The 135805-nt window shown below is 39.1% G+C and overlaps 1 protein-coding gene across 2 annotated transcripts; it reads right to left on the bottom strand.

Annotated features, from left to right (window-relative positions):
* Window positions 1-14686: 14686 nt before the first annotated feature.
* LOC136875558 (uncharacterized) lies at window positions 14687-97842 on the bottom strand. 2 transcript variants are annotated; one of them, XM_068228068.1, is made up of 5 exons: window positions 97778-97842; window positions 68141-68327; window positions 58796-58921; window positions 41465-41531; window positions 14687-16436 (listed from the first exon to the last, which is right to left on the bottom strand). In XM_068228068.1, exons 2-5 carry the CDS (start codon window positions 68321-68323, stop codon window positions 15745-15747), a joined length of 1068 nt encoding a protein of 355 aa, XP_068084169.1. In that variant the 5' UTR covers window positions 68324-68327; window positions 97778-97842; the 3' UTR covers window positions 14687-15744. The 2 variants fall into 2 exon arrangements, with proteins under 2 accessions (XP_068084169.1, XP_067005209.2); XM_067149108.2 differs by having other exon boundaries at window positions 97674-97839.
* Window positions 97843-135805: the final 37963 nt, after the last annotated feature.

Raw genomic sequence — 135805 nt, 5'->3', positions numbered from 1 at the left:
TAAAACATCCTTTCATCAAATCTAACAATAGTTCAACTACCTGTAACACTATATACACTTTATAAATAGTGCATAGAGAATTAACATTCAATTGTAATATATATATATATTTTTTTTGCTAGTTGCTTTACGTCACACCGACACGGATAGGTCTTATAGTGACGATGGGACAGGAAATAGCTAGGAGTGGGACGGAAGCAGCCGTGGCCTTAATTAAGGTACAGCCCCAGCATTTGCCTGGTGTGAAAATGGGAAACCACGGAAAACCATTTTCAGGGCTGCCGATACTGGGATTTGAACCTACTATCTCCCGAATACTGGATACTGGCCGCACTTAAGCGACTGCAGCTATAGAGCTCGGTAAATTGTAAAATAATTCCACATAATCACATAACAAGACAAATTTACACTACATATGAAAAGAAGAGGACCAGGGAACGAAGCAGGAGCAGGTTAGAGAAATATAAGGCCATCACAGTAGGAATGTACCAAATAATTCAATTTTACATATTCCAACTATCTAGCATTTGCAGTTGTATACATTACAGACACCAAATTTACAATTTACTCTACAGGGAAGCACTCAGGAGAATTCTGGAAATCCTTTCTTCAAGGAAAGCAAGTGTTAGGTTAAATGCTAGAAAGTCTTTGAGCATATCATCAGAGAATCATTTCATGAACAATGCCAGATACACTCTTGAATATTTCTATTAATATTTTTGAAGAATGACAAGTATGTTATTTATTTGAGCAATCATAGTCATGAGTGGGAACAGGGCCTTTGCCAAATTTTAACCATATTACACCTCAGATATTTAATCAAATAAAACAATTCACAAATAAAGACCCACTATTTTGGCTAGGGTAAACAATGTACTCTAATTTGTGCCACAAAATTAAAGTGATCTCTCTTAACATTTTATGTGCACAACTAAATAAAGAAGTCTAAAAGCTCCTCAGTAACTGCGATCTCAACTTAGATACAAAACTGCTAGTGGTTTAATGATGCACTAACATAGCAAGGGTTTTTGGCAATGCAAGGATGGCAAAGGGCTAGGATTGGGAAGGTAGCAGTCATGGCCTTAATTATGGTACAGCCCCAGCATTTGCCTGGTGTGTAAATAGGAAACCACAGAAAACCCTCTTCAGGGCTGCTGATGCTGGGATTTGAACCCACCATCTCCCGAATACAAGCTCACAGCTATGTGACCCTAACCACATGGTCAACTAGCTTGGTCAGGGGGAATGTATTTCCCACACTATGTATGGAATGGAAGGGTGGACTAACCTACGTCCTGTGCAAGAAATTGGAAGCCTTTGAAATGTAGGTCTACTGGCAGATGTTATGGATCGAAAGAGTGAGGAATACAGAGGTGATGGAAAGACTGAACAAGAAAACCGAAGAAGTGAAAACTCAGATATTCTGGACATAAGTTGTGGAATAAAAAGTACAGGACCTGACAGTTGGTGATGCAGGGGAAGATCTTAGAAAAACAAAACTGACACCTGGCCACAGAACCTAATGGACTGGTTTGAGATGAGCACAATGTTGTTTTTCCCCATGGCAGATTAGAATAACTATGGTGATTGCCAAACTTCACTAGAAGATAGCACAGCAAGAAGAAGAAGCCCCAAAACTGACGTTTCAAAAATTTTGAGAAATGAATACACACACTTCATTCACAATATAGGAAGATAGCTTCAATTGTTGTTACTGGCTAATATTTTTTTCTTATTGTTAATTTATTTCTAATTTTACAACCGAAGCTGACGCTCTTGTCAATTCAGTAACGTTATCACCATCTAGTGACTTTATACCCTTTATGAAAAGACAAAAGTCTTTCTATTGTCTACACTGGGAATTGGCAATCCTCTAAACCCCACTGGGTGGAAGCCAGTTTCTTATATTGGCCATATTCCTTATGCTCTATTACTAAGTAATTTTCCTAAAAATGAAATGCTGCTGCTGCTGATGATGATGATGGTGATGGCAATGATTAAAAAGCTTTTCAACACCCATTCTAAGTGTTAACAATCTTAACCATGTCACAGAGTCAGAATTTTGTTTTGCAGAGAGTTGACGTGTTGGAAGTCAACACCAGAGAGTCGATGCATTTTAAACACCCTCAAATACCACCAACCTCTGCTGGTACAGATTGCATTATATTGGGAACACGGGGCAGAAGATAAAACTAACTATGCCATTGAATTCAGCTGAAAATACGTTAGCAATATTGTTATTCTCTGAATTATGGCTCAACTGTCAATCTGAATCAACTGCAAAACTTTGCTACTCACATCAAACTCACATAATACCGTAGTAAAAAATAACATGTTTTGATATGTTAGGAGCGTCCGGCCCCGTGGTGTATGGGGCAACACGCCCGCCTGTCACCTGGCGGCCCTGGGTTCGATTCCCGGCTGGGTCAGGGTTTTTAATTGTAAATGATTAATATCCCTGGCCTGGGGACTGGGTGTTTGTGTCGTCCTTAGCGTTCCTTTCCTCACATTCAACACTTCCTCCATTCCAATCACACACAAGTTCATATCACATGGTGCAAGTAGGGGTAAAAGATCTCTATAGGTCAACGCCAGAATAAATAGCATTTAAAAAATATGTTAGGAGTGAAAACTGTAAATAATACCTTTAATGTAATTTTCGACTAATATGCTTTACATTAAGTCCAATTCCTCTATTTTACATATTTTACGTAAGTACTGTCAAACTAGTTTTTGAATAACTGGAATATGGTTTAATATTTTTCAATTTCCTTTCAATATGTTATAGACACACACATCACACACCATGTGCTCTAATCAATCTTCAAACTGCTATCAATCAGGAAATCTGCCACTGCTCCAATCAAGGAATGCTTCAAAATTTCAAATTTCTTTTTATGCAAACCATTCTCTTTAGTCCAGTGAGTTGAGATCCAGCAGCCTACTCAGCAGTGAGGATGAAGTTTGGAAAACTGGCCTGCACCCACTGTTGAATGATCCTTGCCTTATGAGCTGGCACAGAATCTAACTGGAAGGTCCAAGCCTCATTTCTGAACATGGTATGGCAAGTTCTTCATAAGAATGTCTAGAACAATTTCCATATACACTACAGTACACACGTGTTTATACCCCCCGCCCACAAAAATGAAGATTGGTGGGGCCCTCACAGCCAACCCCCATCAAACCATTACCGAGAAGGGGTGGTGACTCCCCTGGACCTTAGATACTCTCTCACAAGCTTCTCGAAAATTTGCCCCTGGGTTGTTTTTTTTTTTGTGGTTAAAGCTCCCTTCAATGGTGAAGACTTTCTTGTCTGTGATACTGTTCATTCTGCAATAAATGACTGGCCAAAGAAACTCCAAGCCTGTGAGTGCTAATGGTGGACATTTTGAAGACTGACTGATGCAAACATAACATATCAAAAGAAAAATGAAGTCTCAAACTATATTCCAATGTGCTGAATGGTGGAACATCCCTCAAACTCTATCATATATTCCAGTTATTCAAAAAATAGTTTGTGACAATATGTTATGTGTAAAGTTTTTATACTTTGTGGGTTTACAAGCAAAACACAAATTTTCACACTGCCCAACAGTGCTATTCTAGATACTGTAACAAACCCATTTAACAATTTTAAAGATTAATATTCTTATTCAAAGATCAGTTACTGGCAAGGAAAGACTGAAAACTTTCAAACCTCTTTTTCTCAGAAGTAAGATTTTTTTACTTGATGTGTTTTGCTTGTAAACATGATATAATTGTTATTATTGATGAATCGCTTATTATGATCTGCCTCTTAAGATTAACTGTCCAGAAAGCTCTAGTGGGGTTTATGAAACAACTTACTTGTTTAAGAGAGAAAAGAGTAAGGATGAGAGGTGAAGGCAAGGTCTTCCTTGAAGATCAATTTATAATCAAATAACCCAAAAGATGATAAAATAATGTACTAATTTAAAAAGAATGTCAGCTCTAGTAAATGAAGCAAAAGATAAATACTGCAGAATCTACAAACATTTCATTCAATAAGTTATGACAGCATTAGACCTCCCAGCTGGTCTAAGTTTTGTAGCCAACAACATAATTATGCTTATTATTCTAGTTTAAGAAATTTGAAACCTCTATTATATATCACAAAATATCACAGACATTCTGAGAATGATAGGAAGAAACTTGATAATGTAACACACTCCTCCATGAAAGGATGAATAGGGAAGGCCATTAGGATAGACTTAATCTGACCTGTGTGTATTTTCTAACAAGAGGTTGGCAAGCAAATTTTGGATTCTTTTCATATTTCTATATTTTCTAAAAATAATAAAAGAAGTTAATGGGAACTAAACCAACAAAATTTTAACAATATATTTTCTTTGACAATTTGGTCCCATTTACTTTTCATTTTTGCATGGTGAATGAAAGAACTGTCTCAATTAAGGGCATTGTGTCCTGAGGCAGTATAACACATCTTATACTAAAAGGATTAAAGAAGAGGTGACTAACTTGAGGATGAAGCAAAAGAAAATTCTGGCATCCAAAGAGACTACAGACATGGCAAGTAATAACTTTACAAAAATCTATTCATATCCATAGAGTGAACAATATTTTTGAATGGATATTGTTCATAAGTAGGGACCAAAGTTTTCCACACTGAAATCAATTTAACATCATAGTAGGCCAACATGACACCAATCAAAACAATAATTTTACCAAATCTGAAGAACTTCCTAAATTTATAATTTTGGTCTCCATGAATTTGTGAGATGACACTTATTATGATAGATGCTCCTAATTCTACATATGATACAGATGGGTAGCTTGTATGCAATACTCCATGCACTGCTGCGAAGGGAAAAAAAAAAAAGAAAATCATTAATAAAATGATCTTTCGGTAGGGCGTCGAATGCCTTGACAACGCAGTCAATTCTTGTATCGTTCTTGGTGGATTTTTCTGATGTTCCAGAGATTGGACTGCATTAAAAAAATCCAAGGTCCAAACACCGGTATGAGCTGTTGGGTGGCTCTCTCTAGAGGACAATATTCCATCATTTTTTTCGGGCTGCCGAGATAATTGCATAATAATAATAATAATAATAATAATAATAATAATAATTGCTTTACGTCCCACGAACTACTTTTACGGTTTCTGGAGACGCCGAGGTCCCGAAATTTAGTCCTGCAGGAGTTTTTTTACGTACCAGTAAATCTACCGACACAAGGCTGTCTTATTGAGCACCTTCAAATACCACGAGACTGAGCCAGGATCGAAACTGCCAAGTTGGGGTCAGAAGGCCAGCGCCTCAACCGTCTGAGCCACTCAGCCCAGCTAAGGGAGAGATAATTGCAGGATCTTATCACAACAACCTGCTGAATTATGACAGGCTTCTTCTTCCAACTTGCAAGGAGGTGGTGGTGGTGGTGGTGGTGGTGGTGGAGGAGCAGGGTATTGTTTTAACTGAAAATACAACTGGGCAACCATCCTCTATTAACGCTAATCAGAGGGGAAAAATGGAAGGGGCTGAATACTTCAAAGAAAGAAAGGAAAGGGCCACAAAAGATGTGAAAATTAAAGATTCCCTAGACCTCGAAGGCTCTAATGCTGTTGGGGTTGAATCTCTTGCTTTTTCTTTCTTTTCCTTTTCCAATTCACTTTATGTTGCAGTGACACACACAGGTCTTATGGTGCCAAGTGTGGGAAGGAAACGGCTGTGGCCTTAATTAAGGTACAGCCTGAGCATTTGCCTGGTGTGAAAATGGGAAACCACAGAAAGCCATCTTCAGGGCTGCCGACAGTGCAGTTCGAACCCACTATCTCCCGAACGCAAGCTAACAGCTGCGGCCCCAAACCACACGACCAACTCGCTCGGTATCTCTTGATTTTGCATTGACGTTGTGGAGGCTCCTCATCCATCATGAGATAATACTTTGCTGGACCTTACTGAAACAGACCACTTCTCATCAATAAGCATGTAATCATACATGGTCCTGAATTTACCATTAGCTTCCACCATACACAAACAGAATGATACAGGTTTGCGTTTGTTCTCTTCTGTCAGAAGATGCTTCAGGGTGCATTAAACTCTTTTCATTGTTTTTCCCTTTCTGAAAGATTGAATTGTCTCATATTTGTATAAAGTAATGTCCTACATTTTGCTCAGTTCTACAGAACAGTCTGGTTTGCAATGACAATTTCCTCTCTTCCTCTCTTTAGTGCATGGCATACTGTAGTTTAGCTTGGTGCCAAATTTCAGATATAGTCAGTGATGTTACATGAAAATTTTCAGTTGCTTTCTTAAATGTTCACTTTTTTGTATTGCAGCAAAAACTGCAGAATGGCACTACAACATTCACTTGTCAATTGCATGTAGTTTCCTTGAGGTTCTTCTCCAAATTGGCAGGGCTGATGAACAATCTTCAAATCAAACACCATTACCTGCGGCCATTTGACTCGTGCTCAAATATAATTAGGTAAATACAATGCTTGTCTTGTGTTCATCACTCTGCTAGTGGTCATGTCCTTCAATGACAACCTTTTACAATACTGCACATAATGCCATCCTCTTCTTTTCTTCATGAGGCCTCTAAATATTAATTCCGAATTAGCTCGACCTCTAAGATCTTTTGCTACCATGTTTTTCCTTCATTCCCACCTAGATATACCTGCTCCTTCACAAAGCTGCAGGTTGTTCTTATTGGGTCTTCTTGGATTTTTTCTCTCTCTTCACCTGGTAGTCCTAGAGTGGAGAGTGTGATTCTATCCAGCGCCTCACATTCGAAAGGTATGTGTTCAGCCTATTCCTCTGCTTTATTGCATTTCTTACATGTGTTATCTCTTATTACTCCCATTCTATGTAGGCGTTTTTTTCAGATGGCAGTGTCCTGTCAACAGTCCTACTACCCATCTTATATTTTCTCTGCTGAGTTTCAAGAGTTCTTTAGTATGCTTCTTGTTTGGTGCTTTTATCAGTTCCTTTGCAAGCCTGCATCTTGGAGTATTTTTCCAGTTTTCTATTTGTTTCTTTTGTCCCCATTTTCCTATGTAGTATTGGGCTTGTCCATAGGAAATCCTGCATACAGGTTCTGGCCCTACAAAATCACATGCCATACTGTAATAGATTGCGCACGCACAATAATCCCACACTTTTAAACTGGTATCTATACCTTAATTTGGACCAGAGGGAACAGAATAAGTATTATTGTAGAAATTCCTCAATGTGGTGAATGAAATAAAAATATTTAGTAAAATAACAGCAAAAGGCAAAAACAATAAAAAGGCTAACAAATGCAAAGTTTATGAGAAAATGTTTGTATAGAATAAAATTCATGTGGAAAAACTGTGGCCCATTCTTATGAAATGTAAGTCTCTTCCTTGCTATTCTTAAAATAACAGCAACCCTCCCAGTTTATATCCTGCTCATATTCTTTAAGTGCCACTACACAACTGCTGCAGGGTTGACATGGTAAGTTTTTAACATGAGGACTAGAACCATTAGTAATATAATAATTTACTATTCTTCCACTAACTTGGATTATATATCTCTCATATAAAATTAATAATAAACTCTTAAAATCTTACAGAACACACATGCAAGGGAAAATACAGGAGGAGGAGTCTTCTAGATAAAAGAAGAACTGAACTTCTTGGCAGTGTTTAGTTATCCTTGTAAAAACATTGCATATCACAACAGGAACTTATTACTGCAAGCCTTGTGCTACAATGTTACCTGGTGACAGATTTAAAAAAAATTTAGATTATCAGTCTCCCTGGAACAATGCTGCATATCACTAAATAATGGTAGAAGTAAATAATATGAATGTTTCTCTAGCAGCCCTTGAAGTCTTTACTAAGGGAGAAGGCATATGTTGAATACTGTTAATTGGAAATATCATTTAACACTTTGAAGCTCAAGCCCTTGTACAACTCGGGCAATACATGAGTGGCCGAGTACTGGTTCGGGCTTGTGTATTTTAATGCCTACAAAATGTTAAGTAAATTTCTTGGGCTGCAGCTTCATAGACACCTTCCACATAGTCCCTTGTCAACTTGCCTGCTTCAGTACCAGTACCTTGCGCGACGTTATAGTAATGAAACAGTCGAACAAAGGTTGCCACCACATGACCAATGCTGCTGCTGCTGTTATACGTTGTGTGATTTGATGAATTTTAGCTAAAATATGGAAAATATTCTCCGGGATTCTGGTAACTGGAAGCCTTGGAAGAGCCTTTTTTTAATTCTGGTTTACGAGATGCAGAAGATTATGCAGAATCCTGATTCGATGTAGACCTATACATATTGTCAGGTAAACTTATACTTTCATTTACTTATTTTATTTTGTGCAGTGGTGTATCATCACTTATTACAAGTGAAATTTGGTTCAAAATTCCATTAGAACAGTGAAATGTAGTCTGATAAGTCATACTGTGAAGTATAATTTTATATTTTTCTCTGTATATTAAAGATGGTAATTATGGCAACCCTGAGTTGGAATAGCAGCCTATAAGGACATGCATAGTCTATGGCAAGAAAGAAGTCTGTAACAGAAGAAGCAGTATGAAAAAAGAGAAAAGCTGGTGGTGTTCTGCGTGCAGTATGGCATTGTGCATGCCCAAATGTTTCAAAATATACCACACATAGGCCCATTACTGTTAAAAACCTGAATCGAGACTTATTTTTTCACAAGTTGTAACACTGTTGTAATCTAATTTCTTTGTGATCTTCTTGACTGAAGATTATACTACATTTCAGGCACTTCAAAACCTGTTTCATTAAATTTCCGATTCATTTTAATAATAAACCACACATTTTTTTAAACATCCCTTGAGAATGCTTAAGTTACTGTGCACAGACTGCCTACAGAGGTTGAATTTCACAGAGTTAATGAAAGTTCTCAAATAGTGACAAGTAACATACATCACAGAAAATAAAAGTAGTTTAAAGAAAATCATATCCCACCGTGGTTAGTGGAAGACTTATGAAATAATTCTTTTAATGTTTTTTTAATGCATCTAGTTAATGTTTTTTGAACATCACAATCCAAACAAGACCTTTTCAGGGCTGTGTTCTGTCTCTTCAACCTCTATTTGAATGCAATATGCACTGCAGCATCAACAGATATGGAAATGAAAGTCAATGGTGAGCCAATAAAACATGTAGGTGTGACAGTAATTTCTGCTGGCAATATTGAAAGCTTGCAGCTATTTTTTTTTTTTTTTTCGGCATCGAGGAGGCAATAGTATAAGCAACACCAGTAAGAAAAAGTAATGGTATTTGACAAAGGAAGGAATAATATTATTTTGAAATTCAAAGGCCAACAAATCTAACAGATGAGCAGTTTGAAATATTATGGTTGGATGACAGGCAACCTGAAACCAGATATGGAAACAAACATGAATAGAAGAACCAAGATTAGCATTCAAGAGAAGAAAGGCCACTGGGGACACTTTAAAACTACAACAGAATACAGTATAATATTGCATTCAGTCTACTCTGATGGAGCTTGGACATTAAGAGAGCCCACAATAAAATGCCCAGGAGCTCTAGAAATACAGCTTCATAGTTCAGAATCTCCTGGCTACAACAAGTTTTGCAGACAGCATACTGTAAAAGACAGCTTTTGTCATCATATTTCAAATGTCTTTACAGACGCGTCATGGTTATAATGTTTTGATTATGGGTTTCTATGAAGTCAGTCCAACATATTGGCGGCTTGCCATGTCGTTACTTTGCGTTGAACTTTCCCTGGATCCCAACTTTTCCACGTGGGGGCTGCGAGCAATATTCCCAAAGAACATGCCTCGATGTGGTGACAACTAGCGGTGAATACAGTTCTAGTCTCTGTTGGGTAGGATATAACGGGGAACACAAGGGTGCTGACAAGATTAATTTTTGTTGCATGGTCATTAAAGTGTCCCATGGGTCTACATATCTCTCGTTCACAGTTACTGTCCCTCCTCACAATGCTTCCCAAATATACAATCTGGTTCACTATCTCATATCAGCCAATGCTGTAACATTTGGCTCATTCAGGTTTTCGCAGTCTACAATCCTATGCTTGGTTTTAATGGTGTTTATTCATGAAATGTATTCAGCACTGACGGACACTCCCTTCATGCCACTTCATCGAAGATGCCTTGCATGATGTATTCGCAATAAATGTTGCATAACAGTGGTGACAGAATTCATCCTTGGCAGATTCTCTTCCCAATGGGGAATTTGCGGGACAGGGCATTGACAATCTTCATGAGTGAGTGGCTAGTCATATACAGACTTTTCAATAGATAGATAAAGTGGGGCAATGTACCCATCTCCCCCAGATTCTTCCAGAGGTTTCCGTAACGGAGATTATCATAATTTCTTTTTAATTTGCTTTACGTCCCACCAACACATATAGGCCTTATAAGAGTAGGAAGGAAGCGGTCATGGTGTTAAGGTACAGCCCCAGCATCTGTCTGGTGTGAAAATGGGAAACCATGGAAAACCACCTTCAGGGCTGCTGGCAGTGGAGATTTGAACCCACTATCTCTCGGATGCAAGCTCAAAGCAGCGGACCCCTAACCGCATGGCCAACTCGCACGGTACGAAGATTATCAATTGCTTTTTCAAAATCAACAAAGCTTCTTGCCACCAACAAATACAGAAGATAAATATCAAAGACCAGATTAACTTAAAGAATGTGGAACAACTCCAATGTGTTACTGGAGGTAGGGAGGTATTGTCCATAGCGATCACTAGTGTCAGACAGGCAGGGTGGTAGTGGTGGTGGTGATTACTGTTCTAAGAGGAAGTACAACTGGGCAACCATCCTCTACATAACACTAATAGGAGAGAAAAAATGGAAGAGACCCGACACTTCGAAAAATGAAGGTATCGACCAAAGAAAGACAAGGGCCAAGAAGGGCGTGAAAATGAAAGACTCCCCAGGCCTCGAGTGCTCTAATACCGTCGGGGTCAGAAAAGAACAAGAGTTGACCAAGGAAGGTCAGATAGGATAGATGAAAGTGAGGAGCCTGGCACAAGTAAGTGGAAGCAATGTCAGGACTCAGCTAAGGGCCCCATGGTCGCCATACCACGCTCCCAAGTTGAGAGCCCCTGGGCCCCCTTTTAGTCGCCTCTTACGACAGGCAGGGGATACCGTGGGAGTAATTCTACCACCCTATGGATGTGAAATCTGGACACTTTATCGCCATGACATAAAGAAACTGGAATGCTTCCATCAGCAGAAACTTAGATCCATCATGAACATCAAATGGGATGACTACATAAGCAATGCAGCAGTTCTTACCAAGGCGCATATGAACAGCATAGAAGCCTTCATCATCACTCATCGGCTTAGATGAGTTGGTCACATCCAGTGTATTAATGACAGACTGCCTAAACAACTTCTCTATGGTGAAATTGGTCATGGCAAAAGACCTCAAGGTGCTCCTTTGAAAGGTTATGACCAGCTTAAGAAGACTATGAATAGCACCAACATAAATGCTAACAACTGGGCAACAACTGCACACAACCATGTTCTCTGGTGCAAAGCTACTGCAGAAAGCGTCTCACTGTTTGAGCAGGCACGTTGCAGACAAGAAATTGAAACACATGAAAAGCAGAAACTACGTCAGACCAAACCCTGTCCCCCACCCACCTTTAGATGTGACTTGTGTGACTGCATGTTTCATGCAAAGATGAGCTAGATCAGTTATCAGCGACATCTCCACAGAGCCAACAGACTTTAAGAGGAACTGCATGAGAAAAATGTATTCTCGGAAACGAGTAGCGGCCTATGACGATTTTACCACCCCCACCCACAGAGGGAACAGGCAAGGAACTCAGAAGAATTCTTTTCCACGAAAACAAAAAAAACTTAGTGCATAGTTGTGATGTGAAAATGGTTAATGGATCACTTCTAATTTTATTGATCATCTTACTGTATTTATGGATGAGAATGCATCCTAAATTATGCTTCAAAAGGAGTTATACTGCGCTTTCCATTCAACAATGTACGCCATTATTTCACGAGTTCTATGGATCAACTAGATGGACATGACCAGTTTCTGCACAAGTGAACACAAATCATGGAACTTGTTGGAAGACAATAACACAGATGAAACCTCAAGGAGGAAATCTACTTTCTGGTAATTCATTACAGTTGATCACAATGAAAAAGAAGCTTGTATGAAATTATAGTGTGAAACAGGTATATATTAATTTCTTTGAGGTAACCTTGTTGCTTTAATGACAAATTAAGTTATGATTTTCATCATGAAATAGAAAGATGCTGAATATGAATTTCTCTTTTTTCATTGTTTAAACTTTAAACAAAATAAAATATGTTTAAACATAAATTCCAAGAATAATATCAGTTCTTTAATTTTGTCAAATACGAACTACACAGTTCGAAAAAATTCGAGGGAACATGTTTTTGAGCGTATGCCATGCTCCACAAAACAATACCTCACACCCAGGTATATTACCAACTAAACCTTTATTCTTTACCGTTGAAGTATACAAAAGAACATCGATGGATTCGCGTTCATTTTCAGAACACAAACGCAAATGTCAAAATATGGGTTGAAAACAAAGTGATAACAGTCCTCCAGGGTGGATTTTTATCACAGTTGGAGAGCTTCAGTATGGTGTATGTCCCCCATGAGCATTTATCACAGCTTGGCACCTACGTGGCATGCTCCGTATAAGTCGACGGAGGTCACGTTGCGGTAGCGGGTCCCATTCTTCAATGAGAGATTGTTCGAGGTCTTTGAGAGTCTGTAGTGGAACAGGACGCCCACAAACACTTCTGTCAAGCCTATCCCACACAAGCTCGATGGGATTAAGGTCGGGACTCCCTGCTGGCCATTCCATCTCTTGAATGTACAGTTCTCGCAAGACAGCTCTGGTGATGCACGCTACATGAGCCCTGGCATTGCCGTGCATGAGTACGAATTCAGGGCTAACATCGTATGCAGCAACTAACACATGCTGTAGCAGTATCTGCTCGATGTACCCCGCAAGTGGTAAGATTACCACGAATGACGACAAGATCCATACAACCATTAATACTGATGCCACTCCATACCATCACAAAACCTTGTCCAAATTAGTCGTCAAATGTTGTCCAGGAAAGCAAGTACTGCTCGCTACGGCGTCTCCACACATGTTGACGTTCATCACACTATGTCAGGAGAAATCTGGACTCATCTGTGAACAATACAGGTCTGCATTAGCGAAGTTGCCAGTTGACGTGGGTATGGGCAAACGGAAGGCGAGCCGCACGATGTTGCTGTGTTAAACGGGGCACTTGAACAGGATGTCTGGGTCGTAAGGACACTTCTCTTAACCTGTTCCTTACTGTCTGGTCAGACACTGTGACTCCAGTGACCCTTCTGAGGTCTTGTTGCAGTTCTCTGGCAGTTGCTGAACAATGCCGCAATGCACAGATGGTCGGATATCTGTCATCCTGTGGGATTGTCATGCGTCCACGACCTTGTCCAACGCTCCTTGTGAACTGGCCTGTCTCACTGTACTGATTCCACAAGCGATGAATAACTGACGGAGAGACATTAAGATCCACAGCAACATGATGAAAAGTCCATCCTTCCTGGATCAAAGTGACAGCCCTTGAGACTTGAACCTCATTAAGATGTCTCATGGGATGTGCTGGTTGACGTACGTGCTCCAATGACTGCAGTAGCCTGTGTATCTCACAATGACACAAGGACACACCGCTATTCACTTTGTTTTGAGGAGTCACCTGACATTTTAATGCATGGCTACGCCTACAGATGGAGTATAACTTTGATTTGGCATACCCTGAGTAGCTAAGTCTCAAGGTATGCTGTACGACCAAATTAACATTCATATACCAGACGTTGCAAAATATGTTCCCCTAATTTTTTTGAAATGTGTATTTCTTGCCTTACTTGATTTCACTGATTTTAAATTTAAATTCGAATTGTGATTATACATTTTGTATACCTCAGTGATCATAATAATAATAATAATAATAATAATAATAATAATAATAATAATAATAATAATAATAATAATAATAATAATTTTCCAGCTTCAATTTTCTGGGCAATGGTGTACATGCGCTTGCCACTTCCTGCTGTCAAAGTATAGTTTCTGTTCCTCTATGTTCTCCTACTTGACATTCCTCTTGCTGACCTCTGATTTCACTGTGTCTATCCATTGATTCCTTGGCCTCCCTACTGGCTTCTTCCCTTTCACTTCTCTATCAAAGTAATTCCTCCCTTTCTCATTCTGTCCATCCTCATAACATATCACAACCATTATTGCCTGCATCTTAAAAGCTTGGTAACAGGTATTTTGATACCAGCCTCCTTCCTGTTTGCTTCATTTCTAATCTAGTCTTTCCTGGTCTTTTGGTTCATTGTTCTGATGAATTTTATTTCTGTTGACTGCATTTTACTATTAGCCTTGTTACACAGGGTTCAAGTTTCAAGTCCCTAGGAGAGAAATGGAATGAAATATATATGAAACATGGTCAATTTTACTTTCTGGGGTATTTTTATCATCCAGAGTAGACTTCTCACTTGAAAATAAAACTGAGAAGTTTTCTGCACCCTGTTAAGTATTTCTTGGTTTATTGTGTTATCTTTTGAAATAATACTTCAAAGGTATTTGAAGTTAGAAACAGATTGTAGCAGAGTTCCCTCCAGGAAAAATGTCTGAATCTGTGCCTTTCTTGTTGATAGTCATTTCAACAGTTTTTGTTTTACTGGTGTTTAGTCCATATTCTTTAAACTTGTCAATCTGAAGATTTAGTTTCTCCTGTACTTCTGATTCATTTTCTCCCCAGATCAGAATATCATTTGCAAATATTAGTGTTAGGCACTTCACAAAGTTTTCATGATGGATTTTACTATCTGATCCATGACAATGATGAACAAGAGTGGTGGTGACAAGGCACTTCCCTGCTGGACTCCTCTTTTGGTTTCAAACCAATCTGATCTTCCATCCCCTACTTGGACACAGCTAAAACATTTTTGATTGACAATCTTTACTTTATCAATCAGAAAGTTTGGCATATCTATACCTTCTAAGCACTCCCAGATATCTCCCTAGGTACACTGTCATAGGGTTTCTCAACATCCATAAATGTGATATACAACTTTATTCTAAGGAAGATGTGAATTTTAGCTTCTTACATGAGAAAATGTTAATCTTGCAAATACAAAATTAGCTCTAGCCGAATTAAATATTTCAAAGACTGAGCAAGTGGCCATGAGGTTTGGGTCATTCAGGAGATAGTGGGCTCGAACCCTACTGCCGGAAGCCCTGAAGATGGTTTTCCGTGGTTTCCCATTTTCACACCAGGCAAATGCTGGGGCTGTACCTTAATTAAGGCCATGGTCGCTTCCTTCCCACTCCTAGCCCCCTCCTATCCCACCGTCACAATAAGACCTATCTGTGTTGGAGCGATGTAAAGCAAAATTGTAAAAGAAATAAAAATATTTCAAAAGCTAAGGTCTGAGCTGCTGAGAGCAAAATAGAAGTGCTTTAAACATATACTTTTTTTAAAAATTCCTGTAAAGTTGTGAAAAGTGATATACAATGTTGTTCCAAGGGAAGGGACCCTTCAATTCATCCCTTACCGTGTCAATCCATTAGGATGGACAGCAAGATTAGAATCCCTTCATTTAATAAACTGATCAGTATGAGAAAGGTTAATAGGAGAAAATGTCAAAGTACAAATACAAATAACAAGAAAAATCAGATTAAAATGATATCCATTAATATCATGAGAGGGGTGGGAATTCTTCACTTCGAAACTGGAAGTCCTGGATTGGCACTGGATCATACCCGACACCAAAAAAATCATTAGCATGATGAACTGGACGGTTATCATAAAATAGTAAGTCTGTATAACCGTAAGTCCGATTGGTCGGCCGAACTGGATAACTGTATTTCTGATTCCTAGGTGATGTACTGTTACTAGCTTGATGAATAGGTGATGGTTGATTATTAGTCTCGTTTGAAGTCACTGAATCTACAGAAATATGACATTCAAAGGGTTGAGCATCTGGATTCAAGACTTCAGTCTGGACTGAAGATGTATTAACTGATACATGACACTCAAAGGGTTGGGCATCTGGATTCAATTTTGTGGTTGACAAGATAGAAGATTCCTCATCTGCTCCCTTCATACGAATCAAACTGTCCATCAAAACATTAGTGTATTTCCTAGGTTTACGCTTTACTGGTTCTCTAGAAGGTGACTTTTCAAGGGCTGCAGTGTTATTGTTTTCAGCTGAAACAGGAACATCAGCTGCAGCACAGGGGCCAGTTGCAGCAGGAATAGTTTTTTCTGAACTACCTGGATCGTTAGTAGTAGAAAAGTCAGACTTGCTAGTGGATCTGCTGTTGCTTTCCGTTTCACTTTCTGTAGTGACATCCGTTTTATGTGCATCTTCAAATTGGTCACTATCCTCTGAAACACACACACAAAAGCCATTAAAAACTGACAGAATAAATTAGATTTGATTTTATGTGTTAGGGATTTTTTACAAAAAAAATAGATCAAAATAAAATCTAAGAATTGTGTGAGGGTAGGCTACAACTAGAGGATGATTATGCTGGTGTGGAAGAGTGAGGAATGTCATTCATTATATCTTTAAACATCTGACACAAGCAGAGTACAGACAACTTATTCAGGTGGGGAAAATGTGAAAATATGGACAGAAATATGCACAGGAATTGTGAAAAAAAAAAAAAAAAAAAAAAAAAAAGAGAGAGAGAGAGAGATGATAGAACACACTGGCAGACAACATTCAACTTCAACATTCAACACTTCAATGGAATTTCAGAGTTGGTTATAGCTCAATATTGATTAACTGTATGAAGAATGTGGAAGTTATAAAATAAGTTGCATAAGGGAGTCTTTACCATTTTGACTAGTTATAAGGATCAGTGAATATCATATATGGTGCACTGAATATTGGTAAGATCACTATGTTTTGTGGTGTATTGGCATAATGAACAATCCTAGCATGAAAATGATTATACAATGTAAACAGGAACACACAACATTTATAAGTACTTGTACTATGATTGACTGATGAACATGGAGGTAAGTATTTTGCTCTCTTGCGTACTACTGAAATCACTCAATACCATGTTAATAAATATGTCGGGAAGCCTGGTATGTTATATGTGCCATTTTCTGCATCAATTTGTGAAGTATTTGGTTGTAAATAGCATTTTATGCCTCGCCTGGGATACGAATGATGCTGGATGGGTTCGGAGGCTGGAACTCTAATTACCCTTAAGTAGAGAGCTAAGCTCTGGGTAGAGCGTGACCTTGGTATTACCCTCTCTATCATGCAATAGAGTTGACAAGATGACACGAGGCTTAGAATGCTGCTTGTGTCAGAAGACTTGGCTAATTTACAGGGTTTCAAACTAAGAACTGTATATTACTATCACTTCCCTGTCTATTTTGTGGATACCAACCCACAGATTTTGCAGGCTCAATAATAATAATAATAATAATAATAATAATAATAATAATAATATATATATTTTTTTTATGAGGGAAGTATGGGAAATCTTTCAATAGACACTTGTGAGGGTGGAAGTTTCTTAACTCAGAACTGGGGAGTTCCCGTCACCCCCACCGCGCGCACCTAAAATCCAAAAGATGCATTTGTAAGTACTTTGAAACGCACGATCAGATTTTAATGAAAACAATTCAATAGATAAGAGTGTGTATAAAGAGCTACAAATTGAGTATACATTCAACTTTGGAAGATGACTACTAACAGAGTGAATATCTAAATGTGGGAGGGGCGTACCCTTTCCCTAGAAAACTTACTAGCTGGCTATTTAAAGACCTTTACCTTGCACATTTCGGCTTATTCTACGTCATGGTTTGCGCGAGTCAAGTCACAGTGCAGATTAAGTGCATTGCAGATGCGTGTCCTCTTTGTGTGCATATCTATAGTCATTGTGTGATAGGTATGTGGTATCGGCAGTACTGCATGTGATCAGTACCCTTCTTGTGAAGGAATGAGCATGAAAGATCATTACAACTTATATTCTAAACAGGCTATGCAATGAGCTTCAGTCATAGATCGGGTCATGCTATTTGTGCTTGCTAGTGTGCAGCTGATACCATGTTTAGTGAGAACTAAATACCATAGCGCTATTTTGAGCTCTTATGAAGCTACCAGTGGTTACAGAAACAAATAGATAAACTTACTACTAATACTAGGTAGAGACGAAAATGAAGGAGTGAATTTGTGTGTGTGGATAGCTGAATTATCAGGTGGTGGTGGTGGTAGTGGTGATTTTTGTTTTAAGAGGAAGTACATCGAGGTAATCATCCTCTCTGAACAAATAAGTGGAAAAGAAATTTAAAATATAAAACAAAACTATTTATTCAACAAAGGAATTTGGAAAGGCAGTACAAAATAAGACAAAAACAATTATAGAATTAGGCCGAAAGGATCACTAACGTATCAAAAGGGAACATACATTCCCTGAGTAACAATACACTTGAAATTTATACACCCTTGACAAGTCCACTTTCGCACATAAAGCGGATGACGAGATCAGCAGTAGTCGCGTCATCGGCTAGTATGCGTTCGAGTGTTTCCTGCAGCCTGAGGCTCCGTCTTAGGCCAGACAGATCGGCGCACTCAGTGAGGATGTGAAGTCGGCACCACAAGAACACACTGGGGGGGGTCTTCCCTCTTAAGAAGATAAGAGTGCGTGGATCGTAAATGACCTATCCTCAGCCTGCACAGTACTATGGCCTCTCTCCGTGAAGGTCGGAAAGAGGACTGCCACATGGTAGTTGTCTTCTTAATTGTTCTCAGTTTGTTGGGAGTTCGGATATCTAGCCACTCCGATTCCCAGGACGCCAAGATGGTTCGACGTAGCTGAGAACAAATATCCTTAGCAGGTACATTAACAGGTCTTGGTGGTATAAGTGCAGCTTCCTTTGCTGCTTCATCCGCAAATTCATTCCCTGCAATCCCAACGTGGCTTGGAAGCCACGCGAAAGTGATTCTGGTGCTAGCATCCCCTAACCTGGCTAGAAGGTCATGTACCTGCTGCACCAATGGGTGTTGCGAGAAACAGGTTTCAATAGACTGCAGAGAGCTTAACGAATCGGTACACAACAGAAAGTGGCTTCTTTCGTCACGCAGTGCAAACTGCAGAGCCTCTAAGATGGCGTAAAGCTCTGCAGTATACACGCTACATACTTTAGGGAGCGAGACCTTCATACTCATATTTTCAATGACGAAAGAGCAACCAACGCTATCTCCGACTTTAGAACCATCCGTGAAGATAAGTCTCGCAGCCGAATATTGGTGAAATAAGTTCTGGAAATACCTCCGGTGAACAGAGGAGTCCGTGTTCACCTTGGGTCCACGGAGCAGATCTAGGCGTATATCCGGTCGCGGAACCAACCACGGAGGTACCTCGCCAAGAGTTCGTTCGAGACAACCACCGATATCAATATTCAAATCATGACACAAGCTATCAATCCGAAACCCAACCGGCCGTGTGGCATTCGGCCGGTCTTGGCACCGCTGGTGGTATTGGGTGCGATTGATGCATTGATAGCTTGGATGTAGCGGCATTTCACGAATTTTGGCAGCATACGTGAGGAGTAACTGCTGCCTTCTTATTCGTAAAGGTGGAACTCCCGCTTCAGCGAGTAGGCTGGGAATGGGGCTAGTACGGAAAGCACCCGTTGCCAGCCTTACTCCACTATGGTGAATACTGTCTAAAAGGTTCAGCGTAGATTTTGGTGCTGAGCCATAAGCCGCACTTCCATAGTCAATCTGGGAGAGGACCGTAGCCGTGTAAAATCGCAGCAGTACCCCACGGTCAGCCCCCCATGAAGTGCCGCTGAGAAACTTAAGCATGTTAAGTCTCTTCATGCAGGCAACCTTCAACTGACGGATGTGGGGCTGCCACGTAAGTCTCTTATCAAAATGGAGACCCAGGAATCTGCAGGTGTCAACCACTGGTAAGACACTGTTTCGCAAGCGGAGCTCTGGTTCGGGATGCACAGGCCGCCGTCGACAGAAGTGTACAACAGAGGTTTTCGCTGCTGAAAACCGAAAACCGTGTTGCAGGGCCCATCTGTCGACTCGGTTAATAGCTTGCTGTAGCTGTCTCTCAGCAAACGCCACCCTTCCGGAGCTGTAATGTAGAGCTAAGTCGTCTACATACAGCGAAGGAACGACTGCGGGCCCAGCAGCGGCAACTATGCCGTTGATAGCGATTGCGAACAGCGTGACACTCAGTACAGATCCCTGAGGTACTCCATTTTCCTGAACGTAATATTGAGAAAATGCATTCCCTACATGGACTCGAAAGAGAAGGAGAGACATGAAGTTCTCAATAAACGTTGGCAAATTTCCCCGAAATCCCCACTGGTGTCGTGTGGAGAGAATCCCATATCGCCAGGTAGTGTCGTAAGCTTTCTCCAGGTCAAAAAACACGGCGACTAGGTGTTCCTTCTGGAGAAAGGCCTCCTGAATGGTGCTCTCCAATCTGACCAGATGATCAGTGGCAGACCGATGAGAGCGAAAACCACACTGGTAGTTAGACAAGAGACCCTCCTTTTCCATGGCCCATACAAGACGCCGGTTAACCATCAAACAGCTTACAGAGACCATTTGTAAGGCATATTGAATTATCAGGAATGGAGTCAGTGATGAATAGGGCTTCAATAGCGACCTCTAGAGATAATACTCGCTATGCGGGGTAGTCTACCTCCTGAACATGTGGAGACCCTTCCAATACCGTATCGTATTTTGAAGTCAACAAACTGTACCTTTAAATAATACAGTACAGCATTTGTTCACATGCATTTGAGTGCCCTTTGAACCCAAGACCAGACGATGGACGGTGAGAACACGCCTAAGTGCCTGCGATATTCCAGAATTAAGAAGACGTTATGGAAGTTCGGCAGTTTGGAGATCCATAAGAAGACAACGTTCCAGTTCATCGTGAAGACAGCACGACTCCAAACGGACTCACGACTTTCAGCTAGCAGGATAGCAGTCATGGAGCAGACAATCACTGAATTTATTCTGCGGATTGCATGATTTAGTATTAGTGACGTATCCAGGGAGTGGCACCCCTGCCTATGTGAGTCCCAGAGCACACTGACCTGGTGTGTAACATCTGGTATGGGTCCAGCTCAGGGTTACGAGTGAAGACCTCAACGGCATCTATGGTGAAGGTGAATTTCGGTACGGTGGAGATGGCAGAAGGGCAAACCTGTAGGGTCTGTACTCCAGAGGAGCGGCTACGAAAGGTGTCTGATTCCGCGTTAGGGGTGGCCTAATTTTGAATCTGGCAGTAGGCATAAAATGCCTCTGGGTGTGGCAAGCCCACTGTAACAGTAGTCTACATGGATTAGCAGATATGGTGCCTCGGAAAATGTTAGGGTGTCCCCTACCGAAGAAAGTGGAGAGGAACCATATTTGCTCCTACCTGGCTACAGCTGGATAAAGGGAAATGATGATGATGATGATCTTGCTATATGTACTAGCAAAGTACCAGCAGGAGGGAAATTCAAATAAATGGGTAGATTCCCATTGTATTTTTAGTAAGTAAAATGGTAAGGTCTTCCTAAAATTCAATTATTATGTTGTGCTAAACAGATAACTGGCACTTTAGAGATTAAATTTCCATGATGGTAGTGTCCACCTGTAGTTTCAGGATGGCTGTTATGAGGAGGAAGAAGACGCCCGGTTCGGGGTATAAACTTGGCTTAGACAGGTTGCTGTAACAGAGTTTCCCATTGATAAGGATCATCTAGATATACTCTAAAAGCATTTGATTAGGGTGAATATTAGAATCATGTGTGTGTGCGCGCATGTGTGTGTGTGTGGACGATGGTACGGAAGGATATCAGAATTACGTAGTAGATGAGGCTGGATAATAATAACAATATAATACAGGCCAGTGGAAAGAGATGCAGATATCACAAGGAAACACTGAAGAAAGTGATGTCCGTTGAGGATAATTTGCCAGAGTAGGGTCGCGATAGAAATGAATTAAGATGCCCACTCTGTAGTCGATATGTGTTGCCGGCCAGCTGTCATATTGTTGACGTGAATGGTGACAGATAGTGAGCAAAGATGACAAACGTAAGCTTTGATGCTTATAGATTATGATGAAAATATGGTGGTCTGTCAGTCTCTGACGATTGACTAAATTCTCAACTGGCACACAGCCGATAAGCGACAGGAAGAGTGAAGAAAAGGACAAACCAGAGCCCACACCAGTGCCTAAATTTTTAAAAAGCTCTCTAGAAGCAGTGGACAAAGTATGATGTCACAAGTTCTACTGCTGAAGATATGGCTTTAATCACTAAGATGGATTCGGTTTTATGTCAAAATGGATAAAAGAAAATTCAGTCTACCCTGGATATGTTTTTCTAAGCTGTGTAATGTGTGGTATTTATTTTGAAATACTTTATAGTGCACTGTGTATTGTGCGATAGTTGGAATACATTATAGTGTAGAGGTACAGTAATTCATTTTTATGTTATTTACTCCCCGAGTAAGTTACTGACAACCTAGGTCAGGGCCTCTCAAACGCTCAAAATCTCACGCGTGCAAATGGAGGCGCAAGAGCTCCGTGCACTGTGCATCGCTCCCGCTCGGCTCAACTCGGACCAACGCTTCGTCTCTGGCCTACTCGGCTAAGCTCGGCTCAACTCGTCTCGGATTTGGAACGCTACGGAGCAAGTGAGGAAGAGAGAGACAGGGAGAGCGAGCGAGACATGCGTGGGGAAAGAGAGAGACATCGCTATTGCTCCAAATCGAGGAGTGGGGGGCTGCACTCTGGTCAACCAAGCGCAGTCGTCTTTTGCACCGTGCACAGTGCATGCACCAAGCGCATGCACCCTGAGAGGCCCTGACCTAGGTTTATATTCTGACTGTTGTAATAGTGCACGTAAAACTAATTAAGGTCAGCGATTTAATGTGCACGTCTATGCCGCATTCTTTTTTACATGTTGTAAATACAGTATAGTATGGTAGTATGTTTTCCCGCATGTCCGAATTTTTTAGTCCCTTCAAAAATGCACTAACAAGATTACACTGTAAATATAACTGGAATAATTTTAGACATGTATTAAGTCAAATATAAATTGAATACTATAAATCTGAAAGGGTCTAAGAGCCAAAGTAAGCGAATTTGAGTTAAATGGTTTAAAGAGGTCTATTTGCTGAGCAGAATACTTTTATAAAGGGTTTATAGCTTCAAAGTTTGTCTTGTAGCTTTTAATGTCCTCGGAAAATGGCAGGAGCTGTATCTCCAGAGGTAGGTTTAGTTAATAAGGGTCTAAGTGCCGCTTGTTCTCACCAGTTGATAATAGCGTGTGTACCGCGTGTAACACACAATGTCATCCAGTGGTGATGTTAACATTCTAAAGAGCAGAAAGAGGGGCTCTGAAAGTGTTTCCAAGGAAAGGAAGAGACTAAGGAACAGTCGTCAATCCTACAAAAACTACAGGCAGAAAGATGTGCCAGCAAAACAGCCTCCGAAAGCTCATGTAAGTGATACTCCTAAGGGTACGAACATGCCGAGTGGATTACTCCTCGCTCAGCGCTCATAGCAGTGCTCTGCGCTCATCACTCATCATTCAAACGTGCACATGCCAAGCGGGGGACCCTCGCTCTTCCTTCATTAACGAGGAAACATTTTCCATCCATTTAAGATTGTGCAGCATTAACGAGAAGATCGCGTTGTGTTCTTTAAATTTAATTTTGTTTTAATGCAAATGATTGTAGTTATCTGTGTGCATAATGATTAATTATAGTAGCAGTAGTGATCATGAACTTACGGTAGCAAGCAAATTGTACTTGATTTCAAGTTCTGACAGAAGGTACAGCGCACATCCGATTAATGACGGAAGGCAGAAATTCGGTGAATTTCACCATTTATACCAGGAGGTGAAGAAAGACCCACAGAAATTCCACGAATATTTAAGAATGTCAATGCAGACATTTCAGTACTTGCTAATTGGAATTGAAGGCAATATGAAACCACGGAAGTACAGCAACTATCATGTCAACCCTATTTCCATCGAAGAAAAACTGGTTATTACTATAAGGTAAGCGGTTGTAATGTAATATTATTCTCTATTTCAATAAAGTAATCCGTACTTTATCAAAAGATTAAATTTGTAGAGTATAAAGGTAATATTAAACAAGCATCCTACTAATTTAGTACTGATACTGTACTTTCTCTGAACACAGGTACATAATCCATTTACTTATTTGTCACTTTCTTTACAAGAGACATGTTTCAGTTATCTTGACCAGCTTCGTTTTCAAAGATTAGTAATAATTATACCTTCCTTTTCAAATTGATATCCACAAAAAAGTATTGACTACACAACAGTGTTGATTTTAATTGAAAACAAAGCACAATTAAATATTAAAAATTTCATGAAAACATCATACGCCATTATAGGTACTTACGATAAAGTGAACATACAACGATTAAGGGTAGGCCTAAGTAATTTAATCTACATTAAAAGTACCGTAATTCATTCTGCTTTTAAGTCATGCTACTTACAAGGTGACGTTTTTCTGACATGTTTGATTTGAAATTTCACAGAATAAAATAAAAATTACACTATGAAGTACTCATTTAAAGTTTCACTTTTAAACTGGACTTGTCACTGATATTGGAAGCTGGAGAACCTGAAGAAGATTGTTTAGGAATAGACTGCTGGTGTTGGAGAGCACTGAGAGATTGTGGAAGGAGATATGTGGGATTATTAAGACTGTAGGATTGTTGCATGTGATGTGATACTGGTAGTTGTTGTGAGGTGGATTGAACAGGGAAGGGAACATTCTGTGCAGCATATGGGTTCAACATATTTGGTAAGGATTGCGGAACAAATTGACAAATATTTGAATGTGCTTCAGGGGGCTGATTTTGGCAAAACGACAAGTTGAACGACAGTTGAAAAATCCAATGTCATCGTCATTGCGGTCCACAGAAGACTGCCCTTTTCTTAATTCCAGTCTCTCTCGTTCGATTGATAACAGAGATTGTCCCAACGCAATTTGCGGGCTGATTCTTCTCCCGTAGCCAGTTTTGGTACGGGTACTTGTGGTTGATTCTTCGGAAATATTCGGATTGGATATCGAGGATTTTGAACGGTGGTCACTTTTGCTGCTCGCAGGGTCTGTAACAACCTCAGAATATGGTGATTGTGAGATCACTTCCTCGTTGAAAGGATCCTCTTCCCCATATGTAGAATCGTTAACATCAATATTTTGACTTGCTGTTTCACTTACATGATCAGCTTCTTGTGTCAGGGAGGTTATTAGATTGCTTTCACTGTCTCGTGGAGTAAACTGATCTTTTAGGAAAAGCAAACTATCAAAATAGGGCCAAGAATGTGGTGCTTTTTCTGGACCAGGGTCACCACTCGTTGGTTTCCTCAGCTTCCTACTAAACTCCTGCCTCAGTAGTTTCCATTGTTTGCTTGCTAAGTCACCTGTTAATGAAAATAAATGTATGTCACTTCAAAGTCACCGACTACCTACACATGCTAAAAAAGGAAATAAAAGCCGTGTAATATAATCGGTTTTATTTGTATTTTAAAAACTAAGTATAATTTTGAAACTATTTCTTCTTAAGAAAGGCATACATTTATACTTGAACTGACGTTGTGTAAAACACTTTATAGGTATTTCATTTGCAGGTTTCTGGAAACGGGGACAAGTTTCAGGAGCCTGGCATTTAGTTTTCGAATGGGAAGTTCTACAGTATCCCAGATTGTAAGAGAGGTTTGCCAGTGCCTGTGGATTGTCTTGCAGCCAGAGCATATGAAAACTCCAACTATGGAAGACTTCAAGCCGACTGCAGAGAGGTTCGAGACTGTGTGGAGTTTTCCAAATTGCATTGGGTCTTTGGACGGCAAACATGTCCGCATTAAATGTCCGGCACAGTCCGGCTCAATGTATTTTAATTACAAACATTATTTTTCAATCGTTCTGCAAGCATTAGCAGACGATCATTACAGAATTACTGCAGTTGATATGGGTGGCTATGGGCAACAGAGTGATGGAGGAACCTTCAAGGCGTCTGCTTTGGGCCAACTGTTGGAGAACAATAAACTAAATATTCCGCCGGATTCAGTATTACCCAACAGTGATGTATCTGTCCAGTTTGTAATTATTGCTGATGAAGCCTATCCCTTGAAAGAAAATCTTATGAAACCGTTTTCCGGAAAAACTTCAAGTGAAAAGGAGGATAACTTTAACAAGGTTCTGTCAAGAGCTCGGAAGACGGTTGAATGTGCTTTTGGTATTATATATTCCAAATGGAGAGTTCTTAGTACTACTATTGAAACCTGCGAATCATTTACTGATGATATAATAAAAGCCATTTGCATTCTACATAATACTATAATTGATAAGGAAGGGTATAGTACGTCTATCTCTGATCTTCCTCCTATTGAGGACAGGACAGCTCTGCCTGCCCGCGGTAGATCATTAAATCCCTCAACGAAGAAAGCCAGGGAAGTCAGAGAAAAATTTAAGGAGTATTTTAGCTTAGTAAAGCAGTAACTGGTGAACTTTTGAAAACATTCAGTTTCTATATTGTTCCTTTATGGTGAATTTTGTTTTTAGCACAATGTAGTCAAACTATTAATTGTAATTGCTATTGGTAAATTAGAAGGCTATTTTAAAAATATTTTTGTGACGTGTTTCTCTTTAATTGTATACTGTTTAATCTCCTCTTTAGGATTTACGTACCACTGCTCGGAGGGGAGGAAAAATTATTCTGTTATCACACTAGACATGGGCAGTGGAGGGATTTATCCTAGCGAGGGAACAGCCGAACGCAGAGCTCACCTTCTAAAGACACCGCAAACACATACAGACAACGCATAGAAAGTTTAAGGTACATGGAAAGTAGATTATAATCGAGCCATTCGACTTTGTACGAAACAAAAATCTTACTCAGATTGGTGGGCCTCGGGACCTTCAAAATGCGAGTCCGTGACGTTTCCGCCTCGACCACCGCATCCGGTGTATTTGGTCTTATTATTGCATTAAATCAATTAAATTTGTTCAATAAGAAATTAAATGTCAACTTACCCGATATGCCCATTTCCTTTCCAATATTAATCCATAAATTCTTCAGCACATAACGGTTGTGATGATTTTTATGTCTTTTGTCCCATATTGGAATACTGTCCCTAACCAATTCAATAAGTTTCTCTTTTAAATCACTCCTGTTTTACGGAGCACGGAACCATACAAAGATACAAACGGAGTTCGTATCAGGCTTCCTAGCGATAATATTATGAGTAGGCGGCTGTGGCCTTGAACCAACCAATCACAGAACAGCGCTCAAGAAGCACATCGCTCCAAAATCAAACTGATTTGATTCTTGAGGGAGGAGCGGAGAGAAGAGGGATGAGTGAAGTGCCGGCATGAACGCTACTATTGAAATGTATGGGTTTGTTTTGCATCTCTCAGCTTCCAGTGTGAAGAGAAAGGAGTGATGAGCACTGAGCGAGGAGTAATCCACTCGGCATGTTCGTACCCTAACATAACCTACATCTGTACAATACCAACTACTACTACTACTACTACTACTACTACTACTACTACTACTACTACTACTACTACTACTACTACTACTACTACTACTAGCAATAATACTAATAGTAATAATACCATAATATGTTGTATATTTCTTTCACAGGTAATATGCAAGTGTAAAGGAGAATGTCATACTTTGTCAGCTGAACATAAACAACGGCTGTATCTGGATTTCTACAAATGCACATTGGAGCAACAGGAAACATTATTCTTCATCTTATGCAGATGTGTGTTGTAAAGAGGAACGGCATGGAAAATATGACGATCCTGAAGAAAGCCGTCGACAAACTACAGTTACTACACTGTTCCAAATGGTAAAGGTAGTCATGTGCAAGTCTGTCGTAAAACCTTTTCAGATATATTTGCACTGTCTCACCAACGTGTCCAAGTTTTGTAAGAGAAAAAGAAGAAAGGAGAATGCGTTTATGCTGATAATAGGGGAAACACTGTGCACCAAGAAAGTATTCAGAAGAAGGAAAGAAGCTAATTTGTGAACACATCAAATCTTTCCCCATAGATGAAAATCATTATAGTAGAGAGCAATCAAACAAACCATCATTAAGCCCAGATTTGAATATGTCAAGGCTCTTTAAAGCTTTTACTGTAAAATATCCAGGTACGAAAGTGACATACAATTACTACGCTGATACATTCAAGAAGAATTTTCCAAATTTGAGGTTTGGACGGCCAAAATCGGACACTTGTAGCACTTGTAACTTACTGCATGCCAAAATTCAGTGTGACCCAAGCAACACCCAACACACAGCAGATCTTGAGCTTCAGCAGAGAAAAACAGAGAAGGCAATGTCTGCTTTACATGAACATAGACTTTTGTCACAAATGCCTAGTAGCGATATATGTGTGATCACAGTCGATTTACAGAAGGTATTGTATATCCCTTCACTGACACACTGTGAGATGTACTACTGCTGCCAATTGTCCTGTTTCAATCTGTGTGTTCATGTTTGTGACACTGACGATGCATACATGTGTCTTCAGAATGAGTGTTAGTGGGCGTGGTGGCAATGAAATTGTTTCCTCAATGCTAAAAGTTATTTCCCTTCTTCCCTCCAATATGTGTAAGGTGGTAATTTGGACCGATAATTGCATTGGACAAAACAAAAATAAGATGATGGTTGCTGCACTTCTGCATCTCGTTGCCAAAGATCACTATGATGAAATCAGTCACAGGTTTCTTGTTAGTGGTCATTCCCTTCTTCCTTGTGACCGTACCTTTGCTATGATTGAGAAGAGGAAACGTGTCAATAAGACGTTTGTGCCATGTGATCTCGAAACATTAATAACAGCTAGCAGGCCAAAACATCCTTATATTGTTGTAAATATGGAGGAGAATGATTTCAAGGATTTACACAAAGCTGCAGATAGCTATGTGAACACAACAAAATTGCATATATCCCGGGTATCTTGGATTAAAGTCACGAAGGAGAATCCTGCTCTTGTACAAGTGAAAACATCCTTCTATGATATTGCCCCCTGGATAACATGCAGCATTATAAAGAAGGGAGGGAGACCAGAAGACCTACTTACGATGCAACTAAAACCACCAGAGTGCAGAAATCGCCTCACAGTTGAAAAGGAAACTGATTTGAAGAAAATGATTCCCTAGTTATCAAATGAACACACACAATTTTATGACAGTTTAACACAGTAGACTCTCGTAAATATACGTTAAATTAAGCTGTGCCACATACTCTACAAAGAGACACATTAGTAATATATGTTTTGACATAGACCTTTGTATATGTTAGTTAACATAGTACACAGACCCTTTTTCAAATATCAGTTTTCAGATAGGATTTTTTCTAGTGGAACAGTGAATTTTCTTTTTCTCTGTTCTTTATTTTTGGCGCATAGACCCTTTCTAATTTACAGTATTCAATTGTCAGAGATGACTCAATGCCGAAGGGTCTAGCAGGGTATTATGACAAGGAAAGGTGCAGCTCATTGTAGGCAAGACAACAAGGGCTAAACCTGTTGGTCAGCACTAACCTGTCTTAGAAAAAATGAAATGGCGTATGGCTTTTAGTGCCGGGTGTGTGAGGACAAGTTCGGCTCACCAGGTGCAGGTCTTTCGATATGACGCCCGTAGGCGACCTGCGCGTTGTGATAAGGATGAAATGATGATATGAAGAGATGAAGGGACAGGTCAAATGTGTGCCAGAAGATAACATAATATTCCAGCAGCTGCAAAGAAAACTAAAGTACCCCAAAACATTGAAAAAATGTGTAAAAAAGACAGGATAACCCAGAAAGCAATTAAAACTAAACAGTGCAGGGGAGATTTTATGTGCTACAGGCATCAAAGTAGGCCAAGGCAATAGATGGACAGTTACAAAGAGGTGGAAAGCTGAATTTCTAATTCATGTGAGTCATAGAGTTCTTAAGTACTTGGGTAGAGAATCGGTCTGATAGCTAGTGCTTGTAGGAAGGCCGTCAAATGAACATGATTACTCACATAAATATGAGAGACTTATGGAGGGTGAGAACTGAACTTTGATTCGGAATAATGAACTGAGATAACATTGTAGAACAGATAACGTGTGATCGCATGCCAAAAATCCAAATAAAGAAGCCAGACTAAATCAGAACAGCACAGGTAAGTTTCTGTCCAGGGAACCACGTCGGGAGTTGAAGCGCTATCATGAACGAATTTGTAAATACACTTTGGGAGAGTAATCGCATTCAATAAGATAGAGACTGAGATATGGCAATAGCTGTTATGCAAAATGTAATTAGTAATAAACTTAATGAGCAAAAATAAATGCAGAAACAGTGGGGTAACTCAACAAATTAACACTTCTTAGCAGGCAACATGTGCTTAACTTCAGAGTTACATTCTAAGCAACGAGGGACTAGCAAGACGCAGCAGTACCAGATCCAGGCAGCAAGACACAGCCAATGGAGAGTTTTATCTGTACATTGCTCAGAATTTGAAAAAAAGATGGTATTTCTGTTCGGTCATGTCCAAAGTAACAAGGAAATGCACTTTTTACTTTTCTGTAATTTCTGTCTGTCTGTCTGTCTGTCTTACAGGCATCATGAGAAAACTGCTGAAGAGAATTTCATGAAAATCAGTATGTAAAGTTGGGGATTGAACCACTAAAATCTAGGCTATAAATCATTTTATTCACGCTGAGTGAAACGGTAGTTTAGGTGAAGGACTAAAATTCAATTCTCAAATATTTATATTATTACTGGTCCTATTGATAAATACTACATAACGAACGTTACATAGAATTAAATTTCTGATCATTTATGTCTTATACATTTTTACCGTACAGGTTACGATAACAGATATTCATGAATTTCGATTTTTGTTGCTAAGTCCACATCAATGCCGAGTAACGAGAAAATGGGTGAACAGAATTTAATGAAAATCGGTATATAGAGTTGGGGAAGAAGAAACTATAGTCTAAGCTATAAACAATTTTATTGACCCTGGATGAAATGGTAGGTTACGGGTAGGTGCCTAAAATTTAATTTTTAAATACCTATGTTATTGGTCCTATCGACAAGTACTACATAACAAAAGTTATAGAGAATACAATTTCCGATCATTTATGTTTTATTCAGTTTTACCATACTGACTATGATAAGAGTAGTATTTCAGAGTCGGAAGAAAACTAAATTTGAAGGCCTACAATATCGAAAGTGCATAACATTGATTACATTGACCATTGTTTGTTGTGATGTTCTTTGCCTTTTATGGTGCCCTCAACTCCGATAGATGGGATTACTGTTGCGTACCGAGTATAACAGCCTGACTGAATATTGGTGGAAAACAGCTGGGGAGTTAGAAAACTTTTATTTTTATTTTTAGCATGCGATTCCTATGCGTCATACATTGTCTGATACTGCTGGTACGTAAGACACTGGTTCATCATAGTATTCCAGCTATTCGATTCCTACTTTGACAAGCTGTTTTGAATAAGCAGTTTGCACATTTGGCAAAGGCTCACTTAGTAATAGTAGTATGACCTGGTCTGGAGTTACAATTTAGGCCTATTCCAAATTATAGCACTACAATTCACTAAATAATTCAAAATTCAACCCTGAAAAGAGCTGTTTCTCAAGTAAAGCATCTTCCTCTTTACTTATTAAATTCTACATTCATTTTATTCCAAATTAGCAGTGAGGAGGGGTTTTCTCCTATGGCTTGGAGGGAAAATTTGCCTCCAAGTCAGATTTTTCTGCTGCCAGTGCACTGAAATGAGATTTTCCGACTCATTGGGTACTCCTAGGAAACAGATCAGTAAAAGCGCATAGATTTGCCCTGGGACTCTCCACTATTCGATCCCCCCCCCCCTGCCAAAAAAAGACTAAGAGTTCACGGATCACGGCTGTGTGCGGCTTGGGCATTCCAGCACTGGGACTTTGGACTGTTAGACCGGCAGCGTTGTACTGTTAGTTAAAAGTGAGAAAATACGTGGTTTTTCATTTGATGGAGTATTTCATATTGCTTTTAATTGCGCCATTCCTACTGACGTCATTGTAATGATCTCTGTTCATTTCACTTGGGAAAACCACTGTCTTTCTGAGGATGTAAAAAGCAGGTGGAGAGTGAATGTCTCCCATTATAATGAAAACTCCCCAATCTGATTGTGACTGATGGTAGGCGCTTGCCTACCATTACAATGAAAATTCCCTAAACCAGTCTTCATATAAGAAAAGACGTTTGGTGACTTTCCCGTCGCATTTCTAGGGTAACGTTAAGAGCTATGCAATATAATACAATCTTGCTCCCAAGGTGTATACTACCTAACCAAGAATTCCCTATACAATGTAGAATTCCGCAGTGAAGCACAGGTACATCAGCTAGTTTGTATATAAATGTAGAGCTTGCGTAGATGTTTAGTGGGGATGGAAATACAGTCTTGTAAGATTTGTGTGTTGTATAGATTTAAGACAACTGCAAGCTGCGGATCATACTGAGATAGGAATCCATTAGATTAACTGAGTGAATTCATACCATGTCATTCTATTTCATTTATATATCTGTGGAGAGTATGGGAACCATTTTTATTGAAATCATGTAAATATGGGAGAGGTAATGTCATTATAATGGGATAATAATTCAATGGGATTGTAGTGACCAGAAATGTTTGCAAGCTAGAAATATGTCAAATCTGGAAAAAAGTAAGTTAAATTGCATGTTCTTGTGTACGCTGGCAAGCATGAACGTGTGAATGTCAGAGACTGTTATGAATCTGGTAGAATTGCCCTGCTGTCATTTCTTTGTGTTAAAATTTGTGTTCTTGGAAATACCATAATGTCATATTGATTTAGGGTATTGTTGGTTTGATGCCAGGTTTTCGAGAGTTCATTGATGAGACGGAATAATGCGTGCTGAGTGTTGATTTTCTGTATAGTGTCATCACATAATTTCAGGTATTTAAATAAAATGTAGTGAGGAATCAGTGTTGGAATTAGCTGAGTTTATTGTGTTATAATGTTCATCAAATGTATTTAAATGCTGAACGATCGGATAAGATCTGGGATTATCATTTAGGATGTTTTTTGAATGAGTTAAATGTTAGATTGATGGGAGTGAGTTATTGTGATCAAAGTTAGAAATCATTTGAGATGTTAATGTGTTCATCGTAAGGCTAGAGATTCTGAATTGGTGTGCAGATTATTAAGAGTGTTGTATGAGAATAGGGATCGTCGGTGAAGGCCATAAATGCAGAATGTGACATGTTGACAGGCTTTGGGGTAATTTGAAGTTTGCACTTTTCTTCAATATGTATACTTTAGATATAGTGGAGAAAATATATCCCATGTAATATGTGCAAGTTGTAAGGAGCGTATGATTTTCCTAGTTAACTGACTTTCTGTCGAGGTAGTGAAGTTCAACAAAGTATTGTGGCCCACGTGTTTTAATTGTCCATCGAGGTATTGAACGCTGACAAGGCAGTGTTGTGATGCTCCAAGGATTGTTACCAAGTGTAAATTAAAGGCCCATATTTTGTTTATTAGCACCCGCATCTATTCACTAATCAGTCGAGATGAGACATTTTATCCTCTGCAGATCATAAAAAGGAATTAATGGATTAAAATGTTTAATAGAATTGAATTTCTTGTAATACAAAAGTATGTTCATCGAAACAAGCCCGAGATCTAGAAATAAAAGAATAATTATTAAATTATTTGTGAGATTTGATTGGGAAAGAATACGGGTTTGAAGTTATTTTGTCGTCGTGAGCATATGTGAAGAAGATTTGCTGAATGGTGAGAGAAAGTATACTATTTTGTGATGTTAAGCAGGTGCTGACATTATGTTTAGCAGGTTGTGTGTACATTATCGTTATGATTACATATATGATTTCATTAGGTAAATATTTGTGTGCAAGCAGTAATTGAAATCCACATGTTGGGAATAAGTTTATTTTTTATTCGTGTGTTAAATAATTAAGTGCATGAATCACTCAGATATTAGATTAATCCCTAGATATGATTTTTCCCTTAGACGTATACGTAAATTTTTGGTAAGATCTCAACTACGATATATGCACTGAGACAAGATAAATACTAATTCTTCACAAAGCAACAGAACACTGGAGCGGTTAAAAGTGTCTGTTGATTTAATTTCAATTCATGTTTTTGTTTGTTGTGTGGTAGTTTTTCTTTGTTTTTCTTGAATAAATTAGTATTAATTTTAACCAATAGTTGCCCATTACTTCTAGGACAGTTTCACCCTATTTCCTGGTCTGTTGAAGCAGTAGCGGTGATTGGTAATTAGAAGTGGGGGGGGGACAAAAAACAGTTATAGACAACAAAATGTACCAGTGGTCTGGGGAATATAGTGCGGGGTAGACATCAAAAGTGAAAGAAAATAGCTACAAAATGATAAGTTTTGGTACTCTCCGAGCAGATTTCGACACAGAAGTAAGGGCTGACAGTTTAGCATCTTAACTATGATAATACTTTAGTGACATTTTGATTCAATTCTATACAATAAAACTTTCACTGAAGGAACAATTACAAATGTGCGCACCTAAGGTTCTATGCCATCAGATAGTGATCACGTTTCCACACGCTGCTGTGCGAGTCTCCACTACTTGCTGTGGGGCTGAAAAATCCGTTATCTATGTCGAATGGCATTTTAAAATTAATGTATTTATTTATTCAGGATCAGCAACAGTATAACGCCGAATTACAAAGATCCGAGCTATGTACAATAGATATTAATCTAAAATGAAAAAAATAAATATTTATTTGCAAAGTACACGAATATACACAATAAAAGCTGTACAATCCTATATAACACATATTTACATAAACAACAAAAACAAAGGAAAATACATTTAAATGCAAGAGCAGAAACAGAAAAGAACAAGTAGGAAAATTCGGTTATATGAGAAATATCATGACAGAAGGAAGGAAACAATACGTCGACGTATAGGTTCTGCGTATTCCTACTATTTTTTAAAATTGGGTTCGATTCCGACCAGCCATCCTCAAAGTGGTTTTCCGTGGTTTCCCACTTCTCCCTCAGGCATATGCTGGAAAGATATTCTATCCGTTCCAATCTTCTCATTCCCTCACAAGGTCCCTGTTCAGCATAGCAGATGAGGCTGCCCACTTGTATACCCCCAACCAAAAATCTCACGTTCCACGACACTGCCCCTGAGGCAGTAGAGGTGGGATCTCTCGCTCAGTCCGAGGGGAAAAAACCAACCCTAGAGGTTTAACGGATGAAGAAAGATTTTTTAATATTTAAAGAAATTTAAAAATAATTATGTAACAGGCAACAGTGTTTACATACCATTGCTTTTTTATCATTCCTTGTTTTAGGTATCTAAAATGAAATAAAAATGTAACTTTTCTCCACAAAGTGGGGGGGCGACTGCCCCCTTCGCCCCCCTTTATCGCCGCTACTGTGTTGAAGTGTAAGTTCCCTGAAACCTTGGCCATTGTAATAGACATTTTTAGATAGTGTGTGAACCACTCATGCCTGAGGTCGCGACCTTAGCCAGAGGAATACCAGATTTTGGTAACATACGGGGACATTAGATGAAAATTTATAGATGTAAAGAACTGCTTTTACTATTTATATTACTTTTGTTTTAATTATTTACTAACTATAGCATGTGCAAAGTTATCTAAATCTCAAGCTAATCTCTGTCAATATTCAGGTAGGCTGTTTTACTCGGGAGGCAGCAGCAATCCCATCTATCAGAGATGAGTGGCAGCAGAAGACACAAATCACATCACAACAATGGTCAATATAATGTAACTGCTGATCCGCCTTATGAACTTTTGATACTGTAGGCCTTCACATTTAGTTTTCATCCGACTCTTGGATGTTAGAGCATCTGATGTAAAGAGAGTCCTTCCTTCTTTCAAGACTTCCTCTTGTCTTATTCTTCAAGAGAGCGTTCCTTGTTAAATTTTTTCTCAGTTTTTATAATCATCTTCACAACTTTCCTTGTCGATGTGGACCGATGACCACGTGGTTTTACACCTTAAGATAATCGCAACAAAAACCATCGCCAGTTAACGTGATTGAAGAATATTTTCATATTAACAATGCTCGGTGATGCGCTTGTGAACGGTTGGCTGTTGAGAGAGCTCTTGTGTTATTGTAGTGATAAAGTAGTTAAAACCTATTGAAATTGTTTAAATTTTGTGTGTGTGTGTGTGTGTGTGTGTTCCATTTAGTGCTATTTATATATTGGTGTTATGTACTTGTTGGAAGAAATTGGGAGTTCTGGAGTATACAGATTATGCTGCCATGACTGCAGCAGTTCTTATCTTGGACAAACAGGGCGTAACTTCAAAATTAGATATGCAGAACACGTTAATGTAGTTAGGTACAATAGGTTTTCAGCAATGGGGCAGCATATGAAAGATTTTCAACATAATTTTACTAGCATTGATCAGGATCTCACAGTTTTACAGGTTATTAATAAAGGTACTTTGCTTGACATCACTGAGAGCTGTTTTATTCACCTGGATCAATGCTTTAATGCTGGTTTGAATCTTAATGATATTTCTGAGAAACCAAGAGTATTGTTCAAGTTTTTGATAGCGTTTTTCAAACTCAGTAAAGCTTCCAATAGCAAATTAGTTTTTGATAGCATACAAAAAACGTTCTCACGCCACGCCCTCTCGCCGCATTGCCCTGCATAATTCCCCTCCCTCTTCCCTCCTTCCTTCATTGCCATTGGCTCCGGGCCCCTCCTACTCCTTCTCAGTGCCTCCCTTGTTCTGCTTCCCCCTCCCTTCCCCTCCAACGCGGGTGCATTGGTCACGGTGTCTTGCGGCTCTCAGTGTCTTCCCTAACGTCTAATAACACATAATATATATGTCTCTTATTCACGTAAATTTTTACGACAAGATTTTTTAAAAAAGCCTTTCTTGACATTCTTTTCTTTTTTATTTGCTTCAGGTCCTAATATGAACCGAGAACAGTACCCTGGAAACACGGCGTCCGCCAATTTTTCATTAAAAAGATCCTGCTATCTAATACTTAAAGAAAGCGGCTGAGTTAGAGAAGACATTTGTTTTATCACGCAAAATAGGAAGTTGTTACGTCTTGACTGGTTGTGTTATTTTAATAACAGCCATTTTTAACCAATAGAAAAATGGTTTCTTAATTCTTGCACCGGTTACTCTAATACTCAGTGAATGTTTAGCAGGAAACCTTTTATACATATGTTCTTACAAAATTAAAATTATGCTCTTGGACTTTTATGATAATGAAGCATTGGTTTTTGTCCTCAAATTTAATCTGCTCGCACATGGTTTAATGTTTTTAGATTCAGAGGACTTTTATCAAGAGGACGTATATTCATAGTTTTAAGACAGTTGGTGCTATTTTTTAAGTTTAGGTCATAGGTTAATGTTTATGGATCCCGTTTTTAATTAGGTCTTGTCAGTTTTGTAAAATTTGTATGTACTTTATGCACTGTTTATTGTAACTTTGTCTATGTATATTTTTCTTATTTTTGTCTGATGATGATGCACACCAGCATCGAAACCGGTACCGAGTATAATAAAATGTTATAATTTTTCTTATAACATTATATGGTATTGAATAGGTGGACCTCTCGTTTCCATTAGATTCTCGGTTCAATACGGAATAAACATGAAGTTTTTAAACTTGAACAAATGTACAAGTCTATCAACACGACACAGCCTCTGAATAACCTGGAGTCACCTTGAGTACCCTTGAAAATCTAGGAGTGGACGATTGTGGCACTGATTGGCTTTCTCAGGAATATGAATCCTTCTTCCCTCTGCAACGGAACACGACTCCAGTCAAGAAACTGATGCAGAATATTACTGAAGCCACCATCACGACTGAACATACTGTGGGCGACGCAGTATTCACTCCTCGGATTCAAATCATCCCTTCGGATATACAGTTTCAGTTTATAAACGTTTGCAGTTCCCAGTTTGCGTTCTGCTGTGCACATCAACAATGCCACGAAGGGCATTAAAATGAAAGACTCCCTAGGCCTGGAATGCTCTAAAACAGTCCGGATTGGAAAAGAACAAGAGTTGACCAAGGGAGGTCAAATAGGATAGATGAAAGTGAGGAGCCTGGCACAAGTAATGGAAACAATGCCAGGACTCAACTAGGGGCCCCTGGTTGCCAACCCACACTCCCAAGTGAAGAGCCCCTGGGGCCCTCTTAGTTGCCTCTTACAACAGGCAGGGGATACCATGGGTATTATTCTACTGCCCCTACCCACAGGGAGAAAGAATGGAAGAAAGGACAGACCACTGAATAATCTTATAATCTGTTAATTAGGAGTCTGATAAATATATCTTCCTAATCTGTTAATCGAGAGACTGATAAGTAGGGCCCGGATGTTGATGCCGTAAAAAAAGTTTTTAAAATGCCCTTAAAATGTTTTAAAATGACTTTAATAAATGATCTAAAAATTCGAAAAATTCACTATAAAATGGAAAAAATGATCTTATAATAATAAACTCACCAATATTTAACAAATGACATCTTAAGCTTAAACTGAAAAGTAAATCAAAATTGATTTCTAGTACTTAACAAAAGGTTTATGTTCACTTTAGTCTGAGTTGCACTGCACTACGAATGTCACTCTGATGTTGTCAAATGTAAATGATCTGCGGTTATCAGCCAACAAGTTTTTATATCTGCGTTCAACATCAACTGATGTGATCGGAGCGTACTTGAAGTGAGGAAGGTCGTTTGCTGCTAAATCCTCCTCAATCCCATCCATGCAGTAGTTTTCACCAGAAAGAATGCCTGAGATTTTGCATAATGTTTTATACCCGGTGTTTTTGTCCAGCACTTTTTTCAGTTTTGATGCAATACCCGCAGCAATTTCACCACGATTGTTACTAAGACTAGTTTCCACCTGGTTGATTAAGGAAATGGAATCAACCATTTCTTTGCCCGTTTTCTCCAATGATGTGATTGTTGCTGTCAATAAGGCGAAATTTGATTTTATGAATGCCAAACTACCTTCAATGTTTGGTTCAGACAGCATGTCCTGGGCAATTTTTATTGCTGCAGCTTCTTCACTGTCAAAACTCTCCACTATTTCCTTCACTAACTTTAAGTTTTCGCAATAATACATACACGTGTTTAACCACGTGCCCCAGCGTGTTATGATAGGTTGTGGAGGTAATGCAATGTCTGGAGCTTCAGCTCTGAAACATGCGACTCGCGAGGGTGCTTTTAAGAAAACCTTCTTAACATTCGCTATAAGCCTATCTACACTGGGGTAAAGAGCCCTTACTTCATCACAAAATCTGTGCAGTCCATGGGCAAGGCACGTAACATGGACCATTTTAGAATAGAGTGCCGTCAATGAATTAGCTGCTTGTACCATATACGGTGCAGCATCAGTTAAAAATAAAAGTACATCATCATGTTTGATGCCCTCAGGCCACAGGAGAAACATAGCACTGTCGAACAGTTTTGATATGGTAGAATAATTGGTCTTTTCTAACACTTCGGTAGTCAATAAAAATATTTCACCTGGTGTATGCACTTCTAAAGTTCCGATCACAACGTTGCCTATATAACGCCCCATAGCATCTGAAGTTTCATCGATTGACACCCATATTTTCTTCCCGCGAGTTTCACATCTTATTTTGTTTAATGTGTCTTCGTAACACTGCAGCAAATAATTCTTACGTAAAGTTGATTCGTCTGGTATTTCTTGATTCGTATGTTTTTCCAAAAATCCACGTAATTTCGGGCTGTTGAGTTTATACAGCGGAATGTTTGCAGATACAAATACATCACACAATTCTTTACTGAACTGTGAGGACTTGCCGGAAGTCGAAGCAACTGAAGGCAGTAAGCGCTGAGTTGCAGGTTTATTTGAAACACGCTGAAGAGCACGAATGTGTTTATCGCGACCGATATGTTGCGTTACAATAAATCTTCTTTCAGCAGCTACTTCAGTTCCACACAATTTGCAAAACAATATGCTTCCATCGGTGGAAAACATTGTCACCAAATTCAGATACTAGTTGTTTTAAATGCACTGACACACTCTGTTTTATTTTAGGCATTTTGAAAGCCGCCGTCGTGAATTATGCGGAACTGAGACAAGAATATAACAAACCCTTCCCCTTTCTACGCCGCTACAGCTGTCCTTGGTCAACAGAGCAGGTAACATTCCATTCCGCTAATAACTGGTTTGCGACGAAAACAAGAGTATCTGCATACCTACCCCCATAACCTTCTGCATCTACTACTAATAGCAATACTGAAATATTTTATTTCAATATTTTAAATTATCCTGTATCAACTACTAGCTTGTTCTTAACTCTGAGAGACGTAACTGCCTCATATCAAGCTGTGACATGACTAAATCGGGAAAAAATGACCTTAAAAGGCGGATTTCTCTAAAATATGTCCCAAAAATCTACCAAACTTAAAAAATGCTCTTAAAATGGAAAAATAGCAAAAAATGCAAAAAGATGCAAAATAAAAATGGCATATTTGAAGACGGGGTAGCCCGGCCAGAGTTTATGTCTGCTTCAGCATTGTTTTAGACAGCTCAGTAAAAAGATGACATGTCATCAACAGCTGGGCCCTACTGATAAGTATATCTTCCACACATACACGGGCTATCTTGATGCTCAAAGTCTGAATGATAAAATGGAGAGGAATATAATCAACTCTTAACAATTGCTGTAAAATTCTCTCTGCTTTTACTGTATACTTCGTCCTCAGGTGAAATCTCCAGTAGGGAACATTTAAACAATTCTTTAAAAAATGAATATCTAAATAAACACACACACATCCGTATACAATAATAATTTACATGCTGACAATGTTTACTTCCAGGCAGGTAATGTGTCTGCAAATGATACAAATCACTATGTAAATGTCTAAGGATCATGGCCGTAAGTTCTTTGTGTTAGAGACACAATCTTAGACTTCAATTCTATACAGCATCACTAGGTTGCTGGAAAGGGTTGTTTACTGCATACATACATCTCTTATCTCTTCTTAACTACCATTGAATTGTATTTAATACACTAGCATTTCAGTGTATTTTGTTGTAAAATGAGGTAACACCAGTATTGGACTTACTCTTCTTTCTGACAAAAAACTTGACAAGAACACTACCACTTACGATGTGGCCGGGCTGAGTTGCTCAGACGGTTGAGGCGCTGGGCTTCTGACCCCAACTTGGCAGGTTCGATCCTGGCTTAGCCTGGTGGTATCTGAAGGTGCTCAAATACGTCAGCCTCATGTCGGTAGATTTAATGGCACATAAAAGAACTCCTGTGGGACTAAATTCATGCACCTCGGCATCTCCGAAAACCGTAAAAGTAGTTGGTGGAACATAAAGCAAATAACATTATTACTTACGGTCTGAAGTTGATTCCTGACGAAAGGCATTTTCGATCAAATCATTGGAGTAACCTGCTCCACATGCCTGGAAGAAAAAGAATACATTAGATTAGAAAACCAGAAATAAAAAGTCACCACAATACAGCACTTGAAAATGTAACAGGAATTAACAACTTCAGTTCCCAAAAGATTCCACAGATGGTGGTTGCTATATGAAAGAGAAAACAACTAACATCATCCCAAGAAATTCTACTGAAGCTAAAAGCCGTAACAAAAAAACCTTAAATATAGTGATGTAAATTCTTAAATTGGGTAATGACATCATTAAAAAGTTACCATAATTAAACATGTACAAAGATTACAAGTGAATTAGAGATACGAGGCTAGTAACTTGTAGCGACCCCTTTTGCCCTGAAGATGGCAGTGATGTGGCATGACCTGGATTCCACAAGATATTGAAGACATTAGTGAGCCATACCATCGCCCTCTACTATGACTGCGCTAATAAATACGCCTTCCCAATACAGCAATATGTGCGATATGGGCCTAGTTCCCATTTCTACCACCGAGCGCTGCTTCGCTGGCATTGAAACACGATTGTTCATTATAACACACGTTAAGTGTTTAGTATATTTCTATTCAAATATATAGGCAATCACTGAAAAAACATATCTGAAACACACCTTACACCTTAAAGAAATTCAGCGAAGAACGTGCCTCTCCGCAGCGGAAAACTGTACAAAATAATGTCAACGGCAGGTAGTAAATTATATTCACACACTTTTCTGTTTAAGTGTTTCGCGTTGCCGTGTTCAAATCTTTCAAATATCACTGTTATTTATGTGGCTATATTATTTAAGAATACAGGAATAGCACATTCGCAAATAACTTCGCTCAACAACTATGAATGTCCGATTTCAGGATAACTGAAGTGAGGATAATAACGCAATACAGCCACTAAATAGTCACTTATAGATGCATCAGGATTTTTGTGCACAAATGGTTGTGCTTTCAATACAAAATCATGAAGAAATTTCAAAATCCACAGTGGCAAATCAGATAGGTACTGCAGCCTGTTGTTTTAATCTCTTATATAAATCAAGTCCATTAGCACTGTTTGAACACCTTGGTTGTCAAAAGAATCAAGCATCTTGTCCGGCTGCAATGTTGCTATATTTGTGCTACTGACATGTATGTCGAATCAATTTTTTTATCGATAACTTGTATTTGTCAGTGGTACCTGCATTAAAAATCGTGCATATCTGTATACGAAGGGTCTTTTAAATATTACAGGGCTGTTATTACTTCAGTCGCGAAAATATCTTTCGCGCGCAACACATTCATTTTCTTAAACTTAGACGGCTCGATGTTTTTGCATGTAAGAAAAATGAACCTGTTTCACAGTTTCAATTGATTGCATCTGATAAAGTTTCCTGATAAAAATCACCTTTCATTTCCTGGGAACCATCAAACACAGACATTTTAGTAAGGAATTTCTTACTTTTCATAATGTGCCATTTGTCGAAAGCAAGAAGAGCCATTTCACTATCAACAGGATAACAGATCTTCGGTTTAATGTATTCTGAAGAAGACATTCTTAATATCCTGCTAACATTAGTCTTACGATTGTCACTCACAATGTGCAACACGAAAAAACCGCAAGCTTCGAATTCCTTTATTGTTTTGAGTGTTAAAGTATGTAGCTCTGTGCCCGGAAGCCTCTTAAACAAGAAAAAATGCTGCTGTAACCTTCATTTTGTAGTCAAAGTAGAAATTATAAAATGAGAAAAGGTTACTGACTAGGGTAATTCGATTTCTACTTTCGCTTGCATGACAGTCATCTTCAGTAGTTTTTATTCGCTTAACATGGAATGAAGCGTCTTACTGTTGAAAGGAGGTGTCGAGTTTCTTGTCAAATTTATAACATCTGTTGCTCTCTGGACTACCAACAATCACAATCTCTCTTCTTCATTTAGGCACTGACTTTCCGCTAAGAGGAGCTCCTTTACTAAGAGTATTATACCAGTCTCGCAGTTTATATCTTCTATGTAGCGTGAAAGTGTGGATTTATTGGGCGTGGCAAACATATCGTTTCGATGATCTTGAATTGAAATTCGGCGAGAAATTCCATTTTGAAGTAACATTTAGCCATTTATGACGTTGTTACTTGTTGAAAGTAAATTCATGAAACGAAATCCCACTTGCCGATCTGCTTTTCATCTTACATTAAGGCACACAGTAGTAAACAATATTATGTACCTAAACATTAAAACGGTTCACGGTCAACGAAAGAAGCCAAATAAGGTAAACACAGGCTCAAATTACACCAGCACTACTAGTAACGATCACTGTGCGTGTCTCGTCAAGCAGACTAATTGCAGCTTTTCAGCGCTCCAAGCGCCTGAACTTGTTACTACGCTGTGTTTGCTCGTTTACATGTGTGACTGGGCGAATGAGAAGGCGTATTAGTGCAGTCATAGTAGAGGGCGATGGCCATACTGATCAATGACTAAACATCCCATAACGCATGGAGATGGGTCGGAGTAGGGTCCAGGATATGCAGATCCCTCTCCACTCAATAGGATTGAGGTCTGGTGACCTTTAGGCCTAAGCAAGAATACTCATGTCTGTGGAATGTTCGTGGAACGAATTGGCCACAATTCGGGAGCGAGAGGCCGGTGCATTGTCTTGCTACAGGAAAAGGTTTCCTGCAGAGTGCGAGAGGCAAATATATTGGTGGACATGATCAGACAGAAGGTCCCTGTAACATTCGCTGGAGAGGGATGTAGGCAGATATATCACGGGTCCCATTTCATCCCACATGAACAGTACTCGCACGAGGACACCACCACCACCACCACCACCAGCTGAGCTGTAACCTTTTGGCAAGAGCGATCCATTGTCTCACAAGCTGGGTGACACGCTCAAACCATTGTCGTCGTGTACCAACTGGCACCTCAACTCATCTGACCAGGCAAAATTTTTTCCATTATTCAACAGTCCTAGGCAGTGTTTCCTTTGCCCATCTCAGTCATTAGCTCTTCTGACATGCAGTAAGCAAAGGTTAATCTGTGGAATGGAGACTCCTGTAGTCTACTGCAAGCAGATGGTTCTGAATGGCATAGCTGCTAACAGATCGTTGTTGTCTAGTACTGAATTCACTAGTGATCTGCTACCAGTCTATAATATAGTTGGTCCATTATTGGACATTATTGGTATTATAAATTTACTCATTCAGAACAAATATTTCAGGTTCCCTATGAAAATCAACATCTTGACCATCATAAATATGTTATACAAATATGTTGTATTCCATGACAGTTGACTGTGGTAGTGGTGATACTCCACGAATCCACACTGGTTCATGCGTTCATGAACGTACGATTCGCTGGTAATTTTCGCTATTTTTTGTACCTCTCCTATTTGTCTGAATTTATGTTATATGTTGTTCTTACCTTAATTGTTTCGGTCTGGTTACTTTCGTTAATTTATTGTAAGTTCCCTTCGATGTGCAATCATGTCGCAGCTCATGCGAACACTGCTTGCAAATTTTCTTTCTTCTCTTCGCTGGCTTACATCATTCTTTCTTGACTGTTGATTGGGTACATCACCTTGACATGACTGTTTGCGTCACCGGCAACTTCCTTTCTGATTGGTACTGAGAATGCAGTCTTCCGCGCTTTTCTATTTTTTCATTGGTCATTTCAGTTATTTGGCTTTAGCCTTTGTTATATTAATTAATTGGAAATTTTTAAAATATTCTTTCTGGGCTCCCTTTTCCTCACTATTTTGTACTTTTTGTCAAGATTTTCATGTACAGGTTTATAATTATTTCCGTTAGTTTTACAGCACTATATTGCGTCCTGGAGTTTTCTACAGCACTATTTAAGGATCAAGTCTACAGGAATGCTGCACCTTCACTCTCCGGGTCTTACCGGAATCACCGCTAGTACTCTACGGCAGCTCCTATGTTGCACTTTCATTTAGGCAACATACTTGTCCACACGCATTTGGAATAGTGGCTTCTCGTCAACATGTACTTCACTACATTCTGCTCGAGGTCAATCACCTCACCTTTCGCTCATGTGTTGAGCGCTAAAGTATGACTCATCAATCAACGTTGCAGCACTCGATGTTTGGCTTGGCCGGCCTTTGTATTTTTCACTTCAGACACGAAATGAACACCAGCCTAGGTTTTGGTTTTCTTCATAGCGAGATATGCGCTAACCTACTGAGATTTTATTGACTATTTTAACCAGTCGTATCTAATACTTGGCATGGACACATTTTATTTGTATGTCGGCTGGTTCGTCTATGAAGGTTTTTAATTGCAGCTTACTACTGGATAATGAGGCTACTGGACAAAGGTCCTTTACAATTTTCTTTGAACTTTTTACTCCCCGTCAGAGAATTGAGTGCTGTAAGATCCAATTTAAGAATTTCTGATCCAAATTGTAACTTTACGATGTAAACTTTTGTTACCGAAATTTCGTACATTCAACTTTGTTATTTTTGATAACTTTAATATTTATCTAAATATTCATGTTAGGTATTTAGATTCAATTATTAGTCTGATTTTGACCAGCTTTCAGATTAATGTGATCACTCAGATATTCTGAATTTCTCAGGTGTCGTAAGACAACAGTCTTACTTATATTGGCATTTTTATACGCACAGCTGGTAGCTACTTTTTGCTCAAGGCCATGCACTCAATATAATTTCAATCATTAATTATTGTTAAAGCACCGCCATCTCAATCTCTATATACTGCCTGCTCTGTGCCGCGAGAATTGCGTTTACCGCGACATTGCAGATGGCAGCACTTACCGCACCCAGAGCACATGTTGGTTAAATGAGAGTTCGTCCGCAACACCAATAAAAAATGAAAAAAAATCCTTAACACGTTACTAATTGAGAAGATAAGGCGCATACAGAAACTAACATTTCACATTTGAGCTTGGCTTAAGATATAGATACGTAAAATGTATACAATCACACCAGTTACAGTACTTATATTAGGATCACCCCACTACTTCATGGTACATACAAATTTCAGAATTTTCTCGACACGAGTAACGGAGCACCTTTTCAGTCCTTTTCTTACTGTTATTTACCAGCAGTGCACTATTTCACTGACCCTTTGTTCATGACCAGATTTCAGGATACGTTTTATAACACATAACGCAGTGCGTGCGTAAGTCATATCATATCAACACCTAATCTCACAGCACTAAATAGAGCTTCTATTGCGTCTCCAGAAAATCATCTAGTGAGAACATAAAATAACTGATTTCGTAACAGATAAGAGACACATTCCACTATAGATTTCACAGTTAGAGAGACAGCATCTGCCGTCTCATTAGTCAGACACTTCAGTTTTTCACGTTTCGATTCTAACTGAATTATTTTAATGTACTCGATGAAATCATCATTCAACAATTGTAAGTATTTTATCTGCTGGTGAATAGAAATGCACACAATCTGGATTGTTTTGCCGAATGTGCTGAGTTCTGTCAATGACGTCGTGAAATGTGAAAAATTTGCAAATTCTGTCGATTCCGCGTATGAAAACTCTAAACATGTATTTATAAACGGGCATGGTTTTCTTTCATGAAACGAATAGCAGCAGTGACTACTAGGGAAATATTTGTACAGCAGAACATTCATATTTTCCAAATTCCTCTATTTATTCGTAATACCGAACAGGCTTGGATGTCAAGTCTCTCTGGAGGCGATGAACTTCTCTCACATATTTGGAGGTGATGATGCCATTGCTGTCATTTCACTGTTTAAGAACTGGGACCTCACATTTATCAAATGGTAATAGTGAAAACTGAAAAGAAGCTTACGACTAGAATAGAATGGACGAGTTACTACACACGTTCTCACTTTTCCCTCTCCTAAATGTTTAAACATTGGCTCTATGATTGTCAGACAACAGCATTAATCATTTTTGAACTAAAAGGGATAGATCAGAGACAAATCTTTAATGAGGAAAGTCCGTTTACAAGAAAACACAACAGTTTATTCGCGAGAGCAGGAGATTTATCATTATCCATGCCGCATACACCTTCAACACTAACCACGCAAACGAACTTGTCACTGGTTCGGTCGTAGAGGAGCCGTACCTAATTAGCCATTTAATCGGCAATCATTGTTACACTCCTTTCTGTTGGTCTGAGAGTTTTACATTCAGCTCTAAGTCTTTCTTTCACTAATTGGGAAATCCCGACAAACACTATCAACACTTTCCATTTAGGATAGGGATTTGATCTTAAAGATGAACGGCCTTTTTTTTCATTACATTTAGCTGTTTCCTTTACTTTATCCAGACGATCCATTTCTGGGTTGTCTTCGAATTTCCTCTGTAGTCTTACAACGTCATTATGGTTAGTCATCAGCTGTCATCACAGTCTCAGAATTCTCAATCGGAGCCTCTACTGTCTGATTTTCTGATCACTGCTGTCATTCTTACTCGTTTGAATATTGACTTTAATTGAGACGTCATTGTTCGCATGAATTTCGTACTCGTCCTCCAATGTATTTCCCGCGGTTGAAGAGCTTGTTTCATCAAGATTTCTTCCGAAGAAATATCTTGTCGCTGTCTGGTCTTTCATGGAGCTATTTTTCTGGTTTGAAGGTAATGGGGATAATTCGAAGACCGACTAGGCACGCTCTCTGGCTTCAATATATATGTTTCTTTTCTTTTTTTCTTTTATCTCCATCTCTAAAATTCAGGCTACAAACACAAGTATAATCGGATGGAATCCATTGACTACCCTTGGTTGATGCTTGCCTTGATAACTTTAAGCCAATTTTCCCCAAGTTCTTTACTTGGGAGAGATTTCAGAAATCCTCAACTGAAGAATTCGGATTTCTTCCTATGATATACTGTACAGAGAGGAACACAACAATTCATCATTTTACAACCAGAGACAAACACATAATTGCTCGATGCAAACGCATTGAAACTCAAGAACGTGGGTACGGAGGTAAGTTGGGTGCGTTAGCTGACGCCCCTAGCGGAGGTTTGTGACACTAAGAGCTCACGCTGAGAAGCATGTTAACCGCATAGCATAGAGCAGGCAGTATATAGAGTTTGAGACGGCGGTGTGTTAAAGTCCCTCTAGTCTTTATTGTTATATTTATATTATTAATATAATAAACGTTGTAACTGCTGATCCCCTTTTCTTATTTCCCGAGAAACTTGCAAACCCTCTCCGTCCATTCCTAGTTTTCTCCACATGGTGCCGAAACCCAGGACAGCAGATTTCTTTTTCCTATTTTGTACTAACTTGAATTATTATTGTTTCAAAAGATTATTTTGAAGTTACTTTCTACTGGTTCCTGATGCAGCCTGCAGTTGCTCCAGTTAACCCGGATGCCGGCATGCTGTCGAGGACAAGCTGATACGAGCTTGCGCTGCCTACAAGGGACAGCTAAGCTTGTTTTGTAAGTTCCTTACCAGCTGGGAAGATGAGACTTGCAATGTTGACAATCTTGTCCAAAGGTTGAAAAATTATGAGGTGGCTTACAGTCGTTATGATGAAGCCCAAACGAATTTAGGAATTCAATGTCCGGAGCAGTCAGTCAATCGGGAGGAGGTTGAGAACCTTTATTATGAAGGACACGCTCAAGCAGTTCAAATCATTAGACATCTTACTCATTCCTTGAAGCAGGAAGAACTTTCAAATTCCACTCCCTGTTCAGGATTGTTGAAAACTCCTGATAGTTACGCTCAGGTCTCTTTGCCTAAAATTCAGCTTCCCCATTTTCACAGTAATGAAGACTAATGGGATTCCTTTTTTGAATTGTTTGACTCTTTAGTCAACCAGAATGAGTCACTTCCTGACATTCAAAAATTTCATTACCTTCATTCTTCGGTACAAGGTTCGGCGTTGAAACTCACCGAGTCTCTTTCGCCTACTGGTGATAATTATAAAGTTGCTCTAGGGTTATTGAAGGAACGTTATGCTAACCCCCGTCTGAGGATACATCGACATAAGCAAGCCCTATTTAATTTACCTGCTACTAGAGTAGATAAGGTTCAAACCTTCAGAGCATTATTAGATACTGTCGAACTGCACGTTAAGGCTTCGGCGATATTAAATCAACCGGTTGAACACTGGGATACTTTTTTAGTACATTTGATTTCTTCCAAATTTGATCAGGATACTTTAAAAATCTGGGAGTTTGAGATTTCCAATTCTCAAACAGTTACTTATAAAAATATAATTCAATTTCTAAAGCAGAGATGTCAGACTCTTTCAGCTGTCGATTTTCAAATGAATGGCCAGCCTTTAAAATTGACGAATAAACTTCCGCTGCCCTCAAAGGTCTCTTAAGATCAAATCATTTCCAAAACCTCAGGTGTTGAATGTTCAGACCGAAATTTTGAAATGCGGGTGTAGTTCAGACAGCCGTTTGTTGTATTTGTGCCCTAAATTTAAATCGCTGTCCATAGTTGACAGGAGGCTATTTCTTCAAGCAAATAAGCGTTGCTTTAATTGCCTATCCAGCAATCATTTGATGAACAAATGCAACTCTACTAATTCTTGTAAGCATTGTGGCTCTAAACATCGCTCTTTAATACATCGCCACAACAAAACAGGTGTTAATAATTCATCGGCAGATTCTATTCAAGACAGTATTCCATCTGCTAGTGCACAAACTTTTACTTAAGGTTCATCCTCTTTGCAAGGTTCTCAAGAATTGCATTCAAATAAAGGATTCTGGAGGTCAATGGAACTTGGTTCGATGTCTGTTGGATAATGCCGCCACTCACGACTTTATTAGTGAGAATCTGATAGAAAGGTTAGGATTACAAAAAATTCCTACCGATGTGGAAGTCACAGGCATCAATAACAACAGAACATCTTCCACTAGTTTTGTGAGAATCTGTGTTAGGGATTCTATTCAAAGCAATGTGCTTTTTAATTTGAATTGTTTAGCTATGAAAGTTATTGGTAGTAATACACCTCTTTCCTTTGACATTAAAGACTGGGCCATTCCCCCTCAAGTTTTTTTCAGAGTGCACCTACAGACCTTTTATTAAGTGCAGATATTTTTTGGCAAGTAGAGAGAGAGATTTATATTTTTAAAAATCATCCGTTCTCCAATGAGGGTGACCATTTGGATCCGGAATACAGTTTCAACTTGAATGGAGTTTAAAAATATCAAGAAATGAAAATTTAATCATTGAAGCTGTTATCTTCTTTTTTCCCAGGGTTAGTGGGGGAGAAATGTCTATCACGTTATCAGGTACAGATGGAAGTGAATGATTTGCAGAGAGTCCCTCAGTATCGTATTACTATTTTTTCTAACTCAGAATGGAACTTTCAAGTTTTGTAGGAAGTTCGATGTCTTTTATTTTTATACTTTTTTATACTTAGATGAAAGGTAAGGCAAGCATGGAATATAAATAGCTTGCTGAAAAGGTACAAATTATGCCTAATGTGTTTGCCCGTAAAACTAAGCTGGGATGGATTCTCACTGGGCGTCTTCCTAAGAATTCTATGACTATAAAACCCCAATGTCATTTCATTTCCACTCAGGATCAACATAATCTGGAAAGATTTTGGAAATAGAAAAGGTGATCAAAATGCTTCCAAAAGGAAAAAAGCAAAGAAAATCAATAACACTTGAGAAAAGCTGGAAGTAATAAAGTGATATGAATGCAATGAGTGCACTTTAGACATTACAAGAAATGATCATAATTAATCCATACTGTCAACCTTAAGCAAGTTTTAAGTGTGATTGAGTAAACTCAACCTTTAAACCAAACCCCATGGCACTACAGCAAAAAACAGTTAAAAATCCCTGACCTGGTTGAGAAACAAACCCGAGGCCTCTGGGTAAGAGGCAGGCACGCTACCTCTACACCATGGGGCCGGCAAACTCAACCTTTACAATACTTTAAAAAGAAAAAAATATTCCTGTTTTTCAGGAAAGGGACATGTTTCATTTCTGTTTGAGAGACTGTAATAGACCACTAACTATTGCTCCACTGTTGGGTGACAATTGTAATCTACTGAAAATATCTGCCCTGCTGTTGGACTCTAATTTTAATATTTAAAAAATTTACTTCATTGATCAAAATATTAATTTTTTGAACCATAATTGAACATAAATATCACTTGACAACTTCCAATGAAACAAAATTCAAAATGATTCAACAAACAAATGACGATCCTGATGGTTATGATAATAATATATACATTTGTTGAAAATGGAGGTAAATGGGTGCCAGAGGTCACCACAAAATTTAGAATATTAACAGCTAACAATTGGTAGAGCATGGGTCATATTCACACAAGGTGAAAAACTGGTATTCTGTTGATTGGGCCTTACCTAACCCCCTGAAAATTAATAAGTGGATAGGAACTGAACCTAGGTTCTCCAATAATTGAAAATGAGCCATCTCTACTCAGATCTAACTATTATCTGTACATAAGCACTTCCACACCACAATATGCATGTAAGATAGAACACACTCGATAAATATTCACAACTGCTGGAAAACTCCCTATATACATTCAACATAGAATAAAGGAGAAAAGCAGTGGGAAAGTGACAGCAAAGATTCTACTACCATTTGTAGTGAGCCTGATGACCAATAGTTACAAAACACATATTTATATAATTGCCTTTCAGTGTCTTTGTATTAACACAAATTGCTAGCTATCACCATCAACACATGGTATATTACTTTTGTGGCGGCTTCTGTGTTGGCAACTCGCCTGCCGCATTTCATTTAGCCATTTTCACAGTTCGCAACGTGCAGCTGCATCCTTTATTATAGTCAGACAGAATATGGCGATCAGCAGCAGTAGACGCATATTGGTGTATAACTTTAGTTACTGTACATGTGTAAATGCATTTATTCATGTGTAATGAATATGTTAAATCACCTGAGTGATGTGCTGTGTCTGCTCGATTAGGGCAGTCTGGTCCTCCATTTGACTTGTTTATTTTTGCTAGTGGCTTTATGTAGCACCGACATAGATAGGTCTTATGGCAATGATGGGATAGGCCTAGGAATTCGAAGAAAGCAGCCGTGGCCTTAATTAAGGTAGAGCCCCAGCATTTGCTTGGTGTGAAAATGGGAAGCCATGGAAAACAATCTTCAGCGCTGCAGACGGTGGATTCGAACCCAGTGTCTCCTGGATGCAAGCTCACAGCCGTGCGTCCCTAACCACATCGCCAACTCGCCCGGTAAAGACAGGTTGATTCATCAGTCGCAACATAAAATTTCGGTCCTTCTGGGTTGCGATGAGGATCATTGTGAACTATGAAGTTAAACATTGAACAATGTTTTAGACATCATAAAATTGTTATCGTCATGAACTGCTGCCTTCAATCGCCATTTGAACATAGCAACAAGCTTGGTGCAAAAAGCATTGTGAACAGTTATTGTAATGAAGCACCAGAATGTTGTGCTTAAGACTAACTACTACGAATATTTGAATGCGTTATATTAAGATTTTTAGGAAGTCTACATTGCTTTGTAACTGTTTTAATATCGCATGTAACAATCTGGAATGTTACCACATGTTAAAGCACCAAGTCTTGTGACCTGTTTACGCCAGTTTGTATCCGATACCCTGATGTTCAAGATGTTAAATATTGCTTGAAATTCGGACTCCAGTTAACATTACATCGCAGACGTCATCCTTTGGACTTTCCAGTCACCTTGGCCATGTGGTTCCAGTGGTAATGATTAATGATACAGCACCACTATGTACTGTAAGTCTGTTCAGTTTGTCTTCATTGTTGCTATCTTGACTAGGGTGGACATCCTGCCTAATATCCTAACCCTACTGCTAGCACTTTCCGTGTTTAAAATTCGCAGATTTGTCATGATTTCTCATAGGCACTATAAAGTACTGTAGTAATAATTTGTTGGGCCGCTTTGTGTATTTTGCATATTTTAGGACGTACGTGACTTATTATAGGTTATTTCATGCTTGTATGCATCTACCTACATTGTCGGGTCCATTCAAATACAGTCGCTCATTCCGGCAATGCGAAATGAATACAGTGTACTGAGCATAAAGTTTACTGTTTGCATGGTCACCACTGTTGTAGGATTGACTTCTGTTATTATCTTGTTTGTAATTGATTACCCGAACTATTCATCATGGTGTTTGAATCCGAAGAAAAGGATGTTCAGAAACGTGGCCTGCTTAAAAGATCATTAACTCATCCTGAAAATTACTTGAAGCACGACAACAACCATCACCAACTGATTTCCAGGTAAAATAGGCTGCCGGAAATTTGGAAGAAATTCAGTTTTGGTAGGGAGTATCTAGAATGTGAATTAGACTCAAAATCTAGTGAATCATTTTGGAGAGCATGATGAATTTCAATACAGATATCATGCAATAGTTAGTAAGATTCACGAATTTCTTTGCTCCTTTGAGAGACCCCCAAGTCCAAGTAATGCATCCATTATTTCTGATAACTCTACTTGATCCAACTGTAGCTTGAAACTTCCTCCCATTGATTTGCTTGTTTTTAAAGGAGATTTGTCAAAATACTTAAGTTTCTCTTCAAGGGTAACTTAGTGATTTGTCAGATAACCTGGACATATGTGTTGAGAACTTTACTGTTGCTTGGAATTTTAACTGATGAAAGGTACAATAATAATAAATACTTGATTGTTTCACAGCATGTAAAACATCTGCTCAATCTCCATAACTGTAGAAGTGGATCTTCTTTTGAATATCACGAATTGATAACCCAAGTAAGATCTAACCTTAGTGCTACTGACAGTTTGGAAGGCCAAGTTCCACTTCATGAAATTTTGCTATAGGAATTTATTCTAAATAACATCAAGTCCAACCATAGAAGTGAATGGGAAAACAAATTTGCCTCCACTATATTCCAACACTAAATAATTTGATTGATTTCTTGGAAAGAAAATGTCAAACATTAGAGCTAACAGAATCCAAGAAACCTGGTATTGAACAAAAATGAGAGTTAAAATCCAACCTAAAGGCACTACACATTACTTACAACAGCACTTGAGTTGTAGGTTTTGCAAACTTTATAATCACAGCATTTATGATTATAGAAAGTTCAAATAAGCAAATATTGATCATCGCAAGTTTGTGAGGGAAAATAATATCTTTGTTTTTTCTGCTTCTCATGTTTCTAAACAGTGTAAGCACAACAAGTGCCCACAGTGTGATGGACCCAACAACTTATTGGTTCACAGGAACAAACAACTCCCAATAAAAATAATAATATAAATGCTATAAGTTCTGTGATTGTTTCACCCACCATTATGAAGGTTGTTTCAGGACTAGACTGTAATATTTTGCTGAGCACAGCCTGCGTAGGGGTGAAAGATAGTTCAGGAGAGGTTGTACTAGTTAAAGTTTTGGTAGATTCTGCGAGTCAGTTATCCTCTGTGACTTCTGATCTTAAGAAGATGTACAATATTATAGGGAAGGATCCACCTTTCAATACTCCGTAGTAAAAAGTAGTTACAACCTGTTTATTGGGACCGGTTTCAACACAGGTTGTAACTACTTTTTACTACGGAGTATTGAAAGGTGGATCCTTCCCTATAATATTGTACATCTTCTTATTTCTCTATTCAATACGGAACAATCATGAAGTTTTTAACTTTAAACTTCTGATCTTGTCAAGAAGCTTGGCATCCGTACAAGGGCTCGTCACCTACCTATTGTTGGTATAGCTAATGCGAATGTGTCGCCTGTAAACTCCACATGTAACCTTGTTTTGTTCTCTAATGTCTCAGATTATACAATGAAGTTGAACTGTGCAGTAATAAAGTCCAATTCCTTTGCGGGAAATTGATTGTTCCACTTGGGTTATTCCTCATGATATTATTTGGAGTAATAGGACATTTAATCAGCCTTCTACTGTTGATATCTTGCTAGGAGCTGATGTCTACTATCAAACTGTGTCTTCTATTATTTTCCACAAGATAGGTTACATTGACTTGTTAGATACCAAATTTGGTTGGGTATTGTCAGGCACTTCCCTGAGTCGCGCGTTAAGAATAAAGCCAAGGCTTGTTGTGCCAATCTTGTAAAATTTGATTCTATTGAAACATAACTCCAAAGGTTCTGGGAGTCTGAAGAACATCATCAACCAGTTCTTACTCCTGAAGAAAGGGCTTGTGAAGAACACTTTGTGAATAATGTTCAAAGAGATGATTCTGGTAGGTTTGTTGTTAAACTTTCTATTTGTGCTGAAGTGTCACCTGTAGCTGAGTCTAACAAGGGAACGTTGATGATGTTTAAGCCTCCGATTGCGATGAAACTTGCCACACTTTTTCCTTCTCCCCGCGCCTGCCCGTCTGCTTAGCTGTTGAATGGGACCAGCACCTATACTTTGCTTCTTTTTGTACTATAATTATTGACATCCTTTAAATAACATTCCTTTTCACAAATTATGATAATAAATAACCTAAACTAATATATCCATATTTTATTCAAATATTATACTTTCATTCCTCTTGTTTTACCAGTTCGTACAATAGCCATTTTAATTTTTACACATGTAACTGCCATTGTACCCAGAAGACTGTAGATACTCATGGCTGAAAATCTAGTGATTTTTGGCATTGTTATGCTCTTGGTAACGAGTGAAGAAACTGCATCCTGTTTGGCCTACGTAGCTCACCTGGCACTGAGAACAATTCAACTTATAAACTAAGGAGTTTGCAAATCTTAGGCTGGTATTAACATTGTGATGGTTATAAAACATAGTAACAGTTATTGTTAGTTGTCTTGAACGCTATATTGAGATTCTGCCTTTTGAATATGTTTGTAATCTGATAATATTATCATTATTGAAGGTAAATATGGTGTAGTTTTCTTTTTCCATTTATTACTCCTCAATAACGGTAGTTGGTGGTTTGTTTTTGGTTTTGTTTACAATTTTGTGAACAAAGACACTACTAAACCCATTCCTAATATCCAAGCTATAGATCGTATTCATCTGTTTCTTGAAATTACTTGCTGATTTGTACCAAGCACATCGTAACCTCTTTACATCTGCGATTGCCATCCGAAAACAAGTAATGGACTCCCTGCAACATGCTGTCATTATCAAAGGGTAGGAAGGGTCCACCTATTCAATACTATTAGTTTGTATATTGTCTTGTAACACTGAGACTTGTTTCGACCCCATATATATTGGGTCATCTTCAGCCATGCTGCAATTGAAAGACATGAGCACACATATAACCTATAATGATACAAACACTGATATGACACAATTTATAGTCTTAATTTAAACCATTGATGAAGTCTGAATAACATATCTACACTTTAAACTAAATAACACATCAAGAGTGTTGTGGTTGATGGCAAACTGTTTTGTCATTTCTACAGCAGCCATTGTTTTTGAGTTGATCTGGGAGTTGGTATCCTTTTCTGTGTAAGTGAGCAACTTGACTGATATTCATGTTTGTTCAATAGTAATATGGGTCAAGACTTATGTAGATTTAAAGGGAGCATCCATACTTTGAATAGGTTTTTCCTTATCAATGTAGTGATCTATTGTTTAATTTATTTGGAGGTGAATGTCCCTATGTTGTTCATAAGTTACATGCACACCAGTCTGGTGTTGGTATCCGTACCAAGTGCACGTAACTTATGAACAACATAGGGACATTCACCTAGAAATAAATTAAACAATAGATCACTCCACTGATAAGGAAAACCTATTCAAAGTACGAATGTTCCCTTAAAACTACATACGTCTTGACCCATATTACTATTGAACAAACATGAATATCAGTCAAGTTGCTCACCTACACAGATACCAACTACCTGATCAATTCAAAAAGAATGGCTGCTGTAGAAATGACAAAATAGTTCGCCATCAACCACAACACTCTTGATGTGTTATTTAGTTTAAAGTGTGGATGTTATTCGGGCTTCATCAATAGTTTCAATTATATCAGTGTTTACACAGAAAAGCATACCAACTCCCAGATCAACTAAAAAACAATGGCTGCTGTAAAAACGGCAAAATAGTTCGCAATCAACCACAACATTTTTGATGTATTATTTAGTTTGAAGTGTAGGTATGTTATTCAGACTTCATCAATGGTTTAAATTAAGACTATAAATTATGTCATATCAGTGTTTATATCATTACTGGTTATATGCGTGCTTATGTCTTCCAATTGGAGCATGGCTGAAGATGACCCAACATATATGAGGTCGAAACTAGTCCCAGTGTTATAAGACAAAATACAAACTAAAAGTATTGAATAGGTGGACCCTTCCTTGATAATGATTAACTGTCAATAAGGACCATAATGAAATTCATAACTTATGATGCTGTGTCATCCCGCACCGCTGGTCGGGGACTAGCGGCAGCCGGACTACGCAATTAACGTCCTGTGCATAGGCTGCTGTTAATACTACAATACAAACGTCTGCATTTGGAGTGGTGCTGTGACCAGGAAGCATGGACTGGCGATGAATGGCGCCTCATTGTATTCAGCGATGAATAAGGGTTCTGCACTCCTCCTGATTACAATCGTCTGCGAGTATGGTAGCAAACTGGGAAGAGGTCCCATTCTTCCAATGTTTTGGAAAGGCACAGTAGTGTTACTCCTGGCATCATGGAATGGGGAGCCATCGGGTAAGACTTCCGGTCAAGACTGGTAGTGACTGAGAGGGAACTCTTGAAGGCACTTGATGCAAAAATATCATGGTGCCATTTTTCAACATGACAATGCTCATCCACACATGGCACGTGTCTCTGAACTGTCTGCGTTATGTTTAGGTACTCCTGTGGCCAGCAAGATCCCCAGATCTGACCCCGACAGAACATGCGTGGGACCAGCTCGGACATCAACTCTGTCCCACTTCCAGTATCAGGATATCACGGAATAGTTACAATAGTTGTGGGCCAGCTTGCCTCAGGAGAGGATACAATGGCTTTATGACACCCTTCCCAACCGAATCAGTGCAAGCTTCCAGGCCAGAGGAGGTGCAACATCATACTGATAAGTGGGCTCATATGGCCAAGTTCTTTGTAAATTTGAGTAAATTTTGTAATCACTGATTTAACATCACATACCACTCAATACATGAAGTTTCATTTTGTTTTCTCCTCCCCTTCTGAGTGCTTCGATATTTCTGTCAGGTAGTGTAAATGATAGTAACTGACTTTCAACAGCCCCAATTATTCACAGAAAGCTTCCAATCACTTCCCATAATACTCATAAACACAACTTGTAACATTCCTCAATCGATCAGTTGATTGCCTTTGTAACCCGTCTACAGTATGGTCTGTTACATTACGAAAGTAGTGGCTCTACTGCATAAAGATTGTGTGGATAGATATACTTACTGCGCGTAGCTGCCATTGAAGATCACAATCGTTCTTTTTATGCAAAGTCTTCCACATTTTGTCTATAACCTCACCACGGCCAAAACCCCTAATTGTCTCCGCAGTGTATGTGCAGTGTTCAAAACCCTGCAGAAAGCAAACAATTACATATATATTTAAAAAACAGGACCATGAAAATACAGCTGAAACCGGCACAAACATAATTCTGCATGGTTCTGAATTAAGTGCAGGCTTTTAGAAGTTCCAGAGAAATAGCAATAAATTACATAATTATAATATTCTAATCGAGAGAGAATCCACAAGACATAGCTGCCCTATAACAAGGGGTACCATATGGTAACAGTATCAAATACATAGTAATTTTTGCACTATTTATCTTAGGACAAAACAAGCTTACATATTTTTGAATTTGAAAATTCTCCTGTTGTATAACTATACCCTATTAGGAAAACATTTTTCTTCACATATACCGTATAAATCGTGATTTACCATTGACAATTACATAAAATATCTAAACAAATAATCTTTTAAAAATGAAACAGGAATACCAAAACAAAGGAAGAAATTAAATGAAAATTTTAAGACAGATCCTCATGCACCAAATAATAACCCAATCCCCTCCCAGCAACTGGCGGGTAAGTAATTAAAACAAGGTTTGTAGTGTCTCTTCTTTTCAAAATCAACCTTTATGGCCTGCCCTGTTACTCTCAAAGCTTATTGTTGGATAAATAACAATGCGATGTTCCTATCAATCACAACAATGTCTGCAAGGCCTGTTCACATTTTCCCTACTTCTCTACCCCAAGTACTCTTGCTGTAATGTGTGCATGTACAGTAGAGAGCTTACCATCTGGCTAGTTATTTCAAGTCTGCACAAATTCGAGAAATATTTCCAATTGCCTCCAAGAAAAGAGGCTGTTTACTGATTCGCTGTCAGTCAGAGCTTGTACCACTTGAGGTTCATTACCTTCGATAGTCAATATGGCAAAGTCTTTTAGGAAAATAATTCTACCGTCCTGACCAATCGGGCTTCATGACAAGGCTACTTCGGATACGGTGGGTAGCCAACTGAGAGACAGCAATGATTCAGAGCATTTGCAACCAACTAAATTTAAGAGGATAAAACATCAACACCAACTTTTAAGCTCCCTATAATTTACAATTAGAATAAATTCCTGTGCAGAACAGTATTCCTATTAAAATATCTGGTAATACCAGCATGGAGATGTATGATGAATGCACATTTTTCTTATATTACGCTATTTGCAGCAGAGATTACAGTAATTTTTACCCCTACTTACAGTATGTTGATGAACATTTTCTTGTCATCTTGTTTACATGTGGATCACCCGGTAGATCACTCTGGAATGCTTCCCTAATTTCCTTAGTGATGCTATATTATTTCAAAGCGTATAAGAGACATGCATGATTTTCAGGACATTTTAAACTGGGCATGGCCCGCATATTAGTTGCCATCTAGCTTTAAGACTGACCACGCTGGACTGCATTATTTCTAATGATGCACTGTAAAGCGCTCCTTGATTTTGTGTTTGTAGTGAATAGATGTATAAGTAAATGTGAAGTGTAGATCATGAATATTAAACCCCAAGTGAATCTAATTATAACACAGATGGAAAAAAGTGAGAGTGTAATGCGTAATCTTCCTCCTGATTATAGTGATAGAAGTACACACCTTTCAAACATGAACATGAATCTGCAACGGGGCAATAACATTATTATTATTATTATTATTATTATTATTATTAGAGTCCACGAACTTCCTACGGTGTTGTAGCAGGCGGAGAGGTGATACTCCGACGTGGCATGTCCCAGGCGGCGGATAAGGGGGTCCTCACCGGCTTGCTGGCGGACTTGAGCGAAATAAAATAGCTCTTGCTTACCAAACATACAACCTCCGTGGTTAACAACCATAGTTGTAAATCAGAGCTTGTACCACTTGAGGTTCATTACCTTCGATAGTCAATATGGCAAAGTCTTTTAGGAAAATAATTCTACCGTCCTGACCAATCGGGCTTCATGACAAGGCTACTTCGGATACGGTGGGTAGCCAACTGAGAGACAGCAATGATTCAGAGCATTTGCAACCAACTAAATTTAAGAGGATAAAACATCAACAAAATAACTACATTGCAACATACAATATTAATTCTCTCTGTAAAACTGGAAGACTTAAGACTTTTACAGATGAATTAGATACATACATACATAGATACATACATAATCACTGTAGACAGTTATGCCTTTCAGTGTTCAGTCTGCAAGCCTCTGAATTTACTAAGCGTCGCCACAATCCTCTATTTGCAACCAGTGCTGTGGCCTCATTTAGTTCTATACCCCTTATCTTTAAATCGTTAGAAACGGAGTCTAACCACCGTCATCTTGGTCTCATTCTACTTCTCTTACCCTCCATAACAGAGTTCATTATTGTCCTACATAATCTATACTCTTCCATTCACCTCACATGACCCTACCACCAAAGCTGGTTTATGCGTACAGTTTCGTCCATCGAGTTCATTCCTAACTTAGCCTTTACCTCCTAATTCTGAGTACCCTCCTGCCATTGTTCCCACCTGTTTGTACCAGCCATCATTCTTGTTACTTCTAACAATGTAAACATTTGAATAAAGGTTACACCTATTCAATACAAATTATATGTAGATATTAGTTTACACCATGTTATTTATTTATGGTACTGGTATCGACACGTAAGAGTGTCGTTTTCAGCCTAAAATTGCAAAAGGAGCGAGTATGTTACAGTTGACAATGTACATACAATATGATATAATATATATATATAACAATGATTTCACACTTAAAAATAAGGGATAAGTAAAATATATGGTGATGTTTCATAATGCATTGCAAGCATAATAGTCGCTTGTGATTATAAAACTGTTACTGATGTCACACATTCAGTGCTGAGTTGATAATATATGAGTTTAAAATCTTGATGTACTTATTAAAATGTTGAAGTAAGATTAAAGTCCATTTCTCTGTTGATGTTGGTAGAGGTATAGATCAAAGTCCAGTTATCTTATGTGATTAACAAGATCTTCTAATGGTTATTTATAATTGGCACGTAATAAATGGTGGATTGAATGCGGTTTTAGTTGAACTAAGGTTGTCTCAGTTCAATGTGGATAGTGAAGCCTAAAACGAAGAGTAAAAGCTAGTTGGATGAGTAAATTACTTAGATGGGGCAAGAGAAATTCATGGCAGTGTGTAATGAAATGTGGGACTCACCTTGATCAGCGTGCTTTATTGCTTGTTGTATGGAGAGGAGATGTGGACTGAGCGTGTGTGGGCATGGATAAGTCAGGTATGTGGGAAGGTGAAGGGGAGGGATGAGAGGTAAGAGGGCGGTGTTTAAGGCGGATCGGGGGACAATGTGGTGGTGGCGTGCAGCGCGAGAGAGTATTGTGCAAAGCATAAAAGATTGATCGTTAATTTGTGAACATAATGCCTTTAGAGACTTTGATTGAAAAGTCAAAAAGAATGTTAGGTTTTTCCAAAATTTCATTAAGGTTTAGAATGGGGTTGAAAACTTGGTCCAAATGAATAAAACAGTTTTCTGTAACATCAAGCACGGGGCCTTTGTTTATATTCTTAAGTATTTCTATGTCCTGATCTATAGCGCTGAAACTATGTTTCAAGTCATGAATATGTTGGCCTAATGCCGAAAACCTGTTGTACTGTACTTGATGGCATTGACGTGCTCCATATATCTAATTTTAAAGCTTCTTCCGGTTTGGAAAACACATGAAGAAAAACAGTTACTGCATTTAAAGCAATATACACCTGACTTTGCAAAGTGGTCGGTTTTATTTATTGACTTAGGGAGTTATGCACTACTTCCATATTTGCATTGTTGGTTCTGTATGAAATTTAGGTTTCTTGAAGACATTGACTATACTGTATACGTTTTTGTTAACGGTGAAGGTGGAATATACGGCTGGGTTAGGTCTTTCTTTTGTTAATTTTGACTTTGGTCAATGCTTGGATTTGTTAATAATTCGTTCCATGAATGAGGAGTTGTATCTGTTGTATTTGACAATGAAGCGAATGGTATTAAATTCTTTCTCGAGGTTTTCTTTAGATAGTGGTATGTTTTAACATTCGGTTTACCATACTGTAATAGGTGGCGCACTTATGTGTATGCGGATGAGTAGAGTCCTTTCTGATGGTTGTCAGTCTTTGCGTTGGTTTTTTACAAATTTTATATTCCAGTGAGGAAGTAATTGTAATTTGTAATTTTTACTGAGAAATTTCTGGATGAATTGCACTAAGTTTGTATAATGGGCTAGGTCTATAATTAATGATGGGGCGAAAGGGGACATTGGTCTTATGGATTTTAGGAAAGGCTTTAGCGGTGGGCAGGCCGGGATTCATGTTGACTAATCGTGTTTTTTCCTGTTCTGTGAAAAGAAATGATGTATTTTTTAAGGTTTGTTTCAAAAGGCATTGAATTTGCTGGGTCGGATCTTTTTTAACTGTAGAAAAGGAGCAATTATTGAAAAAACTTTTAGTTTTTCCAATGCATTCAGTTTTTTCCAAAACAACAGTAGTATTACTGTTACAATTTATTAAAATTCGTATCCACCTTATTCAATACATTAAAATGCTGTTAAGATGAAATTACAACATATATTTTATCAGAATTAGTTTCAACGCCTTATTTTGCGTCATCATCAGCTGAATAAATTCTAGGAAATATTAGGCAAACATATAAGTTTATCTACGTAATCTTGGTTCAGTACGGACGAATTATGAAATTTATCTACTTAACAGTAGTATTACCTTTATCGGCCTTTGTTATAATAAGGTTATTATCTTTAATTTTCTTTTTGAGTTTAATGATATGTTCTTGTTTGATGAAGGATTCTTTGTTTTTGTTACTATTAGTAAGTGTTGTTTTGTTTTTTCGGTTATGGATTTTATTTAATTTCCTTTTCACATCTAATCTGACTTCATCTTGTAGGTCTAGAGGCATTTTATTTATGGCTATTTCTGATTCTATGACTAAAGTGGTGGCTGTATTGATTTTGTTTAAATTTGGCCAACTGTGTTTCGGACCTTTTTCGAGGATCTCATTTTCCTTGTATATTAGTTTTGTTTTTGACAGGTTAACAACTGGGGGGTGAAACTGTTCGGTTAGGGAGTCATGATTACTAAGTTTATTGGTATTTTTTTATGGTAGTCCCACTTAATGCTGCATTGTTCTTGAGATTGTTAAGTTTCTTCTCACGTGTTAGTCATTTTTGGGCTAACACTTCAAATAGTTTATTGCTGACTTTTGTATGGAATATATCCCGTTGAGCTTTAGTGAGTAAGCACACTGCTTCTAGGTGTGTCTCATAATGTCTGTTATTCCAAAAGATCTTTTCTTGTATAAAAATTTGATTTTGTTCTTAAGCCAAATTTTATATACTTTAATTTGGGTTCTCGAGTGTTGAGAAGAGTTGCATTGTTTTTTCGTGTTAACTTGAAATTAGGAGTCAGATTGTATATCTCTTCTCAGCACTCGAGAACCCAAAATAAAGTAAATAAAATTTGGCTTAAGAACGAAATAAAATTTTTCTACAAAAAGAAATCTTTCTCTTGAATAACAGACTTTATGAGCCACACCTTGAGGCATCGTGCTTACTCTCTAAAGCTCAATGGGACATATTCCATACAAAAGTCAGCAATAAACTATTTGAAGTGTTAGCCCAAAGACAACACATGAGAAGAAACTTATCAATCTCAAGAACAATGCAGCATTAAGTGGGACTACCATAAAAAATACCAATAAATTTAGTAATCACGACTCCCTAACTGAACTATTTCACCCCCCAGTTATTAACCTGTCAAAAACCAAAACTAATAGAGAAGGAAAACAAGATCCTTGAAAAAGGTCCGAAACACAACTGGCTAAATTTAAACAAAATCAATGCAGCCACCACTTAAGTGATAGAATCAGAAATAGCCATAAATAAAATGCCTCTAGACTTACAAGATGAAATCAGATTAGATGTGAAAAGGAAATTAAATAAAATCCATAACTGAAAAAACAAAACAACACTTACTAATAGTAACATTTTATTATAACAAAGGCCAGTAAAGGTAATACTACTGTTATGGGAAAAAAATGAATACATTGAAAAAACTAAAAGTTTTCAATAATGGCTCCTTTTCTAGTTAAAAAAGATCCCACCCAGCAAATTCAATGCCTTTTGAAACAAACCTTAAGGAAAACATCATTTCTTTTCACAGAACAAGAAAAAACACAATTGTCAACAGGAATCCTGGCCAGCCCACCGCTAAAGCCTTTCCTAAAATCCGTAAGACCGGTGTCCCCATTCGCCCCATCATTAATTATAGACCTAGCCCATTATACAAACTAGCGCAATTCATCCAGAAATTTCTCAGTAAAAATTACAAATTCCTGTCAAATAAATCCGTAAAAGATACTATTGAACTGATTAAAACATTGGACAGCTTTAAAATACAACCCTTTCATACCATTCATTCATTTGATAGTAGCAACATGTACCCCAGTATCAATACTAAAAAGCTCTTTCCCATTATCCAAAATAACCTAAACACACACAGTGGCCTAAGCAAACTAGGGATCCAAGATTTCATGACGGTCTTAAAATTAGTAGTTAACAATAATTACTTCACGTTTGATAAATGCATAATTCACCAAAATGGTTTGGCTATGGGGTCACCAGCCTCAGGGATTTTAGCAGAGATATATATAGACTCCTTAAAACATACGGCGATTAATAACACTGTATTGTTTTGGTCTAGGTATGTCGACGATACTTTTGTTATCCTAGACGAAACAACGGCAAATGCAACTACCACCCTTAACAACCTAAACAGTATTGATCCCCACATAAAATTCACTCCGCAGTCTGAATTTAATAAATCAATAAATTTTTTAGGCCTTACGATAAACAGACTACCTTCCTCACTAGAATACAAAATTTATAGGAAACCAATACAAATAGCAACAACCATCAGAAAGGACACTACTCATACCCATATATATAAGCGTGCCACCTATTACAGTATGGTAAACCGAATGTTAAAAATACCGGTATCTAAAGAAAACCTAGAGAAAGAACTGAATACCATTCTTTTCATTGCCAAACACAAAAGATACAACTCCTCATAGATAGAACGAATTAACAAATCCCAGCATCGACCAAAGTCAACATTAACAAAAGACAGACCTAACCCAGCCATATATTCCACCTTCATCTTTAATGAAAACATATACAGTATGAAATGAAATGTCGTATGGCTTTTAGTGCTGGGATATCCCAGGACGGGTTCGGCTCGCCAGGTGGAGGTCTTTCTATTTGACACCCGTAGGTGACCTGCGCGTCGTGATGAGGATGAAATGATGATAAAGACAACACATACACCCAGCCCCCGTGCCATTGGAATTAAACAATTAAGGTTAAAATCCCCGACCCGGCCGGGAATCGAACCCGGGACCCTCTGAACCGAAGGCCAGTACGCTGACCGTTCAGCCAACGAGTCGGACATATACAGTATAGTCAATGTCTTCAAGAAACATAACACCAAAATTTCATACAGAACCAACAATAGAAATATGGAAATAGTGCATAACTCCAAGTCAATAAACAGGACTTGGAAATACTTAAGAATATAAACAAAGGCCCCATACTCAACATTACAGAAAACTGTTTTTTCATTTGGACCAATTTTTCAACCCCAATCTAAACCTTAATGACATTTCGGAAAAACGCAACATTCTTTTAGACTTTTTAATCAAAGTCTTTAAAGGCATTCAGTTCACGAATTAGCGATCAATCTTTTATGCTTTGCACAATACTCTCTCGTGCTGCATGCCACCACCACATCGTCCCCCTGACGCGCCTTAAACACCACCCTCTTACCCCTCATCCCTCCCCTTCACCTTCCCACATACCTGACTTATCCATGTCCACACACACTCATTCCGCATCTCCTCTCCATACAACAAACAACAAAGCACGCTGAACAAGATGAATCTCATATTTATTTACACAAGGCCACAACTTTCTCTTGACCCATCTAAGTAATTTACTCATCCAACTAGCTTTCTTTGTTTCAGGCTTTACTATCCATAATGAACTGAGACAGCCTTAGTTCAACTAAAACCACATTCAAACCACCAATTATTACGTGCTGGTTATAAACAACCATTAGAAGACCTTTTCAATCACATAGATTGGACTTTGATCTATACCTCTACAAACATCAGCAGAGAAACTGACTTTAATCTTACTTCAACATTTTAATAAGTACATCAAGATTTTAAACTCACATATTATCAACTCAACACTGAATGTGTGACATCATTGACAGTTTTATAACCACAAGTGACTATTATACTTGCAATGCGTTGTAAAACATCACCATATATTTTACTTATCCCTCGCTTTTAAGTGTGAAATTTTTATATATATATTTTATATCATATTGTATGTACATTGTCAACTGTAACATAATATGTTACTCACACATTTTACAATTTTAGGCTGAAGATGACACTCTTAAGTGTTGAAACCGGTACCATACATATATAACATGGTGAAAACTAATATCTACATATATTTTACATTGAATAGGTGGAACCTTTATTCAAATTTTAACATTGTAATCTCAGTTCAATACAGAACAAAAATTAAGTTTTTAACCCTTAATGTTACTTCTAACTTATGAATAAGATATCCTGAGTTCACCCAGCTTTCACTCCTGTAAAGCAAAGTTGGTCTGAAAACAGACCGATGTAATGATAGTTTCGTCCGGGAGCTGACTTCCTCCTTACAGAATTCTGTTAATCGCAACTGCGAGCTCACTGCATTAGCTTTACTACAACTTGATACAATCTCGCTTACTATATTACCATCCTGGGAGAACGCACAACCTAAATACATGAAATTATCTACCTGTTCCAGCTTTGTATCACCAATCTGACATTCAATTCTGTTGAATTTCTTATGTACTGACATTATCCATTGTCCATTATTGGAAATTATAAATTTTCCAGCACACTTATTCTTGATTAACATGTTAACTGTTGACAATCCAACTGCAAACTTTTTTATTATTATTATTTTTTTTTTTTGTGGTTTAATAATGCATTAATTCTTACTAGGTTTTCTATGTGATGCTAGGATGGGAATGGACTAGAATTGTGGAGCATTAGCGACCCCATTTTTTTAAACGAATCCTGATATGTACTTGATCAACACTTTATTAGACATGAAAGAAAGACAACATGTTTTGTAATGGCATGAGAATGTTTACTAATTAAGTACTCACATTTCTGTGATCTTCAAATGGATCCATGATGACCGGCTGCTTAACATCATAATCAGTACGCTTTCCTCTTGCCATAGGGGGCTTAAAAATGGGGCTAGTGGTAGTCACTCTTCTACCACAAGTCATTTCAGACAAACAGTCCAAGTCTTTAGTGATATCTCCAGTATTCGTCCACTTTGCCATGGCACTGCAAGAATAAATAAAATCAATATTTCTTAATCAGAACTAGAGATAAGCAAGGTAGAAAATATGCAAAGAGGAAAGGTGCTGTTTGCATCAAGTATCCAGAGAGGCTTTCGGCTTCAAAAATGTATTTAATTCGTTCGTTACTGTCGTATAATATGCAACAATATCACGAAAGGATAATTAGTACATTCAACGCTCACTATTTTTCACATAGGTAGGTAAAACCTGGACCATTTTCTTTTCCAATAGAAATGCTTACAGTACATTCTACATGCAATTAGGGAGATTTAAATGCAAGTATACTTTTCAATGCATCTAACGTTGCAAAAAATGTTAAATATTCCAATTGTTGCTCAAAACAGAGAAGATTATCTACAATTACAGGGCTCGAGCTGAGTCTAGAATAGCACAACCCAGTTGTCCCAATTTCTTTGCTCTCCTTTCCCCATCAGTCCAACTTGGGTCAACTCTTCTGATGAGGATGCTAAAACTTTAGGCCTATTCTAAAGGGAAGAATGTTTAATTTCTCAAACACTTCCGTATCAAAAGAAGGTTTATACAAAAGAACATGATTAAAAACTCAATAACACACTACTGTTTTATCACATCATTCGGTATGTGGCTTTCTTTTGTATCTATTATTACTAAAGCAGAAACCTATAAAATAAAGACTACCAAGGACCACAAAGAAATATAACAGAAATAAAGCATTAATATAAGAAAATGTAATATACTCGTATTAAAACTGTACTCACGTGCAAACAAATTATAACAAAAGATCTAATAGGTTTGAGTTGATTTCAAAGATACTATTTGATTAATTGTATGGCTGGCAGCAAAATGAATTCTGGTTGTGAAAGAGATCCTTTTTCACCAGAATGAGTTGCTCAACCTTGTGATGGTAGATTTACAAGAGTAGTGAGAATTTGCCGATCTGAAATCAAACGCAAGACCATTCCAACGGTCATTTCTGGTGGGACCCGCCAAGGTGCCATGTTGGGCGTTGGCTGCTGTTCCCCGCCAAGGCACCATGTTGGGTATTGGCCGGTTTCCCACCAAGGTGCCTTCTTGGGCGTTGGCTGCGGTCTCCCGCCAAGAGAAATCGATAATAGTCTAACCATATAGCATGTTATCTATTTGACTTTCACTTCACTTGAAACATGGACTCTTTCAGTCAAACACAATGCTCTAGAAAAAGAGTGATACAATCTCAGCAGAGGTGCGAACCTTTGAAGTGGATTATCAGTAATCGCCCTCCGCCTCCGAGAAAAATTTCGAGTCAAGTCCAAAGCATGCTCCTCCCTTCTTGATAATGACACCCCTTTTGCCCTTCCATCTAGCAATTTATTAGAAAGTGTATCATATTACACAATAACATTTGCACACAACCTGTTACTTCTGTGATAAAACATTCCTTGTAGCTTGTTTCTCAGGCAGCAGCCGCTTTTCAGTGTAGTTTTTCTTGAAGCATCCTTCCCACTGTGATGACATTTTCATCTTCTGAACCATAAGCGATTCCAGTGCAGATGTGCTTAATGTAGGCCTCGCTTCTTTCTCAATGTCTCTGACAACTGTCACGTACACTTGACACAGCAGTACAATGTTATTGAAGGATTTATAGTGCAGAAGAGCAGCGCCTGAGCTCCTCCATTCACAATGAATTTTACAACGCTTATGGGTAGCAAAAGGAAGTCACGATCGAATAAGTATCTTTGCCAACTCACAAGCATTGAAATGAGGACGATTTAGGATAAATGTTCAATCCTTTGGAGCCTTTATCCTTCTTTTCTTTTTTTTCCGTTGAATTATTTTTTTTCATGATATCAGCTTTTTCGTAATAATTTCTCCTTCGACCGTAATTCCGTAATCATGAGGTAAAATCCGTAATAGTAACGGACAATCCATAATAGTTGGCACCTCTGTCTCAGCAAGTAGGTGATCCACGTCACGATACCGAACCAGCTAACAAACGCTATGTTGATATGTGAGCTATACAGCACACAACAGACTGGTCATTACAACGATTAATCAAAACGATTAACAAATATACAAGACCCAGTAAACCAGTCTGATGCCACTTGTAAAAAATATGTAGATTATTACCATTTAAAATGAATAAAAGGAGACTATGATGCTCAAAAGAAACTAATCATAAACGTGGCTGATCCAGTAAATCCTCAAGACGTATGCATAAAAGCATATCTAGTAGCACATGCTGTAGTAACAAAGAAAGACAGTAATTAGACATGAAAGAACGTCAAACTAAACAACTGGCTGCTCCAATTGAAGACAAAGATGCAAGCACTAAAAAGTATGTTGACGAGAGAGTAACTAAACAAATTTTGTGCCAACCTCGACTAGGGATGAATAAACAGCACATGTTAAAAAAATATTAAATCTTGCTGATCCAGTAGATGATCAAGATGTGTGTACAAAACGGTTTGTTATGGCTGAAACTAAGAAAATATGGACTATTGAAGAGAATGTGTTACAAATGAAACAATACAGAAAAATAGCAGATGCTGCTGATCCTGTAAACCCCCACCATGTGGCAACAAAAAGCTTTATCGATAAAAGCTTATAGAAATGAAATAACTGCCTACAATTTTTATTTTGCAGCTAACAAATAAGTTAGTCAATGACTCAGCAACACTAATATACGTGTTACCCTCTGTTCACACTACATTTCACTGTTGGTATGATGGTTCTATTCGCATACTAGAATATACATCAGATGTAAAACATTTAGATATTCAACTGAATAATAAAGCGTTTTCATGGATTGATAGTGCAATAAAAACAGATAAGTAAACATTTCATCTCACACTGTCGGAAGAGGAGAAGAGGGAAAAACAATGATTTTCCTCTGTACACTGTATAGTATTCTGTGGCAATAGGGTAGATAAGCAAGTACAAGGAGTTGTGTGCAGAATGGTGAAACAACGTTATCTCAATGTTGTGAAGAGGAAAACGAAGGCAGTAGGGTGGCAAGCAGCTGTAAAAGTAGCACGACAGGCTTTTCGAGGAGAAAAAGATCATCAGCTAGCTATCACTAAGGCACTGTGAGCAGCAAAAGCATGTGTCAGTCCTAGAAGTAACGTGTTTTGCAAGCGCACACGGATTATTCCTGTACCAAAACATGGAGGATTTCTACCAGCATTATTTGCCAGGCTAGCTGCCCTTGGCTCCCTCCTCGGTGGAGCTAGTGCTGTAGCAAGAACTGTTAAAACTGTAGAAGAGGCAAAGCAGCAGTTGAAAGAAAGTGAATGACACAATAAAACCATGGAGGCGATTTAAATGTGTGGTAAAGGAGTGCACATGAAGCTGGTACCCTATAAAAAAGGGTTGGGGATATACATGTCGCCAAGAAACGCCTAATGAATGCACAGCCACTTCCGTGGTGTGTTTATGCGAGATCAGTTACCAACACATCCATGTAACTACGCGAGTGCCGTAATCAACATAGACGACAGTCGCGGCCCAGGAACGTATTAAGTTGCTTATGTCAAATGTGGTCAACATGCATGGTATTTTGACAGTTATGGAACTTTCTTCCTCCAGCAGAGCTTGTATACTATTTCGGAAGCAGTGCAGTCATTGTTTACAATACAAACCATATTAAAAAATTCAATATGCACATGTGAGGTTGATTATGTTTAAAGTTCCTATATGAAACTCAAACAGCAGACAAAGTGCATAAGTGTTAACGTGATGTCTGGTGTTGCGAGAACGACTACCGTACACAGGAAAGGATCTGAACCAACGTCTACTTCAACCCACCGAATGAACTTGGACATCAACCTTACAGTTTTGGACTAGTATCGTATGAAGGTTTTGATAAAAACTATAACGTGCAAGAAGGTGCAAACAAGTTCTATTATGGTGAGTACGTGCTAACCTTGCCACAGGGTACGTATTCAGTAGACAATATTTATGAATATATTGAAAACAAATTGACTGGACAGTTTGGTCCTTAGAGCTTTATTATTAAAAACACAAGTTCTCCCTTACAGCGAGCGACATTACTGTTAAGTGTATTATCGAATCATCATTCAAAATCAATTTCAAAACAACCTGACTCGACTGGACCGTTGCACGGATTTTCTCCAAGAGAATTAGCACCAAACATACGTCATGAGTCTGACCGACCTATAACACTCTTAGACCATCATCACATGACTATCACCTGTAATATCATTTCAGACGTGTACAGCAATCAATAGCCCTTGCATGCCCTGCACGACTTTATTATTGAAAAAGAATGGGGCTATAGCATATGTGAGAATACGTCGACAGTGTTCTATCACCCTGTCACCGTAACACCCATCAGTGACATTATCCTTCGGCTTGTTAATAAAAGCAATCAGCTTGTTCATTTAGATCCTCACACGCACATCATGTACAAACTTCATCTAAAGCAAGTGTGAAACATATGTACAAATCTCAATACAAAAGAAGGAGTCTATCAAGAAACGTCTTACTTGTTCACAACAACTCATTCAGTTAACATGTGCTCATCAACAGGTGTTAATAAATCTAGGTGATACCTTACAGTATGCCTCTGCTGACAGGATGCAGTGTTTCCAGTGCACTATGTCTTCTGGTATGGGCTAGAATAAATTTGTTACTTTCATTGACCTGTCTAAGTCTCTTCCTTGGCTTTGACAATATGAAAGTGACTGAGGTATGAGCGATTCTGGTAATACCATTCCTTATTCAGCCATCCCTGTTATGAATGGTGTGAAAATATCGCTCATAGGGTCAGTTGGTGCATGCATTTCAGTGGGCTTGGCAGACTAATATGTGATAGCAACTTCTGGCTCAGTGAGGAAAGCAACGGGAAACTACATCACTCCTCATTTCCCTAGTATGCCTCTTCAGTGACACCTAGGCTATCTATGACAGCTGTTGGTGGAGCTGTAGAGGATCAAACCAGCCTTTGGGCTGAATACCCAACATACATACATACATACATTACAGCACCATGGAAAACATTCTGAACGCCATAAGCTCAGTAGAAACACCAGATGCCATAGTAAGAAATGAGCATTATTATCAGCCCTTCATGTTTGGATTATGATGATTATGAAATTTTCATCATTATTCAGCAGCAAGATGTGTACACCCTACCCCATGAAAGTCACATTTACATTGAACGACAGGTAGTAAAGAGTGACGGGACTAGTGGTAGCACCTCAAGCATAAATAATAATGCACTTGCCTTCCTCTTTTCAGAAGTGCGCTACCTGATTAACGGGGTACAGACAATAATACAAACAATGTAGGCATTTCAAGTGTCATGAAACAGTGCCTATCGTACGGAAGTGAAGAAAGTAAATCTCTATGCATGGCTGGATGGTGTCCAGGAGCTAAAATGATCAATGCTCAACACCAACAGATCTTTTACTGGAATGTTGCCATTAAAAAGGATTTGCAGCAGATCATAAGCGTATTATACACAATGCTAAACAAGAGCTCATTCTTATTCGCGATCCCAGTGATTACAACATGCTCAAAGCAACAGCAACACCAGTAGATTTAAAAATTATCCTACAATGTATTCTATGACACGTGCCGCAACTTACTGTATCAGATAGAGCAAAACTATGTATTCACAAGATTGATGAGTGAGATACAGCAATACCGATTCGCTTTCGAAGCTGGGAAATCCATGAGTATCCAGTTCTACCAACTACAGTTAAACACAGTTGGTTTATAAAAGACATCTTGCTTTACAGAAAGAACTCTTTACATCGTATTCGGTTTTCAAACAAATCGTAAATTTGTACACACTGCTGATGCCACACAGTTTGATCACTGTAAATTGAGAAGTTTTAGACTATCTAAACGGGATTCTGTAGCCTTATGAGAACATGGATTTAATTTTGAAAAAGAATACATTCGGATCACTGTACGCTACGCTCTGCAATTTTCAGTTCTCGTATTATCAGAAAGAAAATCATCCTCTGTTTCCTCCCGAAGAATTTAAAACAAAAGCACATTTGGTTGTAATAGACTCCTCGTGTTTAGAAGAAGCTATGAAACAATCGTCAGTAGATATTAGTCTTGAATTTGAAACAGCAGAAAATATTCTTGCGACCACAACAGCCTACTGTCTTATTATTCACGAGACGGTTATCACTCATTATCCCCTATTCAATATAGTAACATGGTTGTAAATACGAGTGCACAGACTATGCAGATCTCAGTCTTCAAAGAGACGTGAAATCATTACATATTATAAACTGCTCCAATCGTAAGGTCATGGAAGAAGACAACCAAGTTTTATTAACACGGTTCCTAGAGAAGCAAGTCCACCTACCAACCCGTCTTCAACATACGTGTGTGAGGCCTGCTTCCCTAAACAAGTGAACAATGGCATTAGTGAGTAAGGCTATTGCTGTCTTTTATAGACATAAGTTTTTGTGGCATATACTTGAGCATTTAATATGCTATTTACAATCTAGTTTGATAGTGGTGGTGACTTATTTTAAGAGGAAGTACAACCAGGTAATCCTCCTCTCTGAACAAATTAAGTTGAAAAGAATTTAAAATAAAATAAAATAATTTATTCAACAAAGGAATTTCAAAATGAAGTACAAAATAAAACAAAAAAGTATTGTATTAAGCCGAAAAGTCCATTAGCAAATCAAAAGGGAACAAGAGTTCCCTGAGTAACAAAACACTTCCAATTTACATACCCTTGAATAATCCACTGTCGCACATAAAGCAGATAACGAGATCAGCAGTAGTTGTGTCATTCGGCTAATATGCGTTCGAGTGTTTCCTGCAGGCTGAGGCTTCCCTCTTTTGGAGATAAGAGTGCATAGATCATCCGTGACCTATCCTCTGCCTACACAATACTATGGCCTCTCTCCTTGGAGGCAGGAAAGAGGACTACCACACAGTAGTTGTCTTCTTAATTGCTCTCAGCTTGTTGGGAGTTTGGATAGCTAGCCACTCCAATTCCCAGGACGCCAAGATGATTTGACGTAGCTGAGAACCAATATCTTCAGAAGGTACACTCATAGGTCTTGGAGGTAAAAGTACCACTTCCTTTGCAGCTTCATCCGCAAGTCTATTTCCCGCAAATCCAATGTGGCTTGGAAGCTACGTGAAAGTGATTCTGGTGCCAGCATCACTTAACCTGGCTAGAAGGTCATGAATCTGTTGCACCAGTGGGTATTGCGAGAAACAGATTTCAACAGACTGCATAGAATTTAACGAGTCAGTACACAGGCGAAAATGGTTTCATTCGCCACCCAGTGCAAACTGCAGAGCTTCTAAGATGGCGTGAAGCTCCACAGTAGGCCTATACACATTATATACACTTGGAGGTGAGATCGTCATGCTTATATCATCGGTGAAGAAAGAGCAACCAATATTTTCTCTGATTTTAGAACCATTCGTGAAGATATGTCTCGCGGCTGAATACTGGTGAACAAAGTCCTGGAAATACCTCTGATAAACAGAGGAATCTGTGTTCACCTTGGATCCATAGAGTAGATTTAGACAGATATCCGGTCACAGAGCTAACCACAGAGGTACCTTGCTAAAAGTACGTTCAAGACAACCACTGATATACATATTTAATTCACGATACAAGCTATGAAGTTAAATTGAAATAATAAATATGGTAGTTCAACCTATTCAATACCATATTTATTATTTCAATTTAACTGTGATACTTTTCAATACGGAACAATGAAATTTTTATCTTTAAATACAAGCTATGAATTCGAAACCCGACCTGCCGTGTGGCAACAAATTAATCTAAAAAGCCACCTAATCGATACTTTATTTCTTTTGCCTTTGGCAAACTTAAAAATACATAAACAAACACAGTACATGCTTCGACCACTTAGTGGTCATCTTCAGCTGTATATAAAAAATCTTAGATGATAACATTTAAAAGCAAGCACATTGGATCTTAAAACTATATCCCATGGGAATCCAAAAACTATTGTTCTAGATGCTTTAAATGAAATGGAAGATGGGGGGAAGGGGGGGGGGGTAAGGAGATTTATGTGAATGATGTGAGTGCCGTGTGGCACTCGGCCGGTCTTGGTACCTTTGGTGGTATTGGGTACTATAAAGAAGCATTTCACGAATTCTGTCAGCGTATGTGAGGAGTAACTGCTGCCTCCTTATTCGTAAAGATGGAACTCCTGCTTCAGCAAGTAGGCTGGGAATGGGGCTGGTACAGAAAGCTCCCGTCGTCAGCCTAACTCCACGATGGTTATTTATTTATTTATTTATCGTATGATGTGCACAGATAGATTATATAAATAAATATACAATATATACAAGCAGAAGCCTATAGTTCCAAATCAAGTCCATTGATCCATTTCAAGGCCTCCTCAGTTGCGTTATGAATGTCCTCCAAAGGACCTTGAAATGCTCTCCGTGGACACTCGGCAATTACGTGGTGGATGGTCTGTGAGGTAGCTCCACAATCACACCCAGAAGACTTCTGCCAGCCCCATTTATAAAGCGTATAGCCGCATCTTCCTTGATTGACTCTTATCCTGTTTAGAGTCCTCCATTGACGTCTGGGTAGATGGAATCCAGGAGGTTGAACATGAGGTAGAGTCACAAGATGTTGATTGGGAGCAGAAGACTGCTGCCATTGGTGTAACCAGGCGTTCGTGATGGAGAACCCAGATTCTTCCAGTGTAAGTGCAGTGTGCCAGGGTGGAGATCTAGACTTAAGTCGAGGAGGGGCAGGTTGAGTAATATCCTGGTGAACGGGGAGGTTGGAGTCCTGGCTGGTCTTCTTCCACAGTTTTAGAAGAGCTTCAGACCTTCTTAAGCAAGGCATAGATTTTGATGCTGAGCCATAAGCCGCACTACCATAGTCCATACGGAAGAGGACCGTTGCCGTGTAAAAATGTAGCAGCCCCACACGAAGTGCCGCTCAGAAACTTAAGCATGTTAAGTCTCTTCATGCAGACAACCTTCAACTGATGGAAGTGGGGCTGCCACATTAGTCTTATCAAAATGGAGACCCAGGAATCGGCAGATGTCTACCCCTGGTAAGACACTGTTTTGCAAGCAGAGCAAGGTTTAAAATGAACTTGGTTAATCAAACAAAAAATATAAATTTGCTAAGGCAAATGGCATATGAAACCACCCACTGGCAAGAAGTTCAAGGCGAAGTTATACAAGGAAAAGTTATTGGCTTAACATTCAACCAACTAGTTTTTATAGTTTTCGGAGACGCAGAGGTGCTGGAATTTAGTCCCGCAGGAGTTCTTTTACGTCTACAGACACGAGGATGACATATTTGAGCATCTTCAAATACCAGCGGACTGAGCCAGGGTCTAACCTGTCAAGTTGGGTTCACAAGGCCAGTGCTTCTACCATCTCAGCCACACAGCCAGGCAGAATCATTTCATACGTTTTTTGAACACTCTAGGTGCAAGTGACGAAGAGCTTGATCGATTTAAGTGCCTGTTTCAGTCGGGAACAATTTGTTTTAATTGTACCGGTATACAATACATCTCCGTTGTACTGAAGGCTGTTAGTGATGTCAACTGTAAATTAATTTTTATTGTAATAGGAGCATATACAAAACAGTGTGATGGAGGAACTTTCTGGAGCTCAGTAATTAATAGAAAAGCTCACACTAAATATCCCTGATGAAGAATTTCTCCTGAGTTCAAATATGAGAATTTGTTGAAACCATATGCTCCCAAACATTTGGATGAAGCTATTTAATAAGAAACTGCCGGTGGTGCAGAAAACTGGAATGCAACTTCGGAATTCTATCCGCGAAATGTGAATATTGCACAAAGCAACAGAAACATCCTAGAACTGCAGAAGCTATCTGAATTCTCCATAATACAGTCATTGACAGAGAGAATAAAGAAAAGACATTGTAAAGATCTCATCCTCCAGAGTGATGTCCTAGTTTAAATATTTCAGTTCATTAATTTATTCTTTCCTGTTAAGTAAAAGTTACAATAATCAGGTGTAATATTCATGTTCTAAATATACATTAATTTCTCAGGCATTTAAAAGTTTGTGTTAGGCTTTATCACTGAGACCAAATACATAATCATTAATTATTCTATTATTTTGAAAAAGCTTGATGTAACTTATCTATTGTAGAAATTATAGGGTGATTACAGCTGATAAATTATATTACGTTTAATTTACAATTTCACTCAGTTTCTCTTTTCATTTTTCCTTAATTTTATGCATGAGTAAAAAAATGAAATAAATGCAAGCTAATATAGAGAACTATTCATCACTATTACCTATGGCACTGCAGTTGGCTAAAACCTCTTTTCAACATTTTTCTTGGAACGCATCTGTTATGGTGCAAATTGTGTTGGTAATTCCATTTAGCAATTTCGCAGAAAGTATCGCTTATTTATCGCCTCTTATCCACGAGTATAGTGGAACACCAAAACATGTTCTGTAATAAATAATGTTGTAAATACCATCCAACAACATTGTATTTTGTATTGAAAAGGTGGAACCCGCTAGATTCTAATTTAACATGATCATCAATGACAGCAATGCGTCATTGCATAGAGGGGACGATGAAGTGACCTTATGACAACCAATCACAACACGAGTTCCAGGCAGTTGCATCCTGAAATATCAAACCAATTTGATTCCTGGTGCACGGCGAGATGCATGGTGAGGTGTGCGGCTCCAATATGTTTAGACTCATTTGCTGCTGTTTGTTCGTTCCCACGTTGCTACACAGTGAGATGAAAAACTACATGTTTTTGGCCTTAGGGTTGACAATAAAAGCAGCATGATCAAGATCTCAACCCATCATGGCACCTATCGCATGTATGGAACATTTTTCATTAGTTAACTTGATTACAATATCGATACGTAATGAAGTGGGTAGTATGTAATGCATTGTCTCAGTTTTGGAATTTAGACAGCTCCATCTGAATTCAATCAAATTCTTTCACAGATTCTCAAGGGCCTCCCAAAAACTGAACCCAATTCTGAAGAAATAATTGTCCAGTGATTGTTCAGGTATGATCTTCGTCTCGAGAAGGAAAAAAACGCTCATTGACTATTTTAGTCACATTGTGCAGTATAACAAAATTAGAAAATTGTCACTGGAAGTCAATGCCATTTAAGACATGCCAAGCCTATCGAATGCAGAAGGGGTTGTGAGATTTCTGGGGCTTATCTATTATTCTAGATATTCCAGATTTTTCATTTATTTCCTATCCTCTTTGGTGCTTGCTAAGGAAGGGTGAAGAATAGGTATGGACAGCAAACTGTGAGTCTGCATTCCAGATATTAAAGGCTGAACACTGCAGTGAACAAGTACTTGTGCTGTTTGATGTCAGCTTAACACATGTCCTGACAACCGATGTGAGCTCAACAGGAAAAGCTGCTGCATTGAGCCATACCACTGAAGGAGGCAAAAGGCACAGATCGTATGCAACATGTTCACCCACTTGCTCTGAGAGAAACTAAAGCCAGCTAGACCAACAGGCACTTGTAATAATGTTTAGGGTGACCCCATTTCTATAACTACACTAGAGTCCCGTTAATCCAAACCCTGTTAATCCGAACTGAAATATTCAATTTTAAAAAAAGTTCTCCCGGAAAAACATATAACAGAATGAAGATTTACTTGCATTTTATAATGGAAAAATAATTACACATCATAAACCATCATCACTGGTTGTTTATCTTTACAAAGTCTGTTAGTTACTTTTGCCACAGTGATTGAAACCTACTCGAAGATGCTGTGTTAAACCAACGTCTCAAACATCACATCAGTGGGCGTAGCAGCAGAGTGTTGCTTGACGTAGCGCATGGCAAGTTCTAAGGCGGCTGCGGCATCTGAATGTGACACTAGTTGTTCATTGTAGTCTTCTTTGTCGTCACTCTGTTCCTCATGAACTCCAGATTCTTTCTCCACCATAACTACAATTTCTTGGTCTGTTTGTAATTGATGACAGTTAGCTTCCATCCACTCGCTAATGTAATTTTCATTGGCTTCCTCTCACCCAGGAAGTTGTTGAAGGGTTTCAAGGAGACTGACATTTGCAGATGCTCCTACTGGACGCTCAATGAATGTGAGACTCTGCCACAATTTCTTCCACGTTTTCCTCATGAAGTGCTCACTAACACCCTCCCATGCCTCTGCTGCCCAGTAAACCATGTCCTTTACATTCACGTTCAATTTTTGAAGAATAGTAAGTGAATTGTCATTCTCAATCACGTACCTGAGAAGTTTCCGTCTATACACAAGTTTTACATTTTGCAGAACGCCCTGGTTCATTGGCTGCAATATCGACATAACATTAGGAGGCAAGAAAATTGCTCTTATTTCACCGCAAGTTAATTCACTCACCACTGGGTGCGATGGAGCATTGTCAATTAAGAGCAATGCCCGAGAAGGCAAACCACTTTTTACACTAAAACTTTTACCGTGGGAAGAAATTGTTTTTCAAACCATTCCTTGAAAAGTTGTGCATCTATCCATGCCTTTCTTTGATTTCTGTAGTAAACTGGAAGAAAGTTCATGTTACAGTTTTTAAATGCCCTTGGTTTTGCTGATTTGGCGATAACCATTAGGGGCAATTTATTTGTTCCTGCAGCATTACTACACACTAATACGGTAACACGTTCCTTACTCATCTTAAACCCGAGTACACGAGACTCCTCCGCAAACACAAGGCTTTTATTGGGAAGGGCCTTGAAATTTAAACCTGTTTCATCGGCGTTATACACTTGTTGCAGTGAATAATTTCCTGATGCTACCAAGTCATTAAATTCCCTGATGTAATCTTCTGCAGCGGCATGATCACCCGATAACTGTTCTCCCGTTATTGTTAACTGATGTATTCCATGCCTTTTCTTCCATCTATCGAACCATCCAGTACTGGCAGTGAATGAAACGTCTTCACTCAATAATGTATTTAAATGACGCGCCTTTTCTTGAACAAGAGGTCCACTTAACAGAGCACCTTTTCGCCTCTCCTGTGAAAACTATAAATAAAGCGCTTCATCAAGTTTATCGAATTTGGACACTTTTGATGTTTGGCGGATTTTAAGGAAGTCCGTTGATGATTCTGTACAAAAGTGTTGGATTTTAGAATGGTTTCTCTTCCAGTTGGAAATCAAAGCTTTTTCCAACACCAAACTCGATAGATAATTTTGATACCAATATAAATGGTCCATTATTGGACATTATAAATTTTCCAGCTAACTCATTCCTGGTTGCCAGCGTTTTGCCCCCCGTGTGCTAAGTTTGGTACATAGCACTCCCACCAAGATGCATGGCTAGTGCATACTGTGGAGGCTATTAGGCAGTACCATATGGCAGATAAAACAGGCATGAGGGAATTTTTAAAAAGTAACTATGAATGGTGGAAAATGGTAAATAAAAATAGGTTTGTACCTTTAAATGTGGTAAGGAATAGTAAATATCCACTATATTATAACAGAGAAGCAAAGAGACTAAGAAGCCCACAGTGGCCATGCATCTTGGTGAGTGTGCTATGAACCAACTGATGAGCCCAACTTAGCATACGGGGGCGAAACGCTGGCAACCAGGAATGAGTTAGCTAGAAAATTTATAATGTCCAATAACAGGCCATTTATATTGGTATTATAAATTTACTCATTCGGGACAAATATTTCAGATTCCCTATGGGAATCAACATATATATCAGATCATTCTGATGCACTGTCACCCTTATCCAGCCATTTCAGCACTTCAAGTCTTTCTTTAACACTAGAACGGCCAAACATTCCTCATACCTATAAAGGCCGCAGGCGGTCATTTTGATCGCTGCCGCTTACTGACATATACCTAGGATCCAGGATCTGGGAAACATGAGAATGTTCAATAATTTATTTTAAAACAACAGTTAACCATTAGGATGTATTGTATACAGATCAATCCATTGTTACATATTAATAATTGTTCATATTCTCTCACTTCTAATAGGTAACAATGAAATATTTCGGTGGACTTGCTACTGAATGCCTTTGTGAAAAATTATGATAAAAATAACAGTCTCTATTTGTTTATAAGCCTATTTAAGCACTTGACAAGCAATTAATGCAAGTTATTACCTTACACGAACATTTTCCACAGACTACTTTGTTGCACGAAGAACATGTGTCAGAGGTTTTGTTCTGTTTACAACTGGAGTTCACTTGACACTGTCGTCGCTTACAACTGGCACATTGAACCTGAATCTGAGGCTCAGGCTGAAGAGTAGGGAGTTCAATCAACCGGGATCTTGTCTTCACAAAATCAGATCTTAGTTCTTGTATTACTTCAAGAATATAATCATGTCGAGAGATTCTCTGTCCTGTAACTTCCTTGTAGACTATCCATGAATTTATTGCTGCTAGATCAAGTACGTTGTAAAATACATGTACAGGCCACCTTCAGCATCCAGCTCTAGTGGAGTATTTACGCGCCATTTGATCAACTACATCCACACCATACTTAGTTCCGTTATAAAATTCAGTAGTACTAGGGAGCTTCTTGTTATCTTCACTGACTTGAACACTTGGGTGTAGAGTGCTTAGCAGAAGTACATCTTGTTCACGTTTCCTTGATATACTGTGAGAGTAGTGTGATCTTCCTTCTGAAGTACGACAGTCTCGTACAGATTCATATGTACTGCTTTGATTGACACCGGGATTTCCTTCCTCACTCGATTGATTGTTCCAACAATACTAGTTTTCTTCTCTTTCAGTCTCTCAGCCAACCTTACCGATGTAAAGAAGTTATCAGTGGTCACGTTACGTCCTTTCATGAGGTATGGGTCGATAAGTTTCATGACAACATTTTCAGGCAGTGACTCAATGGCGGGTCGCATTTAGTCATTCCCAAGATAAGGAAACCCATTGCACACACTTAGAATCAACGTCTACCAGTAGCCAGAATTTTATGCCAAATTTATCTGGCTTGTTAGCCATGTACTGCGTGAACCTGCACCGAGCTTTGCTGGGGAAGAGTTGTTCATCAGCTGTGACATTCGCTCCTGGTTTATAGCACGCATAACAATTCTCAATAAATCTATTCCAAATAGCCGAAGCCAAAGCAAATTTATCTGTCTGCAAACGAGTGGATCTAGTTTTACGGAGATCAAACCGCAAATACCTACAAATTTCTTTGAACCTGTTTCTTGCCATAGTGTCAGTGAAAACAGGGGGACCCCATAAAGAAGACCACATATGATCTACAGCTAGACTAGTAAGTTTATAAGCTCCACGGGCGTATAACAAAGCAATAAAAGCATCTAATTCTTCCAAAGAAATAGACCAATTATTATCCAATGTCTGTCTACAAGCTTCGGTCTCTGTGCACATCTTTATATGCTTCAACATGGATGCGTCAATGAATAAACACCAGGCACTAACCTTGCTGTTAGTCTCTACGTTACGCTTAGCATGAGAAGTAGGCACTGCTGCCTCTTTCAATACATTCTGAGCAGCCATCCTTCCAGGGGGGTTCCCACTACTGTCGACAACAGTCCAAACAGTTGTTCCATCATTACCACATAACTGATCCCCTGGTGCAAATGAAGAAGACTTTTCCAGTTCATGACCTCTCCCACCTCGTCCCCTTCCTCTTCGAACAGGTTGCCTGCTGCTAAGAGATTGTCCTCAGCTGCAAGCTTGATCACGGCTGGTTGAAGGGGTAACTGCGTCTATCGTAGGTGCGAAGTCCACTGTGTGCATATTTTCATCAGCCGAATCACCATCACTATCCAACATTATCACACTGTTGAGGTATAAAATCCTCAACGTCACTCATTGCGTCTATATCTGATTATGTATCTTCGTCACCTGATTCGTCTTCTCCTAGCTTTTCAAGTACTGCCAATAACTGAACAGGGGTAAGTTTTTGCTGCCGAGCGATTATTACGCACTATACGACACAAGGGATAGGCACTAACTTGTCCACTCGCAACCACTGCTAGAGGCATACTATTTAGTTACATCATACGCCCCTATAACGCCACTTGTAAATATATCACAGGAAGCAAGCAGTGAGCAGAATAGAGCTCTCCATATCAAGGAAGTGAAGCGGTCAAAATGACCGCTTATGGCCTTCCTAGTTATAAGGGGCAATATCGGTGTTCCCTTATTATCTACGGATGTAATTTTGGCGTGAATGTACATAACCCTAAAAGATTAAAAGTAACAAAAGAACAACGTCGTGCGTAAAAAATTACGAGCGTGGAAATGCCTTGAAATTCGCTAACGGTCAAAATGACCGCTCTGGCCGTTCTAGCGTTAAGAGAACAAGACCTGGGCTTGCCATTTTCAAACCTTAACTGAATTGAAGTTATCACAGTATAGCACTGCTAATAAGCTGAGACAAAGCCAGCAGCTACAGTAACTGAGGAGGCAGAATCACCCAGAGACCTTCACAACTGTAGCGTGTTGTGGTGAGTCACGTGTTCACGTTCTGCAGCGCTACCACTGAGAGAGCGGCAGAACTATTAAATAAACATCACAAGCAGTTCTTTGCATCCTGGGCACAATGCAGAAGTGTAACCCGTTACCATATTTTAAGCAGTTTTAGGAGACAAGTTTTAACCTAGTTTTAGTTGTTTTCTCCTCTACAGATTCTTAACTACCCTAATGTAATTTTATACAGTATTTTATTAATGTAATTGCTAAAGAATGGACATTTCAAATTAAAGTATGTACTGTACTGTATTGTAGAAACTATTTTCCTCAGATGGTTGAGGTGCTGGCCTCCTGACCCCAACTCGGCAGATTCGATCCTGGCTCAGTCCGCTGGTATTTGAAGGTATTCAAATACATCAGCCTCGTGTAAGTAGATTTACTGGCACGTAAAAGAACTCCTGCGGGAGAAAATTCCGGCACTTAGGTGTCTCCGGAAACTGTACAAGTAGTTAGCGGGACGCAAAAACTATAACATCATTATTATTTATAGAAAATATTTTCCAGTTAATCCAAAAATTTTATAATTCGAACAGACTCCAGTCCCAATTAGTTTGGATTAACGAGACTACTGCATTTGTTGGCAAGCATTTCCTCCTAATCATGGTCAAAGATATTTCACCACCATAAGGCACTTCGGCAGATGACATTACCTTGCTTACTTCATTATGATTCTTTCTTGACAATTTTGATCACACTGCACAGTTAAAAAAAAATCTGGACCGTTTGTCCCAAGCTCCAGCTGAAAAATCCAGTATTTCAGCCCCTGATCTTTTGGTGAGGAAGTAAATCAGATATCTGCTCTAGATTTCAATACATAATAATCAAACAGGAAAAAGAGAAGGATCCAGAACTCAGCAAAATTCTGCACTATTTCAGTAATCATTCTGAAGACTCTGAATATGCATTAATTTTACATTTTGGAGGGACGTGGTGGTGATCCCAGGATGTCCGTGCTCTAGAATATTGGATGAACTTCATGAAACACATCTGTGAATCACCAAAATGAAACAGCTTGCCTGCTGTTATGCATACTGGCTGACCATGACATTGAAAGATTACCGTAGTCAAGGGATGCGAGAGCTGAGCACTAACCAGGTCAAATCCGCCCATAGCTCCTGTCCATCTGTCAGATCCTCCAGAAGGTAATTGGAAAGGATTTACATAGACTATGCCAGTTCGTACTTTTTCTACTTCTTGGTGTATGCAGATGCAAAGCCTAAATGACCTGAAATCAAAATTGTCAACAACTGTAAGCCCTATAACTTTGAAAAGCATTTTTTCAGTAGGGCCTACATGTAAAACCAGAAGTTACTGTATCAGACAAGACCTTAATTTTCCAGAGCATACAGTTTCATACCTATTGCACAGTCAACGGTATTTTTCAAAAATTTACTGCCGAACGCAATGTATAGATCCTACAATACAGACAAAGCTGTTTCAAGTGACCGTGCAACAAACCAGAATAATGTACAGAACAGCCTGATCAGACATCAAGCAACACCACTTGCTTATGGCCAGTCTTCCAGCCAAGCTGTACTTACATAGAAAACTAAGGATTCACTCAAATGCCATTTTTCTGTCACAGCTAAACCAGCATGCTCTTTTCAAGAGGGAGAGAGAATCCAAGTCCAACTCTTCATTGAAGACAAGAACATTTGGCAATCTGGGACAGTCCAGAAAAAGCTAGGAAAACATCATTGCCAGACTACCCTGGACTTGGGAAGAACAATAAAAAAGGCAGGTTAATCAACTGAAAGCAACAGTGGTAAAGAAGTAGGGGACTGGAAATAATAATAATAATATTGCATTGAAAGTTACCTGAAATCAAAATTGTCAACGACTGTAAGCCGTTCAGCAGTCCATTTTGAATATTTTCAGGTCCCGAAATGTAGGATACCGGGCGAGTTGGTCGTGTGGTTAGGAGCACGACTGTGAGCTCGCATACGGAGGTAGTGGGTTAGAACCCCTCTGTCGGTAGCCCTGAAGAAGGTTTTCCGTGGTTTCCCATTTTCACACCAGGCAAATGATGGGGCTGTACCTTAATTAAGGCCAAGGCCGCTTCCTTCCCATTCATAGGCCTTTCCTGTCCCCTCGTCGCTATAAGACCTATCTGTGTCGGTGTGACGTAAAACAACTAGCAAAGAAAAATCAAAGAAATGTAGGATTTTTAGTGATTTTATGGGTAATATTGGTAATAATTGCTCATAATGAAGTAGGAGGATGCATTTATCATAGCCATATTTGTTTCCAGAGATGTTAGAGGATAGCCTGGTCAGTAGATGAGGAAAGTATGGAAATTACAACACAAATCATGGAAGTTACAAGTGATGCTTATGTTATTGATATAAACAATATATTTTCATAGGTTATGGTATGATGTTGAGAAGAGCAATGATTTGGGGAAAAGTAAAGGGGGTCTGGGGGCTTAAGCTCCCAGGTTAGAGCCGCGAAGCGGCCTTAGGCCTCTAGTTTCGAATGCTTGTCCCCATATGATGGGTCTATCCAGACCAATGCTCCTGCCCTGCCCCTATCCTAACCAGTCCAGACCAATGGTCTAGCCCAGGCCCTACCCTAACCAGTATAGACCAATGGTGTTTGCAGTGCGATCTAGAGGCTTAGGGCCGCTTCACGGCTCTAACCTGAGGGCTTATGCCCCCAGACCCCCTTTACTTGTCCCCATATGATGGGTCTATCCAGACCAGTGCTCTTGTTCAGATCCTATCCTAACCAGTCCAGACCAATGCTCTTGTTCAGATCCTATCCTAACCACTCCAGACCAATGCTCTTGTTCAGATCCTATCCTAACCACTCCAGACCAGTGGTGCTTGCAGTGAAAACTAGAGGCCTAAAGCCACTTCACGGGTCTAACCTAGGGGCTTACGCCCCCAGACCCCACATGACTGCTCTATATCCACACAAATGCTCTTGTCCAGATCCTATCTTAACAAGTCCAGACCAATGGCCTAATCCAGGCCCTACCCTAACCTGTCCAGACCTATGGTGCTCCCAGTGCAAACTAGAGGCCTAATGCTGCTTTGCAGCTCTAACCTGGGCCCCCCTCACTTGTGCCCAGATCACTGTTCTTCTCAACACCATACCATAACCTATGAAAATATATTGCCCTATATCAATAATATAAAGAAAACTTGTAACATCCATGCTTTCCTCACCTACTGTACATTCCATGCTTTGCTGTAAAGTCAAAGTGACCAGTCTATCCCATAACATCTCTGGAAACAAAGATGGCTATCATAAATACATCTCTGTACTTCATATGAGTAAGTATTACCAATATTACCCACAAAATCACTAAAAATGCTGCATTTTGGGACCTAAAAATATTCAAAATGGAGTGTAACACCTGTGGGTAATTTCCAATACAATATTATTATTATTTCCAGTCCCCTACTTCTTTACTGGAGCCGATCCCATCAACTCAACTGCTGATGAAGAGTCTAAGCAAATTCCGATTCAGCAATTAAAGTGTCACCAATTGTTCTACACAAAAGATCACAGATAGACACTGGTCCCCAAGCGAAAAGAAAAACTCACTTTTGGTCCCAGCTAATTCTTTAACATTCCAAGGATTTCATCAACTCAATTGCTGATGAAGAGTCTCAGCAAATTCCGATTTAGCAATTAAAGTTTCACCAATTGTTCAACACAAAAGGTCACAGATAGACACATTTACAAAGTCGGTTTAAAGATTACCAAATGTGAAAGTTCAGTGTGTCATTTCTATTGTTGTGAAAGTTCAATATGTTGTTTACATAGTTCTGGATAACTAAAAGTCTCTGTATCAGATTCAAAGTAATGTCTCTTTTTGTTGTTGTTGTTGTCATCATTTTAACATGATATATTTTCTATATAAGAGGTGGAGAATATAGCGACACTCAAACATCTCAGTGAAGCTAACGTCACCTAGGCATTGAGACAGTTTTCTCCGAAAACTTACTTGTTTATAAACTACGCCGTTATCGATCTAGTCCTTTGATAAGAAACGAGAATTGTCCTTTTTCTAAAGTGTGTGCACGCTCATTTCCAGACATCATAAATGAAAAATAGGCCTACATTAAATATATACATACTCCCAAGATTTATGAGCTCACTTCTGATTTAATTTTCTAACTATATTAACTGCCGACGACTGAGGAAAATTCATGCATAATTTGTGTAACTTTGGTTATAAAGAAGGCTATAAGTCTTTACGCCAACTCACAGAAAAACAGCCACAACTGCCACAACCAAGACCCCAATATTTGAACTCTAAACAAACTATGACAAACTTGAAACTGCTCCTATGGAATGTGGAAGGGCTCAAGCCTATCTTCAATTTTACAGATGAAAAGTTTGGTAGAAGTTCATCATCAGCATGATGTTATTCTGTATATGTTGAGAGGGACAGCAGGCAATGGTATGATGATAAACGGGGTTAAAAGTCATGGTTGTGAGCTCCACAAATAGGAAAAGTCCTCTCGATTTTAATTACTGCATTGATGGGGTGAAAGTTCCTTATGGGGATCAGTGTAAGTACGTAGGTGTTCATATAAGGAAAGGTCTTCATTGGGGTAATCACATAAATGGGATTGTAAATAAAGGGTGCAGATCTCTGCACATGGTTATGAGGGTGTTCAGGGGTTGTAGTAAGGGTGTAAAGGAGAGGGCATATAACTCTGGTAAGACCCCAACTAGAGTATGGTTCGAGCGTATGGGACCATCACCAGGATTGCCTGACTCAATAACTGAAAAAAATCCAAAGAAAAGCAACTCGATTTCTTTCTGGGTGATTTCCGACAAAAGAGTAGCGTTACAAAAATGTTGCAAAGTTTGGGCTAGGAAGACTTGGGAGAGAGAAGACGAGCTGCTTGACTAATTGGTATGTTAAAGTCAAAGAAATATTTTTATTAAATTCCACCTATTCAATACATAGAGTAATTTTCATTACGAATTAAAACTTATTAAGTAAATTACAGGAACATGTTTTGCCCTTTAAGGGCATCTTCAGCCTTAATCTCAAACCTGAAAGATAATAAATCAGGATGCAGATTGCTCTTAATTGTACTTTAAGAAAAATTACAAATTATAAATGTGAGGATGATGTAGGGGCGACAACATAATTTAAGAAGGCAGCAGACTTATCTCATCACAAAAGATTAACAACAAACTAGCAACTTTAAAATTTATTTAAACTCCACCTGGAGTAATCAAGAACACTCTTCTTCGTTATTATTCTAAAGATTAAGCAGTTTAAGCTCAAAGCTTATTTCTTACGCCCTCAACCAAAACCTTTTAACAAGGTTCAATTCAACGCAGCAATAATTGTGTTCTTATCTATACTAATATTAAGAAAAAGAGGAAAAATGTGTATATTTGTTTGTAACGGATAGACTCAAAAACTACTGAACCGATTTTAAAAATTACTTCACCTATAGAAAGCCACATTGCCAGTGAGTAACATGGGCTGTATCTTATTTTCAAAACAATTAGATGGGTAGGGGGTGACGGGGGGAGATATAAAAATTATAGGCTAATAAAGGTGAAATTGAATTTGTCGTACAAGGATGAGACAAAGCTCAATTTAAGCTCCTTGACGCAAAGAACAAAACTTTGTAAGCCCTATGGACCTGAAAACCATGTTTTAAGGCCCTAAAGCCAAGCGTTATGGAGATATTGGCACCACACTACCCCTGTTCTAGGAATCGGATAAAGAAATGAACTGTCGTAACCATAACAACGTCAGCTCCAGTATTCTTACAGCAGCAAGATTATCTACAATATATCACAAAAAACTAACATCTTACAGACATGAAAATTGATATTTGGAATCTCCTTAACAAAAAACCACAAATTTTAGTTTTCAGAAAAGCCACTTAGGGGTGAGGGCAGGTGGTGGAGAGGGAGTGAAAAGAAGTTGAATTCTTTATATGAGGATACATATATCACAGAAACTGAAGATATTACAGACGTTAAAACTGGTACTTGGAATCAGTTTAAAAATAAATGAACACACTTTTTTTGGAAAATACACTGAAGGGGGTAAAATAATAAAAAAAAAAGCAAGTGATTTTTTAAAAAAGAGTATCTTCTTCTTCTACTGCTTTTCCCATACCTATTGGGTCGCGGGTGCAAACTGTGTCGCACATGTGGATTTGACCTTGTTTTACGGCTGGATGCCCTTCCTGACACTAACCCCGTGTGTAGGGATGTAATTACTTTTGCGTGTTCCTGTTGTGGTTGGTAATGTGGTGTGTTGAGTGAATATGAAGAGGAGAGTGTTGGGAAAAACACAAACAACCTGTTCATGAGCCAGAAGAATTAATCACACGCGACTCCATGTCGCATATTCCAGATTTAGCTCTGCCAGTAGCCTGATCATCTTAGCCCCAAAAGGCATTGCCACAAACGTGATTTACAAAGAGGTTCGTGGGTAAATGAAATGCAATTTTTTGGCAAGTTTTTATACTTTAGGGATTTTCAAATAATATCTTAGTGCAGTACAGAGGAGTAATTAATTTTTATCAACTTACCAAAACCTTGCGAGCGAAGTCATGGGTAACAGCTAGTAGAACTACTAATATACAACTTGTTACCACATTTTTAGAAAAGGACATTCATGAAAGTATATATATTAGGACTGTTACTAAGGCTTTATAAATGCTTTATTATAAGAACATTTTAACTACTATAATTCCACTCGCTCATTTTTTGACGCATGTACCTACATCATCATCCTCACATTTTTAATTTGTAATTTTTCTTAAGAAACTACAATTAAGAGCAATCAGGATCCTGATTTATTATCTTTCAGATTTGAGATTAAGGCTGAAGATGCCCTTTAAAAAAAAAAAAAGGCAAAACATGTCCCTATAATTTACTTAAGATTTAATTCTTAATTAAAATTACTCTTTATGTATTGAATAGGTGGATTGAGTGGTGTCTTTAAAAGTAGGAAAGATCACAATATGATGATAAAGTTGGAATTCAAGAGGATGAGTTGGGTCAAATACTCGTTTATAGGAAGGGTAGTTAGGAATTGGAATAACTTACCAAGGGAGTTGTTCAATAAATTTCCAATTTCTTTAAAATCATTTAAGAAAAGGCTAGGAAAACAATAGATAGGGAATCTGCCACCTGGGCGACTGCCCTAAATGCAGACCAGTATTGATTTGTATACCAAAACCATTCTTCCTGAAAGAATAAAATTTCCAAATTTCTACAGTCTGCATAGTTTATCAAAAACTAAGGAAAGGGGAAGACCTGAAGGTCTTTGATTTGGTTCGTACAGTTTGCAGTTCAAGTCCCCTGCAAAGATAGCACTATCTTCCTTTCTCATTGTCACAACTGCACGTACCACTTGCTCGATTGCAAGAGGGACTTTAACGGCAGAATGGACGAACTGAATCATAAGTCAACGCTATTGATGGAGCTTTTTCAGGAAGAGGGAATTTACTTTAGGTAATAAGAGAGGAGATTAACATGAATATACAAAAATAAGATTGGCGGAAAACACGGTTATTCTCAAGACAGATCAAATCACTATAGTTGGAATGTACATTAGCTCAGCAATGGAAATAAGTACATTAATGCAAGCAAGCAAGTGGTATGTATGCTGTTGCGCCAGTGAGAAAGGAAGATAAGGTTATCTTTGCAGGGGACTAACTGCAGAATGGACAAACTACATCACAAGACAATGCTCTTGATGAAGCTCTTTCACTAAGAGGGGGATTCACTTTAGGTAATAAGATAGGAGATATAACCTATCTGGCACCAAATTGATCTAGCACACTAGACTTGGTATTTTACAGAGGATAAGATAATTATAAAAATATCAATGTAGAAATCTTGCAAAATCTAGAAGCCCCACTAAGGAAACATCTACCAGTGTCCACCAACAGTTCAACTGCAAGACAACAGAATGGACAGAATTGCAGCACAGCCCAATTCCAAAATCTAGGAAACTGAATCAGGATATTCTGCAAGAAAGAAAGTCTGTCTCAGAATCAGCTAAAGAGCTTATGAACAGCAGCAAGATAGAAAAAGGTTTAGAAATGATAATCGATTATATAAAGGATGCTCAGAACAAACGATAAAAACAGTGAAGCCGTGGTTCGATACAGAATGCTATCAGCTGAGAAAAGAGGCTCTTGGACTAGTCTGTACAGCAAAACAATGTCACACAAGAGAAACATTGCTGTTATATTCAGTGAAGAAGAAAGAGTACAAACAATTGATAAAAGAGAAGAAAGCAAATTACACTGAAGATCAAGCCAGGAATCAGGTGGAAGAGGCAAGAAATATTAACCCATTTCTAGCCTTGAGGAGAAGAACAAGAGATGCATCAGCTTCCAAACAAAAGGAGGTATGGGAATGACATTTCTCAAATCTATATAACAGACCCCCCAATCAGACGATACAATGGGAAATCCCCAGATAACTGAATACACTCCCACCACCCCGATCACAGAGGGAGAAGTACAAGAAGCAATTGACTATTGCAAGAGGAGAAAGGCATGGTCCTGATGGCATCTTCAACAAAAACCTAAAGGAGTCAGCAAACATACTGAAGGGAATATGGGTAGAATTATTCAACAAATGCCTCTCAATAGGATATATACAAGCTGTAAAAAGGGAAAGGAGAACTAGACAATCCAAATGCATACAGGGGTATAGAATTAGAGAGCAACATATTTAAAATATTTCCTACAATAATAAACAAAAGACTGAGAAATGAAACAGATCAACATATTCCGGAAGAACAATTTGGATTCAGAGACGGAAGAGAAACACCGCACATAGTAAAAAAAAAAAAAAAAAAAAATCCTAGAAAATATCAAATGACGCTTCAATGGACAATAAACGTAAATATAAGGCTGTGTTCATTGACTATGAAAAGGCTTTAGATTCATTAAATACGAGGATTGGGGCAAAAGTCTTGGCAACTTTTTTTTTTCTTGGAGATACCAGTCCGGTTGGAAAATCTGACATATACAGACAAAAGGACAAGGTGTTAACTACATGTGTGGACAATGAATAGCACTGAAATATAACACACTAATTTATTACAGTAGTATACAGGGCAATATGGCTTTCCTGGTGCAAAAGAATGACAACACAGTACACAAAGTTGACATGACAAACCTGGGCCTAAAGACCCTCAAAGTAGTCCCCTGCTACTGACACCACACGCTGTCAACGATGTGGGAGGCGCTGAATACCATCCGCCTCAGCATTTGCCGCACCATGTGTGAATCGGGTCACCTGCTGATGCACAGCATTAACAATGTCCTCTCGTGTTGCAAACCGCCTACCACATAGTGATTCCTTAATCTTTCGAATGACATCAAAGTCACAGGGTGAAATGTCAGGAGAGTACGGTGGGTACTCCAATTCTTGCCATCCCCAACGTCACAATGGCTGCCCTACACACTCTGCTTTATGTGGTTTTGCATTGTCGTGCAGGATTATTGCACTGTCCATAAGATCCGGACGTTTCTCACGAATGCCACGTCATACCTGTCACACCGGGAAGTCCCTGTAGTACTGTGCGGTCACGGTTCTGCCATGTAGAACAAAGTGGCATCATACGCGACGATCTCCATCAATTTGACTGGGAAAGGATTCTGACGAACCTACTGCCTCCTTGGTGATCCAGCTTGTTGCCACTCCGCGGACTGACGTTTCCGTTCTGGTTCGTATGCCCTGGCCCAAACCATCGATGGCGATTATTCGTGACAAGAATTGATCACGTCCTGTTGCCAGCGTGCAAGGTGGTCGGAGCATATTGCATAGCGCACCAACCTTTGAACTTCCGTCAGTGCATGCGGTACCCACTGCGATGCGATTTTGCGCAGTTGCAGCTCATTATGCAATATCCTGTGACCGTACGTTTCTTGATGCCACTTGCCCTCCCTAACTCCAGTAGTGTCCATCGTCTGTCTTCATCCAGGAGCTGCTCGATGACAGCACGTGCCACGTTAGTCCGCACAATGACAGGTCGTCCTGAACGTTGCTCATCACTGCTCATCGTTGCTCACTGGCTGACACACGTCCTTGCTGAAACTTTCTTACCCACCGTGCTACTGTACGGTATGGTAGGGCATTATTCCCAAGGGCTTCCACTAATTCACTGTGACATTCCATTGGATTTCTCCCTTGGAGAACAGCTATTTTGATGTAAGCACACTGCTCAACACGGGTTACTTCCATCTCGAACGACACTCACCAACTGACTGATTTCACAGCCCTCGCTGCACTACCACCAGCTATCACAGAGCCATCTGTTGTTCTGCATACACACTATGCCTGCAGGACTTCCACACGACACATATACGCTTGTGATCCGTTCACATATCTACAAGGAAAACAATAGTTGCCATGACTTTTGCCCCGATCCTCGTAGAAGGAAACTGTAGCAAAAGTTAAGAAACATGATTGGAGAGAACAAAATTTTAAGTCATCAGCAGGCTATTAGAAGGAAACAAAGTCATGATTAACCCGCGATTACTCGCATGGTGAGCGCGGCGCTCACCTTGGTACTATATTGCTTCTTGTTGGAATGTTACAAGACCTCCAACTTTGAAACTCCCTGTACCTTTCTAACAGATTGTTATGAAGGGGATGTGTTAGTCACTTTCATTATCTTTGAAAACAAACACCCGCAATTCATTATTAGGCACGGTAGTGTATGTTTGGTGAGCGGTGCGCTCAGTAGCGAGTAACTGTGCTACTTACATTTTGCGCTTTGTAATAAGTCAGGGTTTGTTTCATGCTTGTGTTTAATGTGAAATCTTTATACTGTGACTGTTGTTAGACAATATATACAAGTTACAATGCCATCCACTAATCAGAAATTTTCGTGGTTGGCCGAAACGGAGGAGAAAGTGCTCTTGAACAACGAAACTGAAAGTAATGAAACAGATGAGGTTTACGAAACTGATCATAACTGTGTTTCAGAGTGTCTGCAAGTTTTGGGAAGGAGAGGAAATTTTGTTTATTGAATTCTGTGAGATCAGTTTAAATGGCTTGTTTTACGGCCAGATGCCCTTCCTGACGCCAACTTTAGTTGAGGAGCTAATAAAGATTAAATAAATTATGCTGAATGAAGTTGGTTAAATAGGTGGAAGGAATCGGATGTAGTTTATGAATAGAATCTGCCCCGGCATTTGCCTGGACGCGTTAACAGAAAACTAATCTCAGGACAGCTAACGGTGGGGATCGAACTTGCGCGTCTCCCAAATGTAGAGCTTGCCTCCATATCCATTCCACTCAGTCGTGTTCCTAAATAAATAACTATCTCAAATTTACATATTAAAAATACCTCCAACTTTATATGGGTATATTATAGCCTTTAAACGTAAAGGTGAGCGCTCCGCTCACTAGCGAGTAACGACGCACGTAAAGACCTAGTGAGTAATGCCGGGTTATTGATGGAATATGAATCTCAGATCACAGATCACAAATGATAGGTGGGATACAAGGTGACCCAATGAGTCTGGCACTTTTCAACATTGCAATGTCAGACTCACATAATATTCCCCAAGGACTAAATGTATCATTACTTGTATATGCAGACGACTTGGTCATGTGTTCAAGGAACAGAGATGATCTTCAAAAGGCAATGTATAATCTGCAAATACGGGCAACAGAAAATTATTTCAGGATAAATAAAAAGAAGACATTAATGATGATATTCAGAAAAGACAGAAGGATGGCAAAAGGAGACAAGATAACCTATGAAGGAGACAACCTACAGACTGAACAGTTTCAGATATCTGGGTATCCCATTGCGGACCATGGGACTGTCCTTCAGGATTCATATAAGGGAAAGGATTAGAGCAATCTATGACATAAATGGACTCATCAGGCTAACGTTAGCAACTGCTATGTTGCAAAAATAATGCCAATAACTACATACGGCATAGAACTGATTTGGGACAATCTTTAAGTGTCAGAATTTGCAGCTCTGGAGGCGGTAAAGACCAGATTTTTTAAAGCAACACTTGGTGTTTAAAAAGTAACCCCTAATTGTCTGGTCTATGAACTCGCAACAGACACCTTCCTTATTGAAGACATTAGGTGTAGTATGTTACTGCCTGCTACTCCACATGTGATAGTACACAAGAGAAGAGAAGAGGAATGAGATCTCTGAAGATTTCTACTCAACAGATGCCATGTTGGACAGAAGCTAGACAAGATGCAATCAAGAATCGAGGAATGCCATAACACATCTAGCAGTATATGGTTTCCACCACAGATTCTGCACCAATATCTCCTTTCACCAACTAAACAAAAAGTGCATGCGTGGCTTGTATATGAAAAGTAGCAAAAAATACCACTCTGACAAATGTGAAAAACGAATCAACTTACTTCGTGAACATAGTACAGAAAAATAATGAATCAACTCCGCTGAACAGACTTTAGTGCTGTAGTTTTGTATAGAAGCAAAAAACAGGTCTTTACATTTGAGAAATGATCACATAGAACACCCGAACGTTCGACCTACAATAAAGGCTTCATCTATCTATCTATCTAAAATGATTACACATATAGCAACGAGACGAAGTGTTTACTATTTGAAGTAGTATGTGGAAGATGATAATTATGTGTCACGTCTAAAATCCGTCCGGTATAACTAACAACTCAATGTCCTGCACATCGTGCGCTTTTCCGTTTTTGTTATTATTATTATTATTATTATTATTACAAACGAGTACATCAAAATCTGAAACTGCGATCTCCTTAGCATGACTATGAACAGGAATAACTACCAATAAACCAGTGCTTTGTAAATTCTACTAAATATTTGGACAAATGAGTGGAATTTTGCTTTCAAAAACTAAAAGTTTCAAGCAATCATCGGACTGAAACTTGATCTCAAAAGGATTACAGCAATTGAAACTTCACTTTTACTCACAAAATGATAAAAATATGTAGGTTCCTGACCACAAAAACACCTATAGGTTCAGAATAGGACCACAAGTTAGTATTGCAGCTGCTATAAAACAAAAAAAAACGGACCGTCACTTCTGACACAATCACCAACGTAACAGCTGACACTTCCAACTACCACCAGCAAGGCAAGGCCACCTGCAAAGAATATGACACACAATCACGCCCACGATTGCACAAGACAGTTCTTGTCGAATATCTATGACATTTCGCAGTATAACCAACATGCTCATTCCAATTTCCAATCTTGCGCGGAAAAAAAAAAAAAAAAAAAAAAAGCCTTAATGCACTCAAATGCCTCTACAGCCAAAATAATTAACTAAAGACCATAACGTAATTCTCAATTACATTTATATCAAATTAATTTGATAAACCGTTGATATCATGGGTAGATCCAAATACAGTAGAGAAAATACACGACACTCAGCGTGATATCGAGGGACAGCTATTAGAGCTCTCTCTAGCGGATAGACCTGGGAACTACTGATTCTGTCATAAGAGCACGTGTATTTGTATCTGAAGTTTTTGGTGTTATTTATGCGTTTTTAGTGCGTTGACATAATTAAATAGTAGCGTGTGTCATTCCTTGATATCTCCACTCAACATGAGAGGAAAGGTATGTGCTGTGTTTGTCTGCAGTAACTATGAAGTAGAGAAGAAAGCGCGGTCTTTCTTTCGCTACCCTCGTGACAAGAAAATGTAAGTAATATTGTGTTTGCATATATATTCTTCCAGTGACAAAGCGATTTTTATAGTACTTCATAATTTTCTGACCTGCTCGACCCATATTTTAACTGGCTTATACTCCGTACGGCTCTACTTCTAAATTGACGTTTTAGCAGATTTTGGCTCTGTCTGGTGGTTATGCGCTGAAGCACAGACATCCATCCAATCCCAAGCTGCCATTCATATCGATTTATATCGGCAGAGCACGATCTCGAAACCTTGTTGCCAACTCTAATATTTACATTCACCACGTGGTTAACCTATCTCGCTCAGCGTGTATGGTATTCGGTACGGTTCGCGATCTTTTGCATTTTCCTTCAATATTTACTGTGTTTTTCATATTGTTGGAGGGTTCCAGTGACAGATCAGTAGAGTGTTCCCTTTGTAGGCCATAATCTCCTTCCTGTGCCAGCCATTAGCGACGTGTTTTTTCCTCGTTCCCTTTTATTGTTAATAATATATTCTCTTTTACTGACAGATATTGTTAGAAAGTGTAGTTCTTGTGAATTTGTTTTCAATCCATATTCATTCGGTTTTCTGAGTACTGTATTACAATTTAAAAGGGCTGTTTACAGCGGTTGTATTGCATCAGCTGTTCTCGCAGGCGTAGCGCGCTGGCAACAGAGGGAAGGCGATGCTCATTTGTTTTACGAAACTTCAATTTAGAAGTAAGGCCGTGCGGAGTATAAAATATAATACGCATATTTTATTGTATAGTGCAGCAGTTAACCTTCAATACCGATGTCTTGCTGTAGGTGTGATCTGTGGGTTTTGAAATGTCACAGAAGTGATTTGGATAAGGTGTACAAAAAAGAAGGGACGTTACGCTTATATAAAGGAGTGGAATCGGAGGTAAGGCTTTTTCGGATGATGTTATTCTCTATAGAGTAATAAATAAGTTACAAGATTGTGAGCAACTGCAGGGTGACCTCGAAAATGTTGTGAGATGGACAGCAGGCAATGGTATGTTGATAAACGGGGTTAAAAGTCAGGTTGTGAGTTTCACAAACAGGAAAAGTCCTCTCAGTTTTAATTACTGCGTTGATGGGGTGAAAGTTCCTTTTGGAAATCATTGTAAGTATCTAGGTGTTAATATAAGGAAAGATCTTCATTGGGGTAATCACATAAATGGGATTGTAAATAAAGGGTACAGATCTCTGCACATGGTTATGAGGGTGTTTAGGAGTTGTAGTAAGGATGTAAAGGAGAGGGCATATAAGTCTCTGGCAAGACCCCAACTAAAGTATGGTTCCAGTGTATGGGAACCTCACCAGGATTACCTAATTCAAGAACTGGAAAAAATCCAAAGAAAAGCAGCTCGATTTGTTCTGGGTGATTTCTGACAAAAGAGTAGCGTTACAAAAATGTTGCAAAGTTTGGGTTGGGAGGAATTGAGAGAAAGCAGAAGAACTGCTCGACTAAGTGGTATGTTCCGAGCTGTCAGCGGAGAGATGGCGTGGAATGACATTAGTAGACGAATAAGTTTGAGTGGCGTTTATAAAAGTAGGAAAGATCACAATATGAAGATAAAGTTGGAATTCAAGAGGACAAATTGGGGCAAATATTCATTTATAGGAAGGGGAGTTGGGGATTGGAATAACTTACCAAGGGAGACGTTCAATAAATTTCCAATTTCTTTGAAATAATTTTGAAAAAGGCTAGGAAAACAACAGTTAGGGAATCTGCCACCTGAGCGACTGCCCTAAATGCAGATCAGGATTGATTGATTAAATTGATTGATTGATTGATTGATTGATTGATTGATTGATTGATTGATTGATTGATTGATTGATTGATTGATTGATTGATTGATTGATAAGAATTATAAGATCTGTTCAGATCATTTTCAGGCCAGCGACTTTAAAAATCCTCGACTATACAGCCAAGGGTATGTTACATTTTTGCTCTAATTGTACGTAAATATTCCTCAAAGCATCACTATCGACAACATTTTCATACTTTTCTTTCTTTTATCCCTCTCCTTAGATTAAAGCCTTCATGTTAAGAGGAAAATTGTCCAGCTTTTAAATGTTAATTCATTGCATCATGTGTGTAAGGAATGTGCCGATATTTTTATTGACAAGTGTCGTAATGTGATGATAAAATGTTTTTTAAATGAGAAAAAAGACAAATCTAAACGTGAAAGTTCAGGCAGTAATGCTAAAGCTGAGTCCTGGCATTGCTTCCACTTACTTGTGCCAGGCTCCTCACTTTCATCTATCCTTGGTCAACTCTTGTTCTTTTCCGACCCCGGCGCTATTAGGTTTCCGAGGGCTAGGGAGTCTTTCACTTTCACGCCCTTCGTGGCCCTTGTCTTTCTTTGGCCGATATCTTCATTTTTCGAAGTGTCGGATCCCTGCCACTTTTTCTCTCTGATTAGTGTTATATAGAGGATGGTTGTCTAGTTGTACTTCATCTTAAAACAATAATCACCACCACAACCCATTTCACAGCAGTCCATTACACATCTTCTTTATATGTCTAATTTCAGTCTTTAAATAATAACCTTTCAAATATTTCTTCACTCATTTATCCAGAATTGCTTTAGCAACTTCGAAGTTAATATCACAATAATACTTTCTTTCTAGACGTAATTTATTTATCCATTTTCGTATATGCATTTCCATTGATATTTGAATTAAGTGCGACTTTTCAGGTCAAGTCACTAGGAGCGCCACCGTCGAATTGTCTCCCATTTTAACAAGGCTAAGGCCCCATTCACAATGCAAACGTAACCGTAAACTTAACGACGTAACGTAACCGTAAAATTAACGTAAATGTGTGGTCTTCACAATAGAGGAACGTAACATGGACGTAAAGCGTACACAGCAGCCAATCAAAACACTGCCATGTTATTGATCACGGAAGTCGGGTTTTAGGTTATCTCGCAGTTATATATTTTAATATCTTGATGGAATCAAACAACGCGGTAGCGGAATTCATATTACTTCAGACATCTCTTGCTTTACTCCTGAGAGCTACTTTAAGTACCGGTACATGAAAAGGTGAACTAAACAACGGTGCAGAAAATTGGTTCATCCCTTGATTCAAAGAAGGTTGTTCTAAAGCGATTTCGGTAATCTACTGTAAGAAATGACCCTCATCAGTTCGTTTAGTACATGCGGATGAAACCTGAACTGTTTGACACGATCTTACGATTTGATTCCCCTTTCCTAATAAAAAGAAGTGTAAGGTCTCCTTCACCGAAATCTATGCGCCTAGTTATCACGCTCCGATGAGATGTTTGGATGATGTCATTTTCGTAAACTAGTAGTCTGTCATAATGTTAAGAAATATATATACAGGGATACTGTTTTATCGATGACAGGAATTGTCTCTCGTCCGGTCGCCAGTGCTGCGAGCTTGTCTCCCGCCATTTACCGTCAGATTTCATTGCTACAGCATATTTATTTCCACGTATTCTTTTTCGGTACAGCTTCTTTGTAATTCTTTTTTCCTTTTGTCATACATACACATAAAGATTATTTTGAAAGAGAATTATAAGTGTTTCGTCGAAAGAAGTAATTATATCGCGCACAAAATACAATGTTTACGTCTGCTCTGATTGGCTGGTTCTTAAAACTAACGTAAAATTAACCGCAAGAGCTTGGAGTTTGCAATTCCTTAATTTTACGGACTCGCAGTTAAGTTTACGTCGGCGCATTGTGAATGGTTCTATTAGATAACATGGCCGCTAACTTCTAAGTTAACGTTAACTTTAAGTTTACGTCACGTTACGTTTGCATTTTGAATGGGGCTTAAATCCGTAAGTGTCGCATATAGGCCTAGTCTCTACTGTATTTGGTAGATCCAAGCAAAAACAATAGAAATAAATAAGGAACACGCATCGCCAACACAGAGAAAGAGAGAGCAAGCAGACTAAGTATCATAAAAAGCAGACGGTAGCACCAAATACTTTAATACGACAACTAGTGATGTGCGCGAATGACGCCTGGAATCGCGAGAATCGGTTCCTACGACTCCGAAGTCGCACTCAATGTCAAATGCGAGGAATCGGTTCCCGATGACGTCACCAGAGTGTGCTCGGCGCACTCACTAGAGTCAAGATCTGTCTAGGGAGGTCTGGTCACGCTACCACAATCCTTTGCGGTGGCGGCCATATTGGGTCTTAAATATCGTTATGTGGGCGTGCCCGATGTAATGATGTGAGTTATTACTTGTATTTTGAAGGAAAATGGGATACTGCGCCGCACCAAATTGTCAAAATAAGACAACTGACGGAATTAGAGTGTTTCGCTTTTCGAGAGATTAGCAAAGGAGAGCTCAGTGGGTACAAAACTGTAGGCGTGACAAATGGTAACCTACAGATAATTCCGTCTTGTGTGCGGTTAGTGAAGTTATACATTCGTATTATTCCTGAATAATAATATGTTTATATGAACGATGTTTTATATTTATAGGCCTTATTAATGCATTTTCTTCTAGCGTAATTTTGAAGAATCAGAATTTGAATTAAAGAGGGCAGATGGACGGAAACTACTCAAGTGGAATTCCATCTCAACCATTTTCAACGTCCCTAATCCACCCGAGTCTTTGACATATAATAGGAAACCTCGCAAAGGAAGAGAATTGTCTTTCAAAACAAACAAGAGAAGTAACAGGAAATGTGTAATAGTAGTATTGATGTTTATAAAAATTTCCTTTTCATGTGTCCGGCTCCATGGCTAAATGGTTAGCGTGCTGGCCTTTGGTCACAGGGGTCCCGGGTCCCGGCAGGGTCAGGAATTTTAACCATAATTGGTTAATTTCGCTGGCAAGGGGGCTGGGTGTATGTGTCGTGCTCATCATCATTTCATCCGCATCACGACATGCAGGTCGTCTACGGGCATCAAATCAAAAGACCTGCACCTGGCGAGCCGAACTTGTCCTCGGACGCCCCCGGCACTAAAAGCCGTTTCATTCCATTCCTTTTCATGTAAACTACAGACAGTAACTTTCTAACCCTACATGCAATGTAGAAATGTTTTACAGATATATGAAATGCTTGTTGCTGTTCCTTTACCAATTACAATCACTTCAAATCAAAAATTTGTGACCAGCTTTCCATGATTATAACAATTGTTAATAGCAAACTTATACGGTACTGTAGTTATTATTTACAGCTAAATTTCATTCATCTTAAATGCTCTCTAGAGTACATTATATGGCTGGACAAATACTTAAAGATCACAAAACTCGCTTCACTAGCACTAACTGAAATTTGACCTACCGTAGCCTAACATAATATCGTAATGTAATCCCTAAAATAGCCTAAAATAGGTTAACTCAACTTAATAGTGACTGAATTTATATTGCTTATGGAATCTTGTCTACCAATGGCTTTAATTTTCTTAACCATTATTATTATTATTATTATTATTATTATATATGTGTTAAGCCCTCCAAGGAGCACGTAGAACCATTAGTTAGCATTCTTCTTCTTGTTTCTCTTATCCTCCCAAAACTTCTTCATCCTCGCACTGTAAGTCTGTCGTCTTTCTTGAGTCCATGTATCCTGGAGTTTCAAGTTTCTTGTACATTGTCTGGCTGCAAAGCTGTGCAAGTTAATTTTGTGTCTAAATGTAGCTCGTGTAGTTGTCAGTGGGTCAACGCCGACTTCTGCGAGATTTTTTGGGTGTCAGCAAGCCACCGTACTTTATTTTGTCGGGTTCCGCTGATAATGAGAAAGATTTTCTTGGTCAGTCGCGAGTCGTCCATTCGTGCTAGATGTCCGTAGAATTGCATACGTCTTTTCCGGGCGATTGAAGTGAATCTTTCGGTCAGCGAGTAGAGTTCTTCCGAGCTGTTTCGCATCCATATTCCATCTTGGAACTTTGGTCCAAATATTTTCCTAAGTATTTGCCGTTCCATTTTCTCGATGCCATTGATATTGATGGTCAGTGTTGATGTTTCAATCACGTAGAGTGCTTCAGGAAGAACTACTGTATGGTAGTGACGCAGCTTGGCTTGGATGGAAAGGGATTTCTTATTGTAGATATTCCAGGTAACTGTGTAGGCTTTACGTAATTTTTCGGCACGGGTTTTGTTGGCTATCCTGTCGTTACCAGTGCTTCCGATAATTTCACCTATGTACTTGAAATGTTTAACTCGTGTGATATTGCCATATTTGGTCCCAAGTGATTCCACACTGGTGTTCTTGGAGTCCATGTATTGTGTTTTCTCATATGATATTTGGAGGCCAGTCTTAATAGCAATATCATGCAGATTCTCAAGAGCAGTTCTGGCTTCCTCGGGAGTGCGGGTGATTATTGCTAGGTCGTCAGTAAAGGCAAGACACTTAATATTGATTCGCTTATCTCTCGTTCACATATTTATCCCGTGTACTTCTTTCTCCCATGTTCTAACGATCTTATCTAGTACAAGATTGAACAGCAGTGGAGATAATCCGTCACCCTGCCTCACGCCTGTTCTCAAATGATTCAGAGATTTCGCCCATGAATTTCACTTTAGAATTTGTGTTATTTAAAGTCTGTTGGATTAACTTCGTTGTTTTGTTGTCAACACCATATTCATGAAGTACATCTAATAGGGTGGCACGGTCAATCGAGTCGTAAGCTTTTTTAAAGTCAACAAAAGTGACCACTGTTCGAATTGATTGGCGATGTTGGCGAATCATCTTGAGGTTCCAGATCTGTTCTGCACACGATCGGTGAGGTCTGAAGCCCGCATGGTATTCTCCAATCTTCCATTCTGTTGTTCTAATCTGGTACGGAGAGCATGAGAGAATACTTTGTAAGCAATTGAGAGGAGAGAGATACCTCGGTAATTGTTCGGATCTGTCTTGTCACCCTTTTTGTGTAGAGGATGAATCAAAGCAGCTGTCCACTCTGCAGGTATGATTTCGCTCTCCCATATATACGCAATGATGGCTTGTAATCGGTCAATAATGACCTCACCTCCGATCCTGAGCATCTCGGCAGTTACACCATCTTCCCCTGGTGCTTTGTTGTTTTTCAGATTTAATACAATATTCTGTATCTCGTCATGTGTTGGTGGAAGTGAGTCATGGTTTGGGGTGGATATGCTGAATTGCAGTTTTTCGGCAGGAGGTTCACAGCTATGTAACGCCTCAAAGTACTGCTTTAAGATGTCATAGTTGGCTTTTGTATTTGGCTCAAGTGTTCCATCTGTTCCATCGATGCGACGAAAACAAATACTAGGTGGTTTGTAGTTAGTCAGTTCTTCTCTAAAAGTTCTATAGAAATTTCGAGTGTTGTTCCTTTTGAAATCATAATCGATTTCCGACAATCTATTGAGGTGGTAGGTACGTTTAACTCGTCTAATAGTTTTGGCTGTTCGCTTCTGTATTTCTATGAAGCTATTCCAATTTTCTGGTTTCTGGTGACTATGTCAATTCTTCCAGGCTTGCATGCGGAATTCCAGAGCTCTATCGCAATCGGCAGTCCACCACCTGTGTTTACGTTTTCGTGGAGGTTGGCCAAGTTTCTTCGGTGAGTCTTGAATGGTTGCAAGAAGGGTGTCCCATGTTTCTGTGTTAGTCTGCAATGATTCCATGAATTCCTGTGAGTGATCTTTTAAGTATTCTGGATCAATGCGTGGTATTTTAGGTTTCTGATAACTTTTCCGGTTAGGTCTGAAGCGGACTTTGATTTGTGAGAGATGGTGGTCGGACTCTACGTAACCCTTGCGAACTCGCACATTCATGATTTCAGGAGAATATTTTCTTGTGGTGGCTACGTGATCAATCTGGTATTCACCTATGTAGTTGATTGGTGATTTCCAAGTGGTCATTTTCCACGGAGGTTTCTTAAAGTGTGTGGACATTATTTGGAGGTTAGCCATTCTACATATGTTGATTAGGCGATGTCCATTGGCATTAGTCTTCTTGTGTCCTCAAAAGCACCCAATGATGCTTATGTATTCTCGTTCCCTGCCGATTTGTGCATTGAAGTCCCCAAGGAGAATTTTAACGTGATGCTGGGGTATCTTGGCGAGTGCTCGTTCGAGTTGCAACCAGAACTTCTCAATTTTGTTTTTGTCAGTTTCACTGTTCACCGGAGCGTGTGCATTAACCAGTGTGTAGGCTTTGTTAGCACATTTAACCGTGAGTAGAGAGAGACGTTCCGAAGGTGATGTAAAATTTATCACCGAGTTCTGTATGCTGTTATGCACTAGGAATGCAGTGCCCAAAATATGTAAATTACTATTTGCGAGTTTAGTTGCAGGCCCCCTCCCTTATATGTTCGATATCCACCTGAATCAAAGTGATCGTAATCACGAAATCGCGTTTCTTGAAAAGAAAGAATAAGAATTCTAAACTTGTCACAGGTATCAGTCACAAACTTGAGTTTGCCTGTTTTAGCCAGAGTCTGTACGTTGAGTGTGCCAATGAACTGCATTCTCTTGGGTTTCAGAAGTTTTGGGAAGCTCCGATTCTTCCCTGCATGATGTCCTGGTCCCCCAGAATCCGAATGACCAGGTTCGCCTTTACTGTTAGCAGTGCAGGTATGAGGTAGTTGCTCTGTCACTTGTGTTTCCATCATGCTAAGTTCGTGGTTGATGTTAGCTGGTGGGCGTGAGCCCGGGACGGATGAATCATTCATTTTGATTCACCCTCATCGTAAGGGTTGTTAGTCCATACGGGTAGCTGATGTTCTGCTATGATGTTTATTATTATATTATCGCAGACCACCAAGATGGCTCCCAGCAGTAGGCTAAGATCTGTTGCCTAGAAACGCCTCAATGGAAGAGCGGAATTATATATCTAGTTGGTAGTATCTGTGGAGACCAAGAAAATTTAGCGAGTGGGTGGTTGTTAGGGCAAGGTTAGTATAGTCCGCACACTTTATGTTGGTGCATTTGAGTACGGTGGTGAGGAGTAAGGAGGGAGGTGTCCCGGTATCGATAGTGCTACCAACCGAAGGAAAATGAAATCTGAATTGAATCGAGAATATGATCGATCGATACGAAGTTTCTAAACCGTTATCATCTTAAGCCAACAACTATGTCGCATACACATTATTGTGCCCTACTGCACTTTAAAGTTCCGTCCAGGCGAAGGCCGGTCTCGAACCCAGAGTACAGTAGTGAACAAACTCTCACAGACGTGAGCTGGTGCACATAGTCTTACCTGAACACAGTCCTCTTCAATCAGCCAGGAGAGCGCTCTTCTCAGGGATAACATGGGTATAACGGGGCAACATAAAGATAATACACTAGGACATGTGCCTACTCAGGTAAGAATTCGACTAAATTAAAATATAAAAATAAAATATCTAACAAAAAACACCGCTGCATTCAAAGTTTAACAAATAGGGATTTATTACATAAAATTGAATTATTTACAAATGAAAGAGCTTTTCAATATGAGATGGTAAAATGACGCTGAGCCGATGACTACCAGTTTACTGCCTTCACGAAAACACGTGAGCTGCAACAAGCATGTTACAATAGTGTAAGTAACGAAGTTTAGAAAGATGGATATCTGCTTAATTACACAAAAAACAATGATTCCCATAAAAATTTACAATGCCTCGCGCCGTCGAACCCCGGTGCAGATAAAAATCACCACAAAATTTACAATGACCTGACTCGGTCACGAACCCTAGTCCCATGACAGGTAAGGCGTCCAAGATACCTATGCAAACAATACAAAAGGACCCAATCAACACATACATGGGTGTCAGGATAAAACGGGCCAGTGCTAAAAGATTACGTAAAACAAATAGGACATAAAACAAATCTCTCTCTGCTTTCAAAACATGAAGGTCGTTTCTTCCCCTCTCGGCATTCTTGACATACTGCAGACGACCAACACACAAGCCTGTGACGTCAAGCTTAATGACCTCCACCCTCACCATTCCACTTGCGGCAGCCCCCTAATTTATGAGCTCAAACGGGGTGACTGGCTAAAGTCTTGCCTTTCAAAGAACACTTCACGTAGTCAGCTGCTAAAGCCCTCATTTAAATATACCTGGGCTATCTGCCCTCGTCTCAATACCTCCAGCAATCTCGCTCATCTTACTTATGCCTCTCATGGGCTAAATCCTGGTGCTACAAAACACTAATCATTAAGCGATCGTCACATGGCCATCCTAGGCATTTCCAAAATATATTCAATAAACTTTCAATGGTTGGGCTCTCTCATGCCAACTGCAAATTTTACTTCTGCCTCTCATGGGCTCAAATCTCTTAAATATTTGGACTCGCTCGCTCTATCAGTGAATCTGGGTGAATTACTGGTCACGGCTTGGTCACGACTTGGTCATAACGATACACTTCTACGTCTGCAGAAACAAATGCCTAAATGCGATCTAATCAAAGTACCTATCTGTAGACTAACCTCCAATGCCCAAATGAGTTCAATCAGACCCTTACAAAAACACGTACGTTAAAATAACGCAATCAAAATGAACTATAACTTCGCTAACAAGGACTCTACAAATAACATCTACCTTAAAGTACGGGGTTCGAGCTTGAGGCCTAGCTCTAAATTACAAGGGAAATTTTCCTACTACCACAAATATGTTCACTGACGGCCCCCATATTCCTATCTAAATTTAAATGACATGCTTGAAACAGAATTGGAAAGCTCTGACCTTAATTTATCGGGGACATAGCGGAGCGGCCATCCCTGTGGACCACTGGATCTACCACATTCTGATAGACTGCAGAGCTGGCATCAGATAGTGTTGACCACTTGGAGACATTCTTGCTTGTGTGGCGTCTTCGTACAGCTCCCTCTGTAGTCGGAAGGTGTCCCCTTCGATGTTGTGCTGATCAGGTGCTCCCAACGTTCCTGGATCGATGCCCGTTGTTGTGTTGGCTTCAGCTCCTGGTTGTGGCTTCTTTGCAATGATGCTGTCAAACACTCGTTCTGACTTGATGCTGGGGTAACTGAAAATAAATTCATATATTACAGACTGTCCAAACTCGATGCCTGTCTCCACTACTAGCGTGTCTCACACGTCACACTGACCAAGTCTCGTTCAGAGTTTTAACCTGGTACACAATAGTTTCTTCACTACTCTCAGTCACTGTTCTATCACCCTATCACACGGACAACATATAGTTTTATAATTCCTAACCTGAGCCAATATTAATTCTAGCAGTTCGTCCGTAATCCCTTGACCTCACAGAAAATTGAAGCTACTAGTTCATAAGTCTCTTATAAGCAGTACCTCATCTCCCCATAGCATAATCTCACAGGTAAAATCTTAAATTCATCTGAATATTCAAGTTGATTACTTACTTCCTTCCTTGCAGAAATAGCAGTACAGGTAGTAGGTGTAGCTCGAAGACAAAGCGTTGTTCTCAGTACCAACACGCAGTATGACGATTCGTTCCCGCAGCCTTTCGGTCCCAGAATGACTCTGATATGCCCTGGCGGCCTTAATTTATAATTCCGGATAGCGTCATCAAGCCGCTTGACTGCGTGCAATCTTAGCGCGCCCGGGAAAATTTCCCGCATTAATTATATCATGAGCTCAAATTAGCGAATGCATTAATGAATGCAGCCCTAATGCCTATCAAAATAAAGCAGAAATAATACAGGTTGCAATTCTTGTCTCAAATCCAATGCATCTCTTCCGTAACCAAAGATATTAATTTATTTCATTCTTCCCTCCTATAATAAGTTTAGCCGGGAACTGGAAAGCGTCCCCAATCTTCATCAAGAGGCTTGGCTTGAGACATAACTCCTTTTAATGAGTTCTGGAGATTTCTCATAATGACGCTCGCGCTCACTTCACATAAGAACGCTTCTTCTGGACCCCTTTATGACATATACTGTAAGACATCGGCTTCGTGGGTGGTCTTGTGTGATTCCAATATCCAATACTCAAATTAATACAATTGTTCCAATGAACAGAATGGTTCATTATATAACATTATAAAACATTTCTCGATGCGAATCTTGTTCCTAGCATGAATTCTATACTTTGGCTTTGTTGTGTAAACAACAACAGTACTAGTACGTAAAGTGTACGCCAGATGTCGCACAACGATGCTTAAGCGATTCATAGTTTGTGTTTCAAAGGTTGCCAGTACGAATCTCGAAGATCGCCGAGGTCGACCGATTCAACACTAGGGTGTAAATGCACCAACATAAAGTGTACGGATAATAACCAACATACACTCTTGGTAAGTTATCTATGGAGCAATTGTAGTTAAATCCAACATGGAGGCATTTAGGGCAATAAAATGAAACAAAACGATGCCCTCAAATCAATCAAAACAAGCTCCAGACTCCCAAGACAACGCGTTCACACAACCACCACACCAATCAAATGCTCAAATACTCCCGGATACCCACCGACACTACACAGAACGCGAGAAAAGATGTCAAAATCGTAGAGCTCCATTTCATGACTCCAGCTTGGCGGCCATGATTTTATTATTATTATTATTATTATTATTATTATTATTATTATTATTATTATTATTATTATTATTATTATTATTATTATTATTATTATTATTATTATTATTATTATTGTTATTATTATACCGGGCGGTACACCTCCACGCCGCTAGTTCAAATATTGCGCCAATTTAAACTCCTCTACAGGAGAAGTTTGGAACCTTGAAAACTGAACTAATTCTACTATTTCTTAAAAGAGGTCACTACGGTAAATGGTGTAATTTTGAAATTTTCTGAACTGTGTCTATTCCGACGTGTTTTTGTTTACTATCTAGCAACAAGTGTGGATGTCCTCTTCTAGATGTCACTGCCTAAGAACTATAATTATGCACCCTAGTGCGAAGTGAAGGAACTGTTTTTTGAAGAAATTTGGTATTCATAAGTTTGTTCTTTGTTAAATTTCTTTCATTCATTTTTTGGGTTGGCAGTATAAACCTTCTCTGTCCGCCAGTTTTGAATTTAACCAATCAGTAATTTCTGTAATTAGCCCGCCTGGTGGCCATGATCGTTAAGGCGCTGAAGTCTAAAACGGTCTAACACCGAGGTTAGCCGGTTCGAGTCCCGTTGGTCAAAAAATTTTCACCATCTGAATGTTGGCCGGCAGGATAGGGAGGTGGTGGTATACAATTTCTAATCACTAGATTGCGTTCCAAAAGCCTGGATTAAATTCCAAACCTCTCCGCAGTGCTCATATGGAGTGAGGGCATATGACGCTGTTGATGGTGATTCGTCCGTCGGATGGGGACGTTAAGCCTTGAGCAGACCCCTTGGTGCTATTCGACAGGAGTAGGCTATGTACCGGCACCGGGTTTCACCCTCTCCCTACTGTCATATTTTTTTTGCTAGGGGCTTTACGTCGCACCGACACAGATAGGTCTTATGGCGACGATGGGATAGGAAAGGCCTAGGAATTGGAAGGAAGCGGCCGTGGCCTTAATTAAGGTACAGCCCCAGCATTTGCCTGGTGTGAAAATGGGAAACCACGGAAAACCATCTTCAGGGCTGCCGATAGTGGGATTCGAACCTACTATCTCCCGGATGCAAGCTCACAGCCGCGCGCCTACTATCATATATCACGTCATTCATTTCATCTCCCATTAACTCCTCTGATGAGGTTGACGTCAGGAAGGGCATCCGGTCATAAAAAACCACCACAACAAATTCATCTCACCTCATACCCGACCCCGTAGGGAAACGGGACAAGGGTTGGACAAACAGCAATTTCTGTAATTAATTTTCCTCCAATCATAGCTTTCTTCCTCAGATTTCCATGTGTAATTCCTAGTCTACCAATAAAGTTGAAGGGGTGTGTCTATTCATTCTTGAAAGGTCTCGAATTTTCCACGAGGGTATAAAAACTGCTGATTTTCTTGTCTCCGGGCCACTTCTGTAACATCTTTCTTAGTGTATGGATATGTAGCAGGGGGCGGGAAGCGCCTCTTTCTCCAAGCAGCAGTTCATCTACAAGGTAATGGCCTGTTAACATCTTCATTTCTTGCTAGCTCAGCAGTTTAACTCTCGGGGAGGGTTCGAAACCTTTAGTATGTAACCTACCCTTTTAAAATGTAAATTCTTTTCTGTCTATCTACAAATTACAACTCTGTAAAGCGGGGATAGTGAGTGCTTCACCCTCTCGAACTCCCCTTCATTTTGAATTTGAGGTGACTATGTTTTCGTCAGGATCAGATTTTCAGTATGCGCCAGGTAATTGAAAAATGCTACGAGAGGAATAGGCAGTTGTGTTTATGTTTCGTAGATCTAGAGAAAGCATATGACAGGGTACCGAGGGAAAAGATGTTCGCCATACTGGGGGACTATGGAATTAAAGGTAGATTATTAAAATCAATCAAAGGCATTTATGTTGACAATTGGGCTTCAGTGAGAATTGATGGTAGAATTAGTTCTTGGTTCAGGGTACTTACGGGAGTTAGACAAGGCTGTAATCTTTCACCTTTGCTGTTTGTAGTTTACATGGATCATCTGCTGAAAGGTATAAAATGGCAGGGAGGGATTCAGTTAGGTGGAATTGTAGTAAGCAGTTTGGCCTATGCTGACGACTTGGTCTTAATGGCAGACTGTGCCGAAAGCCTGCAGTCTAATGTATTGGAACTTGAAAATAGGTGCAATGAGTATGGTATGAAAATTAGCCTCTCGAAGACTAAATTGATGTCAGTAGGTAAGAAATTCAACAGAATGGAATGTCAGATTTGGTGATACAAAGCTAGAACAGGTCGATAATTTCAAGTATTTAGGTTGTGTGTTCTCCCAGGATGGTAATATAGTAAGAGAGATTGAATCAAGGTGTAGTAAAGCAAATGCAGTGAGCTCGCAGTTGCGATCAGCAGTGTTCTGTAAGAAGGAAGTCAGCTCCCAGACGAAACTATCTTTACATCGGTCGGTTTTCAGACCAACTTTGCTTTACGGGAGCAAAAGCTGGGTGGACTCAGGATATCTTATTCATAAGTTAGAAGTAACAGACATGAAATTAGCGAGAATGATTGCTGGTACAAACAGGTGGGAACAATGCCAGGAGGGTACTCGAAATGAGGAGTTAAAGGCTAATTTAGGAATGAACTCGATGGATGAAGCTGTACGCATAAACCGGCTTCGGTGGTGGGCTCATGTGAGGCGAATGGAGGAGGATAGGTTACCTAGGAGGATAATGGACTCTATTATGGATGGTAAGAGAAGTAGAGGGAGGCCAAGACGACGGTGGTTAGACTCGGTTTCTAACGATTTAAAGATAAGAGGTATAGAACTAAATGAGGCCACAACACTAGTTGCAAATCGAGGATTGTGGCGGCGTTTAGTAAATTCTCAGAGGCTTGCAGACTGAACGCTGAAAGGCATAACAGTCTATAATGATAATGTATGTATGTATGTATGTATGTATGTATGTATGTATGTATGTATGTATGTATGTATGTATGTATGTATGTATGTATGTATGTATGTATGTATGTATGTATGTATGTATGTATGTATGTATGTATGTTTTCGTAAACGTTTTTCTCTTCCTTCTTAAAGTCTTAAACTTATTTGGCAACTAGTCACCTCCATAGATTGGGTTTAGCCCCTGTATCATCGGCCTAGCACCACATAGGTTTTAGACAAAACTTTGTGTAGGAGTGCAAGTTATCGCCTCCATTCAATCTTGTATTATGGGCCAGTAATTTAACCTGAAGTTTTGTTTTCCTCATGTAAAGGCCCTGTAGTTTGGGTATCAAATACCCCTGTTTCTTAGTGTGCCTTGAGGGCAGTCTGAAATGAAGGTTGTAGCCTTTGATAGGCTGGTAATATTGAGAGCGGTTCTGCTCTTTTCTTTAACATTGTAATTAGGAACAAGTGCTCCTTGTACTTAGGGGTTTTCTGCCCTGTAGCTTTTGTGATTGTGAGCTGAGAGCTCAAGAGTTAATGAACTCGGGCCATAGCCCAATATATGTAAAAATCACTTAACTGGTTTTTGGTACAGCGGCTGTATACCTAATTGCCTTTGTCATTTTCCCTAGTGGGAACCGGTTAAATATTCTCTAAATTGTGTACCTGATTTAACTTGTTGTTATTTGTTGTATACTCAAAATTCTATGCTACCATTGTTAAGTTTTGAAAATATAACCTTGTTAACATTTTAATTCATCTTTCGTGCTTCTGTAGTTGAGACCTATTCCAGTCCGCACCTTCTTTCACCTCTGCTGTTCCACAGTACCCTCGGAACAATTATTATTATTATTATTATTATTATTATTATTATTATTATTATTATTATTATATTCATGAATGTTAGGACTCAGCTAAGAGCCCCGTGGTCGCCAACCCACGCTCCCTATTTCGGAACTCCTGCCGCCCCTTTCAGGTGCCTCTTAAGACAGGCAGGGCATACCGTGTGTGTTAATCTATTACCCCCACCCACAGGGGGAAATCTATTTTGGGTTGTGACTACGAGACCCTTAGCTGAGTCTTGACATTGCTTTCACTTACTTGTGTCAGGTTCTCACCTATTCTAGCCCATCCGACCTCCCCTGGTCAACACTTGTTCTTTTCCGACTGCGAAGGCATTAGCAGTTTTTCATTTCCATGCACTTTGTGGCCTTCATCTTTCTTTTGCCGATACCTTCATTTTTCGAAATGTTGGACCACTTCAATTTATTTTCTTCTGATTAGTGTTTATAGAGGATGGTTTCCACATTGCACTTCTTCTTAAAACAAAAATCACCATCACTTTGTACTATATAGCTGCATGGGTTATAAATAAACTAATGAAGAGCAGCTAAGAACATCACTCTTGTTGCATATGTGCAGAGAGTTTTTGCCGTAGAACCCAAAGAAATACCACATGAATAGATAACAACAGTTACCACATATAATTTAATGCACTCAACTCAAGAGGCATTCAGCATTTGTCAACATACTGGGGTATCCTTTTAGAAACGCAATATTGGTAATTTCTTTCTTAATAAAGAAAACGCTGAACGTAATTTATTACAACTGTCTTTTAGTACTTTAAGTACAGTACTTCAAGTTCAGTATTTCATGTACCGGTAATCATAATATGACACAGGTACTGTACAGATTTCTATGTTTCTGTCAATAAGATTACGTATTTGACAGATGCTATTAATAAGAAACCCAGTAAGACCAAGTTGTAAGGAAGTAAAAGAGTAGGACATGAACTGTTCTGTTGATTCTTGTTTCTGAAAAAAAAAAAAAAAAAAAAAAAAAAAAAGAATGTATTTCAGGCTCTGTTAATTAACTTCCTATACAAATAGCTGTGAATGTATTCATATCATTTAAGTGTTATACAATTATATATACATGAACAGTAGATGCCCAATAAATTATTTATGAAAAATAGTTGGTATTTTGTTTTTATTTCGATGTACTGTAACGAAACCCTCTAAATTCGAATACACTTGCCTTTGGTTACGCTCGCTTAAAGACCCAATATGGCGGCTCCATAAGTAGCATTCGTGACTTGACCTCCCTAGACAGACCTTGACTAGTGTGAGTGTACTGTATATAAGTGGGGTGGGGCAAATTCGAACGTGCAATATTTACTATTTCTTTTGTATGTCTTATTGGTTTCCAGGAATGAATTATGCCACACCGAGCTCGATAGCTGCAGTCGCTTAAGTGCGGCCAGTATCCAGTATTCGGGAGATAGTAGGTTCGAACCCCACTGTCGGCAGCCCTGAAGATGGTTTTCCGTGGTTTCCTATTTTCACACGAGGAAAATGCTGGGGTTGTACCTTAATTAAGGCCACGGCCGCTTCCTTCCCAGTCCTAGCCCTTTCCTATCCCATCGTCGCCATAAGACCTATGTGTCGGTGCGACGTAAAGCCAATAGAAAAAAAAAAGAAGAAAGAATTATGCCACATAATACTGAAATAACAGTTTATCCTCGTAGTCTGGAAATCACATTACACATTTCGACACTGGGTGTAGCAATCGACAGTGTTATTTATGCGTATAATGTATTTTTCTCATGTAGTTTTCAAATATCGCTAGTATAAACGTATAAAGTCTGTGGAATTAAGTCATATTTTAATAAGTACACATCTTGTTTCGTAGCATACCTGTCTTCCGTTACATTTAATTTGCAATGAGCATTTCGAGCTACTGCCTGACTGAATGGCTGAATGGTGAGCGTTAAAGCCTTCGATTTAGATCTCGGGTTAGATCCCCGGCCGGGTGGGGGATTTTGATCGCCTCTCATTAGTTCTTTTGACCCGGGGATTGGGTGTTTGTGTTTGTTCCAACATTTTCCTCTTCATATTCAGACAACAAACTACAATACCAACCATTACAGAAACACGCAATAGTGATTACATCCCTCTACATAGGGTTGGCGTCAGGAAGGACATCCGGTTTTAAAACAGGGCCAAATCAACATGTGAGATACAGTTCGCACCCACGACCCCACAGGTGTGAGAAAATTGGTAGAAAAACAAGAAGAAGAAGAAGAGGAAGATTTCATACTACTGCTGAATTATTATTATTATTATTATTATTATTATTATTATTATTATTTTATACATCGAGTTGAGCCTCTATGGACTGCGTGGCAGTGGCGGCCGGTCAATACGTGCTACCGGGCTCCAGCACGTAGCTTGTAACTGTAAGGAATTAATTATTATCAGTACAATTATCCTGGTGCCTTTTCTTTGTTTTGAGTACGGTATGAATTTGTGTTTTGTGAAAATCAGGACGAGATCTATCGAATACCTAGCTCTGTTCTCTCGGGGAACTCTCGTGCTCATGTGAAATGAGCTCTGGCCTGTAGCCTGGAGGAAGCAATACGCAGGCGCAGCCAAGCTTGCAACACTCCCCGTAGCCGGTGGAGTATACCGTCAACCGGGATCAACTTTCACTGATCACGTCTATGGTTACTTGTCCTCCCGCAAGGGGGTAGAAGTGCTCGATGCCTCCTGCTACTCTGATGTTGAACGTGATAAGCGATTCTGCCACTAGAGAGCAGCATCGTATGGGCTCAAATGTACAGCGTAACTGGGGGCAATCTATCGCAAAAATAACGTTGTTATTAAGGTAACCAACCAATATCCATCTTCCTTTTGTGTCAAAAATAAGGAATTCGTACGTGAGTCAAAGAATCTTGGACTGACCCTAAATGTTATCCCGCATTAGAAGGTAAATTATGCTGGTACTAGAGGAGGTCTCAATGATTCAGTTGGTTGGCAGCACTTTCAGTTGCTTTCTGCGGTATTTGATCTCGCGGTTATATTGTTGGTGCGTGTTTTTCTATCACTTTGTTAAAGTTCATATGGAGATTTATCCAATTATTTATCCACTACAGTGTATATCAAGTGAAATTAAACTAGTGTTCTTAGTGAGGATCTATATTTCCAAGTTCCTGTTTGCACTGAAAATTGAAAACAGCGTATTTAGCGTTTTTTGTAGCACGTAGGACGATTTTTTCACGAGCCGCCACTGCTGCGTGGTAACAACCAACTTCATTTCAATGTTTAGGTCTTGTTCTAATAATAATAATGCTATTTACTTTATGTCCCACTAACTACTCTTTTACGGTTTTCGGAGACGCCGAGGTGCCGGAATTTAGTCCCTCAGGAGTCCTTTTACGTGCCAGTAAATCTACCGACACGAGGCTGACGTATTTGAGCACCTTCAAATACCACCGGGCTGAGCCAGGATCGAACCTGCCAAGTTGGGGTCAGAAGGCCAGCGCCTCAACCGTCTGAGCCACTCAACCCGGCTAGGTCTTGTTCTTGTTCCGGCTTTGACTTCCTGCCAGTATCTTCTGAGCCCAGCGACGAGTGCCTGTTTATGCTCATTATTATTATTATTATTATTATTATTATTATTATTATTATTATTCGTTTAGGCCTACGATGGATCACGTGGTTCTTAACTCTGATGAGCTTTTTTCTTCCTCTTAGCCCAGTATTCCTTCATTATAGTGCTATGGATGTCTTTCCTTTCTTGAGTCCATTTCACTCCTACACCTGGACGCAGTGATTTAGCTGTTAATGACTGGAGAGAGTCAGACGTCTTGATTGACTTTCTGAACTTATCTCGGTTGTAAATGTCAATGTGATCAATGTTTAGGTATTGTAGGTCTTTCCTAACTAAATTCGTTCATTTGGCATTTGTAGCTTTCCCTCCAGATACAGTGTTGAAGATCCTTGAAGTGAGTCTCTGGCTGTCCATCCTGACTACGTGACCATAGAATATTAGTCTTCTCTTCCTCATAGCTGTTGCAATGCTCTCAATTTTACTGTACTGTTCCTTGTTGTGCATGATTCTGTACCCATCTCCTTCTTTAATGGGACCCATAATACTTCTGAGGATATTTTACTCTTTCAGTTCCAGTTTTCTGAGTTTTCCTTTCCGGGTCATGTTTAGGCATTCTGAGGCGTACAGTACAGATGGTCTTACTACGGTGTTGTAGTGTCTAAGTTTAAGATTCATGGAGAGGGATTTAGACTTGTATATGTTCTTACAAAGATGATAAGATCTTTCTAATTTAGTGCATCTACTCTTCATTGCAAGGTTCTCATTAACATTTAGGGTTACCCATTATTCTCCAAGATATTTGAATGAGTTGACCTTGTATATTATTTTCCCGCAAATAAATGAAGTTGGGTTCTTCTCTGATGTACTACTGCTAAATATTATTATGAGAAACGGTCAGAATTACTACTTTTCATCACTGCTTAACATTAGTTAAGGTTGTATCTCTTTTTATAGTTTTCATTCCCAACCCCTGAGGGTGGGACGGGTAACCTAGAAGGTTACGCCTTCTCTCTGGTCGGGTGTAGTGAGAGAAGCAGAATATGTGTAGGACGAAGAAGAGGGGAGAGACGAAGTGAAGAGTAGGGAAGATGTTATGTTGGGGCCTCTTGGCTGGGGGAAATGGTATAGATGGAGATTTATACAGGATGGCGACGAGATGTGGAGTGGCGATATCTAGGGCGGGGAGGTGAGCGAGAGGTTTCAACGGGATGATGACGGCCGTAGAGGAGTGCTCCGTTGGAGATCAGATGGTCGACGGCTGCTGCGCTGGAGAGCTGAAGACGGATTAAGTAGGTCGGACCGGTGGAGTTGTAAATGCGGAACGCCCTCTGGATGGGTATTTCTTGAAGGCGGAGTTGATCTTGAACGTCGGTTATCGGGATGAGTGGTTTACGCTGCGGATGACGCAAATGAAGACTTCAAGTGTGGTTGATGTTGCTGACGGTGATGAATGTTGGCTGGCGGCTGCTGCTGGTACGCTGGACGGTGGTGGTGACGTAGTGGTTAGCAGGACAGACGTAGACGGGTAGGTGAAGTAGCGAGGAGGAATGCGTAATAGCCGAGGTGGATCAACAGGAAGTAGCAGGGGAAGGGAGGTTGATAGAAACGGCGATGGGTGGTACGACGTAACAGTTGTGATGGAGAGATGAAAAGGTGGGAGCAGGGGTCGCAAAGGTAGTGGTGATGGTGGTGGTCGTCATGGTGGTTGAGCGTAGGGAGGCTAACATCCAACGAGGAGTCGGCCTATATGCGTGATTCAGGTCGGCGGGCGCTGGTATTAGAGATGTGGAGCCACCCGGCCGATCAAAATAATTGGAGATGCTCCTGCGAAAATCGAGGATGTCCGCTTTAGGGAGGTCGATAAAAGACCTTGTATCTTTAGTACAATTGAATTTTGATGAAATAGTAGTGTTATATTATGTCATAATCCCCGTAAAAGTTTTGATTTGTTTACAATCCATACAATTTGATTCGTTTCAAACAGAGAATCATATTTTCTGATCAAATTAAGTCGCATTAGAGTATATAACTCCAGGTGAGAGCAGGCATGACTTGTAAAGTGACCTGGTTATAAACCAAAACGAACTCACATTTCAGAACACATTCGTACTGCACGTGTTTACGTATCTGCATCATAGATGGTGCTACCAGTTCTTCGGAATCGATTCCGGAATCGGGTACCCGATTCCCCAGGCATATGCAATCGACTTCGCGATTCCAGTCGCAACCCATCACTAATGGCAATACCGAACAGCTTGCTGTTTTCAGCGAGAAAGTCGATAGTGCTGCTATCTACATGGCTGGTGTGACCGTTGCCTACGCTATAATGCATGGCCTTGAAATGCACTCGTGGAAACGGGTTGCTTCCTAGTTCACCATTCAGCCGCTAGGATCGCGGTCTTGCCCCCTTGTATTCGCATGGCCGTATATGTCAATAAGTAAAGTTATCCCAAATAAAAATAACTGAATGTTTTTGCGAGTATTGACAGTACTTTATTTATAGAGCGGTGCTGCATTGGCTTGGATATATCATTGAAGTTTCAAAACTTTCCTTCTGAGGGGCTTCTTATCAAGTTTCAAAACTTTCTATCTTCTGCTTGAGTGGCTCAAAGTAATGTTGTCTAACAGAGGTCTCAGAAATTTTCATAGTAGAAAAAGAGGTGGTTTGTCGCCTTTACACTTTCCACACTTAATTTCTCTGTTGAACATGTCAAAAAAATAAAATAAACGTACACCTTTTAGTAACTCTCTTCGGGACAAGTACTGCGTAGCGGAAGTAACAAATTCCGTCGTTCACTGCAGAAGTGCCACAGACGATTTTCGGTATCTAAGGGCTCCTCGATCTTGAAAACGAATCTTTTATCGACCTCCCTAAAGACACAATGTTGGACTTTGAGTAGGTGGAGAACAGATATGTTCTAAACAGCCTTTACAGTCTGTTTTTTCTTTTGCCACACAAACCATAATGTCATTGTATTCCGCTTGGCGTCTTATGTAGCTGAAGAAGAGCTCGATGTCATAGCTCGTTAGGTTCCTTATCAATGCATAATGCAAATGTATACTTATGAGATATTTTACGCAGGCCACAGTGGACTGGGTAGTCAAGACCTATGCCTGATACATTTCTCTCATGATCCATTTACTTTCTCTGAATGCATTTTAAGTTTCTTAATATATGACAGGAAATAATTAATTAACCAACTGAAGAGTTCATCTTCAGTACTAAAAGATGCTTTTTGTTTGCTAGTGACTTTACGTCGCACCGACACAGATAGGTATTATGGCGACGATGGGATAGGAAAGGCCTAGGAGTTGGAAGGAAGCGGTCGTGGCCTTAATTAAGGTACAGCCCCAGCATTTGCCTGGTGTCAAAATGGGAAACCACGGGAAACCACCTTCAGAGCTGCCGACAGTGGGATTCGAACCCACTATCTCCCGGATGCAAGCTCACAGCCGTGCGCCCCTAACCGTACGACCAACTCGCCCGGTTAAAAGATGCTCGTTTGTTCTCGTTCCTGAATATGTCCCATGTGAGGTGTTGCAGACGTTATGCGCATTGAACAATTTAATAAAATGCTCCATGAAACAAATGGCTTATTTTAAACTGTATTTTATGCTCTCGGGACAAAACCCACCTCCATACATTACAAACCAGAGATTGTTTCAGGGGAAAATACGATATTTTTAGCTCTTGCTACATTCATTTTCGTGAGATTTGTTGGGCAAATTATTTTCCTCGATGGTTTCCTAATTTAAGATTTCTGAGTTTGAAGATGCCTCTCAAATGATTGCCGGTCACGGTAGCATAGTTTAAAAAAAGTCCAGTGACAAATTTTGGGATCGCCCGATTCTTATGACGTAACTCGGATTAAAACTTAGGAACAGAGGCCTACTTCGATCAGCTTAAAGTCGTATCTCATGCGTAATACTTCCTTTGTATAATGTTTCGAACATTGAACATTTACTGGAAACTTGTGAAACGAAATTCCACTACCGTTAATTTCTCGTGAATAAACCATGACTTGAACTGCGAATGCTTAACATCAGACAAATACATAATATATTCACAACCAACTCAGTTAATGAACACGTCTAAAGGCGCGAGCCTGGTAGACAGGGGGCAAGGTAGCGATCCTAGCGGCCCGGCATTGAACTTCAGTGTAACCACTTCCATAGCGTTTTACGGGCTCTATTTCCAGGCCTTATATTATAACGTGGCAACGGGTAGGACCAACTCTGCAATAACATATTACCATCTGTATGATTCTTGGCGTACTGCCGTGTTGTTTATAATGTAGGCTATCTGTGTTTGTCACTAAATAATCTTACATTGCAGTTATATTTCAAGAAAAGTGTTATGCGCTGAACAAATTACCCAGCAAGATAATGGGCATGGGAACTGAAAAGGACCGCAAGTATTAATAAAAGTAATGACCTCGCATCTATATTGAGGTTACATTCTACGTCCCTTATATTAAGAAAATCAATCAAATACTCTACTGAAATGTTACTGTGACGTTAAACCAATAATATTAACAAATATGGAACTCTAGTATACTCAAACTTGAGGGTCGACATTGTTAAACAGCACCATAAATTTCACAGTCGAGAACTTGTGGGCCTGTAGCGTAATGGTTATCGCGGTAGTTTTGAAATTGAAAATTGAAGGCCATGAGTTTCGAATAGTCGCCTTTTTTTAACTGTAAGAAAATAATAATTTTCTTTACGTCCCACTATGTACTTTTACGGTTTCCGAAGGCGCCGACGTGCTGGAATATCGTTCCGCAGGAATTCTTTTACATGCCAGTGAATCTACCTGCACGAGGCCGACGAATTTGAGCACCTTAAAATACCACCGGACTGAGCCAGGATCGAACCTGCCAAATTTGGATCAGAAGGCCATCGCATCAACTGTCTGAGCCACTCAGCCCGGCTTAAGAAAAGTATTTCAGTGTATTATTGGCATAGGCTTGAGCACCAGTCCAACTAATTTAATACGTGTGTATGGTAATTCTTCATGCATACATTTGTGAAGGAGACTTTAGGACATTCTGAACACTTCTTCCTTGCCAAGAACATCGTAGTTCACTCACGTAACCCCAATTTGTGTTATATATATTATGTATTTCTGTCTTCAGAGGTAAAACAGAAAATTCAAAGTACAGCAAAAGCGAGAAAGCAGCGTGAGGTGAGTTCCTCTGTAGAGTTGGAGAAGAAGAAGAAGAAGTCAAAATAATGGACCAAAACTCCTGTTCCTTTATTACAGCTTCTCTTTCCCAAAATCTTAATAAATCATGGATGTTGTTCAGTTATTTGCCCCCTCTGGCGCTTTGGCTGAATGGTTAGCGCTTCGTGCCCCCACCCTTTTTATCATACCTTTATTCTTCGAAGTGGCTGGCCAGTTGTATTTCCTCTTAAAATAATCACCACGGAATGGTCAGGGTACTGGCCTTCGGTTCAGAAGGCCCTGGTACGATTCCCGGCTGATTCCGAGATTTTAATCGAGTCTGTTAATTCCTGTAGATCGAGGGCTACAGGTTTGTGTTCGTATTCATACGCATCTTCAAGTATATACAACACATCATACGAAAAACAACCACAGAAACACGCAATAATAAGTACAGTATATATCTCTCCACATATGATTGCTGTTAGGAAAGGCATCCGGCCGGAAAACCAGGCTAAGTCCATACAAATTGAGGAATGGCTAGAAAGAAGAGGAGAGAGTAGTTGTTAAATATTTCCCCCAGAAGCTGGGTAGATACTCAAACAAATTCTGCTTTATAATTTTTAAGATATAGCGAAAGGCGCGGCTAACATAATGCTTGTTTGAAGGTTTAAGAAGGAAGCATTTCATATTTTAAAATTTCATTCTTAATTATTATTCAATTGTGTTAATAAAAATATTTCCAATGAGAATATTTCCAACTGCAGCATAGACAAGTATGCAGTTCACACCAACACGCTAGATGTCAACCCTGTCGCTGTTTGCACTCCACTCATTGCTGTTGAGATAGAGCTGTCCGGTATTGGTGTATTAAAAATATTTGGTAGCACTCCTGTTGACAGAACATGGTAAACTGCCGCCAAAATACAATGTTAACAAAATACATTATAGACAATATTGGACACTTCCTCAATCTGCCGTTTGACAGTGGTGAGCCGAGCTTAAACATCAAGCGGCAAGTTTGAAACTACAAAAGTTGTATGTTAAAATTGACAAATTAATAATGAAACTAAATACTGAGCTTTGCTTTGTTTTATACTACGAATGTTAATACTGATAGAAATAATGAAACTCAATAATGATTTCGTTTTGTCCGAATCCTTAGCTGAATGGTCAGAGTTGAGGCCTTCGGTTCAGAAGGTCCCGGATTCTTCTGGCTCGGAGACTGGATCTTCATATTCAGACAATACACTCCATGGCTAAATGGTTAGCGTGCTGGCCTTTGGTCACAGGGGTCCCGGTTTCGATTCCCGGCAGGGTCGGTAATTTTACCATAATTGGTTAATTTCGCTGGCACGGGGGCTAGGTGTATGTGTCGTCTTCAACGTCATTTCATCCTCCTCTGCGTCTGGCGAGCGGAAATTGTCTTCGGACACTCTCGGCACTAAAAACCATACGCAACTACATTTCCAACCACCACGAAAATGCAATATTTATTACTATAGAGCGTTCCAACCTTAAAATGCAGTACAGCAGTAATGGGGTAATTCCGTCTCTTTCCTTCTCTCATGTTTTGCGGGTAACGCTGTCCTACTCTAATGCAGGGGTTTGCCAAATATCCGTAAATCAGAATGTTATCTGTTAAAATGAGTGAATATAGCGTTATGTACAGAATTTCAAGGTGCATTTGACGCCGTTAACAAAAAATGTAAAAGAATAATTTAGTGTGAAAATGGTAATATAATGGAAAGTTACGCCAAATGCAAAATCTTCATTGCATAGAACTTATCATGTCATAATTCCTATTTTATATTCATTATTTTCCTAATTATTTCACTGCTGGTAAAGAAACATTTCATCTCGATGTAGATAAGTTTATTTTTAAATTTAAATGATAACAAAATGCAGTATATGCGTTTATTTTCAGTCATGTTCGGGGATTTTTATGTGCAGGCAGGAAAAACTCAGTCGCTGGCCAGAGTCTTTCCTATTGCATTTGCATGGGGGGTCAAAGCGAGGCAAATGGACTTCAGATATGGAAATTATTTTTAAAACATTCCCGAAGTTCTTATCTTGCTCAGTTCTTAATTTGTCACAGGAAGAACGTGTCCTTGAATTTTGGTTTCGCGCGTGACTCGGTTGGCTGAAGTAACGGTAGTGATCTCCCAAACATGTGCTTTTAACATTTCCAGACAGTCGCATGCAGCGCAGTGCTCATTTTGTCAATAGTATAATAGTGATTAAATACATATCAGTGACATATGTACAAATCTTGAGGGCAAGTGTACTGAGATGGACAGTAGGCAATGGTATGATGATAAACGGGGATAAAAGTCAGGTTGTGAGTTTCACAAATAGGAAAAGTCCTCTCAGTTTTAATTACTGCGTTGATGGGGTGAAAGTTCCCTTTGGGGATCATTGTAAATACCTAGGTATAAATATAAGGAAAGATCTTCATTGGGGTAATCACATAAATATGATTGTAAATAAAGGGTACAGACCTCTGCACATTGTTATGAGAGTATTTAGGGGTTGTAGTAAGGATGTAAAGGAGAGAGCATATTTGTCTCTGGTGAGACCCACACTAGAGTATGGTTCCAGTGTATGGGACCCTTACCAGAATTACTTGATTCAGGAACTGGAAAAATCCAAAGAAAAGCAACTCTATTTGTTCTGGGCGATTTCCGACAAAAGAGTAGCGTTACAAAAATGTTGCAAAGTTTGGGACTGGGAAGACTTGGGAGAAAGGAGACGAGCTGCTCGACTAAGTGGTATGTTCCCAGCTGTCAGTGGAGAGATGGCGTGGGAGGACATCAGCAGACGAATAAGTTTGGATGGTGTCTTTAAAAATAGGAAAGATCACAATATGAAGATAAAGTTGGAATTCAAGAGGACAAATTGTTGCAAATATTCGTTTATAGGAAGGGGAGTTAGAGATTGGAATAACTTACCAAGGGAGACGTTCAATAAATTTCCAATTTCTTTACAATCATTTAAGAAAAGGCTAGGAAAACAACAGATAGGGAATCTGCCACCTGGGCGACTGCCCTAAATGCAGATCAGTAGTAGTGATTGATTGAAGGACAAAAAAATCCTCTTCTTCTTCTTGAAATTTGATTGGGCTCTTCAATTTTCACCCAGTTCCAATACCTTTAAAAAGTAAACACTTCACAAGACAATTAACTATAACATACGATGGTGTATAGAAGTACAGTACAAAAAATTGATACCGCATTATTATGTATGATTGATGCTATTATGCGCAATTTACTATATCCCAATGACCGCTAATAGTAATGAGAAACAACGTAGTTAGAAGGGTAAATAAACATAGGGAAAAAGCACAGGGACACAAGGGTCTAATCCTCACGCCCAAGTGATCCATCTTGGCGACTTATTAACAGGCGAATATGACCGGTTAACAACTGGGATAAAAGGGACGACATGTGACAACAACATTAAAGGAGGTCATTTTGGGGATTGGAGAACACCAATGGTAGAGATTACATTGAAGGAGGGATCAAGGAATATGTGAAACATACCTGAAGACTTTGTTATTAATGTCAGCGTCATAACTGAAACGCGTAACGGATGATGTTTGGACTTGTGAGCAAACGAAGTACGCACATAAACACTGGTAGTACGAATGGCAAAAGACAGTCGTAATGCAATTAGAGGCACAGTAGCTGCAGTAGCTACAGCGAAAAAGGAACCTATAGTCAGGTGCAAGCCAAGTTGCTTGCAGTACTATTATACACAGTGATGATTCTTGTACTATGATTTGCAATTCATTATACAGTATTTATGTCATATAACCCTAGCATTCCATAGTAGAATTCTAATTTTCTAGAGAGAAAAGTAGCTGGATGCATTGATTCATTTGGTCAATCATAGGCAAGATATTGGACTGATCCTTAAGTGAGTGTGTAAGTTGTAATATGAGCGATTGAATGAAATCAGGGACCTGTCCCTTTTGTGTATTGGGGGCAAGTGGCACAACGAATGTTGTGGCGGTTGCAGGGGTATGAGTTGTCTAGACGTAGATGGGAGAGGCAGAGCAGGAGAAATGGGACCTTGCTGATTCGGAATCGGCACTTGCCGTGGTAGATGATATGACTGAAGAAGGATCAAATGTCCGATTCTATCATATCCTGGGGTTGGTTTAGGAGGCAAATCCTTAACAATAACTTGAGTAAACTCCCGCTCTCGCGGACCTTCAACAGGAATTGGAGATGCATGTGCAGGAAGGGGAAAGAAATTCTGAAGGGTATCATTTGGAGCAATCTGTGTGGAATATAAACGGGAAGCAGCCTCAGAAAATGAGATATTCTATAAACACATTAATTTCTTAATGTCTACTTGTCACTTATGTACCTCGCACTCGGTTAAACCCGTGACATGATGGAGTTTGCAATGTGAACGTTAGAGTACATTAGACATGCAGTCAGCTGTGGCGTGGTTCAAGGCACAGTTCCCACATCGGAATGAGGAAGACTGACAATTGCGTATAGTGTGGCCATATCTTTGGCATTTAGAATAAATAATCGGATAAAAATGAAGGGAGTAACCTCTAATATAACTTGGAAGATAGAGACATATTTTCGGTGGTTTTTCCCAGCAAACACAATTTTCACTGAACCCGTAGGCACATATACTACTTTGCCATCTTGTAGGGTCTTTCGATTTAGTCTCTGTACAGAGTGTACCTTTATTTCACTTTTGATGAGGGCTAATATGTCACCTTCAGCAAGATCTTTATCTACACCTCTAATGATCCCAATACGAAATATGTTTGAATGCGGCATGAATGATTGGAGCTTATGTGATGCAAGAAAAGTGCTTTGCAAAAATGTATTGGCATGTATAGGAGATTGAAAAGTAAGCTGTATTCTGTGTCTGCCTTTGGGTTAATAGATTGTACCGGAAATTTTCTTTCATACATGAGTCTACTTAGTGCCATTGGGTGCAAGTTACCAATGTTCTTAGGACTCTTTGCTGAGACAAACACTATATACAGTCCTAGATGGTTAATTGGGTAGGTATATGAGTCACACCTAGTGTTAGTGGTATTAGAAGGTGAATCATTAGAGTTACGAGGGGTGGTGTTATTCAACACAGAGGTCTTCAGGAGGCTATTTGACGAACGTAGATCCGTATTCACTATTTCTTCCCTCCTACATTTGAATTAGAAGCAGGATCAGGCTCCTCGTCGCCACCACTTTCCTATTCATACTGTCACACTCCGATGCACCCTACTAATCGACAAGAACAAGGTAGAAAGTTCGAGAACCGACTCGATATTACTCAACCGCACTCGCGAAACAACCTCATTACTCGAAAGAGCAAACGAGACTGTGTAGTGTATTTCGTTTGTGTGGTTCGTGCTCGTGCGTGGGGATCTTAGTTCGAAGAAAAAGTGCAGAAGGATGTACAATGGATCGTCAAATTAAAAAGGTGAACTCAGGGGGAAAAGAACGCAATATTATGAGTGTCCTGGATTATTTTTTAAAGACTACGAATGTGAGTAGCGCAGTCAGTGAAACAGCTAAAGCTACAGGTTGTTCCGAAAGAACAATATATGCTATGAGGAAGGAACAAACACATGGTCCTTTGCGAAATCCCGCAAAAAAGGCAAAACGAGAGGACGGCAGAAAAATGCAAGGGAAATTAAGTGGAGTGCGTCGGGTGGTTCACTCTCTATTTGCTAGCATACCACGTACCGGGCGAGTTGGCCGTGCGGTTAGGGACGCGCAGCTTTGAGCTCGCATCCGGGAGATAGTGGGTTAGAATCCCACTGTCGGCAGTCCTGAAGATGGTTTTCCGTGGTTTCCCATTTTCACACGAGGCAAATGCTGGGGCTGTACCTTAATTAATGCCACGGCTGCTTCCTTTCCACTCCTGGGCCGTTCCTATCCCATCGTCGCCATAAGACCTATCGGTGTTGGTGCGACGTATAGCAAATATTAAAAAAAACATACCACCGACATTGAACATGATTTTGAGTCGGGTAAATGAAGAAGATTCTTTGCCACGATTTTCCAAAACTACGTTGTATCTTTTCTTACATGATATAGACCTTCGTTATAAAGCTAAAAATTACACAGGTGAATCTTGGGTAAATATTGGGCAGACAGTGACAAAAGAATGGAAGGATACGACAGTGAAAAGTGCACGGCAGGCCGCCATTGAAGGGGTGAGTTCGAGACTTAGGCCACCGAAAAGCCGAGGACCGCGATTCGCCTTAGTCCACGCGGGTAATTTACATGGTTTTGTTCCAAATGCTGACTAACGTTTTTATGCCATAAAAACGCGGCGGACGCCTACGAGGAAATTACTGGTGAAATTTATGAGAAGTGGTTTTTGGAACAACTGTTGCTGAACACTCCCACAGGTGCCGTGATCGTGCTGGAAAATGTCGCTTATCATTCCCATATTTTGAAAACTTTGCCGGTGGCTTCTTGGCGAAAAGATGACATCGTACAGTGGTTACGTAAAAACATATCTTTTGAGGACGGGATGCTCAAGCGAGAATTGTTGCACATCGCTTCTTAGCATAGGGCCCTGTATGATAAGCAGAGAATAGATGAAATGGCAAAAGCGGCAGGTCGGCAGATTCAACGTCTCCCGCCTTATCACTGCGAGTTAAAACGTATTGAGATGGTGTGGTCCCAGGTGAAAAACTACATCGGGTATCATAACGTATCATTCAAGAAAAATGATATGGAAAATTTAATAACCGCTGCGTATAAGAACATTACGGTGGACAATTGGGCAAATTACGTGAACGAAGTAAAGAAAAATGAAAGAGATTTGTGGAAAGCAGACGAATTACAGGAAGATGTCGACGATGAACAGTTTTTAATAAGACTTTCTTCATCGTCCGGATCATCCTCAAGTTCATCTCCCGAACCCGGTTCATCCAAAGCGGGAACATTAGGCCTTGCAGAAATGATAGAAGGTGTACGTCCAATGTCTGAGAGCAACGACAGTGATTAAGGTATGTTGTACCATCGCCCTCTAGTATACATCAGCCTTTTCACTTTAAGAATACATGCGAACATCAAGAGGTACTCACTTTCTCCACCGGATCGCTGCAAGCGTGGCCAGTCAGAACGAGCGGCACGCAGTTCCCCACAGCTGTTAGGCCTACATTCTGATGATTTTCCTGTTGAACGGCTTCCTATTTAAGTATTTCACCCTCTCAAAACGTTCAGTCACTTCATCTCCAATGTTTTTTAAGATACTCGGGGTAAGAGATTTGCAGATTACCTGACCTAATTTCTCAGCATGATTAGAACTGCCATTTGAGTCGCACTTTAAAACCTCCGAACTCTTCAAAACAGGCAGAACTACGGTAGTTAAATTCGTACAAGCTCCTTTATTAACAAATTTTGCAGGCAGTGTCAAATTATACAGTTCCATGCCTGAGATTCGTTTGGTAAAGAAGTACGCGGCTGGAAGTCTGTATTTAGTGCATAACCCCGCTATCATAAAACAAAGCAAATTATTGGCGAAAATTTCAGATTCCCTCACATTCTTGACGTTGTTAATTTCGGATATAATATTATCTGGAACAGATGTGGTTTTGTGATCAAAGAAAGTATCTTGCTTTTTGTCATACTGCAATTGTTGTTTTATTGCCATTTCATCCACTATCAAGGAACATACTCTTTCAGCCTCATTTAAACGTTCAGATTCTAAGGTTAATCCCTCTTTCACACGGTTCGTAACTCCTGTGTCGCATGAAGTATCACCCAAATACCTGGACAATGTGCTCTTAGAAGGCAACTTTAGTATATTTTTCCTAGCACACCTATAACTTTTGGACGATGTGCATTCCCAAACTATAGGTACTGTGTTTTACCGTGGATTCTGTCCATCTCAGAGAGCATTTCTCAAAATTCACTATTTGCTCAAGAAGGAATGAAGACTTGGCATTTGAGGGATCATGCTCGGCTATTTTAATTATTCGTGACAAGGCTTTATGATAATTATTGTTATAAATCTCCAACTCCTGATTAGTTTTATTCAGTTCGTTTTCAGGACGTGAAAGTTTAGCCCGCGCTCTCCACAGTTTTAGTCGCAATTTAGGCCTATTTGTTTCTATTTTGAGTAGGTTCTCGTCTAAAATGTCGCACTGGACATCAACGGAACGATGAAAGTCATGATTTGCGGGACACTCGTGCAGGGAAACACCTGAAATATTACTTTCGTCACAGCTTGGCTCAGTTGATTCATATTTCCGTTTCGTGCCCTTGGCAATGAATTAATGTTTTATAATCGGTCTACGTTCCTCTTTGATCTGTTGACTTTGTAAGATGGATAAGAAGGGAAAACAGAGGGAACAGCAGCATCTTGCATTTTCTTAATTTTAAGTCCAGATCGAAAGTCCGACTCACGAAAATGAAGGCTACATACCACAGACGATCTAGAGTTTAAATTGGGCCTGAAGTCTGCTCTTGATATAGCTTTAAGCCATTGTTCTCTGAGGTCAGTTCGGTTGGGAAATTCGTGAAATGATACTCCTTTCACTTTACTACTACGGCTTGTTCAGCAAGGCATGCAGCAATACACATTTGCTATTGATAGATAGAAACCTGCAATAGGACATTAATATGCCAAGTTAATGTAGCCTATGGCAAGATCGTAAGCAATAACTAATTTAAGCAAATATGTTACGATAGCCTTATGTGAAGTAAGAAATTAGATTAAAAGGGTATGAGAAACTCGAACGGTGCACGAGATTTAAGCATGCCTTGTAATTACTTCTGTTAATAAATTACTACCATTACATACCTTTTTATGATGAAATAGTCTATACTTCCACTAATATCACAACTCAACACAATCTCAGTAAACTACATAAAGAAACGACACTTGACACATTGTTTACTCCGTTTTTCTTGTTGTCCCTAACGTGCCTTCAGCCAACACCTCCTAGATAATAAGGCCTCACAACAGCGCTGTGACGTCACGCTACGGAGGCGATCGCAATCCAAAGAAACGCGAAGACTGGTCACACACAAATATGATTTTAATACTTTTAGCTTGTGGAATAACTTATTTACCAACAAATAAAGTTAAAATTTTAAAGGACAATGAACTATATTGACGTTATTACCTATTTTAGAGACTCTGTCATTAAAAATAAACAACACACTGTTTTAAATCAGGGCAGCATTTACAATGTTAACTTACTCCAGGCTGACTTGCTGACTTGCTAACACACAGAACTGAAATTCACAAACATATTTCAATTGAAATAGGCACTGAATAGAGAGTAAATGATTTTCAACTAAAAAGAGAACGCATAAAATTAGTTTAGGCCTAACATGTAGACTGTACTACAAAAATATGATACGCTAACTTCACATTTATTTACAAACTTCCATTTTACGAAAATTTAGAAAGACACTGAGTTAATAATATTAATGAAGAGGAGCATAACGTTCACCTGGTCTGTAGGTAGGCCTAGGTCCAAATTATAACACATTGGCATTAAAGTTAATAAGATATACATCATCATATATCAAGCATGCTAGTAATGCAAAACGACTTCGATACTTTTGCCTATTAGATGAGTACTGTACACACCTATTTTGAGAAAATTACAGACTTTCTTGAATTTGTACAATGTTTTATGGATTCATTAGTTTTGTTCCTGCAGTAGTTATTTATTAGAATAGTTGTACACTTCCAAATAATGTTGTAATACAAATATTTCGAAGTGTGCTTCCTACATTCATTCCTGTCGTCTATACACTCATCAGCTGAGAGAACAATTTGCAGGATCACATCACTTACATACTTCTTATAGTTATTTAAGCTAAGAAATTTTCTCTCACTTTCTGGCCTCAACATCTTTTTTATGATGACATATGTGTATGTAACTAAGTGTACAGCTGTTTCTCCAGGATATTCCAAATTGCCCCTATTGAGGCTTTGCAAGCTGTCCACTGTAGATTAATTTGTTGATTGTTGCCTATTGAGGCTGTCAATAACATTATGATGACTATTCCTAACAGTAACATCTTTCAAAACTAAGAAATCTGCACAGTAATTACAATTAAATTTCTTGAGAAGAGAATGACAACAATAACCTGCTATGTATGTTAAAACACTTGCAACACCAGATGTGAATGTGAATATGAACTACTTCCTTCTTTGATGATAAAATGCTCTGCATCATAAATACATGTGCTGATGTAGCAACATTGGTAGTGTTAGCACATGAGCCTACAATGTTCCCTCCCTTGAAGTCCATGTATGGTTTAATGTGAATTTCATCTACCATCAATGTTACAAATTTGTCATTCTGTTGAAAACCTTGAACTTTCTGTTTTATATATTCCAGAAAATATGTAGGATTCTGTTCTAATATTGGGCTACCATTGAGACTTGTAACCGTACAACAGGGTTACAAATTCCATTCAGTATTTATTATTATTATTATTATTATTATTATTATTATTATTATTATTATTATTATTAACCCGAATCATTAGATTTTATATATTCTGTTTCTCATAATTTAGACTGTAATAATTAGGTATCACGTGTATTATTGTATTTAATCATAGGTTAAGTGAAATTTGCTTGTAATTATTCTGTATTGTAGTAAGTGAGATTTGTTGGTTTCATATAGTCATGCTATGGCTTGTAACTCTGGCTAGATGAGCTGGCATAGTATTTTGCAATTGAGGCTATGTTTAACTGAGAATGTTGTGTGCAAGTAGAATTCCCGGTGACGCATGAAACTTAGTCATCTGCAATCCGCTTGGGCACGCTTAGACAACACTTGACTGATGACATCAGTGCGTGGGCACGTGATTGCGACCAAGTGTCAGTATTCGCCAGCTACTGTATGTTGAAGTGGAAGGGATGAACAGAGAGTAGGGAGATGAGTCGTCATCGCGAGGTTTTAAAAGTCGATGCAACGGTGGTGAGAGGTATTCAGATCGTGCAGATCATATGTAACAGTCAGATGTATCAAATGGAAGAAGTGGTCTTAGTGTGATGGTCAGAGCTAAGAGTTGTGTTTTCAAGAGGTCTTGTAATAATCGAGGAGGTCTACAAGTGGTGGTTGTATCCGAGCAGAGACGGGTACTATGCTGATAAAGAAACATCATCTTCTTGTGAGGATGGACTTCACAAGATGTTTCAATAATATTTTCCAATTTCTTATAATATATTGAGTGGACGTAAGTACATTGGAGCTCCCTACACGCGTACATGGTATGTAGGTCAACTCCTTGTTATATAAGAAGATAACAGCAGACGGCTCCCGACTTCAGCTCATAGGTTTTCCCAAGAATTTCAAGTTCAACAGCGGTGTATGCAGACAGCAGGTAATTAAAGCATCAGACATTTTATGCATTCATAACATGAAGAAGAATGTACTCATCGACGATATCACATCTCACTTCAAGTTCATGCCAATAGCTTTTTTTGTTTAGATTAAATTTTCCTTTTATTAGTAGCGCAAATCTCACTATATATTTTTTTGTTAAATTAAAAGACGTCAATGATTGTTCATTGTGACGTAAATTATAGTCATAAACTCAGTTTTATTTTAATTATAATAAGTGATTCCAGCTCCATGTACAATCCTCATTTGGAAATGCAACAGTAATTTAATATTGTCCTGATCCATATCCCTGTATATTGCCAGATATGTGAGTTTATCACCTCACGCCTTGAGATAATTGATATAAGAGGTATGCTCTACCGAATTTTGTTGTTTTTCTTAAAAAGCAACTGGCGCTCAAACAAATGTTATTTATATTGTGTGGAAGATATGAAGGTATAAGAGTAGTGGCTGGAGTAGCCACAGACTGGAACATACTCTTTTCAAAGTATTAACATGTGGCAAAATTAAATTACTTCTATGTCTCATAAATTTGTAAGCATGAGGAGAAGTCAGTTGGAAGATTGAAGAAATAACAAGAAAATCATTATCATACTCCCTTTTGTGTTTAGGAACTCAGGAAAGTTTTAACTGTGATTTTATTAAATCAAACGTGGGGTCATCTTCCTCAGTGATCAATTCACCCACTAGGCCTAGAATTAACTTATTCGTTGTATCTTTCTGCACACTGTTACACTCATTCCCTGTAATGTAGCTATGGAATTTTGTAACTAAAGAATGTACTTCATTTATGTTGGTAATTTTGTCTACATTAGAAAATTTACACTGCAATAAAACCCCTTTAGAATACACTTTTGAGGTCATGTCCTCTTCAATTATTATATATGCTATGTAATGTGGTTGCTTTAATGTGTCCATGTACAGAAAAATTACTTGCATTTCCTTCACAACAGTACACCAACCATCAGGTAACATCAACATGTTTATTTTACTTTTCAGTTGTGTTAGATTGTGGACTGAAATTATGTCTGTGTATGAGGCATGACTGTTGATACTATCTTCAATTGCTCTGTTTATTGATTCCCTCTCTATTCTACTTCTGTTTTTGTCCGGTTCTTCTCTTGAACTGGCACAATGTGAAGATAAATATGATGGACAGTTGGG

This window comes from Anabrus simplex, chromosome 6 (assembly GCF_040414725.1).
Source record: "Anabrus simplex isolate iqAnaSimp1 chromosome 6, ASM4041472v1, whole genome shotgun sequence".
NCBI classification, from domain to species: domain Eukaryota; kingdom Metazoa; phylum Arthropoda; class Insecta; order Orthoptera; family Tettigoniidae; genus Anabrus; species Anabrus simplex.
The sequence above is the reverse complement of the archived record's forward strand: the minus strand, read 5'-3'. Positions and strand labels throughout refer to the sequence as shown.

Bases quoted from the DNA above. Each gene is read 5' to 3' on its own strand.
- LOC136875558 (XM_068228068.1), bottom strand. From the start codon at position 68,323: ATGGCAAAGTGGACGAATACTGGAGATATCACTAAAGACTTGGACTGT. The intron at 58,922-68,140 runs GTGAGTACTTAA...TGCTTTCTGCAG, and splicing joins CATTTGAAGATCACAGAAAT to GGTTTTGAACACTGCACATA. The intron at 16,437-41,464 runs GTAAGTAATAAT...TGTGTGTTTCAG, and splicing joins TCAGGAATCAACTTCAGACC to AGGATAGTGACCAATTTGAA.